General features: G+C 50.4%; 11 protein-coding genes, 1 non-coding gene and 1 pseudogene across 29 annotated transcripts; 9 read left to right on the top strand and 4 right to left on the bottom strand.

Moving 5' to 3' along the window:
- Positions 1-833, top strand: part of LOC100755172 — a 1,276-nt pseudogene extending 443 nt beyond the window's left edge.
- Positions 834-8,237: 7,404 nt separating this feature from the next.
- Pklr (pyruvate kinase L/R) lies at positions 8,238-16,699 on the top strand. 2 transcript variants are annotated; one of them, XM_027393204.2, is made up of 12 exons: positions 8,238-8,337; positions 8,628-8,699; positions 9,244-9,426; positions 12,645-12,736; positions 12,821-12,952; positions 13,087-13,273; positions 13,573-13,843; positions 13,959-14,109; positions 14,344-14,496; positions 14,592-14,758; positions 15,960-16,141; positions 16,593-16,699. In XM_027393204.2, the coding sequence occupies exons 1-12, from the start codon at positions 8,238-8,240 to the stop codon at positions 16,697-16,699; spliced, it is 1,797 nt and encodes a 598-aa protein (XP_027249005.1). The 2 variants fall into 2 exon arrangements, with proteins under 2 accessions (XP_027249005.1, XP_027249002.1); XM_027393201.2 differs by lacking the exon at positions 8,628-8,699.
- A 603-nt stretch (positions 16,700-17,302) lies between these two features.
- Hcn3 (hyperpolarization activated cyclic nucleotide gated potassium channel 3) lies at positions 17,303-32,488 on the bottom strand. Its single transcript, XM_027393200.2, has 8 exons — positions 32,075-32,488; positions 24,834-25,263; positions 22,575-22,736; positions 21,977-22,195; positions 21,473-21,619; positions 20,893-21,133; positions 19,768-19,932; positions 17,303-19,386 (listed from the first exon to the last, which is right to left on the bottom strand). Exons 1-8 carry the CDS (start codon positions 32,347-32,349, stop codon positions 18,686-18,688), a joined length of 2,340 nt encoding a protein of 779 aa, XP_027249001.1. The 5' UTR covers positions 32,350-32,488; the 3' UTR covers positions 17,303-18,685.
- A 4,879-nt stretch (positions 32,489-37,367) lies between these two features.
- On the top strand, positions 37,368-48,590 carry Clk2 (CDC like kinase 2). 5 transcript variants are annotated; one of them, XM_027393212.2, is made up of 13 exons: positions 37,368-37,517; positions 39,544-39,713; positions 40,906-41,131; positions 41,798-41,882; positions 42,233-42,299; positions 42,466-42,582; positions 44,916-45,082; positions 45,787-45,881; positions 46,552-46,681; positions 46,770-46,852; positions 47,012-47,091; positions 47,266-47,356; positions 48,057-48,590. In XM_027393212.2, the coding sequence occupies exons 2-13, from the start codon at positions 39,544-39,546 to the stop codon at positions 48,240-48,242; spliced, it is 1,497 nt and encodes a 498-aa protein (XP_027249013.1). In that variant the 5' UTR covers positions 37,368-37,517; the 3' UTR covers positions 48,243-48,590. The 5 variants fall into 5 exon arrangements, with proteins under 5 accessions (XP_027249013.1, XP_027249012.1, XP_027249011.1 ...); XM_027393211.2 differs by having other exon boundaries at positions 37,369-37,517; positions 41,795-41,882; XM_027393210.2 differs by having other exon boundaries at positions 37,369-37,517; positions 40,903-41,131.
- Positions 48,591-49,139: 549 nt separating this feature from the next.
- On the top strand, positions 49,140-54,226 carry Scamp3 (secretory carrier membrane protein 3). Of its 2 annotated transcripts, XM_027393214.2 has the most exons (9): positions 49,142-49,325; positions 49,655-49,732; positions 50,873-51,007; positions 51,089-51,209; positions 52,051-52,179; positions 52,558-52,717; positions 52,824-52,925; positions 53,374-53,491; positions 53,762-54,226. In XM_027393214.2, the coding sequence occupies exons 1-9, from the start codon at positions 49,260-49,262 to the stop codon at positions 53,906-53,908; spliced, it is 1,056 nt and encodes a 351-aa protein (XP_027249015.1). In that variant the 5' UTR covers positions 49,142-49,259; the 3' UTR covers positions 53,909-54,226. The 2 variants fall into 2 exon arrangements, with proteins under 2 accessions (XP_027249016.1, XP_027249015.1); XM_027393215.2 differs by lacking the exon at positions 53,374-53,491 and having other exon boundaries at positions 49,140-49,325.
- Positions 54,227-54,374: 148 nt separating this feature from the next.
- Fam189b (family with sequence similarity 189 member B) lies at positions 54,375-60,721 on the top strand. 4 transcript variants are annotated; one of them, XM_027393206.2, is made up of 12 exons: positions 54,375-55,451; positions 55,644-55,700; positions 55,906-56,016; positions 56,123-56,242; positions 56,390-56,497; positions 56,943-57,115; positions 57,243-57,342; positions 57,972-58,041; positions 58,254-58,799; positions 59,443-59,511; positions 59,596-59,849; positions 59,941-60,721. In XM_027393206.2, the coding sequence occupies exons 1-12, from the start codon at positions 55,206-55,208 to the stop codon at positions 60,112-60,114; spliced, it is 2,028 nt and encodes a 675-aa protein (XP_027249007.1). In that variant the 5' UTR covers positions 54,375-55,205; the 3' UTR covers positions 60,115-60,721. The 4 variants fall into 4 exon arrangements, with proteins under 4 accessions (XP_027249007.1, XP_027249008.1, XP_027249006.1 ...); XM_027393207.2 differs by having other exon boundaries at positions 56,940-57,115; positions 59,629-59,849; XM_027393205.2 differs by having other exon boundaries at positions 56,940-57,115.
- An 8,300-nt stretch (positions 60,722-69,021) lies between these two features.
- On the top strand, positions 69,022-75,655 carry Gba (glucosylceramidase beta). Its single transcript, XM_027393220.2, has 11 exons — positions 69,022-69,207; positions 69,541-69,628; positions 69,881-70,072; positions 70,185-70,331; positions 71,317-71,450; positions 71,670-71,842; positions 72,059-72,293; positions 73,283-73,507; positions 74,302-74,465; positions 74,893-75,009; positions 75,100-75,655. The coding sequence occupies exons 2-11, from the start codon at positions 69,574-69,576 to the stop codon at positions 75,203-75,205; spliced, it is 1,548 nt and encodes a 515-aa protein (XP_027249021.1). The 5' UTR covers positions 69,022-69,207; positions 69,541-69,573; the 3' UTR covers positions 75,206-75,655.
- Positions 75,656-75,657: 2 nt separating this feature from the next.
- Positions 75,658-81,462, bottom strand: Mtx1 (metaxin 1). The gene is made up of 8 exons (XM_027393221.2): positions 80,821-81,462; positions 79,694-79,763; positions 79,495-79,574; positions 77,155-77,247; positions 76,845-77,027; positions 76,659-76,735; positions 76,065-76,219; positions 75,658-75,988 (listed from the first exon to the last, which is right to left on the bottom strand). The coding sequence occupies exons 1-8, from the start codon at positions 81,445-81,447 to the stop codon at positions 75,774-75,776; spliced, it is 1,500 nt and encodes a 499-aa protein (XP_027249022.1). The 5' UTR covers positions 81,448-81,462; the 3' UTR covers positions 75,658-75,773.
- An 810-nt stretch (positions 81,463-82,272) lies between these two features.
- Positions 82,273-93,787, top strand: Thbs3 (thrombospondin 3). Of its 2 annotated transcripts, XM_027393216.2 has the most exons (23): positions 82,348-82,426; positions 83,576-83,782; positions 84,645-84,901; positions 84,993-85,095; positions 85,816-85,842; positions 86,007-86,089; positions 86,172-86,223; positions 86,350-86,498; positions 86,807-86,947; positions 87,086-87,163; positions 87,729-87,881; positions 88,105-88,215; positions 88,308-88,415; positions 89,769-89,928; positions 90,158-90,276; positions 90,408-90,460; positions 90,713-90,906; positions 91,068-91,246; positions 91,358-91,406; positions 91,609-91,805; positions 92,045-92,217; positions 93,255-93,394; positions 93,475-93,787. In XM_027393216.2, exons 1-23 carry the CDS (start codon positions 82,348-82,350, stop codon positions 93,531-93,533), a joined length of 2,871 nt encoding a protein of 956 aa, XP_027249017.1. In that variant the 3' UTR covers positions 93,534-93,787. The 2 variants fall into 2 exon arrangements, with proteins under 2 accessions (XP_027249018.1, XP_027249017.1); XM_027393217.2 differs by lacking the exon at positions 85,816-85,842 and having other exon boundaries at positions 82,273-82,426.
- A 277-nt stretch (positions 93,788-94,064) lies between these two features.
- On the bottom strand, positions 94,065-94,146 carry Mir92b (microRNA mir-92b). Its single transcript, NR_105272.1, has one exon. It is a non-coding gene; the product is annotated as a microRNA mir-92b (primary transcript).
- A 714-nt stretch (positions 94,147-94,860) lies between these two features.
- Positions 94,861-100,041, top strand: Muc1 (mucin 1, cell surface associated). Of its 2 annotated transcripts, none has more exons than XM_027393218.2 (7): positions 94,861-96,180; positions 96,792-97,960; positions 98,059-98,111; positions 98,232-98,365; positions 98,468-98,589; positions 98,665-98,814; positions 99,672-100,041. In XM_027393218.2, the coding sequence occupies exons 1-7, from the start codon at positions 96,123-96,125 to the stop codon at positions 99,744-99,746; spliced, it is 1,761 nt and encodes a 586-aa protein (XP_027249019.1). In that variant the 5' UTR covers positions 94,861-96,122; the 3' UTR covers positions 99,747-100,041. The 2 variants fall into 2 exon arrangements, with proteins under 2 accessions (XP_027249019.1, XP_027249020.1); XM_027393219.2 differs by having other exon boundaries at positions 94,863-96,180; positions 96,810-97,960.
- A 1,020-nt stretch (positions 100,042-101,061) lies between these two features.
- Positions 101,062-113,172, bottom strand: Trim46 (tripartite motif containing 46). Of its 5 annotated transcripts, none has more exons than XM_027393222.2 (10): positions 112,993-113,172; positions 111,426-111,687; positions 110,870-111,213; positions 109,548-109,691; positions 109,369-109,464; positions 106,003-106,256; positions 105,611-105,732; positions 104,325-104,627; positions 103,181-103,478; positions 101,062-102,179 (listed from the first exon to the last, which is right to left on the bottom strand). In XM_027393222.2, exons 1-10 carry the CDS (start codon positions 113,053-113,055, stop codon positions 101,786-101,788), a joined length of 2,280 nt encoding a protein of 759 aa, XP_027249023.1. In that variant the 5' UTR covers positions 113,056-113,172; the 3' UTR covers positions 101,062-101,785. The 5 variants fall into 5 exon arrangements, with proteins under 5 accessions (XP_027249023.1, XP_027249025.1, XP_027249024.1 ...); XM_027393224.2 differs by having other exon boundaries at positions 112,983-113,119; XM_027393223.2 differs by lacking the exon at positions 112,993-113,172 and adding an exon at positions 112,408-112,637.
- Positions 113,173-113,192: 20 nt separating this feature from the next.
- Krtcap2 (keratinocyte associated protein 2) lies at positions 113,193-116,890 on the top strand. 3 transcript variants are annotated; one of them, XM_027393229.1, is made up of 5 exons: positions 113,193-113,213; positions 114,090-114,244; positions 114,380-114,443; positions 116,443-116,509; positions 116,738-116,890. In XM_027393229.1, the coding sequence occupies exons 2-5, from the start codon at positions 114,152-114,154 to the stop codon at positions 116,856-116,858; spliced, it is 345 nt and encodes a 114-aa protein (XP_027249030.1). In that variant the 5' UTR covers positions 113,193-113,213; positions 114,090-114,151; the 3' UTR covers positions 116,859-116,890. The 3 variants fall into 3 exon arrangements, with proteins under 3 accessions (XP_027249030.1, XP_027249032.1, XP_027249031.1); XM_027393231.2 differs by lacking the exon at positions 113,193-113,213 and adding an exon at positions 113,231-113,380; XM_027393230.2 differs by lacking the exon at positions 113,193-113,213 and adding an exon at positions 113,629-113,786.
- The last annotated feature ends 4,467 nt before the right edge of the window (positions 116,891-121,357 follow it).

The following is a 121,357-nucleotide window of genomic DNA, read 5'->3' as shown; positions in this document are numbered from 1 at the left end:
CGACACACGGGTGCTGCCGATCAAACCCAGGTCCTCTGCAAGAGCAGTCAGTGCTCTTAACCACTGAACCGTCTCTCCAGCCCCAATTCAAATTCCCTTAACTGCTATGAAAGGACTCCAGCCCTCTTTGTCACCGGTGTGAGTTCGTAGGCGCTGCGGGCCCTGAGAAGCCAACATGCCAGTTGCCAGAAGTTGGGTTTGTCGTGAAACCTATGTCACCCCACGGAGACCCTTGGAGAAGTCGCATCTGGAACAGGAACTGAAGCCAATCGGAGAATATGGGCTCCGGAACAAACCTGAGGTGTGGAGTGTCAAATTTACCCTGGCCAAGATCCGCAAGGCCGCCCGGGAGCTGCTGACACTGGACGAAAAGGACCCACAGCGTCTTATTGAAGGCAATGCTCTGCTGGATTGGGGTTCGCATTGGGGTACTGGATGAGGGCAAGATGAAGCTGGATTACATCCTAGGCCTGAAGACTGAGGAGTTCTTGAGAGGCGGCTCCAGACCCAGGTCTTTAAGCTGAGCCTGGCTAAATCTATCCACCATGCCGCTGTCCTCAACCGGCAGCGTCATACCAGGGTCTGCAAGCAGGTGGTGAACATCCCATCCTTCATTGACCGTCTCGACTCCCAGACGCACATTGATTTCTCCCTCCGTTCTCCTTATGGTGGTGGACGCCCAGGCGGAGTGAAGAGGAAGAATGCCAAGAAGGGCCAGGGTGGTGCTGGGGCTGGTGATTTTGAGGAAGAGGATTAAATTAAAGCCTCCCTGGACTGGAGAATTGTCTAGATTCCCAGTTGACGAATAAAACGGAATTAACACTTAGTTTAAAAAAAAAAAAAAAAAAAAGGACTCCAGTCCTTCTCAGGGGTATAGTCTCTTTCTGGGAATCTACTCACTGTTTCCATCCAGTGTCTATTTTCCCCTCAAATGTCTGTTTCCTTTTGCATGTATGAATGTTTAGTTATGGAGGGGCCTGACTGTGCCACATATGTGGAGGTCAGAGAACAGCTTTAGGGAGTTGGTTCTCTCCTTTGAACTCAGGTGTTCAGGCTTGGCAGCAATCACTTTACCTACTGAAATATCTTACTAGCCCCGATGTCTATTGATTTATCAAATTTTATTTATTTATTGTTTTTTTGAGACAGGGTTTCCCTGTGTAGCTTTGGAGCCCATCCTGGCACTCGCTCTGGAAACCAGGCTGGCCTTGAACTCACAGAAATCCACCTGCCTCTGCCTCCCTAGTGCTGGGATTAAAGGCGAACCTCACCAACGCCCGGCTCAAATTTTATTTTTATGTTTACAGATGTTTATGCATGCAGTGTCCGAGGAGGCCAGAAGAGGGCGTCTATTTCCCTGAGCTCTGAGGTTGTGAGCCACCTTAGAGTTTCTGGGAATCCAACCTGGGTTCTCAGAAGGAACAGCCTGTGCTCTGAACTGCTGGATCATCAAGATGTTTAATGTTTTATTGTTGTTTCCAGTTTTGTTCTGTTTTCTACATTTTTTTAGACTTTATTTATTTATTATGTATACAACGTTCTGCTTCCATGTATATCTGCACACCAGAAGAGGGCACCAGATCTCATAACGGATGGTTGTGAGCCACCATGTGGTTGCTGGGAATTGAACTCAGGACCTCTGGAAGAACAGTCGGTGCTCTTAACCGCTGAGCCATCTCTCCAACCCTGTTTTCTACATTTTATTGGCTACAGTAATATAGACACTAGAGGCACTTCACTCCTCCAGTCCCGACCATGACGTCAGGCCTTCCCAGGAGCCCCTGCCTCCACTGGGATGCCCAGCAAGGTTTTCTTCTGTTGCTCTGACTGCTCCTCCAGGTCCTGAAGCTGGGGGTCATCATAGTCTTGAATTTCAGCTGTGACATAGTCTAGCCTCTTCCTCACTGCGGCGTGAACTTCCTGCAGCTCCTGTTTGAGAAACAATATACAGACAAGCTCAAAGACCATGTTGGATCCACCCAGAAAGGCTAGATCCTGTTTCAGGATCCAGTTTCCTGTTGGCTGCACCCTTGGGGTCCTGACAGGATACTTCCTCAGCTGCAGCCACTAAGAGCACCACCTGTGCACATTTGCTCCATTCCCTTTTTAAAAGGTGGGTCTTAGCCGGGTGTTGGTTGCCCACGCCTTTAATCCCAACAGTAGGGAGGCAGAGGCAGGCGGATCTCTCTGAGTTCCAGACCAGCCTGGTCTACAGAGCGAGGGCCAGGTCGGCCTCCAAAGCCACAGAGAAATCCTGTAGTGGGTCTTGCCCACCTTCCTTCTTCTTTCCCTCTCCCGTCTCTCACCCCTCCCTTCCCTTTCTCTCTCTCTCTCTCTTTTTCTCTCTCCTTCTTTCCCACTCTCTTTCTTCTCTTTTGCCACTCTGGTCCCCAAAGGTCGGTCTCCTCCCTCCCCTCCTCCCTTTCCCATTCCTTTCCCCCAGTTAAAAAACTCTCCAGGTGAGCTCTGTTGCATGATGGTCTCTCTCTCTCTCTCTCTCTCTCTCTCTCTCTCTCTCTCTCTCTCTCTCTCTCTCTCTCTGAGGCAGGGTTTCTTTTCCTGCCGTTTTAAAACAACACCGACATCAATATCATCTTAACAATAAACACTTCATCCAATACACCCCTAAACAAAATTAACAGTAGTGCCTCAGTGTTATCTAATACACTTAGTCAGGGTTCTCTAGACAAACAGAAGCAACAGCAGATATATGAAGATATACTGCACATCAGATTTGATTTGATTTTGTTTGTTTGGCTTTTGGTTTGTTTGTTTGTTTTTGTTTTTTGATTTTTGTTTTCGAGACACGTTTCTCTGTGTAGCCTTAGCTGTCCTAGAACTTACTCTGCCTCTCTAGCGCTGGGATTAAAGGCATGAGCCACCATGCCTGGCCAGATTAATTCTTTTTTTTTTTTTTCTGATTACATTTAGGACTCTATTTGTGTGTATCTGTGTGTATCTGTGTGTGTGTGTGTGTGTGTGTGTGTGTCTGTGTGTGTGTGTGTGTGTGTGTGTGTGTGTATCTGTGTGTGTGTTATGTGCACACCAGCCCAACTTTTCATTTTGAGAGAGAGAGAGATTTGCTAAATTGCCTTGAACTCACTCTGCAGCCTTGGTGGGCCTCAGATGTGTGGTCTTCCTGCCCTAACCCTCTAAGTAGCTGAGACAACAGCCCTCTCTAAAAGATATGGCTTTCTGTGTTTTCTAAATTAACTGAATGAAAGAAGAAAATGAAGCCCGTTTAAGGATGCCAGCGAAGCTAACAACCGTCTGTAACTCCAGTTCCAGGAGATCCGATGCCCTTTTTTGGCTGGCACCAGGCGCCCCATGGTGTACAGACTTGCATACAGACAAAACACCCACACGCATAAATGAAATTTAAAAAGAAAATGGGGGCGGTGGTGCAGACAGCAGAAGCTGACCTGCGCACTAACAAGCTTCCAACACCACTCCAACAGATCCCTCACTTGGAGAACTGAGGGGTACCGTGGATGGATATTAGGGAGTCCCCGACAAAAAACGAGCTGAGTTCTCAGTAGGAATGAGTCCACCGTGGGTTGCTAGGTGGGGAGGGGCGGGTGTTTGCAGTTCTGTGCTGCTGTTGGTTCGCCCTTGTCTTTCGGTCTCTTCAGAGCCTATTTCTGGAGGGATACCCAGGAAACTCGGGGACCGGTCCAGCAGAGGAGTGGAACGTGCATTTCGTGTGCTTCACAAACGTCCTCCCGAACACGCAGAAGCCCATTTCAAACACACCGGGCCTCTTCAGAGGGAGGAGCGGCTGGGGTGCGTGCAGATGCGTTGGGAACAAGCATCGCAGCACTCTGCTCAGCTCCGACCTTATCGCCCTGCACCGGGTTGGTTATCTCAGTTCACAGAGGATCAAGCTGACGCCGAGTTCCCGGCCTCGCTCGGCCGCGGCGGCTCTCTAGCGCTCCTCGCAGGACACCGCGGGTCCTGTGCAGGGTGTGCAGAGCAAAGCCTCCTGCAGCGCGGGATCCTGCTGCAATTGACTGCTGGGGGCGGCGCTGCACGTGAGCGTGTGCATGTGTCTTTCTTTCTTTCTTTCTTTCTTTCTTTCTTTCTTTCTTTCTTTCTTCCTTTCTCTCTTTTTTTGTTTTGTTTTTCGAGACAGGGTTTCTCTGTGTAGCTTTGGAGCCTATCCTGGCACTCGCTCTTGTAGACCAGGCTGGTCTCGAACTCACAGAGATCCGCCTGCCTCTGCCTCCTGAGTGCTGGGATTTTTGCTTTTTGGTTTTTTTGGGGGGGTTTTGTCAGCTGTTTTGGTCAACTAATACAGCTGGCCTGAAAAGATTTCTCTGGACGGGTGGTGTGTTCTTTATTAATTCTAAAGTTCCAGAAGCTGAGGCTAGTGAGGATCTCTAAGTTCAGAGCTAACCTGGACTAGTGTTTTCCTGACCCCATCCAGCGGTATGAGGGGCAGGGGGCTGCCCATACTATGAGTGAAGAAAGGCTGCCTAAGCAGAGAACGGGGAATCAGAACTTGTTGACCCTGTTGTCCTGTTATGCTTCTCCTCTCAGTGTGTAGAAGTAACCACAGATATGTGATGAAATCTCTATAAAACCCCAAAGGGATTGATTGGGTCCAGAGGGTTTCTGGGTAGCTGAACATCTGAACCCTAAAAGCTGGTCCACCTGAAGAAGGTGTAAGGTTCCAGGCATTATCCCGAGTGCTGGGAATAATGGCTTGGGCCACCACTGTCTGGCTGTGTGTGTGTTTCTTATGTGCCCATGTGAGCTGGGTGTGCAAAGCAGAGAGAGGGAGGGAGGAGTGTCCTGGTTCTCAGAAGCTGTGAGCTGCACCCAGAGCTGGGGCCCAGAACCTGAGACCTAGAGGTATCAATGATTCACACATGTGGCCCTCCTGAGAAAATGGAGAAACGGCGAGGGGGTGCTAGGTTTGCATCTGGGTGAGGAGAGCCCTGGGAAAAGCAATGGAATTTCCTGCCTTACAGAAGGGATGGGAACTCAGAATTAGAGTTAAACTCCATTAAAGAGAATAATATTGACAAAACACTGATAGGCCAAACGTTTCTGCCTGATTCTGCAAGCCTGAGGCGCAAGTCCTTAGTCCTTGTTGTCGGCCATCTCCTTTCTGATGACAAGCTGTCAAAGCTATCTGTTCTGTATTCTAAATGCTGACATCCAGGGCCCCTGTGCTCACTTCCCCAGCACCACCTTCCTGCCATCTAACTCTGGTTTTCAACTCCAGAATCTGAGACACTCCTCTCCCCTCCACGGAGAAGTCCCCAGAGGCAAGGAATGCAGTCTAGGGGTGCCAGAGAGCAGGCACCACACTATCTCTCCAGATAATTTTCAGCCTGTGTGACAGTTCCTCCAAACCGAAATGGAGTATTCCTTTAATCTAGAGAGTTTGGGTTTAACAAAATTACTTGCAGAGGTACGGGCAGCAGGGTCAGTAAACAGCAGGGCACCAGCCAGGATCAGCCTTGTGAGCTCCTTACCCCAAAAGGTGGTTCCTAGAATCTGGGAAGAGACCATCCTCTGATAGGAGCATTTGCTCCTCACCTAGTCTCCCATGGGTGATTTCCACTGGCCAAACTCTGCAGAAGCCATGGGATGCCCTTTGGCCGCTGGCCCCAAAGCAGAGCAGAAGGGAGTAGAGACTGCTCTGGAACATGCCCAGATGCACAGCACACCCTCTTCATCTCCTCAGGTCCTCCTGTCGTGACGGAAAAGCAAGGACCTATCACTACTCAGTGCTCAGATCCAGCTGCCAGTCCTGGATTATAGCGATTAACCTCAAACACAGCCTGTCTGAAACAGAAGCCTTGGGTTCCCCCATTTTCTTGTTTGTTTTTTGAGACAGGGCCCTCTGTGTAGCCCTGACTGTCATATTACTCACTCTGTAGACCAGGCTGGCCTCAAACTCAGACATCTGGCTGCCTCAGCCTCTTGAGTGCTGGGATTAAAGGTGTGGGCCACCACCACCCAGCTGGGTTCCCCCATTTTAAACCTATTTCCTCACTTGTCTCAATGAGCAATAGACACTACTCTCCACCCACCTGCTTGGGTTACATCAGAGGCCCTTGAAATACTCTGCACCCTTTCACCCTTCAGCTCCTCCCTAATCTTTGGCCCTAATCTAGAGAAGGCCCACATAGACACAGATGGCCTTTGTGACTACTGAAAGGGGTCAGAGTCCACTGGAGATCCCACCCAGCCCAAAGCCTATGCCTCACCTTACGCCTCACCTCGCCAGGAAAGCCCTTCGCTCCCTCATCCCAGGAAGGCGGGCGTTACAGAATTAGCTCTCACTTCTTCAAGGCCAGCCTTGAAGAAAGATGGCTTCCCCCTGCCTATACTGCCTCAGTGCTGCTTCCAAAAGGGCAGATGGGCAGGACATTTGACTCCAACACAAAGCCAGACTTCTCTACACTGCACTCCATGAAGAGAATGCCTCCCTTTGCCGAATACGCCACTCTGTCTACCTTTCTCTAAAACACATCTCATGGGCTGGAGAGATGCCTCAGAGGTTAAGAGTACTGACTGCTCTTCCAGGCGTCCTGAGTTCAATTCCCAGCAACCACATGGTGGCTCACAACCATCCGTTATGAGATCTGGTGCCCTCTTCTGGTGTACATGGAAGCAGAATGTTGTATACATAATAAATAAATAAAATCTTAAAAAAAAAAAGAAACACATCTCACAGACTACTCCCTCTCCACAGTGCCAGCAGGGCTAGCCTATCACCTTGAACCCAGGGCTACTCCCAAGGCCCACCAGTGTCTCCAGCATCCATAACTGACTCCATCCATCAGCTAGAGCTACCTAAAGCCTTATTTGGATTATATTATGTCCCTGCAATCAATACCAGAACAGCTCAGGTGCCCAGTTTCACCATGGCCATGTTCCCCCATCCAGCCTCTTTATACAACAAGGTTTTTCCTTCCCAGAGTTATGGCATACATTTCACCTACAGAAAATGGTTCCCTCTGTCCCTGCTGATTCCTTCCCATTCTTAAAGTTTTAGCTTAATCAGAATCAAGCCAAAGAAATCCTCATCTTATTTAAGAGGAATCTAAGATATCACTGCTCCCACGGCCTCTCTGCCCCAGTGTTATGATCCATCCCTGACAGCCCTTATCCAGTTTGTGGCATTCATTCATTCCTTTGCTATTCGCCCATCTCCCCACTACACTATAATCCACAGATGGGAAAGGTTCCCAGGGTCTGGCCCAGAGCAAATGTGCAATAAATACTAGACAGCCATGAGTGGACAAATACGGGTCAGTGTCATAGTGATAAGGCCACCAAAGACTTTCCAGAGACGACCACTCTTTGTTTTGTTTTTTTGAGACAGGGTTTCTCTGTGGCTTTGCAGTCTGTCCTGGAACTAGCTTTTGTAGACGAGGCTGGTCTCAAACTCACAGAGATCCGCCTGCCTCTGCCTCCTGAGTTCTGGAATTAAAGGCCTGCACCACCAATGCCCGACGACTACCACTGTTTTATCAAGACTGACCATGCATAGTCACCCAAGAATGGGGTCAGGAGGACCCCCAGAATGAGGCCAGATGGGATTCCAAAGAAAGCATTGAGTATCAGGTGGTCCGTGGGGCATTATAGGGAATTTTTACTAGTGGGACTGCAGCTAACCCTTATGGTGGTCACTAAGGCAAGGTTATTCTCCCTGGTGCCATGATAAACAGTGAGTTGAGTGAGGCATCCCTGTGATGGCTGAAGAAGTTTGGCCAACTGTTTATCAATATGGTTGATCAACAACAATCTAGACACTTTTATTAGTTAGTGCCTAGAAGTGTTCACAGAAAAGCAGGTGGGGGAAACTGGGATAGCCTTTAACTTTCACACTAACAAAGGGTTCTCCTTTCCTCCTTTTTATACTCTAGTCCCCAATCTTCAAGCCCTTGCTTAGAGAATATCCCCCAAGAGTCTCTTCAGGAGAATACAAAAGAGAAAGGGATTGTATCATTGGCAATCGATCTATCTCTCTGCTGGAGTTGAAGACCAGACAATGTGGATGGACTAAAAACTGATCAGGAAAAATGGATGACTTAGGGAAGGGAAGAAGCCGGGGGAGACAACTGGCAGTCCTCTAGAAAGAACTCTGTGTGGGGATGGGGCTGCCTCTGGGTGTGCCCCTTTTCTATTCTCTGGCTCCCTCAGATAAGGCCAGCAGTTAGGGCATTCTCTCCTCCCAGTCTGTGGTGCCTGCAGCCCCGGTCCCACACTTTGGAAGCATGTCTGTCCAAGAGAACATTCCACCCCAGCAGCTCTGGCCATGGATCTTTAGGTCCCAGAAAGACTTGGCAAAGTCTGCCCTAAGTGGGGCTCCAGGAGGTAAGAAGAGGAAGGGACACCACTGAACAGAGGTGGGGTTGAGGAGAATCAGAGTTGGGGGTGGAGGCCTTGGGGGAAAGTGTCACCTGTGTTAAATACAGACCTGATCTGAGCCTTTGATCCAGGCTCTGCAGACAGGCCAAAGGGGATCCAGCAGCATGGATGCCACGGGGCACTCCCGTGGCTTCTGGACTCTGGCCCTTGGTGTACAAGGCTTTCTTCCATTGGCAAGAGAGATGCTGGCTGGTTATACTTTAACCAGTGCTCAGGGCTGGTCTCATCTGAGCCAGGCCTCATGCCACTGACCACAGCACAGCATAAAGCACACCCACAGACACAGCAGGTACGCAGCGGCATGGCAGGTACTATGGGACAGGATACAGGATCTCTGGGGCCTGAGCAGCACCGAGTGGATGGAGGGAACTTGGAGGGGATTGGGGAAGCCTGGAATTGCCTGGAGTTGGAAGGAAGTAAACAGGGGTCTTAGGAAAAGGAACTGGGTGTTTCTGGGGCTCAATAATGAGATGCAGATTTGAAGGAGACATCTGCATGGCTGAGGCTGAGTGGCCAGAAAGGAGTCTGGTGTGGGAAAGGTCTTTTTAGATGGGATATTAAGAACTTGAGCTTGGGGTTAGCTAAACCTAGATCTGAATCATCTTACTTGGACAATGTATTTTATCATTTTAAAGTCTTTTTTCTTATTTGTAAAACTGGGATAGAGCACACCCAACAGCCTACTCTGTAGGACCCTTGAGACTAAATAGAGCAGCATGAGTACAATACTCACTGAAGGAAGGCCTCACACAAACTGGAGAGCCGAACAGATGCAGTGTGCACTGACAGGAAGCACCTGGAGGTCAGGCAGGTGTCTGTGCAAGACCCTGCCTGAGTCCCCTTCTACTGCAGGGCCAGCAGGATACCTTCGACGTGCTAGTGTGGCCCAGCTGACCCAGGAGCTGGGCACTGCCTTCTTCCAGCAACAGCAACTGCCCGCAGCTATGGCAGACACCTTCTTGGAACACCTCTGTCTCCTGGACATAGACTCAGAGCCTGTGGCTGCTCGTAGCACCAGCATCATTGCCACCATTGGTAAGCCTGCATGGCTCAAGGTTTTTCCTTATTTTTGCAGTCTTTGACATGGCCATTCATTCAACAACTATTTGTGAGGGTTTTGTGTTTGTTGGGGGGGGTTGTTATTTGATTAATGTGTTTTGAGACAAAGTCTTTCTATTCTGTAGCTGTGACTGTTGGGCAGGCTGGCCTTGAGCTCAGAGATTCACCTGCCTCTGCCTTCTGAATGCTGGGCTGGATTTTTGAGACAGGGTCTCTGGTAGCCTTGGGTGGTTTTAAACTTGTTATATAGTCCATGTTATATAGTTTTATCCTTGAATTTCTAGTCTTCTTACAAGATCTACTGTGGTTACATCACAGGCATGTGATACCATACCCAGCTTAACTAATATTTGTCGAGTACCTAGAAGACAAGGTTTGGAATTGGTAATAGACTAGTAAATAAATGGGTAAGGGCAGTCGATCAGGTGGGACAACACATACTAAGCAATGACTTATTAAAACGCAACTAGTTCAAATTCAGGTGCAGTGACCCAAGCTTTTAATTCCAGCACTCAGGAGGCAGAGACAGGTGGATCTCCATGAGTTTGAGGCCTGCCTGGTCTACAGAGGGAGTTCCTGGACAGCCAGGGAAACATTGTTTCAAAAAGACAAAAACAACAACACAATGTAGCTAGTTCAGTGTGTTTAAAAGTTGTAAGTAAAGAGAAGGTCTGCTCAGGGCTATCCAGTATCCCTCTTGAGGGCAGGAGGAAGATTGCGGTTCTAAACAGGTTAAAGCCAGATGAAGCTACAAAGCGAAATGCTGTCCCAAAATAAAAAATAAAAAATGGGATTGGGAGTGTAGCCAGTTGAAGAGACTGGGGTAGGTGGGGGTGCAGGGGACTAGAAATTGGATTCAGGGCCTTGAGAGTGGTTGGCAAGTACTCCACCTGATTCACATCCTTAGATTTCTTTTTACTTTTTATTTTGACATAATTTCACTAGATAGCCCTGGCTGGCTTTGATTCCTCTATAGCTCAGACTGGCTGTCATCCTGCTTCAGCCCTCCCACTGAGGTTAGAGCCTGGTACCACTGCTTTGTTGTTTGTTGACTTTTTAGCTTGTTGATGAGGGTTTCTTGTTCTGTAGCCAAGGCTGGACTGGAGCTCTTCATTGTTCTGCCTCACTTTCCCATTGACAGATCAGCATCGTCACTCCTGGAAATAGGTTGAGATGCTGAGTAAGGGCAAGGACAGGGCTGTTCCTACAGGACTTGCAGCTTAGCAGCAATAGTGAATGGGGTGGTAAGTCATGGTCTCACTCAAAATGCAGTTTTGAAGGTTGAGCCATGTGAATTTCCCTATGTATTGAATGCCAGGTGCACATTCAACATCTAAGAACAAATGAGAGTCAGACACTGGGCTCTGGGATTGGGAGAGTAATCTGAAACGGAGATATAAATGGCGGCATACACCTTCAGGTCTAGCACTTAGGAGGCTGAGGCAGGCAGATCTCTGAATTCAAGGCCGACCTGGTCTACAGAGTGAGACCCAGGACAGCCAGAGCTACACAGAGAAACCCTGTCTCAAAAATCAAATAAATAAACAAAACAGTAATCAACAGAATTAGTGTGGTGACTCATGGCTATAATCTCCACACTGGAGAAACTGAGATCTGAGGATTGTTGTAAATTTGAGGCTAACCTGGGCTAAATAGAATCCCTATTTCAAAAAACGAATAAGAAAGGAAAAGGAAAGAAAGGCGTCATCTGTGCACAGGTTGTCTTCTGAGTATAAGGACAGTTGAGGTCACAGAGAAGTAAAGGTAGAATGGTGAGAACAGAGGACTAGGCAGATACACACGCACACACACGCACACACACAATACACACACACCATATACACACATCAAATACACACACACACCACACATACACACACACCACATACACACACACACACACCACACACACAATATACACACACACCATATACATACATCAAATACACACACCACACACACACACACACCACATACACACACCACCCATACACACAGACCACATACACACACACACCACCCGTACACACAGACCACATACACACACACCACACATACACACACACACACACACACCACATACCACATACACACAAATACCTCATGCACACACAAATACACCACATGTATACACAGCACACACACACACACACACCACTCACATCTCTCCCTCTCTTTCTCTCTGTTACACAGAGAGAGAGCATGATGTAATGCCAGCCCCCTGGGATACTCCTTTACTAGCATCACTTGAGAGATGAGGGCAAAAGGATCAAGTATTCAGGCTGCAGGGACTGGCAAGATGGCTCAGCAGATAAAGACTTTTGCCATGGAGCCTGACGAGTTCAATCCCTGAGACTCATGTGGTAGATTCTGACCACACACACTAAGATTAAATAAGCAAAGAAAAAGAACTCAAGTCTAGCCTAGGCTATATGAGAGCCTGTCTCAAGGAGGAGGGTGGAGTGTGTAGTTCAGCAGATAGAGTGTGTGCCTAGTGAGCATGAAGCCCTGAGTTCTGGCCCTGGCACTGTGTAAATTGGGCTTGGTAGAGCATACCCTTAATCCCAGCACAGATAGGTGAGAACAGGAGAGTCAGAAGTCCAAGGTTACCCTCGGTAGCATAGCAAACTCAAGGGTAGCCTGGGTTATAGGAGACCTTGTCTCAGAACTATGGAAGGATGGAAAGAAAAGAAGAAAAGAAGAAAAGCAAAGGACAGGGGCAGCTCAATGGTAGAGCACTTGCCTAGCACACAGGAGGCCCTGGGCGCCATCTTCGGTGCCGCAAGAAAAGAGGCCTGGGAAGGAGGGAAGGAGGTGTATGCGTGTGTCAAATGCTCTGCTAATTTGGGATGAGGAGGATGGAGAACTCAGCTCTGTCAGTGAGACCTCTCAGCCTTAAATCCACCTGCTTGGCCCGCCTCATGTCCTGACCCTTCATGCCCTAGGGTAACCTCCATAGTGAAGCACTTAATGTCAAACCACTTGCTAACAAACGTACCTAAGGCCTGGCTTGAGATGAAACATCCCAAGCTGCCTTCCCAAGAGGGTTTGTGCTTATTGGAGTGGAAAAAAGGAGTAGAGAAACTTCCAAGAATGAAGGATGCCTGGGATGGGGCAATCTCTCAGAGGGTGCTGATGGGTTTGGCTGTCAGTCAGGTTTGGGAGAAACTTCAGAGTGGAATCTCTGTTCCCAGGGCCAGCATCTCGCTCTGTGGAACGCCTCAAGGAGATGATCAAAGCTGGGATGAACATTGCACGACTCAACTTCTCCCATGGCTCCCATGAGGTGTGGGGACGTCCTTGAGGGCGGGGCTGAAGGATGCCCCAGGTCCTGCCCACTTTCCCTTTAAACTTTCGCTCTCACGCCTAGTACCATGCGGAATCCATCGCCAACATCAGAGAGGCAGCTGAGAGCTTTGCAACCTCCCCACTCAGCTACAGGCCTGTGGCCATTGCCCTGGACACCAAGGGACCAGAGATACGCACCGGGATCCTGCAGGGGGTGAGAAGCCTGTGGGTCAGCGTTGTCTGGGGCGGAAGGAGTGTTAGAGCACTGGGGCGGGAGAGAGGGTCAGCGCTGGCCCTACCCTCCAAGGGACCCACCTGCAAAACTCCTGTCTCTGGCCCCGCCCCCAGGGCCCAGAGTCGGAGGTGGAGATTGTGAAGGGCTCACAGGTGCTGGTGACTGTGGACCCCGAGTTCCGGACACGGGGCGACGCAAACACAGTGTGGGTGGACTACCCCAATATCGCCCGGGTCCTTGCAGTGGGGAGCCGCATCTACATCGACGACGGGCTCATCTCTTTAGTGGTGCGGAAAATCGGTGCGGAAGTGCCTCCTACTCAGATTGACGCCCTAACACGGGCACCTTCTCTTCTCTTTGGTCTGCTCTAGAACACCCATGCCTTCCCCTGGCTGTGCCTACTTCCCCCACCTATCCTAGCGGTCCCCGCCATCATCACTGTTTGGAGCTGGGCATTTGATATTTCTTCTTGATGTGTGTGGAGGGGTGAAGGGCTCAGAAGTCTCTGGTTCCTTGGGGCTCCAAGCTTAGCATTTCCTCTACCGCGCCTATAGCGCAGTGTCAGCCTTGACAGACGCTGACTCTGTCTATACCTGCAGGCCCAGAGGGGCTGGTGACCGAAGTGGAGCACGGTGGTGTCCTGGGCAGCAGGAAGGGTGTGAATTTGCCAAACGCTGAGGTGGACCTTCCTGGGCTGTCTGAGCAAGATCTCTTGGATCTGCGCTTCGGGGTGGAGCATAACGTGGACATCATCTTTGCCTCCTTTGTACGAAAAGCCAGCGATGTGGCTGCGGTCCGGGATGCCCTGGGGCCGGAAGGAAGGGGCATCAAAATTATCAGCAAAATCGAGAACCATGAAGGCGTGAAGAAGTGAGGCTGGGTCTTTGTTTCTATCCGCCCTCTGTTTCCCCTTGTTTCCTCTTCTGCATGCCACTCCCCGGCACCTCCTGGCTCTGCTCTAGCCTGGATTCCTCCAACCTCCCAGGTTTGATGAAATTCTAGAGGTGAGCGATGGCATTATGGTGGCACGGGGTGACCTGGGCATTGAGATCCCAGCGGAGAAGGTTTTCTTGGCTCAGAAGATGATGATTGGGCGCTGCAACCTGGCCGGCAAGCCAGTCGTTTGTGCCACACAGGTATGGAGTGAACCCTTGGGCTGTACTTTGAAGGTGCTGAGCAACCTCGGATCTTCATTCTGCTGTCTAGTGTCTGGTCACAGTGATGAAGTTAGATAGAGATGGCATGAACTTTGCAGGGTCTCACTGTGATCCTGGCATTCTAGGAGGAGGGAGGTGTCACAGAAACAGCGTGGGCAGGGTCCCCAATCAGAATGCAACTTCTACAACTTTGACATCCATGGTGTCACCCAGATGTTGGAGAGCATGGTCACTAAAGCGCGACCAACTCGGGCAGAGACAAGCGATGTGGCCAATGCTGTGCTGGATGGGGCCGACTGTATCATGCTGTCTGGAGAGACCGCCAAGGGCAGCTTCCCTGTGGAGGCTGTAAAGATGCAACATGCGGTAGGAACTCAGTCCTGAAAAGGGGATGGACCAGGGACTCAGACCCCTCTGGAACCGCATTGACCCTACTCAACCTGATTTACTGGTGCCTGCAGATTGCTCGAGAGGCAGAAGCCGCTGTGTACCACCGCCAGTTGTTTGAGGAGCTACGACGGGCAGCGCCACTGAGCCGTGACCCCACTGAGGTCACCGCTATTGGAGCTGTGGAGGCTTCCTTCAAGTGCTGTGCGGCGGCCATCATTGTGCTAACCACAACTGGCCGGTGAGAAGCATAGTGGAAACAGGCTTTTGATCACGGAGTGGCTGACACAGTGTGTGATGAAAAGTATTGCTTTGGGGCAAAAAGGAGATAGCACAGAATTCTGGAGACCAGGAAAAGCAGTTCTTGGGTGCTCCAGTGGATCCAGTGAGCTCCAGGGACTCAGCGGGTGATGATCCAAGCACATGGGCTTCAGGGCATTTGGGCCCCTGGGGCTGAGGGGGCTTCACGGTGCCCAGGTGTTGCTGAAGAGCCTGGTAAACCCGAGGATTTTCTCTCAAACTTAGCAGTGAGACCCTAAGTAACTCATTCGGGCCCCACAAGTCATCTGTCTACCTGGGTCTATGTGAGTTTGCCGTTTGTTCCCCCATGGGGTGTGAGGATTAACAAGTGACATTAAGTGCCATATGGAGGGTGGATATGATATAAATATACATATTCTAGACAGTTTTACCCTCTTTTGTTGTTTGTTTGGTAGGATTTTTCTGAAATAGGGCCTCATTAGTCCCGGCTAGTCTGAAACTTACTTAGCTAAAGTAGCCCTGAACTTATCCATCTCCAAGAGCTGGGATTATAGGCATGTGCCACCATGTCTTGCTGTCTGGTTTTACATTTCTAATTTTTTTTAAAGATTTTTAAATTTGTTTTTAATTATATGTATGCATGTGGGGCGGGTTGTGTGCATTTGTGTACAGTACATAAGTCTGGAGAGTTCAATCTCCTGAAGCTAAAGTTGCAGGCATTTGTAACTACTTGAGGTGGATGCTGGGAACCAGCTCCAGTCCTCTGGAAGAACTGTAAGTACTCTTACAGACTGAGCCATCTCTCTAGACTGGGCTTTACATTTATTTTACTTTTTAAGAATATTAATGGACATTTTGCCTGCATGTATGTCTGCACTATTTGCATGTCTGGTGCAAGTGGAGGCTAGAACAGGGCATCAGAGCCCCTGGAAATGGTCTAACAAACAATTGTTAATCACCATACGGATGTTGCAAACTGAACCCGGGTCCTCTTCAAAAGTAGCAAGTGCTTTTAAAGGCTGAGCCATCTCTCCAGCCATGGTAGGCACTCAATACTTAGTGAGAATGCCAAAGGCTAGAGAAGTATAACTCACCCAGGGCAACATGGCTTATTAGCGATTCCTGGAACCATAATTCACACTCTGATGTTCTAACCTTCTAACTTTCTCCCCCTCATCCAGCTCAGCTCAGCTTCTATCTCGGTACCGACCTCGGGCGGTTGTCATCGCTGTGACTCGTTCTGCCCAGGCTGCCAGGCAGGTCCACCTGTCCCGAGGAGTCTTCCCCTTGCTCTACCATGAGCCGCCAGAGGCCATCTGGGCAGATGATGTGGATCGAAGGGTTCAGTTCGGCATTGAAAGTGGTGAGCCTTGGAGATCTTATTCTTCGGCCCCCCAGCCTGGCTTCTCACCCTGACTCAAAGGCTGTGCCTGTCCTCACTGGTCCAAGATATTCCCTAGGAATCACTAAGATGGACAAGTGTCTTGGACTCTAAGCAGGGAGGTTGAGCCGAGGGGAAGGGAGGGAGGGCAGAAGTGTCCCTAAGAAGTCTGCTGCTGTCTGCAACATGGTGGGACATAGGAGCAAGAGGTGGGACTAAACTTTCATTTATAGTCATCATGTCCACACCTGCCCTTGTCCCGTTACTGTAACCACACGGAGCAAAGGGTTAATGCTTAGAAACAGCACTTTGCATCCCTCTGCACCCTTCATACCACCAGTTCAGGCTCCTCTCTTACAGGGTAGCCTTGAAGTGGGTGCATGGTGATGGCTGACCTAGGTTCTTCATTGACTGTCACCTCTCTCTCCCCCAGGAAAGCTCCGTGGCTTCCTCCGTGTTGGTGACCTGGTGATTGTGGTGACAGGCTGGCGACCTGGTTCTGGCTATACCAACATTATGCGGGTGCTGAGCATAGCCTGAAATGCCTCTCCCCGTTCTGACCTAGTTGCACCCCATTTCTTTCAACCAGCACCCGTCCCGCCCTCCACATCTGCCATCTAGCCTCATCCCTGTGCCTCACGCAGGCCCTGAATGTCTGTCCAGTTATGCCCCGGCCACACAGAAGCATCAGTTGTACATCCCTGTCTCAATCCGATCAGCTGGATTCTAAGACGCCCTGAGCCTTTAATCCCAGCCCAGCTGGTTAATTCTATTCCTCTGGGTTCCCTGTCATTAGAATGGGGGAGTTGGAAACAGAGTGATCTCGTCCAATTTCCATAGTGCCACTATTTTAAAACATTTCTGTCCTCTAATGTGACCCTCATGACCATTCCCTGAGCAAAGTGTCATCTCCTGATGGCCTCAAGTCAGGGCAGAATACTCCTTCATGGAGCAGTGGAAGCCACACTTTAGGGGAGGCTGGGGTAGACGTGTACTGGGGAAAACTGAGCCAGGCTGCCTGCCCTCCCCGGCAGATAAGGTCTCACTTTGTAACTCAGCCTGGACTCAAACTCATAGAACCCCCCACCCCCGTCTGACCATCCCAAAGTGTAGAGATTACAGGCATGAACCACCACACTGGACTTCAGGCAGCCTTATTTTCTTACTGACTACAACCTTGGAATTTACAAACCACTAATCTGACAGTTCTCATGTCCACGGCTCTGCTGGACCAGATGATCTAGAAATTCTTCCACAGCTACATTTCCCTCCCCCACAGATCAGAAGAAAAAAATTTAACCCTAATTGTATAGATGCAGTTCTAAAAACAACTTCCACAGGTAGGAATCCCAGAATCCCCCAACCAGGGAGAAAAGGAGATGTGTGGTCCCGCCCCCACACTTCAACGCCATAGTGTAGGGAAAGGTGGGCAGAGGGTGCTCTTGTCCCTGAGGAATCCGGCGTGCTGCTGGTTTGGAGACCCCAGGCATGCCTCTTCTGAACCAACAGCAAGCCCGATTGAGGGGACCAAAAATAAGTGCAGCCCTCCCATCAACCTGTCACCCCCTCTCCACTACCTCAATACGGAGAGTTTGAGTCTTGCTGCTGATGGCATTGTGTGAGGACCACAAAGATGTCCTCCTGTCCCTCAGCCTCCCTTCCAGGAGGTGGGGCGGACAGATAAAGGAATGAGTAACAGAATGAATAAGTCAAATTAGCAAATGAATAAATAAAATTAATAAATGACTGAATAAATAAGACAAAGAGGGAAAGATAAAAGGTCACATGAGGATTCAGCCCCTTGCCCCCCTCCAGGGGGGAGCTAGGCTGGCATAGTTAGTAAGAAGATGCCAAGTATCCCTTAGCTTTAAGGGCAGTACCACTGAGGCAGGGTGCACAGTGAAGAGCAGCGTCTAGTTACAAAGGCAGTGCTACCATACAGGAGCTGTGGAGGGCACACTACAGTGGGCAGACATGTGTTCTCCTCGGTGGACACGAGGAGGGCACAGGTGGTGGTAAGAGGGTGATGTTCACACTCAGGACCCTAGACATTTGTTGGTTGTAATAGATAATTGACAGTACCCAGCTTTGATGAAGGGGACAGGAAGATAAGACACTGGGAAGAACCTGCAGGGTCACTGACAGGGAAACAGCCATCTAGTTGGCAGTGATGATGGCAGCAGGTAAATTTGTGTTTAGTAAAGGCAGGGTTGTGGGCCCATGCCTGCACCTGGCAGGAGGGTGGCCTGGGGATACCTTTGTGAGAGGGCTTTGAGTCACTTCTACTTGGCAGTGGAGACACATGTACCTAGCACAATGCCTTAAACATGGTAGGCACTGGGTACCTATCACAAATGGGTATATGATTAGGATTAACAGGCTGCAGCTGCTTGAGCTGAGGATACAGAACAGCTTCATGGTAGTAAAGGGCAGTATTTTAGATCCTGACAGCCTTCCCCAAAGCGCTTTTACCCTCAGGCACACATTATTGCATGCCAATAGCTAAGGCCAGTGTAACCTAGGATTTCACATGTTGGCAGAAATTTGGGGACCTCTTGGGGTAACTGGCTCAGGCACTGATGGCCTGGGAGGCTGGACTGTCCCTGGAGGCTTGGCCAGGAGCGCAGAGGGGGGCAGGCGTTCACTTCCAGAGCCTTTGCGCCCAGGGGAGCCATCACCTGTTGCTCGCTGAGGCAGAGAAGGTTGAGAGGCAGAGAGTGGGCGGCCCCGAGGTCCTAGCCTCCTACCACCTCCTCCCGGGGGAGGGCCCAGCAGGGACACCTGGGAACGCCCTGCCCGGGATAGACTGGCATGAAGGGTTCGGGCAGGAGGAGCAGGTAGACGAGACGTCGATGCCCAGGGTCCTCGGGCCAGCAGAGGACCTGCTCGGACAGGCACCAGTGGGGAGGCTGGGGAGCCTGCTGAACGTCTAGCAGATCGTGCAAGGAGGGCCACCGGAGAGTCAGGGGAGAGGGGCAGAGGACCTCGCTGGTGAGTCAGGGCTATGGCCACGTTGGAGGTCACAGCAGCTGCCTGAAGAGGCGCATGCACCAGTGGTTCCCACAGCACTGGCTTTCCGCTGAGCCGAGCTCCTGTGCCAGGAGCCAGGCCCCTAATACCACGAGCCATGTCTCTGTCGTGTTGTACCAAATGCTGCTCCATGACGCCACCGCTGCTGCCTGGGCTCGGTTCAGAGCGTTTCCGCTGCAATATCGAATTCTTTTTGCCTACAAGTTGTTCCGGGACGAAGAAGTTAGGAAAGGAAAGGGATCTAAGATGGAGGTTTGCAAGCAGAGTGTGGGGAGTCTGAGGAGTCAGAAGTGGGGAATCAGAAACAGATAGAGAATGCTGGGCAGTAAGGGCTGGAAGGTGGCATCAATAAAAAAGCCGAGGTTAAGGACTGGTACACGGAGGACTTGGGGAATGAAGGTCGGAGAGATGTATCCATGGCTACGGCTTGCTAGAGGTGAGAAAACCTGCAGGAGGCATGCACTGGGACTAGTAGTGGGTTAGGACGTGGTGCCAAAGCACTAGAGCTGGGCTCCTTGCTATGGAAGTGAGGAGAGACCCAGCCCAGACCCAGAGCAGACAGAGTAAACAGGCCTCACCAATGCGGCGAAGCCGGTCCATGGCCACAGTCTCAAAAGCCCTGCGCATCATTGGGAACTCCTCAAGCACCGCATTGAAGTGGTCCACGCTGAGCGAGTAGAGGCGGCAATAGGTGTCGGCCCTTACGCTGGCGGTTCGCCGGCCTCGGGTCAGTAAGCAGATCTCTGCAAAAGTTAGGAAGACACTCAGGACCCCTGTCCCCAGAGCTCCCTCCCACTTGGCCTGCAGCAGCTAACCCAGCACTCTCAGATTGGTCCTTAGACTTGGGAGAAAGTAACGATTACCTGCTGTAAGGTCCCTAACTGCTCCAAGCACTGTCTCCAGACCTGCATATCTGGAAGGCTGCCCCCTGACTTTTTCATTCTCTCCAAATTAAGTCAGCAAACAGGTCTGCGAGCCCCAGATGCTCTCAGTTACTCTATTCTACATTAGCTCCGATCCCAGTCCTACTCTGTCCCAGGATGAACCCTACCCTCCTGCCCTGAGCAAAGACCTGGAGGAGAAAAGAGGCTAAATGGACACAAAGCACAACCAACAGGGTGCTTGAAGGCGGTGGCTGGCTAGGTGGTGCGCAGGTGGTAGGAGCCTCAAGACACTTTGGGTATCAGCTGGGCTTCCACTGCCACAGGCTGTGTTCCTGGAAGCTCCACAAAGCTTACGTCTGCCTCATTCCTAGCTTTCCCTCAATTCACACGATCCTTGCATTTTGTCAGTTAATAATCCTACAGGACCGTTGGCCCAGTAGCTTGCCATGCACTGGACTCCCCTGAGAAAAAATAAAATAAAATAAAAAAGCAACTGCCAGGTGAGGTGCTGCACACCTTTAATCCCAGCATTTGGGAAGCTGGGCAGGTGGACCTCTGAAAGTATGAGGCCAGTCTGGTCTACATATCAAGTTCCAGGACAGCTAGGGCTACATAACAGAGAGACCTGGCAATCAATCAATCAATCAATCAATCAATCAATCAAAATAGAGAGCCTCAGGCCCCAGCTCAGAGACTCACTGAGGTCTGGGGAAGGGCTGTTCCGTGATTCTGCAGCACAAACTGGTGGGCCCTGACCTTAGGGGCAACTGCTTGCTGCCCAATGCTCATGACCCCCCACCTTCCCCGAAGCCTGCTGACCCCCAAAGTAGGATCCATCAGTGAGGCGAGTGTCCCGGGCGCCCCGTGCCAGCACACTGAGCAGCCCATGCTGGATGAAGTACATCTTCCTGCCCACGGAGCCCTCACGCACCACCAGGTCCCCTGGCTGGAAGACCTCAAAGCGGAGCTTGGTGAGTACTGCGGTGACGAAGCTGGGGTCAGCATGAGCAAACAGCGGCATGTGGGCCACCAGGCCCCGGCAGGTGAAGTTAATAATCTCCTGGACACAGGAGGGGCCTGTCAGACAGGCTTTGCCCCCTGCTGGAAGATGCCCCCACAAAGCTAATCTGCCTCCAGAAACCCCATCCATCAGGTCAAGGCCTGCCAATGGATGGGGATGCTACAGTGGGTATGGGGACCTCCCTGAGAACCTGCCTTCAAAACCTTTCCACGATGGCACCCTGCAGTCCCTTTTCATATAGACTCCACTACCACAAGACCTTCCACAGAAAGCCATCTCCCCTCAAATACTTGTCCTCCCACAGGGCCATTTGTAGACCTCAGTCCGGAAGCCCAGATCCTTGAAGAGCCCTTCCCACAAGGTCCAGCCTGGCCCCACCTCCCGAAGTGGCTCGCTCAGCTCCCCCAGGATGCTCTCTTCATCAAACATCTTGCCCTGGTAGCGGTGCTCGTAGTACTCGTGGATTCGCTGCCGGGTGTCAGGCGGCAGCTTGTGGAAGGACATGTACTGCTCCACCTGCTTGTACTGAAGAGGCAGCGCCAGTCGCCAGCGGGAAGAGGATGTGGAGACATGGGGCCAAAACAATGGGGTGCCGGAGGGGGGGGGCGTTCAGAAAGTCACAGACACAAGTTTGACCCAGAGGTGATAAACACGGTATACACAGGTAAGGTATTCACAGAGCCGCGAAGACATATGGATGACGGTAGATCCAGGGAAGACACAGCAGGGGGTCCAAGGACAGAGGCACAGACACAGAACTGTTTCACATGGGAGTATGGGACAAACGGACACGAGGTAGGAAAGGACATGGGGCCCCACCAGGACACAATTATCTGTGCACTTCTCCACGCCCGACCCCTCCCCTCTCTCGTCCCTACTGACCTTTTCCTGGTACTGTCGCCGGGAAGAGTCCAGGGACTGGATGAGCGCAGTGGCGTGACCGATGAACATGGCATAGCACGTGGCACCCACAATCATACTGAGCATGGTGAGCCAGACGTCAGGCATGCCTACTGGTGCCTGCTGCCCATAGCCAATGCATAGCATGTGACTCATGGCCTTGAACAAGGCATGAGAATACTGGCGGCCCCACGAGTGGTTCTGGGGACAGAGTATGTTGCAGAACAGGGCGTAGGCCCCTTAGAGTGTCATTCTCCACCTGCCCCCTTTTCTCCCTCGCCTACCTCTTCTACTTCAGCCCTTCCTCTCAGCAGTCACTTGTTTAGTGTGTGGAGTTCCCAAAGCAAAAGGGGCTTCTTCTGTGCGTGGGGAAACCTTTGTTTTTGTCTAGGTTTCCTTCTCCACCACCTGTTCCTTCCAACATACAAACACTTCCTCTCTCTAGCTTTCTTGCCCTTCTCCTCCCCCTATCATCTTTCTGGATCATCCCCCACCTCCTGCTCCCTATGGCTACCCCTGTTGTTCAGGCAGAAGAGCCCTTAAGAGACCCAGGAGTACCAGAGCTGGGGGGACTTCTCACCACCATGCGGTTCATGGAGACCCAGCAGTCGGAAGGGAAGTCCTGTAGCATAGGGACCAGGAACTGCAGACAGCCATCCCAGTGACACAGCAGCAACATCATCCCAATGAGGTTGAAGATCCGAACCACCGCACTGGCCAGGTCATAGGTCATGTGAAAGATCTGAGAAGCCCAAGGAGGCACCGCTGTGTTTAGGAACCCCTCTTTGCTAGGCTCCTCCAGTGCCAGCCCCGAGGATCCCCCTTGAACCTTGTCTCCCTTTCCCAGTCTCTCTGAATTTAAAACAACAACAACAACAACAAAAAAAATGTAGCTATTAACTTGGCCTGGTTTCAAGTGCCTGTAATCCCCGCTACTAGAGAAACTACGGCAGGTGGACCAGAAGTTCAAGGCCAGCCTAGGTAACTTTTTTTCTTTCAAATTTTAAAAAAACTTTGAGCAAGGGATAGTGGTGATGGCACACACCTTTAATCCCAGCACTTGGGAGGTAGAAACAGGTGGATCCCTGAGTTCAAAGCCAGCCTGGTCTACAGAGGGAGTCCAGGACAGCCAGGGCTACATTGTCTCAAAAATAACAAAACAAAAAATGTTTATTTATATGGGTGTTTTGTCTAATTTTGGGGGGGGTGGTGGTTCAAGACAGGGTTTCTCTGTGGCTTTGGAGGCTGTCTTTGTATATTAGGCTGGTCTCGAACTCACAGAGATCTGTCTGCCTCTGCCTCCCAAGTGCTGGGATTAAAGGTCTGAGCTACCACCGCCTGGCCTGTTTTGTCTACTTACATGTCTGTGTATCATATGCATGCCTGGTGCCCTGGAAGGCCAGAGGGTGTGTGACCCCCTTGAATCAGAGTTACAGACAGTTGTGAGCCACCATGTAAGAGGACATCGAAATGAAAATGAACTTGGGTCCCCTGGAAAAACAGCCAATGCTCTTAACTGCTGAGCCATGTCTCCAGCCTCCAGCCTGGGGAACTTAGTAAGATCCTATCTCAAAATAAAAGTATGGACTGGAGAGATGACTCAACAGTTAAGAGCACTGGCTGCTCTTCCAGAGGACCTGGGTTTGATTCCCAACCCCCACATGGTGGCTCATAATTCCAGCCTAACTCCACAGGCACCAGGAACATATATAATACATATAAATAACATATGCATATAAATAACATAAATAATCCTAAGACAAATAAGTAAAAAGTAAAAGGGGATTGGGAATATGACCCAGTGGCAAAGCACTTGCCTAGCACAGGTGAGGCCCTAGGTCCAATCCCCAGTAAGGTTTGGCGGTATGGGGCCATTATTTATTTGTATAGGACCTTATAACACATGGTTGCTATTGTCATCTTTTCTGTAGAGAGACTGAAGCCAACTATGTGCCTAGAACTAATCAGTGTTGAGGCTGAGATCCAGAGACCTAGATTACACAAGCAGCCCAGGTGCTGCCTGGGAAAACAGGAAAGTGGCATTCACAGTCTTTTTTTTTTTGGGGGGGGGGGTTGAGACAGGGTTTCTGTATTGCTTTGGAGGCTGTCCTGGCACTCGCTCTGTAGACCAGGCTGGTCTCAAACTCAAAGATCTACCTGCCTCTGCCTCCTGAGCACAGTGTAACGTCTTTAGGACTAGGGTTAACACCAGCATCCCTCTTCCAATAGCATTAAAGATAAAAGATACTTTCTGGATGTGGTGGTTCACACCTGTTTTCCTAGCACCTAGGAACTGAGGCAGGAGGGCTGTCAGAAGACCAAGGCCAGCCTGGGTTCTCCTATGGGAGTCTGTCTCAAAAAGCTGAAACCAAAATAAAACAAAACAAAAAGGCAGCTACCTCCTAGGAACACACTGTGTTCGGATGCCTTTCTCAGGGCTTCTTCACGCGTATTAGCTCCAACCAAATTATAGGCAAATATACCAACCAAGGGTAGTACATCTGCTACTGTTACTTTATGCAAGAGGCAATGGGATGGCACAATCACACTGAGCTCTGTTGCCCGAAGAGGCACCTCCTTTCCATACTAAATCCTCCATTCAAGAATCAACTAATAATCCCCAAGTGTTTGCTCTGTGCTGGGTGTGCTCAGAAGCTCCACCTCTCTGAATACCCACCCACACCCAGATCTCCTCCTTCTGTCCCTGCCTCTCTCCTACCAACTTTGCAAAGAATTCACCTCACCCATATTCCCCACCCCATAAAGTCACCAGGGCTCCACCCATAGCACCTTCTGATAACCGCCCCCCCCCCCCCCCGCGGCCCACCTGGCCACCTACCTCCTCCCATTGGTGTATGTATCGGATGAGGCGGGAGAGGCGGAGCAGCCGCAGCAGGCTAAGGATCTTGGTGAATCTGACTATGCGCAGGGCCCGTGCTGTTTTGTAGACCTCCGCATCTAGCCGTGGCTCCAACTCCACCACTAGGAAGATGTAATCCACAGGAATGGAGGAGATGAGGTCAACCAGGAACCAGGTGCGTAGGTAACGGGTACGGATGGCCCTTGGCGCCAGCAGGATCTCAGCACCTTCCTCCACCACGATGCCAGTTCGGAAGTTGAGCACCAGATCCAGCAGGAAGAAAGTGTCAGAGAGGACATTGAAGACGATCCAGGGTGGGGAGTTCTCTTCCTTGAAGAAAGTGATGCCCACAGGCAATACTATGAGGTTCCCCACCATCAGCAGCAGCATGATCAGGTCCCAGTAAAACCTAAAGTAGGTACGGGATGGAGAGCAAGATCCTATCATACTCCGTCAGCAGCTACATTAACAGATCGTCTGATACAGCTAAGAGTGTCAAGAGCGGCTGGAGAGATGGCTCCGTGGCTAAGAGCACTGGCTGCTCTTCCAGAGGACCTGAGTTCAATTTCCAGCACCCACATGGTGGCTCACAACCATCCGAACGTAATGAGATCTGGTGTCGTCTTCTGATGCGCAGACATACATGCAGGCAGAATACTGTGTACATAATAAATAAATAAATAAATAAATAAATAAATCTTAGAATACAAAATCACAAAATGGTCACTTAAATCCACTAAGAGTGGAAACTGGAATCACCATTTAGGGGGGAAAAAGCATTATTTAAAAGAGTTAGATATTTGTACTCCGAGCAACTCTGTTCCCTTGTGTGTAAACACCCAACGGGAACATGCTGTCAAGGAAATACAACCAGTAATGTCTATAGCAAGATTAAATTGGGAACAACTCAAACATCTACCAGCAGAAAGTGGAGTGAGCTGGAGAAATAGTTCAGCAGTTAAGAGCACCGGTTGCTCTTGTTGAGGCCCCGAGTTCAATTCCCAGCAACCACATGGCAGCTCACAACCATCTGTAACTCCAGTTCTAGGAGATCCGATACCCTCTTCCAGCTCTAAGGGCACCAGGGAAACAGAGGGTACACAGACATACATACAGTGAAACAAACACAGATAGATAAAATAAATAAAAATTAAAAAATAATCCATGTAGGTAAATAAGGCATCATACAGAGGTAATGTGTCCACTGTCTGGAATGCAGCACAGCTGGGTTTCACATTTGAAAAAGAAAAAGAAAACGAGGGATTTATCTTTGTTTTGTGTGTGGTTGTTTTGCCCTCACACATGTAAGTACACTGTGAGCTCACAGGGGCCAGAAGACAGCATCAGATCCCTGGGAACTGCAGTTAACACAAAGCTGTGAGCCACCATGTGGGGCTGGGAACCAAACCCAAACCCTCTACAAGGGTAGGCAGTACTTTTTAAAAAGATAATTTTTTTTCTTGAAAAGGGATTTTTTTTTTTTGTACAACATATTCTGATCATGGGTTCCCCTTCCTCAACTCCTCCCAGTTGCTCCTCTCCTCCCCACCCACCCAAATCAATACCTTTCTTTCTCTCTCTCATTAGAAAACAACTAAAAAAATCAGAACAGGACAAAACAAACAAGCAGGGAAAAAAATGCCAAAGAAAAAGCACAAGAAATACATACACACATGTGAAACACACTCACACACCAAAATCCAGTTTAAAACAAAATAAAACAAACGGAAACCATACGATATAAGCAAAAGACCTGTAAGGTTAAAAAGAATGCCGGGACAAAGCATTATGAGATAAACCCCTCAAAAAATACCATTGAATTGTTTTTGTGTTGTTTATCTACTGCTCTTAAGGGTTGTAAACCCAGTAAGACACCATTGGAGAACATGCTTCCTTTTTGAGAGAGTGTTAAGTGGAGATGGCTTCTGGGTTAGGGCTGGGTGCTTATGTCCACTTCCCCTATCAATTCTGGGACCCATCTGGCTTAGACCTGTGTAGGCCTCATGCATGCTGCCAGTCTTGGTGAGTTCATATGTAAGTAAGCCCTGCAGGATCTAGAAGGCCTTGTTCCTTGGTGTCTTCCATCCCCACTGGCTCTTACACTCTTTCAACCTCCTCTTTTGCATAGTTCCCCGAGTCCTAAGGGAAGGGATTTGAGGGAGACATCCCATTTAGGACTGAGTATTTCGAGGACTCTCACTTTCTACACACTATCCAGTTGTGGTTCTGAGCCTGTTCCCGTAGACTACAGGAGAAAGCTTTTCTGATGATGGCTGATCAAGATAATGATTGATGAATGCAGTAGTTTGAATAAGAAGGGCTCCCATAAGTTCATGTATTTGAATGCTTCATTACAGGGAGTAGAACTGCTTGAAAGGATTGGAAAGGTTAGGGGGTGTGGCTTTGTTGCAGTAGGTGTGGCCTTGTTGGAGGAAGTGTGTCACTAGAGGCCGGCTTTGAGGTCTCAAAAGCCCATGGCAGGCACTGCTTCTTCTCTTTTTGTGTCTCAGCCTGTGAATCAGGATGTAGCTCTCAGCTACTGCTCCAACATGGCATTCACTGCTGTGATGATAATGGTCTAAGCCTCTGAAACTGTAAGCAAGCCTCCAATTAAATATTTCTTTTATAAGAGTTTCCACAGGGGTCTGAGAGATAGCTCAGTGGCTAAGAGCAGTGGCTGCTCTTCCAGCACCCACATGGCAGCTCACACCTGTCTGTAACTCCAGTTCCAGGGGATTCCGGTATCCTTACATCAATGCACATAAAATAAAGTTAAATAAAGTATTAAAAAAAAAGAGTTTCCTTGGTCATGGTGTCTCTTCACAGCAATACAACAGTAACTAAGAGAATGAGTATAACTGGGTGTTGTTAAGAATCACTTTATTACTATGTTCCTTTATCAAAATGATAGTATTTGGTTTTCCCATAGGTTCACAGCCTATATAGTCTCAGGTTCTTAGCCATCCAAGCAATGTCTGTCAGGCATGGGTTCCATCTTGTGGTTGGTTAGTCTACAACTTTTGTGCTACCATTACACCAGCATATCATACAGGTAGGCCACCATTGTAGAACAAAGGATTTGTAGCTGGGACAGTGTTTACCTTTCTCATTTGGTGACATGCAAGAGTACTTTTCAGTACCATGATCGCTAGTCAGGGGCCAGAGCTCTTAACCACTGAGCCATCTCTCCAGCCCTTGAATGTCTCTTTTTTGAAATTGAGCAAAAGAAGCAAGAGATATAGGGTACAAATTAGATGATTCCAAAACAGACAAAACTAAACTAGTGTATGTTTGTTTGGGAGTCAGAGAAAAGTGGTGAAACTATTTTTTTAAGCCTGTCTATTTTACTTTTAAGGTTTTTTTTGTTTTGTTTTGTTTTTTTAGTGTGTATGTGTGCATGACACAGGGTACATGTGGAGGTCGGAGGACAGGTTTGTGAGTCCCATTCTCAACTTTGGGGGTTGAATTCAGTGACCAGGTCTGCGCAGCAAGCAACTTTACTGCTCTCTGTCTTACCGCCTTTCTATTTTACGGTGTGATTATTTCTATTGTTTAATACTATTTTCTTTATAAGTTAGAATCAAGAGACAAAAACAGTGGTCCAAATGACCATGTAGGCAGATTATGAAAATCCCCATAGCTCCCAAATAGAGAAAGAGGGAAAAGAACACAACGAGAAAGGTCACATATAAAGTTCACATATGAAGGTCAGAGGACAACAAGACATTAGCTCTCCCATTCCACAATGCAGGTCCCTGGAACTGAACTTAGGTTATCAGAGTTATTGGCAGGTGCTGTACCACAAAAATTAGAATGTAAGAATAAGAGTATAATTGAGTGGTAATCTGTGCCCTTAGCATATTTGAGGATCTAGTTTCAATTCCCAGCACATTTTATTCACCTATGAAAAGTGAGAATAGTGGATTTGAGATAAGAAGGTGAGATTATATAGTGGGACTTATACTGTACTGCCGATATGTACAACTTCTTAAGATGATAATTATGGGTTGGACATTGGTGTTGCAAGCCTTTAATCCAAGCACTTGGGAGGCAGAGGCAGGCGGATCTCTGTGAGTTCGAGACCAGACTGGTCTACAGAGCAAGTTCCAGGACAGCCTCCAAAGCCACAGAGAAACCCTGTCTCAAAACAAAACAAAACAAAACAAAAGATGATAGTTATGACATGAGCTTGCTTTATGGTACTCACATATATGAGCATATTCACCCCTACTCAATAAGACCTCTGTAAACTGCCAGACCTGGTTGGACAGACCTGTCTGTAGTCCTAGACAAGGGATCACAAGTTCAAGGTTTATTTGGAATACAGAGAAAATTCAAGGCCAGCTTGGGCAATTTAATGAGACTCTGTCTCAAAATAAAAAGAAACCAGCAAAATGGCTCGAGATAAAGGAACTTGTTGCCAAGTCTGACAACCTGAGTTCAATCCCTCAAACCCACATAGGGAAAGGGAGAACCAATTCCCAGCAATGTACTTTGACCACAAGCAATATGGTGTGTGAGAATTTGAGCACGAGAGCACACACACTCTAAATAACTGCCTTTTAGAAGTTTTAAAGTGATCTCAGGGCTGGAGAGATGGCTCAGAGGTTAAGAGCACCGACTGCTCTTCCAGAGGTCTTGAGTTCAATTCCCAGCAACCACATGGTGGCTCACAACCATCTGTAATGAGATCTGGTGCCTTCTTCTGGTGTGCAGATATATATGGAAGCAGAATGTTGTACACATAATAAATAAATGAAAATCTAAAAAAAAGTGATCTCAGATGAAGGTTGTTGTTTAAAAAATTAACTATCATGCATGATGCTTTAGGTTAAATCCCACATACTCCTAACCAAAACAACAATAACAGAAAACTATGCCAGGGCTGGAGAGCTGGTTCAGTCCGCACACGGTCTACTGTGCAAACATGAGGAACTCAGTTCAATCCCTGGCATGCAGGGCAGTGATGCATCTGTAACCCAGTGTTGAGCGGTGGGACAGGTGGGTCCCCGGAGCTCCCTGGCTGGCCAGACAACCTAACTGGGTCAATGAGCTCTAGGTTCTGTGGGAGACATTCTCAATGAGAAAAATAAAATAGTGAAGAATAATTGAGGGAGAAACCCAATGTGAACCTGTCACCTACACATACACACAAAAACACATGCATACAGGTTGGAGAGCTGGCTCAGTGGTTAAAGACATTTAATGCCCTTGCCAAAGTCCCAGGTTCAGTTCCACCTGTAATTCTAATTCCAGAAGATCTGCCCTCCTCTTCTGAAGGCCTCAGTCACTGAATGCAGGCAAAACACTCGTACACATAAAATAAAACTAAATTTTTTTTCAAAAAGTAAACATGCACACAGCTATACCCACCCACATAAATAAATATTTATGCACCAATATTGTTTTAAAAATTCTTAATACTAAGCACCCGACGCTGCTCTCACTGGGCTGTTGGGCAATTTTTCCGAGACAATGGACATGACAATGCTATATCAACAGTAGCTATTGTTATGGCTCATTCACTCTTCATCTCCAGATTTCTAAAAAAGGTGGCTGCCTCTCCCATCTCCAGCTCTGTCTATTTCTAGGCTGGGCTGTCCTGCCCTTTTCAGTCTTCCCAACCCCATTCCTCTTCTCCAGCACAGCCAGCACAGGGACTGTTTCTCTGTGGATGGGGGAACTGTCATCCATGGCCAGGGTGGGACTAGGCTATCCTGCGATCATCTAAACTGGGCTTTTCAGGGATGCCCATCCCCCCCCCTCCAGCACTTCAGATGGCTGTGCTCCAAGAGGACTCTCCAGGCGATCCCAAGGCAACATGGCTTGAGCTGCTCCCTCCTTCCCTCCTCTAGGCTGCCTGTGCATGCTGAGACTCTGGCTGAGATAGGCAAGGGCAAGCTACATTGCTTCAGAGGAAGCTGTGCAGATAGGAGGTCAGAAGGGAAACAGGGAAACCTTCATTCAGAGAAAAACATCACTGGAACACACATGATGGTTTCACATCTAATCTCAGCGCAAGTCCCACACAGTCCCTTTTGATTCTGATTGCAAATCCTTTCAATCCCTGAAAGAAGCTGGGTGGTTTCCAAGTCTAGACCCACCCCTGGAAGCCCCTCATACTTTGTGCTTTCACTCAGTAACAAATCCTTGATGTTTCTTCCTCTGTTTCCACAGCTGCTGAGGAGAAATCTTGCACTGTGAGACACCGGGAGAGAGGAGGAAAGGTTTGCCTTGCCATCAGAGCATCTTCACAGCCTGACTCACAGGCAGTCACAAGCCCAGCGGGTGATGTGGTGGTAGAGGACTGAGAAGCAACACAACTACGAGGGGGATACGGCTTCTGGGGATATGTCTGAGGGTGAACAGGGGCGGGCTAGGGAATAGATGACAGGTGCGAGTGAAATAATAAAGAAGAAAAGTGGAGAGGATAATGATAACTGGAGGAGTATTTACAGGGAGTGGGTATCTGAGGATGGAAGATACTGTCTGAGGTCTCCAATTATGTTCCCAGGCTCCAGAGACACACCTCATTTCTTCATCTAAAAGCTGTCCTTCAACGTCCCCAAGGACAGGGCGGCCTTTCTCTCCTAGCGACCTTGATGTAGACGTACAGCCTGAAGGGGACTGTGAAATGGCTACACCCCCACTCTCCCTCCTTCTTCTAGGGGAAACACCTGGGCGGTGGCCGAGCCCCTGCTCTCCTCAATCGTTCTGAGTACCGGCCCCGCCCCGCCCCGCCCCGCTTCAGCCCGCCTTCAGCACCATGGACAGCGAGCGGAGCCGGGGGACCGGACAGACCATGGTCACTCTCCAGCGTCCCCAGCTTCCCTTGTAGTTCAGTGTCCCTAATCTGTTCCGCTGGACTGACCGGGCAAGTGCTTGGTGTGTGGGTAAAGCGTGGTAGAGATCGGAGCTGGGCTTCTCCCTCGGGTCTCCCAGCTTTGGGGTTTGATAAAATTCCCCACACCTCCAGAAAACAGTACTGCAAGAGGCCAGGTTTCCAAACTCCTACAGTGCCTGCGGTCCAGGTGGGTTCCTGCGCTGGGAAGTCCAGAGTCCCTGGAGATTCTCTGATGCCTCCCTAATCGGACTACACCTAGAGGACCTCGGGGTAACCCGCCGAGGAACTCCCGGGCTGGGTTGGAGGAGACGGCTCTGCAGCTCCACCCGGGCGGTAGCGCCGGTGTCCCTCGCCCTCCCCGCGGAGCCCCCCGTACCGGAAGTCGCTGTAGGGGTGGATGATCCAGGCCCCGGCGGACTTCACCCTCTCCTGCTCGATTTCCACCGCTTTGTGGCTGCCGAAGACCCGGAGAGAGAACTTGTTGACGGTCGGCTGCAGTAGCGTCCCGAGCTGCCGCCTCTTCGGCTCGGGCGCCGACTCCGGGACCCCACCTGAGGCCGCGCGGGCCTGGGCGGGAGCCGCGGGAGGCGTCTCGCGCGCGGGGGTCGCCGTTTCGCCGGGCCCCGCCGCCGGCCGCGCCTCCTCCTCCATGACCTCCGTCACTCCAAGGAGCTCCTCCACGGATCTATGGCCATGGCGGGCGCGCTGGTCCCTGGGAGCCCAGCCGGGCACTGGAGCTTCCGACCGGCGTGCGCCCGGGGCGCAGGGGGCGTGTGCTGGCGACAGACGTGCCGGCGCTGCGCCCCCTGGTGAGGGCTGCGCCAGACCTGGCAGGGCGGGCCGCCGGCTCGACTGCCGCCCACACCCCCGGGGAGGGAGTGGCCTAGGGGTGCGGGTGGGGCGGGGGGGGCGGGGGCGGCTCGCTTCTGGAGGCGGGAAACTCAGTGGGGCGTATGCAGTCCTTGAATCTCCCGAGGTCCAGGGACGGAATGGAAATTTGAGATTCTTCTTCCCCACCCTTGGTCTTTCTCATCACTCTCCTAGGTGTCTTCCTCCTCCTGAGAGCCTCTAAACTACTTTCCGTAGTATGTTATTCCTACTTCTTCTTTTTTTTTTTTTTTTTTGGTTTTTCGAGACAGGGTTTCCCTGTGTAGCTTTGGAGCCTATCCTGGCACTCGCTCTGTAGACCAGGCTGGCCTCAAACTCACAGAGATCCGCCTGCCTCTGCCTCCCGAGTGCTGGGATTAAAGATGCATAACATCTATTTTTTATAAATATTATTTATTATATATGAATGTTGTGTTCCTATGTATGTCTGTGTACCATGTGTGAGCCTGGTGCCTTCATAGTAATAAATGGCTATCAGATGCCCTGGAACTAGAGTTAGAGACAGATGTAAGCCTCCATGTGTGTGCTGGGACTTGAACTGGGGGGGGGGTGTCATTTGGAAAAACAAACAGTGTTCTTAACCACTAAGCAATCTCTCCAGCCCTTAGCAATTTTTCTTCTAGTTGTCCTCCTCTTTGCTTTTCTCCCCCCCCCACACACTTTTTTTTTTCCAAGACAGGGTCTCTCTGTGTAACAGTCCTGTCCTGAAACTCTCTTTGTAGACCAGGCTGGCGTTGAAGTCACAGAGATCCACCTGCCTCTGCCTCCCGAGTCCTGGGATTAAAGGCATGCACCACCATCACCCTGGCAGTAGTCCTTTTCTTAAAAGCCAGAGCAACAGTTGATGGAGTGCCTTCTTCCCCTTTAGAAATAGTTTCCTCCTTGTTATTTTCTTCCAATTCTCTTTCCAACAACTGATCCACATCACACCTTCTCTGGGGAACCTAAAAACACATTCCTAATTTTTCCCTCAGTCTAGGCTAGAGCTTTCTAAGAGCAGATAAGACAGCACTTTTTTGTTTTGTTTTGTTTTTCGAGACAGGGTTTCTCTGGGCTTTGGAGGCTGTCCTGGAACTAGCTCTTGTAGACCAGGCTGGCCTGGAACTCACAGAGATCTGCCTGCCTCTGCCTCCCGAGTGCTGGATTAAAGGCATGAGCCACTACCGCCCTTCAATAGCACTCTTTTTTAAAATAATTTTTTTTTATTTTATGTGCATTGGTATTTTGCCTGTGTGTTTGTGTGAGGGGGTCAGATCTTGGAATTACAGACAGTTGTTAGCTGTCATGTGGGACCTCTGAAAGAACAGTCAGTGTTCTTAATTGCTGAGCCATGTCTCCAGCTCCCTCTTGTCACCAGTTTACTTTTGTTGTTTTGATAGAGGGTCTTACTGTACAGACTTGGCTGGCATGGAACACAATATGTAGACCAGCCTGTCTGGAACTCACACATCCATCTGCCTCTGCCACCATGCTTGGACACCTGCCACACCAAAATCCAGTAGATTCTGTGTGACAAGTTCCACAGACTGAGCAATAATTTCAAAAGAAAGAGGTCTCCTGGAAATGGTTGTGGAACTCTCAGTCGGAGAAAAATATTGGGCTGTGATTCTCGTGGCAATTTCTGTTTGTTCTTCTATCCCTTCTTTTCCACATTAACAAAATGTTCCTAAAAGCCTATGTTAACATTTTTTTAAAGATTTAATTCTTTTATTATGTATACAACATTCTGCTTCCATGTATATCTGCACACCAGAAGAGGGCACCAGATCTCATAACGGATGGTTGTGAGCCACCATGTGGTTGCTGGGAATTGAACTCAGGACCTCTGGAAGAGCAGTCGTTACTCTTAACCTCTGAGCCATCTCTCCAGCCCCCCCCCATGCTAACATTTTAAACAAAATAAATAGATAAGAAACCATCCCAGCCGGGCTGGTGGCACACGCCTTTAATCCCAGCACTCGGGAGGCAGAGGCAGAGGATCTCTGTGAGTTCGAGACCAGCCTGATCTACAAGAGCTAGTTCCAGCACAGCCTCCAAAGCCACAGGAAACCCTGTCTCTAAAAGAAACAAACAAGCAAAAAAACCAAATCATTCACATCATTCATATAAGTACAAATAGTAAAAACTTTCCCAACAATAAAATTTCATATGGCTATACATGTGTCATTGAAAGTGGGCTTAAGTGTCTGGTAACGAAAGCTTTTAATAAGAAAGAGTTAAAATAGTTAAAATAGCTCAATACTTCAAAAACGCACAAGAACTAGGTACTAGATGTTAAGCAATAACTGACCATAAAAATACATTAATTTAAGAAATATGCGGTTAGCTTTGGATGATAACTATGTTAATTAAGGAGGGTCTTATGTTTTGACTAATCAAGGACAAATCCCATGTTTTGATTAACCCTGGATGATTCTATGTTTTGGATTTCTTTGTCACTATGCTAAGTAACAATAATGTCATATGTTTGGGTTTGTTTAACAAAAACATCCTCTGAGAAAGTATCTCTATAAAAAACCTCGTTTGAGGACTGCAAAATACACTCAGATTCAAACTGCCTCTGGGTTTGTCTCTGTCACTGACGAATCCTTACCCACCTATTCTTCAAGAACCCTCATCCCAGGGACTCCCATACCCGGCTGGGGGGGGTCCGTGGCAGACACCATTATTTGTTTACAGGTCTGTGTCCTCTCCCATTCAATCCTCAGACTGAGGCTCTGAGGAAAAAGAAACTTGTGCTGAGTACAAGGCTGGGCACACAGTAAACAGTCAGTAAATGACCTGGGAAAGCATCCCTGAGAAGGAAATTAAATTGCTTGCCCAATCCCCTCCTCCCCCCCCTCTCTCTCACACACACACACATCTTTTGAGACAGGTCTTGCTATGTGGCCCTGCCTGTCTTCAAACTCATTACGCAGATCATGCTGGCCTTGAACTCATGGAGATCTGCCTGCGTCTGTTTCTATTCTAGAGTGCTGAGATTAAAGGTGTGAGCCATTGGGCCTGGCTCTCTTTCTACATAGGTAATTTCTAAACTATTTCTGGTTAATTAGTCCAATCTCCATCTGACTATTCTCCCCCACTTCTACTCAGATTTTCCTTAACTTTAATGTATTTATTAAATGAGGGTTGTTTCCCTTCCAATTCTCCTTTCTGACAATTTCCCAGTTCCTTTGTATAGTATTGTTTTCTATTTCCTGTTTTTTTTAAATACATATTTATTTTTATGTGGATGGGTATTTTGGCTTGAATGTATATCTGTATACTACATGCATGCAATGCTTGAAGAAGCTGAAGAAATATTGAATGCCCTGGAACTATTACAAAACTGATATGAGCCATCATGTGTGTGCCGAGAAAGGAACCCAGGTCCTCTGGAGGAACAGTCAGTGCTCTTAACTGCTGAGCTATCTATCTCTCCAGCTCCTCAAATGAATAAATAAATTTAAAACATAAAGGTTTGCTTTTGAGATAAAGTCTTAAGTATCCCCAAGATAGCTTTAGAGACGTGTAGCCAAAGATAACCTTCAACCACTGATTTTCCTGCCTCCACTTCTCACGTTCTGGGATTCATTCATTACATGTGTAAATTGTGTGTGTGTTTCTCTAGCCAGTGCTTGCTGGATAACAGGCAACTACTCTATCAATTGGGCCACATTCTGAGCTAGTTTCTCTCTGAGACAATCTCACACTGTAGTCCCTGCTGGCCTTGAGTTTTTCAAATCCTCCTGCCTCAGCCTTTTGAGAACTGAGATTATGGGCATTAGCCATCATGGTTAACTTCTTGTTCTTTTTTAATATTTAGTAAACTGGAGCTGGAGAGATAGCTCAGTGGTTAGGAGTTCGAACTGCTCTTCCAGAGAACCCAGCACCTACAACTGCCTGTAATTCCAGGTGGGGGGGGGGAGGAACCGACGCCCTCTTCTGACCGCTATGAATACCTGCACTGACATGCACATAATCTGCTACAGACAAATAATTTAAGGTATATCTAAAAACAAGGAGAATAAAACACCATGCTTCCCAATTCTGGCCCCCTAATCCTCTTCTTCCCAGGCCATGTACCTACCCCAAACATAAATGACTTTTGTGCAGGACAAAGAGGGACCTCTCCTAGCTGGCGTTGGGCAGCAGAAGTTGTATTCTCCTTTTTCTTTTTCTTTTCTTTTCTTTTTGTTTTTTTTTTTTTTTGAGACAGGGTTTCTCTGTGTAGCTTTGGAGATCAGGCTGCCTCAAATTCTCAAACTCACAGAGATCCGGCTAGGAGGTTGTATCTTCAAGCTGTGCTTGAAGAATCTGACTTCAGAAAGCCTCACTGGAGTCGTTTGCCCAAAAGTGATACAATGTAACTACCAACGCTTTCCTTAAACATCCAATTTAAAAAAGACACTAATGTCTTCGGGTAAAGAGCAAGAAGAAGGCCTGAGAAAGGATAAGATGCGTAGCGGCCCAACAAACACGTGACAAGTTCCTAGTGCCGCACTACCCGAGCCAAAGGGCGCACCCAGAGCTTTGCGAACTCCAGGGAGTGCCGGCTAAGCCGAGGAACACACCGAAAGGCCCCCGGTGTGCGTGGGCGGAGCCCATCAGAGTCTGGGAAGTGACGCAGGACGTGCGTGCGTACGTGCATGCGTGCGTGCTCGCTCGCGGCAGCGGCGGCGGAGCGGAGAGGCCAGAGCCGGAGACCGAGCCGGGATCGGGCCCCGGGCGGGGGCGGTGCGAGAGGCGCCGAGCGGATCCAGGGGGCGGGGACGGAGCCCGGGCGGGCGGGACTGGAGCAGAGCCCGGGAACGGGGCGGGAGGTCCCAGGGCCCCGGGTTGGGGGGTGGAACCGCACTTCGTCGCCGCGGGGGTGCCGGGACTCCGGCCGCAGTGCCGCCGCCATCACGGACTTCCTGTGGGACAAGCGCACGGGCCTCGCCGCCAGAACGGTGAGCGCGCGGGCTGACGGACCTTGGGGCCGCGGAAAGATGGCTACCACCAGACGGGCGGCGACGGGATGAGGCGAAATTAGGAAGGAGTGTTGGGCTCTGGAAGCAGCAGAGTAGCGCGATAAGAGGGAGGGAGGTGGACCTGCCTCGCTTAGCCGGGAGACCTCTAGTAAACTTGGAGGGAGCGGTTCCATACGTGCAAAAGTTGGACTAGGGCTTTAATACGAACCGAGAAGTGTCACTGGAGACACGATGTTCAAGTTGAGAAAAGTTAGGCTGGATTTGCTTTTCTAAGAAAGACCCGAGTGACTTTGTTGGTAGGGTGTCCTAAGTAAAATGGCATTTAGGTTAATCAGTTTAATCAAGATTGAGTTACCTAGGGAAGTTTCCTGCTTCATCTTCTTGGTTTTCTGCCAGTCACTTTAGGCCAATGCACTGTAGGTCACCTTCCTTACTTTAAGAAGGTTGGGAGGAAGTGGCCCAGAATGGCAACCAGATGTTGGCGTTAAACCTGCAGACCTCATGTCCTCAGTCCTGGATCAAGGCTGTTCCTGAGACTCCTCTTACTCAGTTTGTCCTGTGCTTTTCCTGAATTATGACAGTGATTTTTGCTCTGAGTATTTCCTTTGACTGAAAAATTACTCATAACTTTTAACCGGCCCAGTTTTATTTAATGGAGGAGGCCCAGCTGTCAGCCAAGTAGTACTGATACTAGTTTAAAACTAGTTATTAGGCTGAGGATATAGCTCAGTTGATATGGTGGTGCTCAACTAGCATTCATGAAGCCCTGGGTAAGCCAGGTATGATGAGGCTGCTCTTATCTCTTCACTTGCAAGTGAAGGCCATCCTAGGTGACATAATCAAAATTGAGGACGGGGCTGGAGAGATGGCTCAGTGGCTAAGAGCACTGGCTTCTCTTCTGGAGGACCTGGGTTCAATTCCAAAACCATGTGGCAGCTCACAACTGTCTGTAACTCCGGTTCCAAGTGATTTGACACTCTCACACAGACATACATGCAAGCAAAACATCAATAAAGTAAAACATTTTTAAAAATTGAGGGCAGCCTAGGATATGTTAAGTCACACTTCCTACAAAAAGAAAACAAGCCAAATGTGGTTGTGCAAGCCTTTCAATCCCAGCACTCAGGAGGCAGAGACTAACAAGATCTCTGAGTTCAAGTTCAGCCAAGTTTGTATAGCAAGTTCCAGGCCAGCCAGGGTTACATAAAAAGATCTTGTCTCCAAAAAAAAAAAAAAAAAAAAGCCAGGCACACATGTAATCTTAGCACTTGAGAGGCAGAGGCAGGCAGATGTCTTGAGCTCAAGTCCAGCCTGGTCTACAGAGATTTCCAGGACAGCCAAAACTACAAAGAAACCCCATCTTGAAAAGCCAAAAAGAAAAGGCAAATCCCAATTATTTTTTACTTACTAAATACAGTGGTGGTGGGGAATGTACAACTACTTTGTGGTACTGTTTTATAACGTCAGAGATTTAGCCAGATGTCTGAGAGACATTTATTTATAGGACCACACCCTGGTCCCTAGAACTTGCTAGTATTTGTAAGATCCTGGGAAACTGAAGTCCTGCCCTTGTGGTACTCCTAATCTAGTAAGGGGGGAGGGATTTGCTGTTAATAACTAAAACAGCCATGTAAACTGAAGCTTTACTTTGTTTGCTTGTGAAGAATTTGGGACAGCAGAGCTTCATAACTTCGATTGCAGCAGAGATGAACTGTGGCAATATTTATCAGACACACTTGTTACCTGTCATGAACTGTGGCTCAGACCTGACGGTCTTCATGGAGCCATGTTTGAGGTAGAGCAGTTGAATTTGACTTTCTTGAGCTTTCAGCCAAAATTTGTAGGTGGCTGTATAATCCATAAAGCAAAAGTTGTAAACACAAAGACTGAGGAATCTGTGCTAAAAGGCATAGAAGGTGGCTTTGCATCTTCATAAGCACACAGATCCAGAGAGCTTCTAAGAACTCAAAAGTGTTCCTACCATCTGCTTTTGCTTCCCTTCTAGATGCCTCATCCACGAAGGTACCATTCCTCAGAACGTGGTAGCCGGGGGAGTTATCACGAACACTATCGGAGCCGAAAGCATAAGCGAAGAAGAAGTCACTCCTGGTCAAGTAGCAGTGACCGGACAAGGCGGCGGCGGAGGGAGGACAGCTATCATGTTCGGTCCCGAAGGTGAGGCCTCAGGAAGAGAGACTGACTCCAGGTCACTGGTTTATTCATTTATTCAATAAGTGCTTATTGGTTACATGCTGAAGCCAGTGGGCTAAGTATGTACTTCTGTGGCAGAGCATGTACTTAATAAGCATTTGGTCCTGAGTTCACTTCCTGGCATTACCCAAAAAAAAAAAAAAAAATGACTCCCATCACTTGGGATGACACAAGGAGGGTTACAAGTCCACTGCTAGTTTGGGCTTCATACTGAGTCTGAGGCCAGCCTGGTCTATACAGTTCCTTCATACTGAGTTTAAGGCCAGCCTGATCTATACAGTTTCTTTGAGACTCTCAAAAAAAGAATTTTTCTGAAAGGTGCTTTTGTAGAGGAAGTACTTAGGGGTGGAAGCTGTACCCCCAGGCATTGTTGGAATGGATCTGGACCTGTGTCGTTAAGGAGAAACTTACCTTTTTTTTCCTTAAATTTTATGTGTATGAGTGTTTTGCCTACATGTCTGTCTTGGATTACATGCATCCCTGGTAGGTACCCTCATTAGTCAGAGAGGGTATGGGATCCCCTGGACCTGGAGGTACGGATGGTTGTGAGCTTCCTTCCATGTGGTTGCTGGATTGCACCCAGGTCCTCTGAAAGAGCACCTAGTGCTCTTAACTGTTGTGCTATTTCTCTAGCCCTTTTGTGTTTGTTCCTGAGACAAGGTGTCACTGTGTTACCCTGGCTGGCTTAGAACTTTCTGTGTAGACCACATATATCTTTCTCCTCTGCTGGAGTGCTGGGATTAGTGGTGTGTGCCACCATGCCTGACTCAAGGACAGCTTTTAAGAAAGGGTACCTAAGCTTGCCTGGTGGGGCAAATGCGAATCAGTGGTAGAAATGTCTTCAGGGGGCAGGGCCGCACATGCCATGCTAAAGAGAGCTCACGAGCTACATGAAAGTTAGGTCTGTGGGGTTTTAATAATTCAGTGGTATGGAGAGGAGTGGGTTGGATTGGAACAAGGCCAAATTTCATTTGGAAACATTAGAGAGCAAACTGGTTCTTTGTTCCTTGTGTCATTGGAGAGGAGGAGGAGCCCCCCACCACCACAGAAGGGATACTCCCATGGCTCTTTTCCCTAAGGTAGGACCATGTTGCATGGTGGCAGGGAATGTGGCCTGGCCTGATATTCCTGATGGATATTTGTTATCCAACAGCAGCTATGATGATCATTCATCTGACCGGCGGGTATATGATCGTCGGTACTGTGGCAGCTACAGACGCAATGACTATAGCCGGGACCGTGGAGATGCCTACTATGACACTGACTTTCGACATTCCTATGAGTGCCATCGGGAGAACAGCAGTTACCGAAGCCAGCGCAGCAGCCGGAGGAAACATAGACGGCGGAGGAGACGTAGCCGCACCTTCAGCCGCTCATCTTCAGTGAGTGCCAGCCCAGGCCTTTACTCTCCCCATTCTTCTGGAGTCCCTCGGGGACCCTGATAAATAAAAAGTCCCCTTGTTCTCAGTCATGCTTTGGAGCATGAACATTGAAGTGGGCACTGAGTGTGCCTACCCTCTTGGAAGCTCTCCGACTCTTGAGGGACCCCAGGTCTACTTTGGAGATAGAAGTGATATGTTGGATATGTTGGGTTTATGTTGGGAACAGCTGCTCTGCCTATAGGCCTTTATTTTTTTGATGAAGACCTTGGTTTTGAAAGGCCTGTGTCTCCCAAACCCTGATCTCTGTGGCCCCTCAACAGGAGAGTTTGGGTTGGGGGGGCGAGGGAAGACTGCGTCTGCCTAGAAGGGTGCTTCTTATAGCATGGGGTTGTGGGTAACACTGCAACATCATCGCTTTTCTGCTCTGCCCGTGCCTCTCCCTGTCCTGATTTGGGTTTGGGGACTTGGGATTATGCGCCGCTCTCTCTTCTCACACCGATCCGCCTTACCACATCTGACGTGTTCCCTTCCACTGTCCCCCATCATCGTCTGTCCCCCCTGGCTGGGCGCCTGTGACCGGTGACCCCTCCACCACCCACCCCGTCTCCCTCCGGCCCCCGATCCGACACCTGGCTTGCTCCGACCCCCCCCACCCCCCGACAGCAGCACAGCAGCCGGAGAGCCAAGAGTGTAGAGGACGACGCTGAGGGCCACCTCATCTACCACGTCGGGGACTGGCTACAAGAGCGATGTACAAGCCAAATCGTAACAATCCTATAGCCTGTAATGGTCCCATAGCCATCCTAACGTCCCATGCCAACCCAAGTCACAGCCTCTTTTGCCTTTTCTCAGTGGTGTTGCTCATCTGGGTGGTTTGAGTTGCTGTTGAGAATTGACCTGTTGTCCACTCCCAGCTCTCATGGCCCCTGGGTTAAAGGTGGTGGGAGTCACACAGGGGTTTTCTTCCCCTGCAGCCATCTATATCTGTTCCCCCTTCCTTCATCTCCTCACCCCAGGTTGCTGTGCCCTATTTCCTTCCAATTCATCTCATCCCCCCCTTTTCTCCCTCCCTCTCCCCGACCCTACTTTCTTTCGTTTCAGATGAAATTGTGAGCACCTTAGGAGAAGGTACCTTTGGCCGAGTTGTGCAGTGTGTGGACCATCGCAGGTAACTGCTGGCCTGCTGCTCCCTGCACATTTGTTAGGCATGGAAGATTATGAGGGCATCACATTTGTTTGCAGCTTAGACAGACAGAATTTGTTAGTGCTTACACTGATCCATTCTGTCTGAGATGTTCTTGAACCTAACAAAAACCTCCCCTATTGACCTACAGGGGCGGAGCAAGAGTTGCCCTGAAGATCATTAAGAATGTGGAGAAGTACAAGGAAGCAGCTCGCCTAGAAATCAACGTGCTAGAGAAGATCAATGAGAAAGATCCTGACAACAAGAAGTAAGCAAGCAAAGGAGCGTGTGAGGCTAAGGGACTCTACCCTGCAGAAGGAAGACTCCAGACGGGGCTAGGCAGGCAGGCAGGAGAACATAGAGTTTCTCATCCATTCGTTCTTTCCTTTAAAAGACATAGTTTCCCTGTGTGGTTCTTCCTGGCCTTGGACCTTTTTGCAGACCAGACTGGCCTTGAGCTCACAGAGATCCTCCTGCCTCTACCTCCTGAGTGCTGGGATTAAAGGTGTGCCCACCACACCCAATCCATTCAACTTTAGATCATATGAGAGTAGTAGGCCATTAGGATAGGCCTCTGACATTTTTTAATCCACTCCACTTGTTTTTATGACATGTAGGTTGCTCTGCAATCTGGGAATGTGCCTGGCATTGATGAGCATCACTATTGATGATGCAAGCCTGTAATTCCACCCATTTGAGAGAAGAGGAAAAGACAGATTGGAAGCACAAAGTCTGCCTGGGCCTCAGAGCAAGCTCAAGGTGGCCTGAGCAATTTAGTAAGACCTTTTCTCACAAATGAAAAGGGTGCTAGAGATGTAATTCAGGGATGGAGTGCCAGCCAACTACCTTCAGAGTACTAAATTCAAACCCCAGTACAACATAGACAAACAATTTGTTCAGGAAGCTGAGGCAGGAGAATCAGAAGTTTGAGACTAGGACTGGAGAGGTGGCTCAGCAGTTAAGAGTGTATACTACCATTAGGTGGGACCTGAGTTTAGTTTCCAGCACCCACATAGAAGCTCACACTAGGAGCCAGGCAATGGTGTCACACAGCACTTGGGAGGCAGATGCTGATGGATCTCTGAGTTCAAGGCCAGGATGGTGTACATAGTAAGTTCCAGCATAGCCAAGGCCATACACAGAAACCCTGTCTAGAAAAACAACAAATAGCTCTAGGAGAATCCAGCACTTCCAGCCTCCTCAGAAACCTGCAGTCACATGTACATAACTCACACACAGAATTAAAAATAAAATCTTTCAATTAAAACCTTTAATCCCAACACTTGGGAGGCAGAGGCAGGCGGATCTCAGTGAGTTCAAGGCCAGCCTGGACTACAAACCAAGTTCCAGGACAACCAGGAAACACTGTCTTGAAAAACAAACAAACATTTGAAGTGAGAATGTGGGGTGGTAGTAGTAGAACCCTTGGTGGAATGCAATGATTTGATCCTAAGCATTAATTGATTGAGGAAGAACAACAGGCTGTAGAACTTTGTGGATAACCTTGAACTCTTGGTCCTCTTGCCTTCACCTAGGATTATAAAAGTACACCACTGCACCTAATTTTATGTGGTGGTACCAGGTATTAAACTTGTGTGCATGCTAGGCAAGTACATTACCAACTGAGCTGAATCCCCAGCCAAATTAGATTTAACAAAACAGTAAGTATAAACTTAGCAGCCTAGTGGCTGGTAGTAAATTTCAGTTGATGGGGCTGGATGTAATGCTGTATGAATTTGAGACCAGGATGGGCTACATAGGAATTTCTAGGTCAGACTGGGCTACAGTGAGACGTAGACTTAATAAAAAAGGTAATGTTGTAATTGAGAATCCACATTGTTTAGAATTTGGTGCTAATAGCTCTTCAGCCAATAGCTGGGGGGGAGGAGGTATTTGAGATAGGGTCACATTACATAGCCCAAGCTAGCCTCAAATTCATGGTAATTGTCCTGCCTCTAAGTTCCTGGGTGCTTTGATTGCAGGAGTCCACCACCACACCCTGCTTGACAGATTTTGTTTTCCTTGTTTTGAGGTTGGTGATTGAACATGACCTCTTTCATGCCAGGCAAGTGCTGTATTCCTGAATTACAGCCCAGTCCAGCTAATAGGTTTTGAATTACTTAAACTATTACAAAAATATGTTTGAGAGTTTGGCAGGTAGGGCTTTTTGGTACTTCCAAAAAGCTGAACTGAATTTTGGTTTTTTTCTTTCTTTTTTTTTTTTTTTTTTTTTTTTTTTTTTTTTTTTTTTTTTTTGAGTGACAGGGTATCGTGTAGTCCAGGCTAACCTTCTCAAACTCACTGTGTAGTTGAGGATGACCTAGAGTTTATGATTCTCCTGCCTCTACCTCCCAAGTGCTGAGATTAAAGGTTCATGCCATCGTAACTGTTATTATGTGATGCTGCAGATTGAACTTTGGGCCTTGTGCATGCTAAGTAGACGCTCTCCCAAGTGACATACATTCCTAGCCTTTATTAGTGACATTAACTGGCGTGTGTTTATACAACTGTGGAATCAACAACTGTGCTGTCCTTCCTTTTGGTGGGGTGGTGAGCTGTTGGGAGCTTATTAGACATCCAAATTCCCCTGTCTTTCCCCAGCCTCTGTGTCCAGATGTTTGACTGGTTTGACTACCATGGCCACATGTGTATCTCCTTTGAGCTTCTGGGCCTTAGCACCTTCGATTTCCTCAAAGACAACAACTACCTGCCCTACCCCATCCACCAAGTGCGCCACATGGCCTTCCAGCTCTGCCAGGCCGTCAAGTGTGAGTGGGGTGGGCTGAGGCGGACTCTGGGGCAGCCTTCCTTCCATCAGACCTCTTCTGTGTACTTGTGTGCTGAGAAGCCCCTAACCAGTCAGTGTACCTGCACACCTGTGGGTCTTGCCATCTCTTGTACTTCGCTCCTTGACTGGTGTCTTTCCCATCAGTGAGCATCTTTGCTCTTACTGCACACCCACAGCACTTAGTGTCTTTTCCTCATCCCTTCTTTCTTGGAGAAGTGCTGGACAGCACGCACAAACGCGCACACACACACTCTTGCTGGGGTCTAGGTTTGTGTAGTGAGGCGCTCTTCATTTCAGCAAAGCAGATGGGAGAACCCTGAATCGTTCAACTTCGGTGCCAGCTTCAGAATCCAGAGCCATTGTTCCTCTGCATTTTCACAATGCTGCCGTTTTAATGAATTGAGTTTGCAGGATGTCTGACCAGAGTGAAGACCAGACAAAAACTCCCACTGTGGCACACTGCTGCTTTTCTATCCAATGAACTATGTGTGTGGTTTTTTTACTGCTCAGGGTAGATTAGATCTTAGACCAGGCATTTGATTTAGTTGCAGAGCAGAAAGTAGTCTCAGGAGAGTCAGGGTCTGCCTCCTCACCAGCTTTGTCCTTGGTGCTCAGTCAGGGGTCAGCTGCTGCCAGCTAGCACTAGCCACCTGGGTCAAGCCTGATCTAGCCTTCTCCCCGCAGTCCTCCATGATAACAACTTGACACACACGGACCTCAAACCTGAAAATATTCTGTTTGTGAATTCAGACTACGAACTCACCTACAACCTAGAGAAGGTAAGATGGACAGGGCCAGCCTCTGTCCCGAGGGGCAGGCAACTGGGCCACCTGGCTGTGGTTAGCTCACTGTGTTCTCTCTCTTACTAATGTCCCCCTGTCTGCCTCCAGCTGGTTCCCTTACCACAGTAAGTCAAAAGGGAACAATTTAAGAAGTCTTAAATTGAAAGACAGTTTCTAACAGGGTGAAAATCTCCGTGCTCCCTCTCTTAGATGTGTCTTTCTGTGTGTTAGGGAAACAGCTTGCTTGGCAGCTTGAGGTCTCAGCACTAAAGGTCCTCTTTACCCTTTGCTACCTATTACAGATTTTCAGAACAGTACACCAGACACTTGAGTCTAGTCTTCGGGTACTTAGAGACTTCCATATTATTCCATAATCATTTCTTAGTTGTCTTCCTTTCCTACTTCTAAGGTACTACTGTAAGAGCTAGGTGTGGTGGCACATGCCTGTAATCCCAGCACTTGGGAGGCTCTGAGGCAGGAGGATTGCTGCAGGCTTAAAGCCTGACTGGGAGACATAGTGGAATCCTATTTTAAACAAACAACAACAAAATACCAAGAACCAGATTTTCCTGGGTATTTGGGAACAGGCTACACTTTTTCCGACTCAAGCACCTTAGTCCGTGAATCTGAGTCTGACAGAGACTCATCCCCATCTGCTCTGCTCTAGAAGCGAGATGAGCGCAGCGTGAAGAGCACAGATGTGCGGGTGGTCGACTTTGGCAGCGCCACCTTTGACCATGAACACCATAGCACTATTGTCTCCACTCGCCATTACCGAGCCCCAGAAGTCATTCTTGGTAAGGAAGCTCAGGGCTGTCCTGTGGTGAGGTGATGTGAGATAGCGTCTCTGAAGCATCATAATTCCTCTTGCTCCTCACTGTGCAGAGTTGGGCTGGTCACAGCCGTGTGATGTGTGGAGCATAGGCTGTATCATCTTTGAGTACTACGTTGGCTTCACCCTCTTCCAGGTAAGTGGTGGGGATATCACTGGGCCACCTGGCATTCTTCTCCTTGGTTTCTTGATCTGCTGAGAACATACCTACTCAGGCCTCCACATTGCCCATCTAGCAACAAGTCCCCAGCATTCCTTCCTGAGTGCCATGCTTAGATCTATCTTTGTTTCCCAGACCCATGACAACAGAGAACATCTAGCCATGATGGAAAGGATCCTGGGTCCTATCCCTTCTCGGATGATCCGAAAGACAAGGTGAACCTTGAACAGAAGGGGCTACCCTTTTCTTTCCATGGAATTTGTCTATTGTACATCATTTTCTTTTTTTCATTGATACCTCCCTAGCCTCCCACTTTCACATGGGTAAACAGGGAAAGCATTTTATAAAAGGGGAACCTTCTGATGCACCAACCTCCCCTTCCCCTCTAGAAAACAGAAATATTTTTATCGGGGTCACCTGGATTGGGATGGAAACACATCAGCGGGGCGCTACGTTCGTGAGAACTGCAAACCACTGCGGGTGAGCCCAGCCAGGGATATTTATTTCTACAATTTAAAGGTTGCTTCCTTCTTAGGGTGGTATGCCCCTGCAATGCATTTTATAAGTAGAAGGTTGGGACAGTAGGGAAGAAAAGCTGAAAGAAAACAATTTGATCAACAATGAACAGAAAAGAAAGAATGGTTTCACAGAGGCAAGGAGGTTAGCCTAATCTTAAGACAACCAGAGATCAAACAATGTCCTGAATTCTTTAGGTCAGACAGGATAAGCTACCTTTCAAGAGCTTACATTTTAATGTGGAGCTAAAGAAGATTCATGAAGTTGACAGGGTTATACAAGTACAACTTTTCAAAGAGTATGAAGGAGTAATTGTACTAGTAGGAAGGTAGGTTGAGCTGTCATATCAGAAACGCTGGTCATGATGTGATTGTAGTAAGGTAGCATTCAAATTACATGCAAACCAAGCCTTGGTACTTTTTTGCAAAAGGTAAAGGTGGGACTTTTAAAGGAGGTAGAGAGCTCGGGATGTTGGTACAGGCTTGTGATCCCAGCACTTGGGGTGCTGAGGCAGGAGAATATTGAGTTCACAGTCAGCTGCCGTGAATAGTTCCAACAACCTGGGCTACGTAGAGATCCTGACTTAAAAGGAGAATGAAAAGGAAAGAAAGATAATAAAAGTTTGTAAGGCATCCTGCTTTACCTTATTCCTGCCCTCCACCAGCGGTATCTGACCTCAGAGGCAGAGGACCACCACCAGCTCTTCGATCTGATTGAAAGTATGCTAGAGTATGAACCTGCTAAGCGGCTGACCTTAGGTGAAGCCCTTCAGCATCCTTTCTTCGCCTGCCTTCGGACTGAGCCACCCAACACCAAGTTGTGGGACTCCAGTCGGGATATCAGTCGGTGACAATCAGGCCTTGGACCCCCCTGCTTCTTGTGTAGCAGTGGGTGTCCAGTCCAGGACACTGGTGCTTTTTTATACAAGAGAACAGAGCCAGAACTCACCCCCTCTCCTGCCCATGGCTCCTTTATACCTGTGAATATGTGAAATAGTGTATATATGACAGATCTTGTACCTATCACTACAAACCCTGCCTTGTATATACTGCTATTTACACTCTTCAGCCTCATCTGCCCCTCATGTGGAGTTGGATGGGGGGCAGAATGAGGTAGCCAGGTGGTGTCTACCCCATGTTTTATAAGGGATTTTGTACAGTCTTTGTGAAATAAAATGACATGCTTCATCTTACCCCCATCCCTGGAATTTGAGGTTCAAAGGTGCTGGGGTAAAGGGGTAAAACGATTGGTACCTATTCTGAATTTTAGTATGAAGGCAGAGCCTCTTTGCCCTGCCAAGTTAGAGCCAGACTATGAGTTTAAATGCACTTTGTGTTCGAAGATAGTGAAGATTAAAACTGATGCGATCAGGTAGAACTTGTGTGATCTGGAGTAGTTAGTGTTGGGAAATAGCTTTGACCCTGTAAATTACTGGCTGTGTGACGGCGGCCCCTGAGGCTGGCCCACCAATACAGCCTGAAACCCATAAGAAAACTCCCGCCACCGGCCAGTGCAAAAATTTCCCGTCTGTGCTGTTTTACTTGAGTCTGCCTGGGATAAGTATTTCTTTCCTGCTAGGAGGTCACGTGGGGGAAGTGCGGCGGTAGGCTGCGGAGACTGGTCCAGAGTTGTCACGTGAGGTGCTTCCCGCTTTAGGTTTTTTTTTTTTTTTTTTTTTAAATACCAGGGCGCAGGCGCAGTTCGCTACTGATGCGGGAATCTTGGTGACTCTTCCGGTTGGTTCAGCCAATCGGAACGCACAGAAGCGGGTGGACCGAGCACACCGGAGGGAGTTCTCCGGGCCGCCGCCGCCTTCCTGCTGCGGCAGGGGCGTGGAGGGCAGGGGCGGCAGAGCTCAATTGCAAACATGGCTCAGAGCAGAGACGGCGGGAACCCATTCCCCGACTCCGACGAGCTTGACAATCCCTTCCAGGTGACTTGCGCCGGCCTCTTTTGGGCAGTCTTCCCCAATTCTAAGGGATCGGGCTACTATTCCCATTCGTGACATTTGACTCAGGGAAGGAGTGTCGCTACATAGTGACGGTAGCTCCTGACCATTGCGCACTCGGGGACTAACGGGAAGCGGGCTCTGCCCCTCTCATGAGTGGGTTCTAGCAATATAGGGTGATAGACTTGAAGGCAAATGTTGGAGACAACGGCGTGGCACCGAGGTCTCAGTACTTTGAGTCACGAGCAGTTTCGGGAAGTTCCTAGGAATTCCCGTGGCCCCGAGTGCCCGCTGAGCCAAGTCTCTGCTCTCAGGACCCAGCTGTGATCCAGCACCGACCCAGCCAGCAGTATGCCACGCTTGATGTCTACAACCCTTTTGAGAACCGAGAGGTGAGCAATTAGGAGCACAAAAGAGCAGGAAAGGGGGAGTGTGCGTAAACTCTGTCCGTGCATACTGGGGCTTTTTTTTTTTTTTTTTTCAGAAGAAAGATAAAGGTTGTGTTTTTTTTTAGCTCCCCGAGAGATGCCATACAGTCAGGACAAGCCTAACTCAGGAAAACGAAGCCATCTATTTTTGAGTTCGAAAAGTCAGTCTAGGGAGGATCTTTGGTCTATGGGAAGACTTACTTGAAGAGAATCAAGGTTGGGGCTAGTTAGGGGTGAGAAACCGGCTTAGGTGTGCGACCGCAGGGCAAACAATGAAGAAGAGGGGAGCTCAACTGGTAAAGTGCTTGCTATCAAGTGCACTACCCTGGGTTGTGATCCCCAGCCAAAGCACTACATAAACAGTATGGTAGGTAACACAGGTGTGTAATCCTAGCACTTGAGAGGTACAGGCAGGAGTATTAGAAGTTCAGGGTTTTCCTTAGGTAGTGGCAAGTTGGAGGCCAGGGTGCCATGTGGGAGACCCAAGTTCAGTCTCCCAAGAACAATGTGATGGAAGAAGAAAACAAGCTTCCACAAGACCTCCACATCCACACCATGATTTGAGAGAACACATGCCGGAACTCACGATGAGTAAATAAATTAATTTTAAGAGTTAAAAAGATGATGCATGGGTAGATGCTTTAAGTGCTGTGAAGCATCAGACATAACAGACTGTGGCCAGGATTGCTACAGGTCCTGAATAAGTTATCCAGTTTAAATTCACACAAGAATAGCCAGGCATTGGTGGCACAAGCCTTTAATCCCAGCACTCAGAGGCAGAGGCAGGCAGATCTCTGTGAGTTCGAGACCAGCCTGGTCTACAGAGTGAGTTCCAGGACAGCCTTCAAAGCTACAGAGAAATCCTGTCTCCAAAAAAAACAAGCCAACAAACAAAAACCACAAGAAGTAGCTTCCTGTCTAGGCACGTGACTGAGGCAGGAGGATTACAGGTTCTAGACCAGCCCCAAAACCTATTGTCTCAAAAACAAAACAAACAACAAGGAGGTAGGCAGAAGAGCTGCTGATGTGGCTCATGAGTTCTGGTAGCAGATGATGTCAAACAGACTAGGGCATTAGTTGATCTCTAAGGCTTGTTTCCAACAGCCTCCACCAGCCTATGAGCCTCCTGCCCCAGCCCCAGCCCCAGCCCCATTGCCGCCACCCGCAGCTCCCTCTGTCCAGTCCTCAAGAAAGCTCAGCCCCACAGAGCCCAAGAACTATGGCTCCTACAGCACTCAGGTAAGCGGGGTGTGCAGGTGGTGAGGACAGGAGCCAGTGCTGGGTCTGGAATTCACATCGGCCTCTGCTCATGTTGCATAGGCTTCTGCTGTTGCAGCCACTGCTGAGCTGCTCAGGAAGCAGGAGGAACTCAACCGAAAGGCAGAGGAGTTGGACCGCCGGGAGCGAGAACTGCAGCATGTTGCCCTGGGTGGCACACATAGTAAGTGTTTCCTGGTTAGGGTGAGAAAGAGTGCTTGACAGTTTGGAAGGAGCTACAAAAACATAAGAAGATTGGTTCATCAGTCAGATTGTTAAAACTGAATTATAATTATAGTTGGCATTGCTTCTTAGCCATGGGTTCTTAAGCAGTTACATAATTTTTTAAAAGATTTACTTTTAATATTTTAATTTTACATGTATGAGTGTTTTGCCTGCATGTATATAAGTGAATACATATGTGTGCAGTGTGTCCATGGAGACCAGAAGAGGGCAACTGACCCCTGACTCCCCCTCCCTGTTACAAACCATCATGCGGGTGCTGGGAACCTAGCCCTATGTCTCTGCCAGAGCAGCCTGTGCATAACACAGAGCCATCTCTCCAGCCCTTGGGTGCTAATCTTAGACATCCCATCACTGAGCTATGTACCCCAACTATTTGTGCTTTATATTGAACTTCAGCTTCCTGTTTTCTAAAACGTTCTTCTCATTTTACAAAGTAGGAGATTGTGAGGGTTGAATAAAATCACCTATGTAGAGCTCTTGGCATGAGCCTCAGATACTTCAGATAATAACTGTTTGCTTACCATTATTTCCTGTTCTTCTTTGTCTTGTCTTGGAAGGGTCTTGCTGTGTAGACCAAGCTGAACTGGAATTTTCTATCCTCCTGCCTCAGCCTCCTCAGTGTGGGATTAGAGGCATGTACTACCATGCCTACTATTTCCCACTTTTTGTTTCTTTGGACCCACAATTGAGAAGACTTAAGAATGGAGGGAGAGGGGAGAGTGCCCCCTACTGATTTACACTCATTTTTGAGGCATTCCTCCTGTTTTTTTGCCTTACAGCTCGACAGAACAACTGGCCTCCCCTACCATCTTTTTGCCCAGTTCAGCCTTGCTTTTTCCAGGACATCTCCATGGAGATCCCTCAAGAATTTCAGAAGACAGTATCCACCATGTACTACCTCTGGATGTGTGAGTGTGAGAAGTCTTTTTGGGAGACATTACACATAAATCTGTTAAATGCCTTAGAACAAGCTCTGAGAGCAAGACACTTAACGTTTCTTTAAGAACCTTTAGGGTTGGTCTTTTAGTGTGTGTGTGTGTGTGTGTGTGTGTGTGTGTGTGTGTGTTTGTGTATTCTTAGCCTACCTTTCTCTCTGTCACCATTGTTCTGTAAATGGATTCTGAATTCTTGCCAATTTGTTTTCAAGGAGATCATACCTGATCTGTGGGGTAGATTCTCCAGGGCGTGGGCCCCATCCTTTCATGCTGCTGCCACATTGGGAAGGCATATGTGACAGGCTTCATTGCATTCCAGAAAGTTCCTTCATTCTGTCCTCTGCCCCTCAGGCAGCACTTTGGCTCTTCTCCTGAACTTCCTCGCCTGCCTGGCCAAGTTCTGTGTGGAAACCAGCAGTGGCTCAGGCTTTGGGCTGTCTATGCTTTGGCTCCTCCTTTTCACTCCCTGCTCCTTTGTCTGCTGGTATCGCCCGATGTATAAGGCTTTCCGGTAAGTGCGGGAGGGTTGAGGGTGGGGGTCTGCCATGGGTCCCATGGCTGCTCCCCTAACCCTCATCTTCTAATTCCCCCACACTTTTCTTTTTTTCTCTTTGCAGGAGTGATAGTTCATTCAATTTCTTCGTTTTTTTCTTCATTTTCTTCGTCCAGGATGTGTTCTTCGTCCTCCAGGCCATTGGCATACCAGGGTGGGGCTTCAGGTGTGTGTGAGCTGCCATTTACCCTCCCTCACCCCTTCCTCCCACTCTAGGCAATTCACTTAGGAGGTAGGGTGGTCCAGCAAAAGACCATGTGTGCTTTCTCTGGAGAGGTTCATTTAACAAGAAGTCAAGATGCTTGGTCCAGAGAGCCCAGAGATCTCTAGACAGGCAGCAGCTGAAAGGAAGTCTTCCTGGGGGAGGCCATGTCACCCTCAAGTGAGAAGATTCTGTTCTGAGTGAGGGTGTTTGGAGTTAGGAGCTAACGCTTCAGAAATGAGTTACAAGTGTAAAGAAAATAGATGCGGTGGGACTGGCTCATGGAATGTCACCGTGTTGGCAGAGGAGTGACCACTGAGGGCATAGAGCATGTTCACAGCATGCCCAGTGAACACTGGGGAAACAGCCCCTGCCAAGAGCAGCGTCCCTCACCAGCACCTCTTCTCCACAGTGGCTGGGTCTCTGCAATTGTGACGGTGAGCACCAACACGGCTGTAGCTGTGCTCATGCTCCTGGTTGCCCTGCTCTTCACTGGCGTCGCGGTGCTGGGAATTGTGATGCTGAAGCGGGTGAGGGACCCGGTAGAAGTGGGTGGGTGGAGATTGTGAGTCCTTAGGGGTGCAGAGGAGAACATTAACAAGGAACTTGGGCAGGGTAAGCAAAGGGCTAGGTTCTCAACTAATGGAGTTTCTTGGGTGGGAGAATCTATGTGCTTGGAGGGAGTGCCATCCCAGAAGGAAAGGCAAGAACAGCATGCTAGTGAGTGAGTGGTGGTGTCAGCTTGGGGTGAGGTGGGAGGGCCTTGCCTATGTAGTAACGCCTCTGCCATCTTCTTGCAGATCCACTCCTTGTACCGCCGAACAGGTGCCAGCTTTCAGAAAGCCCAGCAAGAATTTGCTGCCGGAGTCTTCTCCAACCCAGCAGTTCGAACTGCTGCCGCCAATGCAGCCGCAGGGGCTGCTGAAAATGCCTTCAGGGTCCCATAACCCCCACTGGGATGTCCTGACCCTGCCACCTGTGGGAACTAAGATAGTCCCTATCCCTGAAGTCTCAGGGATTCAGGGAGACATCACTACTTATTGACTTCTATAGGGCTCTGAATTCCACAGCCACGACTCTAAACCTGACTTGGAGGTGTGGGGAGCCCACTGTGACTCAGTCATTACTTGCCTTTGTCCCCCATCTGGCCACACTGCTGCCACCTCTCTCTCACACACACACCCCAAACCCAGTTTCCCTCTGCTGTGCCAAGGATGTCTCTTCCGTTATTTAAATTAAAAAAAGAAAAAAAAGTATAACTGAAACTCCCCCATGTCCTGGATCTTTACTGGATATTAGGCTTTTTGAAAGAGTGTTGAGAGGGGCACTGGAGTGAAACACGTGTCTGCAGGAGAGGTTTTGCCTGACACACTGGGTGGGGTGGTAGGAGGCCCAAGACATGGGGAGTTCCTGCCCAGTCTGTTTGCCAGCCCTTTCCATTAATGATGGGCAGTCAGCCACCTCTGCTGAGAACTCTGCATCCCGGGGACCTGAAGCGTTGGGTAGGACGGAAAATGGGCACAGAAATGATACTTAACCAGCCAGGCTTCAAGGGCGAGGCTGGGGTTGGAGAGAGCCTCTCCCTATCTCCTCCCCTCCCCAGGGTTGCTTTCAGACTACAGCTCCCGGGATGCACTGCACCAGCCACCACACCCCTCCTCCGCACCACATACCATCCCCCATCCCCCGCCTCTAGAGCCTGACCTGCAGCGGCTGGAGGAGCTAAGGGAGCAGAGCGTGGTGGGGAGGGGAGCGGGGTCCCGCCCCCCCGCCCCCGACCCTGGAGACAGTTTCTGTGGCCTCTCCCCATCAGGCGGCCCTGGATCACCAAAGGCACCTCTAGTCCCTGCATGCAGATCTTTCTCCTCTTCTGTAGACTTCTTTGCATCCCTCTCGCCTTTGCCCTCCCCACCCTTTCCTGGGCTCCGGAACGCTACTCTATCTTCAGTTTGGGATCAGCCCTTCTCGGCACCCCTCTTCGTTAAGGAAATGCAATGAGCTGGTGCCTTCGCGTCCTCATCGCTGCCTCGGGCACGGTACCCGTCTGGTGGTGGGGAGGGAGCCCCCCACTGTCCCTCCGTGACGCCCCTCCTTTGGGCCTCCCTCTAGCTGGCGTCCCTGGGCGATGCCCCAGAGGACCTAGCCAGGAGGTGGGCTTTACAGTGAGGGCGCTGGAAAGGATAAAGAACGGGGCCTTGGGCACCTCTGAGATGCTCCCAAGTATCAAGGGGGATCGAGCGAGGTATGGGCAACCGGGCGGCAGGCATGATGCCTTCGCCTAGTGACTCCAGCCGCTCGCTGACCAGCCGGCCCAGTACGCGGGGCCTTACCCACCTCCGCCTCCACCGACCTTGGCTGCAGGCCCTGCTCACGTTGGGGCTAGCCCAGGTGCTCTTAGGCATCCTGGTGGTAACCTTCAGCATGGTGGCCTCCTCTGTCACCACCACCGAGAGCATCAAGAGGTCCTGCCCGTCTTGGGCTGGGTTCTCGGTGAGTTGGGTAAAGAGTGCACAGTAGTGGGGTGGGAGAAGCTTCTCAGGCCCCACCCTCCTCACCTGCAAGCTTGTTTTCCCTTCCTCTCCCAGTCCTCTCCCTCCTTGCAGGGCTGGGTGCATCCTGTGGCAAGGGGCTCACTCAGGTGCTTCCCCTGCCAGGCTGAGCCTGTGCCCACTCTGTCCCTAGCTGGCGTTCTCCGGGTTGGTTGGCATTGTGTCCTGGAAGCGTCCATTCACTCTAGTGGTAGGTGCCAAGGCCCAATGCCCACTGGGAGGCAGGTGCCCAACACCAGAGGGGATATACCCTTTATACCCTCAGGAAGGGACTTGGTTTTCCAGTTGGTGCCAGGCTGGCATAAGGTGTCTGTTAGGAAAAGAGGGTGGCTCATTCTGTGGAAAAGGAGTACAGTGACGGTCCCAGCCCTGAGATGACATCCTCTCTCCCCCAGATCTCCTTCTTCTCCTTGCTTTCGGTGCTCTGTGTCATGCTCAGCATGGCTGGCTCTGTTCTCTCCTGTAAGAATGCTCAGCTGGCTCGGGACTTCCGAGAATGCTCCATGGTGAGATTTGAGGGGGGAGACCTGAAAAGAACTGGTTAGGGGAGGTATGAGGGACCCCTGAGTTTGCTCTGATCCAGGCTGACTTGCCCTTTCCACTCCCACACAGGAAGGGAAGGTCTGTGTGTGCTGCCCCCCTATTCCTCTACACAGACCCTGTCCAGAGTGGGGCCAGGAACTGAAAGTTGCCCTTAACTCCACCTGTGATGAAGCCCGAGGGGCCCTCAAGGTGAATACACCCTCCCCAACCTCTTTCTCCTACACTATCATCCTGGTTCTCCCCCTCGTCTCCCTTCCTGGGGTTCCCCAAGGCTCGGATATGTGGGGTCTGCCCCTCCCAGGCCATGTATTCCTCACCTTTTCTTTCCTTCTCCAGAACCTGCTGTTCAGTGTCTGTGGGCTTACCATTTGTGCTGCAATAATCTGTACCCTCTCTGCTATCGTCTGCTGTGTCCAGATCTTCTCCCTGGATCTGGTGCACATGGTGAGAAGGGAGACAGGGCCCAAGCAGACAGGTCTGGTGGGAGCATGGAGTGTGTGCTGGGATTGGGCTTGCAAATAGTGGCTACAGGTCTAGATTTTGAGCTTGGGGCTCTGGGTCACCTGAGGATATGTATTACAGGGATGCTGAGGGCCAAAGGGAGTAAGGAAGACTGGATGGGGTGAAATCAGGAGGGTTCCAGATGGAAGTCGGGATAAAGGATGGGTAGTCCTGTGGTGAGAGGGAACAGATGATAGCTGTGGACAGATGTGAGACTAAAACAGATTTACAGCTGGCAAGGCTAGAGCTAGAGGTACTGAGGAGGCACAGGTTGAAGAAGGAACTGGGTGTGGTTCAGAAGGGTTGGAACTGGATCTTCTTGGAGGAGGTAGGACCATAAAAATAGCAGAAAGAAAAGAAATTTGAAACCAGGCTTGCTCCCTAGCAGCTGGCCCCTGAACGCTCAGTCTCAGGCCCCCTAGGGCCCCTGGCTTGTACATCATCGCCTCCAGCTCCTCTCCTCCACACCATGCTGGACTTGGAGGAATTTGTCCCACCTGTGCCCCCACCACCCTACTACCCTCCAGAGTACACCTGCAGTTCAGAAACAGATGCACAAAGGTGAGGCTGGGTGAGGTCCTGCTGGGGCCTCAGGGAGAGGATTGGGGCCGGGCCTGGATTGGTGGGGAGGTATAGCTGTGGAGGAGGAGCTATTTTCCAGGCCCTGATGTCTCCCTCATCCTGCCAGCATCACGTACAATGGCTCCATGGATAGCCCAGTGCCCTTGTACCCTACTGATTGCCCTCCTTCTTACGAGGCCGTCATGGGGCTACGAAGAGACAGCCAGGTGAGGAGAAGGCTTGGTGCAGCTGGGAGCAGTGGATAGAGCCTGGAAAGCTGCTTGATAAGGATACCAACCGTTCTCATGATCTCTATAGCTCACCCACTGTCATCTTTGATCTGCCCTAGAGCTGCTGAGGTGGGTGGGAGATGAACTAGTCTTTCTCTACTAAAGATGTGCCGCTGGGTGTGATGGTCCACTCCTGTAATCCCAGCACTGCAAAGGCAGAAGCAACAAGTGCCACAAGACTGGGGGCAACCTGGTCTACAGAGAGTTCTAGGCCAACCAGGGTTTCGGTGACCTTGTCTCAAAAGACGAAGATACAGAAACTAATGCCCTTATAAGTGACCTATACAAAGCCAACTGTAATATCATATGCCTATAAATACAGCACTTGGGAAGTAGAGGCAGCAGGATTAGGAATTCAAAGGCTAGCCTAGGCTACTCAGTAAACCCTGTCTCAAAAAAAAAAAAAAAAAAAAAAAAACCCAAAAACCAAAACAAACAAAAACAGATTAACTCACACAGAGTGACAAAGCTGCCCTGGAATCTCTAGTCTCCAGAGCTCTTCTCAGTGCATAGGAATGGTTATGCCAGTGTGACCAGCCAGACTTTTGATCCTGTGTCTTCTGCAGGCCACTCTGTTTGATCCTCAGCTTCATGATGGCTCCTGTGTCTGTGAGCGGGTGGCCTCCATTGTAGATGGTGAGCACAGTGGGGTCAGAGCTGACCAAGGCAGGGTGGGGTCATGAGGAGGGAAAAATAAGGCTGAACTCAGCTGATGGTTTGGAGTTGACCGTGGCTTCTTAGAACCCTGAGCTTATCTGTCTCCTTGAAGTTATAGCTGGAGTTAGCATGGCTCATGAAGGGCAGCTGCCCTCCTGCAGTCCTACCTACCGTTCCCTTGCCGCCCACAGTGTCCATGGACAGCGGGTCCCTGGTGCTGTCAGCCATTGGTGACCTCCCTGGGGGCTCCAGCCCATCAGAAGACTCTTGCCTGCTGGAACTCCAGGGCTCTGTGCGCTCTGTGGATTATGTGCTCTTCCGCTCCATCCAGCGCAGCCGAGCAGGCTACTGCCTTAGCCTGGACTGCGGCCTGCGTGGCCCCTTTGAAGACAGTCCCTTGCCACGGCGACCCCCGCGGGCTGCCCGTTCCTACTCCTGCTCAGCCCCTGAAGCCCCACCCCCACTGGGTGCCCCCACAGCTGCTCGCAGTTGCCACCGGTTGGAGGGCTGGCCTCCCTGGGTGGGGCCTTGCTTCCCCGAGCTGAGGCGACGGGTCCCCAGAGGAGGCAGCCGCTCAGCTGCACCCCCTCCTGCCCGAGCCCCAGCTCGACGCTTCAGTGATAGCTCAGGTTCCCTCACCCCACCGGGGCACCGGCCTCCTCACCGGACGCCCCCTCCACCACTGCTGCTGCCAAGGTCTCACAGCGACCCAGGCATCACCACCTCCAGCGACACTGGTGAGCCACACTCTCATTTGGTTCCGGGAAGGGCAACCACTAGCACTGGGACTCTGCGAGGTTCCTGAGGGGGAAGAATGTGAAGTTAGTTACTCCTGCAATGCCTGTCTGAGGGACAGAGGCTTTATGAAGCCTGGGCTACATAACCACCCAGTTATACAAACAGATCAACCAGAAGTCTCCGCGAGATACTGAGATATAAAGCGAGATGGTTCACAGCCACACAGGAAATGCCCGATGTCCCATCTGGGCACAGAACTGGGAGGCTACAGCAGTGAGATCCCATCTTCCTACATCATACCATGTAGCTGTGGTCAGAGATGACGGCCTCTTTTTTTTTTTTTTTTTTTTTTTTTTTTTTTTTTTTTCCGAGACAGGGTTTCTCTGTGTAGCTTTGGAGCCTATCCTGGCACTCGCTCTTTAGACCAGGCTGGCCTCGAACTCACAGAGATCCGCCTGCCTCTGCCTCCCGAGGGCTGGGATTGAAGGCATGCGCCACCAACGCCCAGGGATGATGGCCTCTTGAATGGGAATGGAATGAGAACCAGAACAATCCCCCTGAGCTTGGGCTCTCGGGATGGTAGGCAGTGGCATGAGAGGTGTGTTCATATTGCACTCACACTGTCCTTTTTGCTTTCCCCAGCTGACTTCAGGGACCTTTATACCAAAGTGCTTGAGGAAGAAGCTGCCTCTATCTCCTCTGCAGACACAGGTCAGGCATGTGGTAGACAGCTGGAGGGTGTGGGGCCGCTGTGTGGCCTACACACATTCTCCGCTCGCGCACTTCTCTCTGCAGGGCTCTGCTCTGAAGCCTGCCTTTTCCGCCTAGCCCGCTGCCCTTCGCCCAAGTTGCTGCGTGCCCGCTCCGCTGAGAAACGCCGCCCAGTGCCCACCTTCCAGAAGGTTCCCCTGCCTTCAGGTCCTGCACCTGCCCACTCTCTAGGGGACCTGAAAGGGAGCTGGCCAGGCCGAGGCCTTGTCACTCGTTTCCTCCAGCTGTCTAGGAAGTCCCCAGATCCCACAGGGACTGCAGCCCACGGACATAAGCAGGTGAGCATTAGCGGTGCCAAGAAGCATCACTGGGAAAGCCTGGCGCTTTCGGTTGGCCCATACCAGTGCCCTCTCCTGTGTCCCCTTCCAGGTGCGCAGGAGCCCATGGGGACGACCAGGTCGGGAGAGCCTTCACCTTCGCAGCTGTGGTGATTTGAGTTCTGGCTCCTCCCTGAGGCGACTCCTGTCTAGCCGCAGGCTGGAGCACGGTGTACGCCCACACAGCCTCAGCCTAAACGGAGGCAGCCGAGAGACAGGGCTCTGATTGGGCTTGTACCTACCAATGAACAGATCCAGATGAATGCTGGAGGCACAGGCATCAGCTGGTTGGGACGGGCAGCCCTGTGTACTGGCTGGCTCAAAAGAAACCCGCTGTATACCCTCCCGAGGCCTTCCTTTCCTGCCTGCCTTTGGGCGCTCCTGCTGCTTGCCTCTGTCCCTCAGGATGGCAGAGCTTCTGTCCTGTGCTGCATGGGTGTTCAAGCTGTGGGAGGAGACGCACCCTGCTTACAGCATTGATGGAGGAAAATTAGTAAACTCCCCCCAGCATGAGAGTGCCTCTTTCTGATATTTAATGGCACTGTATGGGGGCAAAGGGCTGAGTATTTGAGACCAGGTTGATTTGTACCATGCCATGTGGTGGTGAGGCAGGCAAGAAGAGACATGAATCTAGGTGGCTCTTCAGCTCTGCCACCAATAGCTGCATGACCTCGGGCAAGTTATTTAACCTTAATTGCCTGACCTATGAAACATTGTGAACATGAATGTTTGTAACACTGAGTAAGCCTTCAATAAATTTCAGTTTCTCCCTTCTCTTTTGGACTGTTCTGTTGGTGTTTAAGCAGAGTTTATTAAAGACATTTTTAACAGTTTTTTTGTTTGTTGTTTGTTTGATTTAGACAGGGTTTCTCTACATAGCCCTGGCTGTCCTGAAACTATGTAGACCAGGCTGACCTCACTGAGATCTGCCAGCCTGCCCTCCAAGTGTTTGGATTAAAGGGGTGTGCCATCATGCCTAGCTTTTTTTTTTTTTTTTTTTTTGGTTTGGTTTGGTTTTTCGAGACAGGGTTTCTCTGTGACTTTGGAGGCTGCCCTGGAACTAGCTCTAGTAGACAAGGCTGGTCTCGAATTCACAGAGATCTGCCTGCCTCTGCCTCCCGAGTGCTGGGATCAAAGGCGTGTGCCACCACCGCCTGGCCATGCCTAGCTTTTTAAAATAGATGTTTTTTTTTTATCTTTTTTCTTTCTTATTCTTTTTTTTTTTTGGTTTTGTTGTCTTGTTTTGTTTTTCTGAAACAGGGTCCTCTGTATTGCTTTGGAGCCTATCCTGGCACTTGCTCTGTAGACCAGGCTGACCTGGAACTCACAGAGATCTGCCTGCCTCTGCCTCCTGAGTGGACGCTTGGCTTATCATAGAGCTTAAGCACAGAAGTTAATACAGGGGTGTTCAGAGGAGTAAGATGGGCTGGAGAGATTGCTCAGCGGGTAAGGGCACTGACTGTTTTCATAAGAAGTCAGGATTCAATCCCCAGCACCTGCAATTATCAACTAATAACCATCTGTAGCTCCATTTTTAGGGGACCTCATGCCCTTTCTAGTTTCCTTGGGCATCAAGCATGGCACACATACTTACATGAAAGCAAAATACTCATAAACATAGTTTTTTTAAAGAGCCAGGCAGTGGTGGCCCACGTCTTTAATCCCAGTGCTTGGGAAGCAGAGGCAGACAGATCTCAGTGAGTTCGAGGCCAGCCTGGTCTACAAAGGGAGTTCCAGGTCAGAGAGAACTATTACACAGAGAAACCCTGTCCTGAAAAAAAAAAAAAAAAACCAAAGCAACAACAACAAAAAAGATATCCCTATGTGTGGTGTGGGTTTCTCAGGAGAACTACTCCTGGGTTGTTTTGCTTTTCACGCCCAACAATATCTATGCTACATTTAAGAACACTCAAACCATAATGTATCTCTGTTCCTTTGTGGGTTTTTGTTTTTTGAGGGGGTGTTGGTTGTTTTGAGAAACAGGGTCTCATGTCACCCAGAAGGATCTCAAAGTTACTGTGTGGCTAAGGATGTCTTTGAATTTTTGTTTTTGTAGAATAGAATGTGTGCGTGTGCGTGTGTAGCGTGTTGGTGTGTGTGTGTGTGCATGTGCATGCAAGAATGGTATATGGGCATGTACACCACAGCATATATGTGGAAGTCAGAGGAAAATTTTGTGAAGTCAGTTGTCTCCTTTCACTTTTACATGGGTGGGTTCTGGGCACTCTTAACTCAGGTTACCAGGTGTGCACAGCAACTGACTCACTGAGCCATCTTACCAGCACTGTGAACTTTGCATCTGTGTGTTCTGGTAAGTGTGGGACTGTGCATGAAATGGTATATGTGCCATAGCACATGTGTGGAAGTTAGAGGATAATGTCAAGTCTTGCTATCCACCTCGTTTGGGACAGGGTCTCTTGTTTTCCCACTGCATCTGCAAGGCTAGCTGGTCCTCAGCTTCTGGGGATTCTCCTGTCTCCTGTCTCCTCACTCTACCACAGAAGTAACTGGTTTCAAAAAACAAAAACAAAAGAACTGGGATTATTGCCCTGGCTTTATGTGGGCTGGAAGCAAGTGAACTTGGGTTTCCATGCTGAGGGCAAGCACTTTACCTACTGTTTCCCTAACCCCCAACCTTAAACTATATGGAAATATTTATTTACTTAATGTTTTGCCTGCATATATGTCTGTATACCAAGTGCATTCCTGGTGCCTTCAGAGGCCAGAAGAGGACTCTAGATCCCCAAGGACTGGAAATACAGATGGTTGTGAGCTGCGATGCTGGGGCTGAGAATTGAACCCTGATCCTCTGGAAGAACATCCAGTGGCCCCTGACCTTGAACAGTTAATACTCTACCTCCACTTCCCAAGTGCCAGGATTACAGGCCAGAATTAACATGTCAACTTCACTAAGTTTGTCTTCAGCTCAGCCTGTATTTAATTTGATTCTAAGCTGCAATCAACTCAGATATATCATCACCATTTTTCTTTTGAGTTTTCCCCTTCTCATCTTTGGAGAAATCAGTTTACTGTTTTTCTTCTTACTTTACTCACTGGGTCACTCCTTTACCAGGTTTTACATCTTTATGCACTGCTCAACACTGGAGGGCCCCAGGGCATTCTCCACAACTTTCTTAAATTTTAAATTAATTTATTTTTTACAATCTAATCCCAGCTTCCCCTCCCTCCTTTCTTTGAACCCCCCCCGCCCCCCGCGCACCTCACACTGCTCCTCAGAGAGGTTAAGGCCTCCCCTAGTCTACTAAGTCTGTCCCATCATCTGTCTCCCTGAGGCAGGACTGAAGCACCTCTTTACCCCTGTGACTAGGCTGAACAAGGTATCTCTCCATATAGAATGGGCTCCACTTAGTCAGTTTGTGCATTAGAGTTAGATATTGGACCCACTGCCTCATATATTGCCCCAACTGCACCATTGTCATCTATATTAAGGGAGTCTAGTTTGGTCTTATGCAGGTTCCCCATTTGTCAGACCTGAGTCAGTGATCTCTCACTAGCGCTGATCATCTGGTTCTGTGGGTTTCCCCATCATGGTCTTGACTCCTTGTTTATATTATCGATCCTCACTCACTTCAATTGCACTCCAGGAGCTTGGCCCAATGGTTAGTTGTGGATTTCTACATCTGCTTCCTTCTGCTTCTGAAAGAGAGTTCTAGTTTCTCTGGGGTTGTAGATTGTAGGCTGGGTATCTTTTGTTTTATGTCTGGCATCCACTTAGGAATGAGTACATACTATATTTGTCTTTCTGGGTCTGGGTTACCTCCCTCAGGATATTTTTTTCTAGTTCTGTCCATTTGCCTGCAAATTTTAGGATGCCGTTGTTTCTTACTGCTGAGTAGTACTCCATTGTGTAAATGTACCACATTTTCTTTATCCATTCTTTGGTTGAGTGGCATCTAGGTTGTTTCCAAGATCTGGCTATTACAAATAATGTTGCTATGAACATAGTTGAGCAAATGTCCTTTCGGTGTGAATGCACCTCCTTTGGGTATATGCCCAAAAGGGGTTGATTAGGTTGATTCCTAATTTTATTTTATGAGAAATTGCCATACTGATTTCCACAGCAGCTGTACAAGTTTACACTTCCATCAGCAATGGAGGAGTGTTCCCCTTTCTCCACATCCTGTCCGGCCTAAGCTGTCATTGACGTTTTTGATCTTAGGCATTCTGATCAGTGTAAGATGGCATCTCAGAGTTGTTTTGATTTGCATTTCCCTGATGACTAAAGATGTTGAGCATTTCCTTAAGTGTCTTTCTGCTGTATGAGATTGTTCTGTTGAACCCTCTTAATTTTTAAAACTGTGTGCATATATATATGATATACATATATATATATATAATATATATGATTGTTTTGTTTTTCTTTTTCTTTTTTTCTTTTTTTTCAGGACAGGGTTTCTCTGTGGCTTTGGAGCCTGTCCTGGAACTAGCTCTTGTAGACCAGGCTGGCCTCGAACTCACAGAGATCCACCTGCCTCTGCCTCCCAAGTGCTGGGATTAAAGGCATGCACCACCAACGCCTGGCCATGATGTTTTTGTTTTTTGAGACAGGGTTTCTTGTGTAGTCCTGGCTGTCCTGGAACTCTGCAGATCAGGCTGGCCTCAACTCACAGAGATCTGCCCCTCCCTTCTTAGAGCTGGGATTAAAGTTGTGCACCACCAACACCCGGCTAAAATGTATTTTTATTATGTGTATATTCACCTTAGTCCTGGTATCCTAGGGAGCCGGAGTTACAGGCAGATGTGAGATACAGGATATAGATACTACAGACTACTGGCTCCTCTAGAGGAGCAGGGAGGGAGTGCTCTTAATCACTGAGCCATCTTTCCAGACCCTTTTTTTTTTTTTTTTTTTACACCGTCTCATACCATATCAAATACAAGCTTCAGATCAGGGATTTGCTCATTGAATCTAGCACAGTGTATCTGTCTTCTAGAACTAACACTAGTATGCCAGTCGTGGTGGCTCACACCTGTAATCTCACAGCACTAGAGAGGCTGAGGCAGGATGACTGCTGCGGGTTCAAGGCCAGGGTAGAGTACAGACACCCCATCTCAAACTTAAAACAACCACCCTAAAAAGAAAACAAAACAGCCCGTTCAGTACCAAAGTAGCAGCGAAAGTAGAATGTAAACAGTTTTAGGCTCCTACTACTGTGGGAGCAGTAAGATGCCCTCCAGGAATGGGGAAAGGAAGAGGCACTGCCCAGAGATGGCGTCAGTCTGCAAGGCCTCTTGAATAATTAACAATCATAACAGTGTAGCCTCAGGAAGGGTTGGGACACAGCCAGGACAACAAAAAGAAGTAGGAGGCGAATACTGCCCCACAGGGGCAGTTTTTGGAGACTAGATGTCCTATTCCAAGGCTCTTTAAGGAGTAAACTCAGGAATCTTGATCAACTTCCGTGGAGTGCACTCAGTGTGCAGACCCAAATACCGCCCCCCACCGGGCAACATTAGAGTGTAGCCCTACCACCAACACAGGGGCGCATGTGCCACCCTTGCTTGCCTCACCGCGCAATCCTTGCAGCACTGTAGTCTACACTGTAGACCAAGAACAAATTTAGGCTGCATGCGAGCTACCGACAACTGACCCAGGAGAACCAATGAAAAGTAAGAGAAGGGCTGGCATCCAATCTTCTGACAAGCCTAAACCTCCTTTTCTAAACCAAAGTCATCGTCCCTGGTCTCGCGACTGCGCATTTTGGCACCGCAGCTCTTGCGGCGCAGGCTCGGAGGGGCACACCCCTCGCGCCCCGCCCACCGCACTCTCTGCCCTTCATCCAGTCTTAGGCCTCGCTTCGCCTCTGATCTCCTGACTGTCCCCACCCCACCCGACCCCTCCGTTTCCCCGCCCCTTCGGCTCAGGCCCTTCCCCCTGACCCCACCCCCATCCTATTCTCGACCCGCCTTCCGCCCCGCCCTGCCTCCCTTATCATGGCCCGCCCACTCGCCTTTTGGCTGCTGGGATTTCCTTTAGTCTCCTGTTGGGGCTGCTGTTTCACCGATTAAACGTCAGGCTGAATTGATCTTGGGTTTGGTGTCTTACTGAACAACCACCCCATTATCACTATTAGTTGCTGTGCTGGTTAGTTTTTGTGACATTGACACAACCCAGATACCTAGGAAGAGAGACTCATTGAAGGAATCCTCTCCACTGATTAGCCTGTAGAGCATTTTTTAAATTGCTGATTGACGAGAGAAGGCCCAGCCCGCTGGATGGTGCTGCCCTTGGACAGGTGGTCGGTCCTAGGTATAAGAAAGCAGGCGGAGCAAGCTATGGGGAACTAGCCATCGGTCCTCCATTGCCTCTGATTAAGTTTCTGCCTTAAATTCCTGTCCTGACTTCCCTCCGTGATGGAATGAACCATTTCCTCCTCAAGTTGATTTAGTTATGTTGTGTATCACAGAAGCAAACTGGAACAGTTACAAAGATACTTGTGTTTTACTAACAAAGAAAAGGTAAAATCTCAGTGAGTTCACTATTGGAGAGTAGCCAGACAACTTAAGTCTGATCACTGGCGTCCATATGATGGAAAGGAGAGAACCTAGTTCCTCATATTTTCTCTGACATCCACACAGTGTACCCGGGCAAATGCACACACCCATACAATAAATGAGTAAGTACAACAAAATAAATTTAAATTTGCCGGGCGTTGGTGGCGCATGCCTTTAATCCCAGCACTCGGGAGTAAGAGGCAGGCGAATCTCTGTGAGTTCGAGGCCAGCCTGGTCTACAGAGCGAGTGCCAGGATAGGCTCCAAAGCTACACAGAGAAACCCTGTCTCGAAAAAACCAAGCCAAATCAAACAAAAACAAAAACAAAATAAGTTTAAAATTTAAAAAGGGGGTAAGGATAGGCCAGATGGCTCAACCATTACTGGAACCCATGTAAACATGAAAAAAGAAAATTAACTCTATAAAGTTGTCTTCCACACACATCATTGTCCTCCCCCACCCTCCCACCCCCCAACCATACACACAATGAACAATTTGAAAAAGAGCTGATCTAGCCAGGCGGTAATAGTGAATGCCTTTAATCCCAGCACTTGGGAGGCAGAGGCAGGCAGATCTCAGTGAGGTCAAGGTCAGCCTGGTCTACAAAGCTACACAGAGAAAGCCTGTCTCAAAAAAAAAAAAATAAATAAAGACAAAAATGAGTTGATCTGGGTGTGGTTATGCAAGCTTTTTTTTTTTTTTTTTCCTGAAACAGGGTTTCTCTGTGTAACAGCCCTAGCTGTCCTGATACCAGCTTTGTAGACCAGGCTGGCCTTGAACTCACAGAGATCCACCTGCCCCTGCCTCCCAAGTGCTAGTGTTAAAGGTGTGTGCCACTATGGCCTGGTGGTTGTGTAAATTTTTAATCCCAGCATTTGAGAGGCAGGAAGATCTCTATGAGTCAGAGGTCTACATAGTGCTGGAATTAAAGGCCTGAGCTACCACCGCCCAGCCAACAATCAAGTTCTTATTCAAATGAATTAAGTCCCAGGTGGTGGTAGCACACAGCTTTAATCCTAGCATTTGGGAGGCAGAGCCAGGTGGTCTACATATCAAGTTCTAGAGCAAAAGAAAAAGAAGGAGAAGGAGAAGGAGAAGAAGAAAGGAATAAATAAATCAGCTCTGGCTGGAGATGATAGAGTGTTTGATTGGTGAGGCCACAAACACAGAGCTCTGGAATTGTGGATGGATGAACTAGAGGGGAGTTAGGCAACACTTCCTGGAATTCAGGAAATCTAAAAAAGGGTGGGTACAGACAGTCAGAGCCATACAGCAGTTCAATAAATATGACAATTTGCCACCTATCCCTGTGACATAGTAGATGCCACAAAGGCTTTGAGGCTGCCTAGAACAAGTAAAACATTGCCTTGAAGGTTCCCCAATAAACACTGCTTAGTTGCAACACTCAGTGTGAAGCACTGTTCTAAACACACTCATCTCAAAATAGCTCTGTGAGATGACAGGATCACTCCTCTTCTATAGATAAGAAGCAGACTTAGAGGAATTAATTTGCTGATCTCAACAAGATAACCAAACAGTAAATGATTGGGAGCTGTCAGGATTCAAACACTATGAATCTCCCAGAAGCTACACTTAAAGTCTGGATCTAAGATAAGTAATCAATTTTCAGAGGATATGTGGCAAAGACTTCACTGTTATAATCATAAAAACATAAGAGACTCAGTCAACAAGCATAAAGCTCCTGATGCCTATCAAGTGCTCCCACTTGGCTTATCTTCCTGACTCCTTTAATGCCCTGTGAGACTTTGCTGTTGTCTCTGTTTTCCAAGTGAGGAAACAGGCTTAGCGACATGGAATTAGTCAGATCGTATTGTATGTGTCACTGCCAATAAATTTAGCTTGATGTGGTTCACAGAGAATCCTGTGGACAGCCCTCCTCTGTGTCTACCAAAGATATATAACTTTATACAGCACTTTCCAGTTCTGGACTGCTTCACCAACCTCCCAGTCTTGTGTGGGGAGATGACATCTTTCTAGCCAGCATCTGATGATGAACTGAGGGGATCCAGGAAGAGGCAGTGGGCACTACTCCCCCCTCCTCACTCTTGCCACCCAGTGCTGGACTGTGACTCAGGGCACTTCACTGTAACTCCCTCCAGCGTCTCCTGTGTTAAGCCTTTGTGGAGAAGTCTTCAACCACAGAGGGTCCCTTTTCCTCTCAGGAAGTCCTCTATGCACACCTGTCAACATTGCTTTTGTCTTCATCTGTAACTGTGCAACTGTCTGACTCTTGTGCCTCACTAGTCTCCTTAGGGCAAAGACTGTGTGTATGTGTTTTATTTTTTAAATATGTTGTGTATATCCACTTGTGGGTATGTGCATGGGAGTGCAGGGATCCTTGGAGGCTACAAGTTCCTTCTGTCTTGAAAATGGAGCCTCTATGCAGCATTTCACACAAGTTCTTGTTCTAGCCTCTTCCTAAAGCTGTCAACCACGTAGGCTTCATAGGTCTTCTATCTCTCCAGCACTCTGGAACTGCCACAATCTTCTCCTTATCCATTGACCCTGAAGAACTCACGCCTGGAAGAGCCCGGCTGCCCACTACAAATATGGCTTCAATTGCTTCACTTCCTTATCACGTGATCACCTTAGTCATCACATGACTTTGTCCTCCCCTTTAAGCCGGAATTAACTTGCTGTGCCAGTCCGGATCCTGTAGCTATAGCTACATCCCTGTTTTTATTTCATAGGTCTTCTATCTCTCCAGCACTCTGGAATTGCCACAATCTTCTCCTCATCCATTGACCCTGAAAAGCTCAAGTCTTCACGACCTTCCAGAAAGGTAAGCAGGCAGGATTTCAATTTGCCTTGTCAACCTTGCTTCTAGAATTCAGGGAATGGCAGATTCTTTTTAAAAATTAAGGCCATCATGGCTCTTTGAGTAAGACACAGATGGAGAGAGGGCTGAAGGTTGAAATCGATGGGATAGGCAGAAAACTCACTAGCAGAGTGGCTGCAGAGAGGAACACATACAGTGTCTATGGGCATTGTCTAATCACTAATAAAGATGGGAGACTATGTTGTGGGCACCCACAGGCAGCTAAAGCCTGGCCAGGAGAGTGGTTAGGGGATAGAGAGGGGCTTACCTTCTAATCGTTCCTCATTCTGTTCTCAGGAGTGTCTCAAACACCTGGGCAGGGTAGGTGTCATGGCTGCCAGGCTCATAGGATTCTTCTTACTTCAGGCAGTATCATGGGCATATGGTAAGTGAGTCAAGGAGTGGGGTGGCAGCATGGATATTTCCTCTGCCCCGAGGTCGTTTGCAAACCTGCCACTATGGTGGTGAGCTTTTAGCAGAGGCTCTGTAACTCTTATAGTGTGCCTGAGACAACCATGGGCTGGGAGTACAGTGGAGGGATCTTTTAAAACATTGTTGTTCAGGCTCTTGACTCTCAAACCCACTCCCCTGACCATCCACTTTGATGCTTGCCTCCGTTTGTGCCCCTGACTTGTAGGTGCACAACCCTGCATCCCTAAAAGTTTTGGCTACAGCTCAGTGGTCTGTGTCTGCAATGCCACATACTGTGACTCTCTTGACCCCCTGACCTTACCTGCTGCTGGTACCTTCAGCCGCTATGAGAGTACTCGGAGTGGACGTCGGATGGAGCTGAGTGTCGGGTCCATCCAGGCCAATCGCACAGGCACAGGTAGTCACTTTATCTCTCACTCTAAGCATGGCTGGGCCCCCTGGCTCGAAATCACATCAGTTATCAGTATCTGTACACTGACTGTGCCCCTTTTTCCCCATGGTGTCCTCAGGTCTACTACTGACCTTGCGTCCAGAAGAGAGGTTCCAGAAAGTGAAAGGATTTGGAGGAGCAATGACAGATGCCACTGCCCTCAACATCCTTGCCTTGTCCCCCTCTGCCCAGAATCTGCTGCTCAAATCATACTTCTCTAGTGAAGGTGAGGAAGGGCAGAATAAGATTACACAGTATAAGTGATATCTTTTTTTATACCCTGGCTTTATTTTTTAAATTTCTATTACATTTTACTATTTATTGTATGTGCTGAGCATGGGTGTGGGGCCAGAGAACAATTTTCAGGTGTCCATCGTCTCCTTCTACCATGTGGATTGTGGGGATTGAATCAGGTCCTCGGGCTTGGCACCAGGCAGCCCTACCCACTGAGCCATCCTGCCAGCCTTTTTACTCTGGTTTTCATGTTCTTCCCTGACATTTGCCTCCTCCCTTCCTTCTCTTCTCCCCTCCTTTCTCTATCCTTCTCAGAGCAGGTCTCATGTATTCCAGATTCAAATTCACTGTGTAGTCACTGATGACTTTGAACTCCTGATCCTCCTGAGTGCTGGACTACAGATTGCGTCCTGTTTACTCAGTGCTGGAACTTGGGGCTTTATGCATTCTAGGCAAGCTTTCTGCAACCTGAGCTACATCTCCATCCTGCCTCTCTCTTTCCTCTTCCCCTCTGTTCCTTTCCTCCCTCTTTCTGTATCAGCCTTGCCGTGACTGGCCTCAAACTCCTCCTGACTTGGTCTCCCAAGAGCTGGGATCACAAGTCCCCAAGTGTTTGTACCTCAGTGCGACTGAAACGAGATAGATTTTTAATATTCTAAGTATTTAAGGGGGCATGAAAACTGCTCAAGAGGGGCTTGTTCTTCACTCAGGTTCTGGTTCCTACAGTTCCATGCCCCATTCCCTTTGGAGAAGGGACTGTATTGAATGAGACCCCATTGAGGACTAACACACGATTAAAGCCAATTTCCACACTTGCCTTCCCCCCCCCCTCTCTCTCTCTCCCTCTCGCCCTGACTAGCCTACTCACAAGGATCTGTTAGCCTCTAGAGGTGTGGCATTACAGTCATGGTGCCACCTCATTCAGCTCCATACTCTATTGAGCCAGGTTTCCCTATCTTGGCCATCCTTTTCTGCAGGAATTGAATATAACATCATCCGGGTGCCCATGGCCAGTTGTGACTTCTCCATCCGAATCTACACCTATGCTGACACCCCTAATGACTTCCAGTTATCCAACTTCAGCCTCACAGAAGAAGACACCAAGCTCAAGGTGGGCATTCTGGTTGCTTCAGATACCTCTTGGTATTGCTGTCTGGGGACTGGGAAGGTCCAGGCTAGAGCTTTCTGCAGATCTAGGTAGAATCTTCTCCTGCAGCCTGTTTGACCTGGGGGTAGGAGGGTGGGTGACGGCAGTTGGACCTGATGCACTGGTTAGGCTAGTTTGTGTTCCAATTCTGGGTGTCTCTCTCTCCACGACATCTGTCTCCAGATACCCCTGATTCACCGAGCTCTGAAGATGTCCCCACGCCCCATCTCACTCCTTGCCAGTCCCTGGACATCTCCCACTTGGCTCAAGACCAATGGAGCAGTGAATGGGAAAGGGTCACTCAAGGGTCAGGCAGGGGATGTCTATCACCGGACCTGGGCCAATTACTTTGTCAAGTAAGGGATCATCAGGGCCTTGGGGACTGGGGTCTGTACCAACCTCTCTTTTGGACACCTTGGTCTATATCCTACCCTTTGACCTGCTCCCCTTCCAGATCTGTGTCTCAGCTCATCTTTCTACACTCTGTGCCTTTCAGATTGTCAATTTACTATTCCCAAGGTCTTGGCCCATTTTCTTGGCCTTGATCGTTCCTGTCATTTCTCTCCTGGCAGGTTTCTGGATGCTTATGCTATGTACAAGATAAAATTCTGGGCAGTGACAGTAGAGAATGAGCCTTCTGCAGGGCTCATAACTGGGTACCCCTTCCAATGCCTGGGCTTCACTGCTGAACAACAGAGGGACTTCATTGCCCGTGACCTAGGGCCCGCGCTTACCAACAGTTCTCATGATGTCCAGCTATTCATGCTCGATGATCAGCGTTTGCTGCTGCCCCGCTGGGCACAGGTGGTAAGGTCTAGAACTTCCCAGGGTGTCCTAGTGGAACCCAAGTTACCATCCAAAATGACTGGTTACAGTTTTAGGGTACCTTTCCTCTGCCAGGGTGGAGACAGGGTCTTGCTATATACACCAGGCTGGCCTTGAAGTTATGGTCACCCTCCTGCCTCTTAAGTGCTGGGATTATAGGCATGAGCTGCCACACCTGACTTCTCCCACATTTATTTATTTATTTATTTATTTATTTATTTATTTTAAGCAGGACTGCACTGTGTAGCTCTAATTGACCTAGAACTATTTAGACCAGGCAGGGCTTGAACTCATAGAGATCTACTTGCTTCTGTTTCCCTGAGTGCTGGGATTAAAGACCCACACCACCATACCTGGACTCTCAACTCCTTTTTTTTTTTTCTTTTAAGATGATTTATTTATTTATTTTGTATACATTGTTCTGCCTGCATGTATGCCTGCAGGCCAGAAGAGGGAGCCAGATGTCACTACGGATGGTTGTGAGCCATCATGTGGTTGTTGGGGATTGAGCCTCTGGAAGAGCAGCCAGTGCTCTTAACCTCTGAGCTATGTCTCCAGCCCCGCAACTCCTTTTTTATGTACGTGCAGGTGCTGATGTGGACCTTAGATGACAATTCAAGAGCAGCTGATTTTGGTGTGTTCTTTGTTTTGGTTTTTGAGACTGAGTCCCTCACAAATGAGGCTGTTTGCTAGCCCGAGCCCCAGGGATCCACCTCTCCCTTTCGTGCCAGGTCCCTCAGCTGCATGGCAAGCACTTTACCAGTTCCCAAAAGACTCCTGGAACACCCTAGGCTGGATCTGGCTGCCCAGGGCACCACTGTCTCTGGATGTCCGGATGGTTGTCTTATCACTCCCAGCCCTTTCATCCTACCGCCCACTTCTCAGGATGCGTAGTTCCTTTCAGAGCCCTCTGTGCAGGACTTGTGGTCAGGGGCCCCCTTCCCTAATGCTCCTTCCATCATTCTGTGCAGGTGCTGTCTGACCCAGAGGCAGCTAAGTACGTCCATGGCATTGCTGTACACTGGTACATGGATTTCCTGGCTCCAGCTAAACCCACTTTAGGGGAGACACACCGCTTGTTCCCCAACACAACGCTCTTTGCTTCAGAGGCCTGTGTGGGCTCCAAGTTCTGGGAACAGAGTGTCCGGTTGGGCTCCTGGAGTCGAGGGGTGCAGTACAGTCACAGCATCATCACGGTGAGCCATCGGTCTCTTTCTCAAGACAGACACCTGAGACCCCTTTCTAATCTCATAAAGGCACAGAGGCTTTCCTTCTCAGCTAGCTGAGCAGCTTGTTCTTTGGGCAACTGTGGGATGCCCTGGTTCTCGTTTTTTCTTCACAGACATGCATACCCTATCACTCTTTCTCTTTTTTTTTTTTTCCCAACTTTTTTATTTGAATTAGAAACAGGATTGTTTTACATGACAATCCCAGTTCCCTTCTCCCACCCGTCCCCCCAACTAAAACCTTATCTGTCACATATCTTCTCTGTTCCCTCTGGATGGTGAGGCCTTCCATAGGGTGTCATCAGAGTATTTCCTATCCTTTGGGATAGGGCCTAGGCCCACCCCCCATCACTCTTTTTCTTCATGTTTGGGCCCAGGCAGCCATACCTGTCTTAGATTTCTTAGCTCTGGAGATGCCTCCATCTTCACAATCCTCTTCTCAGATATTGAGACAGAACACTCCTTCAAAGAACAAGCCATTCCTAGCCCCCAACTCCTTATGTAATTATTATTATTATTATTATATTATTATAATTATTTGGGTTTTTCGAGACAGGGTTTCTCTGTATTGTTTTGGAGGGTGTCCTGGCACTTGCTCTGTAGACCAGGCTGGTCTTGAACTCACAGAGATCCACCTGCCTCTGCCTCCCGAGTGCTGGGATTAAAGGTGTGCACCACCAACACTCGGCTCCCTTATGTAATTTTTACCTATCTTCTCTGGGTATCTTACCCATTTTTAACTTTTACTCTTGCTTCTATTCTAGAACCTCCTTTACCACGTAGCTGGATGGACTGACTGGAACCTTGCCCTGAATCCTGAAGGAGGGCCCAATTGGGTCCGCAACTTTGTTGATAGTCCCATCATTGTAGACATCCCCAAAGACACATTTTACAAGCAGCCCATGTTCTACCATCTTGGCCACTTCAGGTGAGTAGAGGGTGGGTGGGCATCCCCATTTCATGACAGGCCTATCCTTTGTATCAGGCTTACATCATCCTATATCGTGAAGGTGCAGGAAGGTTTTCAGGGTGGAAACCCTGGGAGGGGCACACTCCTCAGTTGCACCATGCAGGCAGGAAGTGACTAGGTGGCATCAGAGCTACAGATAATCCCTGGATGACTGATGCTAGAGTCCTGATACAGGAGGACAGGGCCAAGGCCCAGCAGCACAGTTGAGGCTGAGGACCTGTCATTTCCTATTTCCCTGTCCAGGGCTCCCACATAGCTGGGACTGTAATGGTACATCCCCAGGTAGCTTTGGTAGATCCCATGAGCAGAGATGATGCTGAGGAAAGCCTGACTGGACAGTGCCCTCGGGGATAGAGTCCCTAATGATGCCTGTCTTCACATTCAGCAAGTTCATTCCCGAGGGATCCCAGAGAGTGGGGTTGGTGGCCAGTGAGAAGAATGACTTGGACACCGTGGCACTGATACGCCCTGATGGCTCTGCAGTTGTGGTCGTGTTAAACCGGTAAGCTGGGTACAGACAGGGCAGGTTTGGGCCTGAGCAGTGTTGGCGGTTGGCCTCAGTGGGTTGATTCTCAGATTTTTTTCTCTCCAGCTCCTCTAAGGATGTCCCTCTTACCATCAGTGATCCTGGCCTGGGCTTCCTGGAGACCATCTCACCTGGCTACTCCATCCACACTTACCTGTGGCGTCGCCAGTGATGGAACAGATAAGAGCAGGCACTTGGACTTAGCATGGATGGACGTTAAAGGGGAAGAGTTAGCTTATGTGCTGTCTGTTACTAAAGGCACAGCAGGGCCTGGGTGACCTCACAGTGACACAGGCACAGGAGTCATGGTGTGGGTGCCTTATTCTCCCTTCTAGTATATGCTAGGGGTGGGAAGCCCTAGTTTCCTCCCAATTCCCCATGCTTGTAAAATGTGTGCCATGTGCTAGTTGCCTGTGGAAACTGGGCCTAAGTCCAGGGTGAGTTCCCTGTCTGTCAAATATAAGATAGGTGTAGGGGTTAACTTGGGAAGTTGGATCTATGCAGAGAGGCAATTTAAGGCAGCATAAGGACTGAAGCAGTTTTAGAACCCACTGTCTACACCTAAGCATTCTTATTGCAGCAGCTAGGGAAATGGCAGCACCATAAAGAAGAAAATGTTTGATCTCAGTGTAAATAGTTTTATTCTAGGGATAGCACCCCATTTTTGGCTGCTCCAACAATGGGGAGACAAAGGGGCATCTGGAATGCATGACAGTATCAGTCCTAAGAGCACGAATACATCATTCTTCTTCATCCTCCTCAGTCATGCCCAAGGCCCGGGTGCTTGGGGTCCGAGTGGGGGTTGCCCGGTGGATAGAAACAATGCCACTGAGCAAGGCATAGCCCACCATGGCTGCTAGCCCTGCCAGCACAGACAGAATCTGGTTCCGTCGCCGGTACGGCTCCTCGTCAGTCTCAGGGCCTGCTGGTGTCGGCTGTGGAGGTGGCACCTCAGCTGGGAGGCAAGGAAGGAAAGTGGGCAAGGGAGCTAGTCCTTGGAGCCCAGCCCATTCTCCCCATCTGTTCCTTACCTCCATCCCGGGGAAAGTAGAGGTTAAGGATGTGGGTACAGTAGACACAGAGGTTGTGCAGCCCACGAAGGTGGGCCTGCAGCTTCCCACTGGGCAGCTTTGCCTGCAGCAGCAGGACCAAATGGCTAAAAACAAAGGCATCCAGGGAGGCAGGGCTGGAAAGACAGAAAAGGTGGGGCGGAAGTGGGGCCACTATGCAGAGGGGTCACATGGAGCAAGAGGAAAAGTGCTTTAGTGGAGTAGGCTCTGGGCAGCAAGGGGTCACCAGGGGAGGGGCAGGACACCTAGCTCTGGATTTGGTAAGGGGACTTTTCCCAGGTGGCGCCAGCCTGGCCCTGAATGAAGCTCTCTCTATCCCAGGACTGTATAAAGGATACATTGAGTGCCCAACAGCCCAACAGTCTCCTGTGCCTGGCTGCTCTCCCATCCCACCCTCCTGTACCACCAAGGAGGTTCTAGCTCCACAGGCAGCCCCCCGTCACCAGAGACAGTGTCTGTCCTAAGAACTTCTTGTTCACACCCCAGCTCAGGCTTTGACACCTGAACCTGTATTTTCTTCAAACATCCATTTGTTCCCCTTGGCATTAGACTCACGCATTGCCAAAGAAGAACTTCTGAGAACCCAGGCGCTGAGAGAGAAGGGTTAGGCACTCCCGAGCCTCTTGATACAACTGCAGAAAAGAAAAGAATGTGGTTGGGGGAGCTGCGGCACTCCCTATTGTGGACATTCTCACTCTTAGCCATTATCTGTGGGGTTCATCTCATTTGTTCCAATGTTACCTCTTTCTCTAGTTCTTCCTCACTCTCTGATTTGTGCTCGCCACACAGCAGCTGTAGCCGCTCCATGTACCGGCGTTGCATGCGGCCAGGCAGGAAGAAGTTGAGGGGAAAGGGCATAGCCTCTGCATACCACTTCCGGGTTACTTCCACATAGTTCTTGGCATCTATCCAAAAAGTATGTATCTGTATTGGACAGACAGAAAGGAAGAGAAAATCTGAGCCGGTGCGCCCGCCTATGAGCCACTCTGATGTATGTGTGTCTCTGGCCCCTTTCTCACAGGCTGTCAACACTGGGTCTGGGTGTACTCACTAGCACAGGGAGTAGTTTCTCTTCCAGCAGAGACATGAAGGCTAGGGTATCTGCTCCTTGCCGAGCTGACAGATCATAATCAGCGTTATACTTCTGTGGAAGAAATGTTCACGGGGTGAAGACTGAAAGGCTGGAGAGGCACTTTCTCAGTAGGGAAGGAATGGCTCCTGCACTAGCCTCTGTGTAGAGTGCAGGTACAATAGGGAGCTTTTCCTACTGAGGTCTCCTCACCTCAGCCCAGCCAGTAGCCTGTTGCTGTTGGCAGTGAGCCTAGGCTTTGGAGCCCACTGGCTGTCAAAGTCCGTCACCCACTGGGGGTGGAAAGAAGGCCTGGCCACAAAGTGGGAGCAGCTCCCAGAGTTTCCACGGAAAGCTGGCAGTGTGCCCGCAGAGAGCAACTTTCTAACAGTAACTTCCTGATCCAGACACCACAGAGCTAGCAAAGTGGAGCTCAACTGTGGGCTGGGCCTCAGCCCATGACTTAGAAATTATGGGGCACCATCCTTACCCTCCTTGAACCCAGTAAATTGATGCCCAGCTCCAGCTTGCCTCTCATGACCGAGCTCTTGGCTATCTCTTCTGTTTCATTCCAAAGTCTACGTGCCATCACTGCACATATATCCCACCAGCAGCCTCATCTCTTAGTGTGGCCCACTGTTCCAGGCTTCAGTCTGTCCCTAAGTATCCCCCTAAACCTACTAAGAAAGCTTTGTCCCCACATAACCTCTTGAGCATGACTCTTAAATTTCCCTGAACCTCAGTTTCTCCTTTATGGAATAAGATAGTAATCTTTTTCTCTCAATGTGGCTGGGTTTGGAAATAATTTAGGAAAAAACACTTTGGAAACTGAAAAGGCTGTGTTTATATGCAAAGAATCAAGGCAGTAACCCAGATCCTGCCAGGAACTTTGGCTTTTATCTGGATTCTATTTCTCTGAGCCTCTAAGCTTCAATATTTTCCCAGCTCCCTGGAAAGTAAAAATGAGAAAGAGGATCCTGTTTCTGACTATATGTTCCCTCTTGGATGCCAGACCTCTTAAATGTTGGCTAAGCCCCCTGGTTTTACAAGTGAAGAGTTTTGGTCAGTGAGTCAGTTCAGCAGGTAAATGTACTTTCTATCAAGTTTGACGACCTGTGTCCCATCCCAAGAGCTCACATAGTGAAAGGAGAGGAATCATCCCAGGAAGCTGTCCTCTAACCTCCTCAAGCATTTCCGCAGCATGTGTGCACATACACCCTCACACACAAGATAAATAAATGTTTAAAAACAAAAACAAGACTTTATTGCTTTGTTTGAGACAGGGTTTCTGTATGTAACAGCTCTGGCTGTCCTGGAGCTCACTTTGTAGGCCAGGCTGACCTTGAACTCTACAGAGATCCACCTACCTCTGCCTCCCAAGTTTTGGGATGAAGGGCTCATGCCCTTTGGAAAGTGAAATTACTTTCCCATATCACAGTCAATATGACAGAAGAACCTCCCACTCTCTGGTAATTCTCTTCCAAATTCCTCAGCTTAGCACTAAGCTTTGTCTACCTCTCTCCAGGATAAATAAGATATAATCTTTAGGGGGGCTGAAGAGATGACAGCATTTAAGAGCACCGGCTGCTCTTCCAGAGGTCCGGGGTTCAGTTCCCAGCACCCACATGGCAGCTGACAACTGTCTGTAACTCCAGTTCAGAGGATCTGTCACCCTCACACCAACACACATAAAATAAAGTTAAATAAAAAATGGTATAACCCTTAGAAATCCCTTCTTTCCTTTCTCTTTCTCCCTCCCCGACTCTACTCTTTCTTTGACAGGGTCTCACCATCTAGTCCTGGCTGGCCTGAAACTCACTATATAGATCAGGCTGACCTTCAACTCACAGAGATTTGCCTGCCTCTGCCTTCCAAGTAAAGATATCCACTCCTGACTTTTTTTTTTTTCTTTTTGAGACAACATCTCATGTATCCCAGGCTGCCCATAAACACATTACACAGCCAAAGATGATTTTAAATTTCTGATCATCCTGCCTCTACCGAGTGCTGGGATTATATGCATGCACTACCATGCCTATTTTTACTGGAAGTTCCTTCCCAGTTCCTCTTTTCAGGGCCTCTCCAAAGCCTATTGTTGTTCTCTACTCTTAATTTCCCACGTGTCATCAGCCCATATTTCTCCTCCCTCTCTGCCCAGCATTCAGAAGAAATACGATTTCTCAGGCTGCCCTGCCCCCTAGCTCTCTAAGTTTAGTATCTGGCCAACTGCTTATCTTGCTTGGCATGTGTTTGGTGTTCAATAAATGTTATATTGAATGGGCTGGATTTCTTTCATTGTCAGCCCCTAATCAAACCACCTACCTCTTTACGAAGATGGGTGATGATCTTCTGTGCTACTGAGATCACCTCTCCAGTGCTGGTTCGAAGGGCAGGCAGAGTTCCTGATATTGAGAAAAAAGTATGTCAACAAGATCCTAGCTTGCCCATACATGCTTCTTTGCATCACATTCCAGTCTCCTGCTCCTCCCCTGGCACTCTTCCTTACAGGGACACTGTATACCTGAAGGGCTCTGCCAAGGATTGCTGATCTTGTGTATTTTCAGTGGTGCGGCTGTAAATCTGACATAGGTCTGCAGAGAAGGAAGCAGAAGGTAGAGAGGAGGTGTGCCTTCCCAAAGTCAACATATCATGTGCCATGAGCTATACTGAGCACTTTTATACCAAGAGCAAGGTGGAAGGAGGGAGCCATTCCCATTTACAAGTGGGCAAACAGCACTCGGAGATTGTGGACATGTTCCTATGTCCACATCCACAGTTACACATCAGGAAAATCTCCCCTCTGGCTGGGCGTTGGTGGCGCACACTTTAGATCCCAGCACTCGGGAGGCAGAGGCAGGCGGATCTCTGGAGTTCGAGACCAGCCTGGTCTACAAGAGCTAGTTCCAGGATAGGCTCCAAAGCCACAGAGAAACCCTGTCTCGAAAAACCAAAACAAAGAAACAACAAACAAACAAACAAATCTCTCCTTCTGCCATCTATATTGCAAAACCTACTCTCAAAAGCTTTTCCTAACTAACATCCTTTCTCCTGGAAGTAATGACTTACTTCGGCAGTCTCTATGCTCTGTTCCTACTTTGACATCATATACCTGAGAATTTTATCATCTGCTTACATGTTTGCCTTTCTGTGGACAACTTTGACATAGGGGTCAAAGTCTTACTGCAAGGCAATGTTTGACATTGTAAGAAGCATAACAAATACTTTTAGAATCCGGAAGAGGTTGAGTGAAATGAAGCAGATCTGTCTAGTTCCAAAGCCCTTCCTACAGTCCGACTGTGGGCTGTCGACGGTGGACAAAAACTAGACTCAATAAATTCTTAGTGAAAAAGAGGGTGAAGCGGGCTGGGAGGGCAGATTACTGAAATCGTCCAGAAGGGATTACCCCAAGGTCATACAGCCAATAAATGGACAGGCAAGGTGTACCCATCTTCTGAAACCCTGAGCAAACCTACTTCCACAGCTATACGAATTTATCCTAGGAAACCACAGCGTAAGGCACTGAGCCCACGTCGGCCTTCCATTGCCTCAGTTTCTCTCAGGAGGCTCGTGTTGGGAGCCCCCGGCAAAGCTCGGGACCCCTCCCCAGCCCTCCAGGGCATATCAGAGGACGCCTGCGTCATCCCTCACCAGCACAGCCAGACTGTCCAGGTCCACAGACGGCAGCCCCCAGCCCCCAGCCCAGCAGAAGAGCTCCATGGGCGCAGCCATCTTGCACGCTCTCCGACCCGGAAGCACCGCCTCTCGAGAGCCCGCCTTCCCTCCACCGTATCCACCCCTGGCCGCTGCCTCTGTGGCCGCTGGGGGCCCGGGGTGTGGGGAGTCCCGTGGGGAGGGCCGTGGGGAGGGCCGTGGGGAGGCCCGTGGGGAAGGCTGTGGGGATTCCCGTGGGGAGGGCCGTGGAGAGGGCCGTGGGTAGGCCCATGGGAAGGCGCGGTGTTGCGCGGCCTCAGAGGCGGCGGCAGGACTGCGGGAGGTGGGGCCTGGGTCTTGCGAGGCGCGTGGCTGCGGGCTCATCCCATAGCGGACCCGGCCAGGGGTCAGGGCTGCCATCCAGACGTGCCGGGGAGAGTCGCGGCGCCTCTGCCGGGAGAGGCAGCGGCCGACCGAGGACACGGAGAGTTTGGGAGAGGGGCGTATGGTGCGGCTTGTCGATCTCCTGGGACATTTCCCAAACCGCACGTGGCCCCGGTAGCCCCGGGTCCCCTCGGGTCTCATCCCGGAGCGCAGGGTGCGGGGGGGTCCCCCGCGCCGCATGTTTTCCACAGCGCGTTATGTTTGGAGCGGACCGCGCGCCGCCTGTCGCCATGGAAACAAAACAGGGGCGGTGGCGGCGCCGGAGTGAGGCCCGGCTGGGGCTGGAGTGGGGGGAGGGGAGGCGCGGCTCGCGGGCGGTCGCCTCCCAAACGGGAACTCCTCCTGGTTCTCCCCGAAGCTCCCCTCGGGTTCATCCCGGACCGGGCCTTCCCGGGGTCCCCAGTGCCCACCAGTCCCGTCCCCGCCCCTGGCCCCCAGCTTTCTGCTCCAGCCTCTGGTGATGTTTTTTCCCCTTTGCTGATTTCTGCATGTCGACCTCACTGACCAGTTCAGACTCATCGTCCAGTTGCTGTCGGACGCTTCCAGACTTCCATTTTTCCCAAGAACGAGAGAAAATGGAGGGGTGGGCACATGTCAGGGACCCAACACACCGTAATAAAAGTATTTGCCACGCCACAGCAGTAAGCATCCTCCAGGTACTTTAGCAAGCCAGTTTTGGCCAAGTCCCTTGCTTTTCCGTCAAAACTGCCTAGAAATCCCATGGCAGGGGTTTCTGCCTTCTCCAGCCGCGGCCTCCAGAGAACAGTAGCATTTGGTAGCGCTTTAGGGTTGAAAGCCCCCCCCCCCCAAACCAGATGTCAAGGTAAGGGGAGGCGAGGACCACTATGGAGGAGCAGGAGGCCAGGAAGACTAGAACTCTTTCCCAGTACTCCTGGTTCCTGGAGCTGGTGATACCTCCAAGGTGATTGGCAGCTCTTTGTTTCAGCCCCCCTTACCGCCTGCTGCCCCCCCCCCAGCTCGCTCCTCAGTCCCTCCGCCCCCCTCGAGCTCCTGCTCTCCGCCTAGTCTTTTTCCCTCCCAGTCTCCTGCCTGCCAGGGGTAGTGAACCGGCTAAGCGGCATGGAGAAGCTGGAACTTTGGGGGGCCCAGGCTCTTCTCCTCCTTTGCTCTTACGCATGTGCCAGTCAGGACCTTCAGGGTAAGCCTGCATCCATCCTCTTTGACACCTTTTTGTCTCGTTTCTTGCCCCCAACCAAATAACAGACCACATGTGAGTTTGAGGAGAGAGGGAGGAGTCCTGAAATTGGGTTAAGAGAAAAGTTACACTCGGAAGAGTGATGTGTGGGTGATAACGTGGGAGGAGTGGGCACTGGAGCGGTGGGTGAGTACAGACTGGCCCAGAGTCAGGCACTGAGACCAGGATGGACTCAGGACTGCATGACTGAGTTTGTGTCAGTGTATCAGCGGGGCAGTCTGGGAAAGCAGCCTGATTGATTGATGATGGTTGCACTATGTGGGACCCTGGGCTTGGTCCCTCCTTTATCCTGGCTCTTGGCTACTAAAAGATAGGGTGGGGGTGGGGGTTGAGCGGCTTGAGCTCTCCCGGAGGTCTGGTGGTGGGATGGGCCCATGGGTGGTGTAGGAGAGGTAGTTGGAGCAGATGACACAGGCAGAGATTCTTTACTGGCTGGAGGGGAAACCACAGATTGGCTAGGACACAGGAGACAGAGGAAGAGGCTCTGGGTCCTACATTCCCGGGGGAGGTGGGGGGTGGCGGCTAAACAGTGGTGGGAGGGTCAGAATCCTTTGTGGACAGATGTTCTTATCTAGACATATGTGATGAGCCCCTAGGATGGGAGGAATGGCACCAGGGTTTGAAGTGAGCTAAACCCAGCAGCGGAGAGAAGCTACCTCTGGTTTCTGGGCTGTGGGCACCAGGTGCCACTCCAGGTTCTCATCAGCAGTGTCTCCCTTGCGCCACCTGGTGGGACATAAGAAGTTTGTGAGGTGGCTTTGGTATTTCTAAGTGGGCTCCAAGCCTATTAGGTTCCCAAGGCTTTGGAAGCCGCAGAAGGTGCTGAGAGGGAAGAATTGCCTCTGTTCCCTGTTCACAAAAAGGGCTGAGGTTTTTGATTTTATAGATGGAGTCTTGTAGCCTGGATTGTGTAGCTGAGGCTGGCTGCTAGCTTGAGACAGTCATCTCAGCCTGAGAAAACAGGCATGTACCACCATCCCTAGTGAGTTTTGAGAAGGCAATTTATGCTGTCCAGAGGCAAGTGAAGGATAATTTGGGATGCTCACCTCTGAGAGCTCCTTTCTCTGACTTTAATAATCCCTACCTGGCCAGTAATTGACCTGCTGACAGTGGGCGAGTCCCGGCAGATGGTAGCTGTGGCAGAGAAGATCCGGACAGCTTTACTCACTGCTGGGGACATCTACCTCTTATCCACATTCCGCCTCCCCCCAAAGCAAGGTGGCGTCCTCTTTGGTCTCTACTCTCGGCAAGACAACACACGATGGCTAGAGGCCTCCGTTGTGGGCAAGATCAACAAAGGTGACTTGTGGGCATGTCCTCTCCTGAGTCAATGACCCCTTGAGCTGTCTCCCTTATCCCCCTCCCAGGTGCCTCTTTATTCTCCTTGGCTTTTAGTAGGGATACCTATGTATGGAGGTACCCAGACAGCTGGGTAAGGCCTGGTATTTATAGGGATGGGTGGCAGGTTGTATGCTGGGATGCTCAGAGGGAGGGTGAGGCATCTCTGTGTCCCAACAGTAGAAGAGCCACTCAGATTTTTACTAAAGTTTAGTGGGCAGAGCTCTGCCACCTTGGGAGGGGATCGTCATCTGACACAATGAGCCCTCATCTGAGGCCAATTTGAGAACTGTTTATTGTACACCTGTTACATACAAGGTGTCAAGAGATACATATACAAATTAGGATTAGCCTTAAGAGAGGTGCTATCAGCCAGCGGGTGGTGCACACGGTTAATTCCAGCACTTAGGAGGCAGCCTGGTCTGTAAAGCAAGTTCCCGGACAGCCATATTACACAGAGAAACCCTGTCTCAAGGGGGAGAGAGAGAGAGAGAGAGAAAGAGAGAGAGAGAGAGAGAGAGAGAGAGAGAGAGAGAGAGAGAGAGAGAGAATCTAGCTGAGCTGTGGTGGTGCACACCTTTAGTCCTAGCACTCAGGAGGCAGGCAGATCTCTGAGTCCAAGCCCAGTCTGGTGTATAGCGTAAATTCCAGGACTATACAAAGAAACCCTGTATCAAAAAAACAAAAAAAACAAAAAACAACAAAAAAAAAAACACCAGAGATAGATGCCCAGCAGGTGGGGGAAGTAGTATCTATAAATGGTTCAAGTCAATCGGGCATGGGATGGAGGCTAGTGCCTATACTGACCTCCACTCCTGGGCAGTACTGGTGCGGTACCAGCGGGAAGATGGCAAAGTCCACGCAGTGAACCTACAGCAAGCAGGCCTGGCTGATGGGCGCACACACACTGCTCTCCTGCGGCTCCGAGGACCATCTCGACCCAGCCCTGGCCTGCAGCTGTATGTGGACTGTAAACTAGGTGACCAACATGCTGGTCTTCCAGCACTGGCCCCAATCCCTCCAGCGGAGGTCAGTGGCCTGGAGATTAGAACTGGACAGAAGGCGTATCTGAGGATGCAGGTGAGAGGAAGGAGCCTCTGGTTTGGGAAAATGGTTTGTAGCACCAGGAGACAAGCTGCTAGACCCTCCCACCCTACTTGCTGCCCCCTAGGGCTTTGTGGAGTCGATGAAAATTATTATAGGTGGATCCATGGCACGGGTAGGAGCCCTGAGTGAATGTCCATTCCAAGGAGATGAATCCATTCACAGTGCAGGTAACAGAGTCCCATCCTTCCCACCCCACCCACTTTGTACCCATTCCTTTAGCTTGCCCACTTCTGAGGCTTTTGACCCTATTACTCCAAATCTTTTGTCCCTGACTTCATGACCTCAGACAAATAAAATCTAGCAGAACTGTGACTCTGAGGAAGTCTAGGAGGGGAGGGAGTAAGCTAAGCTGAGATGCTAGTCTCAAGGTTTTTGTAGTCCCTCTTGGCGGCTGTTACCTAGCAGTGGGCAGCAACTCCAGTCAAAGCCTCTCACCTTGGTCTCTGACAAGGATGCTCAGAGCCTCTTACTTAAGCAAACACCCACTTCTCCCAGAGACTTCAAAGGGTTCTTCAAGTGGCAATTTGGGAAAGGGGTTTGAAATGGAATGTACTAGGGCCCTGGCCCTGCTTTGGGTGTCCTCTCACTTGGAATCCCCCTGGTACTACCATGCCTAGGACCCAAGATTTGTGTTTTTTACTTCCTTTGAGGCAAATGCCTAGAGGGCCTTTAGCCCAGTGGAAATGGCCGCTGCTAGCTGAGTACAGAGCTGTGGGAAGAGTGCGTGTCTTCTGTGCATGAGGCTGTGTAGTGTAGTACCTCTGCCCTGCTACTCTTCAACACTTCATCCTCATTGAGGTTCCCGTCCTGTCCCTGTCCCAGACCCCTTTCCTTCCCCCCTCCTCCCTGGCAGCCCACCCCCCTGATTGATATCACTTCTCCTCTAGTGACCAGTGCACTGCAATCCATTTTAGGTGAGTCAGCCATGAAGAGGTGGTTGAGGCGAGGGTGGTCCTCTGTCACGGGTGGGGTTTGAAGGTGTGGTGTGGCCTTTGGGGACAAGAGCTGGCTCACAATCCAATGAGGGCCCACAGTGGATCCCCAGTTCTGAGTTTCTTCGTACCCTGGACCTTGACAGGGGAGCAGACCAAGGCACTGGTCACCCAGCTCACCCTCTTCAACCAGATCCTAGTGGAGCTTCGGGATGACATCCGAGACCAGGTTTGGGTGGGCCAGCCAAGGAAGCTACTGATTCTGGGGTGGGGTGGCAGGTGTGGAGAGCTGACCACTCGTCATTCCTCAGGTGAAGGAGATGTCCCTCATCCGGAACACTGTCATGGAGTGTCAGGTGTGCGGTGAGTGGGAGAGAGGAGGGCTGCAGACGGCATTGCTGTGCTTCCCACTCTGTGGCCTCAGCTTCTCCTTCCGGGCAATCTGAATAGTGACCCTAGAGGGTGGCTCTGACTGTGCCCACCTCCCAGGTTTCCACGAGCAGCGTTCCCACTGCAGCCCCAACCCCTGCTTCAGAGGTGTGGACTGCATGGAAGTGTATGAGTACCCAGGCTACCGCTGTGGGCCCTGCCCCCCCGGCCTGCAGGGCAACGGCACCCACTGTGATGACATCAACGAGGTGAGGAATGGAGGAGTCCTCAAGGGTACAAAATGTTGGGTAAAAGCTGTGCAGAGGCAAAGGTCAGAGAGCAGCAAAGCCAGGCTGCAGGAAGAGCAAATAGGATAGACCGGAAGGTTACACTGCAAAGGAGCTGGTGGAGAGGTAGGGAAGTTTGAGATGGCCAGCCAGGGGAAAAGGAGCACCATGAGGTTGGGCTGGGAGACCAGAAAAGGGACACCAGGAGCAAGGCTTCTAGGATCACATGCAGCTGCCTCACTTCCCCAGGAAAATACCTGACGACTTCTGCCTTCTCATTTGGTCCCCAGTGTGCTCACTCTGACCCCTGCTTCCCGGGCTCCAGCTGCATCAACACCATGCCTGGCTTCCACTGTGAGGCCTGCCCTCAAGGGTACAAGGGTACTCGAGTGTCTGGTGTCGGCATCGACTATGCTCGGGCCAGTAAGCAGGTCAGATGGTGTAGCCTGTGTGGCTTTGTGATAAACGAGATGAGGCCATTCCCGAGTCACCTTGGCTGTGGGTCTAAACATGCCCCACCATTACTGACTTCTGCATCTGTGAGACCTGCCTCAACTGTATCCTTTTAGGTCTGCAATGACATTGATGAATGTAATGATGGCAACAATGGAGGATGTGACCCAAATTCCATCTGCACCAACACGCTGGTGAGCTGAACGCTGTGCCCTGGGCATGACTGGGGATGTGGGACTGTGTAACTAACTTCTTCTTCACATTTCCTGCTTTTTGCTCCCCTTGAGAGTGTTCCCATGATCCTGGCTGACATTTCCAGGTTCTGTCTTTTACTAGCTGTGACCTTTTGAACTTCAGTTTTCTCATTTGAAAAATGGGGCTATTATCTACCTTAAAAGAGAATCTAGGGCTGGAGAGATGACTCAGCAGCTAAGAGCACCCACTGCTCTTCCAGAGGTCCTGAGTTCAATTCCCAGCAACCACATGGTGGCTCACAGCCATTCGTTATGAGATCTGGTGCCCTCTTCTGGTGTACATGGAAGCAGAATGTTGCATACATAATAAATAAATAAAATCTTGAGTGAGAGAGAGAGAGAGAGAGAGAGAGAGAGAGAGAGAGAGAGAGAGAGAACCTAAAGGAGATAGATACACCTGGCATGGTCCTAAGTGCCTGTCTTATACTCCACAGGTAGAATGAAGTTAGTCCAGGGCTCCTGGTGAGTTTGTACTCTCTTCCTAACTCTACCTCCCTACTCTTAGGGGTCTTTCAAATGTGGTCCCTGCCGCCTGGGTTTCCTGGGAAACCAGAGCCAGGGCTGCCTCCCAGCAAGGACCTGCCACAGCCCATCCCACAGCCCCTGCCATGTCCACGCTCACTGTCTCTTTGAACGCAATGGTGCAGTCTCTTGCCAGGTAACCTAGACCTAGGACAGGAGGAAAAAGGGAGGGATTTGGAGAAATGTGTAAGCCTGGTGAAATTTAGGGATTGACCTGAGTTCCTTCATGGGAAAAAGAGGCAGCTTGTGTCTGAGAACTTACTAATGGGGAGAACAGAGCCCAGAGCAGGGAGAGGTGTGGGGCAGGGCACAGGGATGCTAAGCCAAACTGCTAACACCTACTGTATGTTTTGCCCTAGTGCAATGTGGGCTGGGCAGGGAACGGGAACGTATGTGGGCCTGACACCGACATCGACGGTTACCCGGACCAGGCCCTTCCCTGCATGGATAACAACAAGCACTGCAAACAGGTCCAGGGCGAAAGGCTACCTGGAGGGGTGGGGATGCTGCAGGCTGGCTCTCACTGGAACTCACCCATCCTTTTCCTCACTCTGAACCTCAGGACAATTGCCTTTTGACACCCAACTCTGGGCAAGAAGACGCTGATAATGATGGTGTGGGAGACCAGTGTGACGATGATGCTGATGGGGATGGTATCAAGAATGTTGAGGTACGGAAGATGGAGACATAGCTCAGTGGTTAAGAGCATTTGTTGCTTTTGCAGAGTACTCAGGATCGGTTCCCAGTGCCCACATGGTGACTCACAACCATCTATAACCTCAGTCCCACTTCTAGCCTCCAGAGGCACTGCACAAATGTGATGCACAGACGTGTATTCAGGCAAAATACCCACAAACAGAAAATAAAAATGAATATCGAAAAAAAGAATTTTGAGGCCAACTTGCAATGGTGGCATGTGTCTGTAAACTCAGCACTTAGGAGATGGAGGTAGGAGGATCACTACAAGATGGAGGTCAGCCTCTGCTACAAAATGAGACCCTGTCTCTAAAAACCAAACAAGGCCAGTGTGATGGCTCAGCAGGTAAAGGCACTTGCCACCAAGCCTGGTGACCTGAGTTTAATCCCTGGAACCCACATGCTGGGAAAAGAGAATCTATTGCTACAAGTTGCCCTCTGCCTTCCATATACATAGACACAGTGGCACTCGTGTGTCCACACCCATACACTAAATAAATAAGTACATGTAAGAAAAAAGAAAGAAGTGAAGTGAAAACAAGAACCAGGCCAGGCATGGTGGTGCACACCTTTAATCCCAGTACGAAAGAGGTGAAAACAGGTGGGCACTTGTGCATTCAAGGCCATCTTGGTCTACATAGGTGAGTTCCAGGCTAATAAGGGCCTTGTCTCAAAACAAACTAAAAACGAACAATAGGAGGCTGGAGAGATAGCTCAGTGCTTCAGGAGGACCAGGGTTCAATTCCCAGGACCCACATGGCAGCTCACAACTGTCTACTCCAGTTCCAGGGGATCTGACATCCATGGCAAAATACCAATGTATAAACTGCTGGGCGGTGGTGGCACACGCCTTTAATCCCAGCGCTTGGGAGGCAGAGGCAGGCGGATCTCTGTGAGTTCCTGACCAGCCTGATTATAAGAACTAGTTCCAGGACAGCCTCCAAAGCCACAGAGAAACCCTGTCGCAAAAACAAACAAACAAACAAAAAACCCCAAAAATTAAACAAACAGAACAACAACAAAAACAAACAAAAAACCCCACCAAACAACAGAAACCTCTAAAGTCAAAGAATGTTCTGTCCCTCTCAGCTCCTGTGTTCTCCCCATGTTGTAGTAACTCTTGCTGAATCCCATTATCCTGCCTCTTCTTGGCCCTGGCCAATTAATTCCCCAGTAAAGTCCTTATGACATAAATTGTGACTATATGGAGGTTGGGTGAGTGGGATAGCACCAAACAGTGCACCATTACAGGGTATAATCTTTGAAAAGGACAGGGACAAAGTAAGCATGGGGACTTTGACCCTTTTCTTCCTCTCCCTTTGCCCAGGACAATTGCCGACTGTTTCCCAACAAAGACCAGCAGAATTCAGACACAGATTCATTTGGTGATGCCTGTGACAACTGTCCCAATGTTCCCAACAATGACCAGAAGGACACAGATGGCAATGGAGAAGGAGATGCCTGTGACAACGATGTGGATGGGGACGGTGCAGGCCTGGGGCTGAGGGAGTGGCTGGGAGAGCTGGAGGGGGGAGGCAAGGAGGCAGGAAGTCAGAGGCAACTGGGGAAGGAGGCTTAGAGACACTGGGCTAAGAGCATGGAGTGGTTAGAGAAGATGTGAGTGAAAGCAAGTTCCCTGACGGAGCTCAGGGCTTTCACCAGCACAGAAGAGCATGCTAGGCAGTTTACAGCAGCCTCGTTTCTCATGTCTACTAGGCATCCCTAATGGATTGGACAATTGCCCTAAAGTACCCAACCCACTGCAGACAGACCGGGACGAAGATGGAGTGGGAGATGCTTGTGACAGCTGCCCTGAAATGAGCAATCCTACCCAGGTACAGGGGAATGTTGAGGGTGAGGTAAGGGGGGTGGGGGTTCGGTGGGTGAGGCCCTGTCCTTTAAATAAGAGGTGAGATCACCCTCTCCAGAGTTATCAGGAGATGGTGAGATTAGACCTCTCTCTCAGACAGATGCAGACAGCGACCTGGTGGGGGATGTCTGTGACACCAATGAAGACAGGTAGGTCTAGGTCAAGAGATTCCAGGTCTCCCAGGGAGTATTTTCCTTCACTACATTCTCAGTTACCTCTGTGATGTAACCTTAGTTCACCATTCTCACAAACCCACCCACCATTCCTACTGCTGGATTTCTATCTCATCTGGATGGTGGCAAGGAGGTTGGAGGGTAGGCAGGCCCAGAAAGCCCCCAGAAGATAAGGAGAAGATGAAACCTACATTTTCAGCTGGTATTTGTTGCCTTTTCTTTGAGCAGCGATGGAGACGGGCATCAGGACACCAAAGACAACTGTCCTCAGCTGCCAAATAGCTCTCAGCTGGACTCAGACAATGATGGACTTGGAGATGAGTGTGACGGGGATGACGACAATGATGGCATCCCAGATTATGTTCCTCCTGGGCCTGATAACTGTCGTCTGGTACCCAATCCTAATCAGAAAGACTCAGATGGTGAGGTTGGGCTCCCAGAGATGGTTCAACTGATATGGGCCGTGCTCAAGAGGCAGCCCACTGAAGGGAGTGAGGGAAGGAAGGGTAGCGAGGGGTCAGGAATGGGAAATCCCAATGGTGACAGCCGGCAGGGCCTGAGTGTCTAGCCTCACTGTCTCCAGGCAACGGTGTTGGTGATGTGTGTGAGGATGACTTTGATAATGATGCGGTGGTTGACCCTCTGGATGTGTGTCCGGAAAGTGCAGAAGTTACCCTCACAGATTTTCGGGCCTATCAGACTGTGGTCCTGGATCCCGAGGGTGATGCTCAGATTGATCCAAACTGGGTAGTGCTCAATCAGGTATGCAGGGCAGCGGGCTGGGCAGTGCTGTCAGACCAGACCATAGTTGGAGCCCAGGTGGCATCGTGCACCTGCATCAGGGCTTTTTTTCTTTCTTTCCTTAACAACCAGGGCATGGAAATTGTTCAGACTATGAACAGTGACCCAGGTCTTGCAGTTGGTATGTAAGGGATACCCAGCTCAGTAATTTCCAAGGGGAAGGCTCCTATAGAGGGTAGGGAAAAAACCAGGTGGGGAGGATAGATGGGGGCTTACCGAAAGACTCTGGCCCTATATACAACAGGCATCGCTGCCTCCATACTCACCCCACCACGGGCTACCAAGCAGCTTTAATGCCCACATTTATCCCACTCCCACCCCAGGGTACACGGCCTTCAATGGTGTGGACTTTGAAGGCACTTTCCACGTGAACACGGTCACTGATGATGACTACGCCGGCTTCCTCTTCAGTTACCAGGACAGTGGCCGCTTCTACGTGGTCATGTGGAAACAGACAGAGCAGACCTACTGGCAGGCCACGCCTTTCCGAGCAGTGGCCCAACCAGGGCTGCAGCTCAAGGTATCCCAGCTGCCCAGTTTTCCCAACTCAGTGACTTTACTAAACTATTCCTCTCAAACCTCGGGGGCTCCACTGCCTGACTAGGAACCGTCTTACCCAGACATCTAAAGCTGTACAGGATTCCTGAGAACCTTCCTGATCCCCTCAACTCCAGAACTTCCTCACCAGCTCTAACCGTCTTTTGTCTCCCTTCACCCTGGCCCTGGGGTTGACACACTGTCTTTGTCAACAACTCCCAGGCAGTGACATCAGTATCTGGCCCAGGTGAGCACCTCCGAAATGCTCTGTGGCATACTGGCCACACCCCTGATCAGGTACGACTGCTGTGGACTGACCCACGAAATGTGGGTTGGCGTGACAAGACATCCTATAGATGGCAGCTGCTGCACCGGCCCCAAGTTGGCTACATTCGGTAAGGAAAGGGTTTGAGCCCTGGGGAAAGGCGTGGGGGGCAAGACTCAGCCTCCTATGCCCTCTAGCTAACAGGGACTCAGTAAAGCTGGGCAATGGTGGCGCACGCCTTTAATCCCAGCACTCGGGAGGCAGAGGCAGGCGGATCTCTGTGAGTTCGAGGCCAACCTGGTCTCCAGAGCGAGTGCCACGATAGGCTCCAAAGCTACACAGAGAAACCCTGTCTCGGGAAAAATCAAAAAAACAAAAAACAAAAAACAGGGACTCAGTAACTGTGACCTTCTCTCTGCTCAGTTTCTTGGTGTCATGGGTAGGGCTTACAGACTATTTCCCATCTCACCACAGAGGAGGTGGTATAAGGCACACCATTCCTTTGCACCAAGTTTCCCTTCTAAATCCAGTGTGTTGAGCTAGATGCCTTTCAGTTCTCCAGGCCCAGGGCAGTTCCCTTAAGTGTCCAGAACTTGCTCCAGCAGCATCTGACTTTGGAAAAGAACCGTGATTTACAGAAGAGCAAATTGAGGCCCACAGTTTACAGGCCTCTCAATTTGGCATTTTGTTCACAACATTGATTTTTTCCTCCTGAAAGTGTCCCTAGTTGGTGGGAATGGCTTGAGAGGGGAAGGGAAAGGGGTCTGCTTAGAAGCTGGGCTTCCAGTGGCCAAGAGCCTAGAATCCTGAGAGTTGAGTTGGTTTCTCTTTAAGGTATCTAGAGCGGTGGGGAGCCAGGACAGAGGATAAAGGGGGGGTGTGGACTAGAGCCTGGGAAGCGGGTGACTTCACCCCCAGCCCTTTGTGCTCATTGTCATAGCAACCCAATCCTTGCTAGGAATGTGCTGGTGCTTTGAGATGCAAAAGGGGTGGACAAAGAGCTAGGGGCCCAAGGCCTGAGAAAAAGCACCCCTCCTTCCCCTTTCCAGCCTCCCCTCCTTTCCCCGCAGGACTGGTGAGCACAAGGAGGGGGGGAGGTTGTGCACAAAACCCCAGGACATGGTGGCACAGGGCCCCTGGCACCAATGATACCTCTATCCTGGACAGGGTGAAGCTCTATGAGGGTCCCCAGCTAGTGGCGGATTCTGGGGTGATTATTGACACGTCCATGCGAGGGGGGCGTCTCGGTGTATTCTGCTTCTCCCAAGAAAACATCATTTGGTCCAATCTCCAGTATCGATGCAACGGTGAGGTTCTAGACTGAGGTTAGCTTGTCCCGTGCCCTGGGAAACCTCACCCACTGATGTGACTTATCTCCCCTCTTCAGACACAGTGCCTGAGGACTTTGAGCCATTCCGGAGGCAACTGCTCCAGGGAAGGGTGTGAGGTGCCGCCACCAGATTCAGAACCCTGACTGGAGACCTTTGACCTTGGACTCTGTTCTGGAGACCTTGGGGTCTAATCTACAGCTCCTCAGCCTAACTGATGGTTCTCTGGCACCCATCAGGGAGCGCAGCTCCAGAGGGGTGGTGACCCCATTGTGCAGGGGTTGGGGGACCTTCAAGGGGTATATTACTCAGGTACGAACCCCAGGAAAGACATCATCAGCACATTGCCATAAAGTTTCAGCTATTTTCTAAGTCAGTGCAATCACTTATTTTAGGCCTTTTCTAGGACAATAAGGAGCCCGAGGGGTTAGAAAGGCTGGTAGCGCAGGTTAGAGAGCCAGGGAAAGTTTGACTGAGTTGGGGTGTGGGTGGGAAAAGTACCAAATGAAGGATGAGGTTGGAAGATGGGCTAAAGTCCTTCCAGCCCCACTTACTCACCGTGGCGGCGGCGACCCTTCTAAGCTCCGCAGTGATCGAAAGCCCAGGGCTGGGGCTCCCCCGCTCTGGGTGAGGGGGCGCCGGGGGGGCCGAGGGGGCCGGAGGCCGGGACGAGTGCAATATTGGCGGGGGAAAGAACAACACTGCACCGCGTCCCGTCCCTCCCGCCCGCCCGGGGCCCCGGAATCCCGCTCCCTACCACCTGGGCCTTTGGAACCCAGGGACTGGGGGCGCTCTGGAGAGTTGGGGTCACTTTAGAGTTACACCAGAGCCTGGGTGCCCGAAGGGTGAAAGGGGGGGCGAAAGGGTGAAGAGAGAAGGGGAACCCCCCCCCCCATGCCCTGGAAGGCCACTTTGCAACGTCGAAGCAGTGCGCGCGCTTGCTCTTTAAATACTCAGACTGAGAGGCGCGGAGCTATTGTCATGGTGACTGGTATCCCAGCAACCAAATTGACTGGCTGTTGCCTGGCAATCCCAGGAGTTGGGGTTTGGGGCCCGCCTACCTAAATTCTTGTGGGCGCGCTGACGTAGGGCGTCCTCACTCCGCCCAGGGCCGGCCTCACAAAATCGCTCAGAGGCGCGATACACGGCGGGAGCGTGGGTCCCACGCCCCCATTTACGCACCTCCGAAAAGTTTCTAAAGTATCAGCTTCTGTTTTGTACTCGTTGGGACTAAGAATTGTTGGCCTACTACAGTTGTAACTGCAAACCTACGCCTGCAGGATCTGGCCTGGTACTCTGAGTCCACATGCTGCTGTGAGCCCAAAGCCCTCCCCGTCCCCAACTGTCCCTGCCCTTCAGAATACCTCTCGGTTCTCCCTAAATGCACGCGCACACACACACACACACACACACACACACACACACACACACACACACACACACACACACACGGGTTTGCCCTGCACCGCGTGGCGTGCCTGTCTGCTCCAAATATCGTTCCTCTCCCTAACACAGCTCTGAGCTCCCAAATTTCATGGTCGCCCCTTCTATTCTCTGCCTCCTAAATACCTAGCTGCCTGAACATAACCTGTCCCACTCCCCCTCCCACAATCCGAAGTCCTTATCGCTAAACTTGTTGCCCCCACCACATACCTTAGGTGCCCCCCTCCCCGCACACTTAGCCTCTCCCCCGCCCCCCAGACATCTGAGTAACCCAAGCACTGATCCTTGCTCCTCCACCGCACTGTGCATTCCTTCCTACCTATTCTAGGCGTTGACTCTTTTCGTCAAGGCCCAACCAACTTCCCTAAGATCTCGGTCTCAACTTGGGGTGTGCTGTCAAAACTCCCCACAGGGTCTCAACTCCTCGGCCACTCGGCCCGTGCGGGTTGGCCGCGCGATGCTCCCGGTGACCACTAGAGGGCAGGCGTTCCCGGCCAGAAGGACCGGCCAGCCTGCCACTCAAGGTGGAGAGTTGGGTAGGAACGACCTTAGGCTTCGGTAGAGCCCCAGTTTCGTCCTTTTTAAGTGGAAATTTCCCCCCACCGCCTTTCTCAGGAGCAAGCCAAACAGGGACCCAGGCTACTGGAAAGCCTGGCAGGGGCGGAGACTGTGGTTTTCAGAGTACAGGGAGCGGTTAGAAGGGTGGAGCTATTCCGGGAAGTGATGGGGGGAGGGAGCCTGAAACTAGCGACTTGTCCATTATTATCCAGCCCCCTTGTGTCCTCTCAACTTATGGAAAGCCGTTTTTAAGGATCCGCAGAGAGAATAGGAAACGGGATTGGGGAACCTAGGGATGGGTTTCCCTGGGCTAGTTGTCCAGGGCCTTTCTGTGCTCCGTTTCCCCATCTTGACCATTGCTCTGGGGCTAAAACCAGAGCCAGGGGGCCCCAGGTCTCCTCCACAAACACACCTGGGGAAGTCAAGGAGAGCTTGGTAAAAGGGGGGAAGCCAACTGGAGAATAAACAAGTAGTCATAAGATTGAGTGATTGGAGCCCAAGTACCCTACACAGGAATGGTTGGGGAGGAGGAGGAAAAGATAGGGGAGGGGGCGGAGTTTTGTCACCTGTCACCTGCTCTGGCTGTGCCTAGGGCGGGAGGGGTACTGGTATAAAGCAGCGGGCACCAGAGCTGCTCCACCGCACACACGCCACAGCTCCTGCCTTGAGTCTGTTTCTGCCCTCTTCCCGCCTCTTCACCACCACCATGACCCCAGGCATCCGGGCTCCTTTCTTCCTGACGCTCCTTCTAGTGCTTGTAACAGGTGAGAGGCATGAGGTTGGGGTGGAGGTGCGTTGTTCAGGTGGGACTCCTCACCGTTCTTTTGCTTGCTGTTAGATGGCATAAAGGATAGACAAAGATGACCCAGTTATGTGCCAGAATGAAAGAGGCTAAGGACACAGGCTGAGAAGATGTGACCCCCAAGAGAGTAGGCACCGTAGGAGGCAAATGCTCTGATGTTTGTGGAGGTGGGTTGTGTCAGGAGAGACAATGGTAGTGGGAGAATGGGGCCATGTGCCGCGGTTAGGTTAGGGCCAGCTTGCAGTATGAATCCTTGTCTCAAAAATAAGTAGTGGAGGAATGAATTAGCCAGAAGCAGGGTTGAGTCTTTTAGGGAGGGAGAGATTAGCCAGGGAGGTTGTCAGCAAGGAAGAAGGCAAACAGGGACTGCCTGACGCCAACCTTATACCCCTTCTGGGGTTACTTTGGTTTTGGAGTTTATATTTTTCTCCTTCCTCTGATTTTATTCACCAACCCAGTAGTTTTTACAATTTCTAAATCATGCAGGTTATCCAAAGCAACCTAGTATCCATCTCTGTTGAGAGGTGTGTGAGCATAAAAATGGTCTACTCCCCACCTTCAACTCTGGTTCAGGCTTTCTTGCCCTTCCAGATCAAAACAGTGTCGTCTTATCTCTGGACACCAACAGTTCCCCAACCTTGAATACCACTCCAGTCCACAGTGGTTCTTCAGCCCCAGCCACCAGCTCTGTAGTGGACTCGGCCACCACTCCAGTCCACAGTGGTTCTTCAGCCCCAGCCACCAGCTCTGCAGTGGACTCAGCCACCACTCCAGTCCACAGTGGTTCCTCTGCCCCAGCCACCAGCCCTGCAGTGGACTCGGCCACCACTCCAGTCCACAGTGGTTCCTCTGCCCCAACCACCAGCTCTGCAGTGGACTCAACCACCACTCCAGTCCACAATAGTTCTTCAGCCCCAGCCACCAGCCCTGCAGTGGACTCAACCACCACTCCAGTCCACAGTGGTTCCTCTGCCCCAGCCACCAGCTCTGCAGTGGACTCAACCACCACTCCAGTCCACAATAGTTCTTCAGCCCCAACCACCAGCCCTGCAGTAGACTCAACCACCGCTCCAGTCCACAATAGTTCTTCAGCCCCAGCCACCAGCCCTGCAGTGGACTCAACCACCACTCCAGTCCACAATAGTTCTTCAGCCCCAGCCACCAGCTCTGCAGTGGACTCGGCCACCACTCCAGTCCACAATGGCTCCTTGGTCCCAACTACCAGCTCTGCGCTGGAATCAGCTACCAGTTCAGCCCACAGTGGTGCCTCTTCTATGACTAATAGTTCTGAACCAGACTTGGAGACCACTCCAGTTTACAGTGGCACCTCTATCTCTACTACCAAGGCTACTTTAGCCTCTGCCATCACCCCAGTCTACAATGGCTCCTTGGTGCCAACTACCAGCTCTGTGTTGGGCTCAGCCACCACTCCGATCAGTAATAACATCTCTACAATGGCTACTACAACTCCAGTTGGCAATGGTACTCAATCTTCAGTCCCAAGCCAGCACCCTGTCACGCCCACCACTCCTGCTGTCTCCAGCAACAGTACCATTGCCTATAGCACTTACCACAGCACGGCACTCTCCCCTACCTTCTCCAGCAATAGTTCACCCCAGGTGTCTGTTGGAGTCTCTTTCTTCTTGTTGTCTTTTCACATTTGGAACCACCAGTTTAATTCTTCCCTGGAAGATCCCAGCTCCAACTACTATCAAGAACTGAAGAGGAACATTTCTGCATTGGTGGGTATCTGCCGGCCTCTGCCACGCTCTTCTGGAGCAGCTCTTGAGGACTGCATGAACCCTTTGCATCAAACCTGAGTCTTCTCCTCTTATCCCAGTTTCTGCAGATTTTTAACCAAGCTTTTCTGGGGATCTCTACTATCGAGTTCAGGTACAGTTTGGTTATGACTCACAGCGGGAGGGATACTCGTGACTTTGTGATGTGGTGGTGGTGGTGGGGGGAGATGCTGAGCAGATACCTGTGGTTGAGCTGCCCATTTCCTGTGACCAGGTCAGGTTCAGTGGTGGTAGACTCAACTGTGATTTTCCGGGAGGGTGCTGTCAGTGCCTCTGAGGTGAAGTCACAGCTTGTACAGCATGAAAAGGAGGCAGAAGTCTATAATCTGGCTATTTCAAAAATCAATGGTGAGGCAATATCCCCAACTCCAGCGCCTGCTTGCTTTTGGTGAGAGCAGGGGAAGTCCACCTCCTTTGGGGGACTTCCCTGACCACTGTTCTCTCTTTTAGTGAATGAGATGCAGTTTTCTTCCTCTGCCCAGTCTTGGCCTGGGGTACCAGGCTGGGGCATAGCCCTACTGGTGCTGGTCTGTATTTTGGTTGCTTTGGCCATCATCTATCTCATTGCACTGGTAAGTCTCAGGCCTTCACCAATGTGCCCTGGTAAATGGAATCTGATGGGCCAGCATAATCTCCTGTCTCCCCAGACAGTGTGTCAGTGCCGCCGAAAGAACTATGGACAGCTGGACATCTTCCCAACCCAGGACACCTACCATCCTATGAGTGAATACCCTACCTACCACACTCATGGACGCTATGTGCCCCCTGGCAGTACCAAACGTAGCCCCTATGAGGAGGTAAATCTGTCCCACAGGTTGGAACAGGGGCCCTGGCTTGGTGAGGGTTTCTGAAGAGGTACTTGGGAAACCCAAGGAGCTTCAGAGAGGTGAGCGGTGGAGGACTTGGCCAGGTGGGGGATGGAGGGAGAGTTCTAGGGGTCAGATCTTAGGATACTACAGAAGAAAGGAAACGTCTGCACTAAAAGCCCTGCCCTGACTGAACTCTGAACTGTGTGTTCATTAGGATGCCCCAGGTGACACTAGGGGAGCCTTGCCTGAAGGAGTGAGCACTCACCTCCTAGGGGGTTGGAGAGTAGATACAGACAGCTGTGGTGGAAAAGGAGTTTCCTCTAGTGAGAGGAGTGTGCCGAAAGGGTTCTTGGGAGTTTTAGGAAAGCAAGGGCCCCTCCCTCTGTCCTCACTTGGTTTCCCTACAGGATCTAGTAAATAATTACTGTGGCCACCTGAGACTGGAAGGCCAGTGGGTGGGAAAGAGACAAGAGCTTCCTTTCCTTGTTTTCCACCTCTTAGGGATCTACACACACACACACACACACACACACACACACACACACACACACACACACACAGCCCTTTGGGCCAGGGCCCGAGGATCAAAAAATAAAAGGAGAAAGAGACAGGAGGGCCCTACAAGAGGGCCGGGGACTTACAGCCAAGAGGAGGGGGGGGGCAGTGGAGGAGTTGTGTGTTTACAGTCACCTGGCTGCTCTGAGGTCCAGCAGGTGCATACTCTGAATTAACCCCTTGAGAGCTCACCACGCTATAGCCGGGGGTGCCATGGGTGGTGGGGGTGGGTTGGGGGGATGTTCTACCTGATAGACTTTTCCACCCTGATTTTACTTTCCCTCCACTAGGTTTCTGCAGGTAATGGCGGCAGCAGCCTCTCTTACACCAACCCAGTAGTGGCAACCACTTCAGCCAACTTGTAGGGGCAAGTCACCCGCTCAGGGGGCAGCTGTGCAGACTGCTGCCTCAGACTTCACTGCCAGCCCCCTGCCTGCACTCTGATCTGGGCTGGTGAGCCAGGGTTCTGGTAGGCTGCTCACAGCCTTCCTGATACTCTTGTCAAGTGTCTCAACCATCTTAGCCTGGTGAAGCCCAGCCCTGCCCTGGGGGACACCCTGGGGCAGGGGTGCAGTGGTGGCTCTCAGAAGGACTGGCCTAGAAAGGCTGGAGATGAGATGGGAACCCAAACCTAGCTGAATAAAAGGTGGCCTCCTGTTAGCTGTGTCAACTGTGATTCTTCATCTGAAATTCATGGGTCAGAGGGGCCGGAGCGAATCTGTGAGGGGCCTGGTGGGGGTCTTTGGATAAAGACTCCTGAAGACAAGGAAGCAGGGAGGGGTGTGTACACCTGAAAAAAAAAAAACGGGGATAAGGGGGGAGGTGACACTGGGACACAGAGGTGGCCTGAGAAAGAACCCAGAAATCACCTCCCTGCCATGCCTGGCGGCCCTGAAGGAAGGAGGAAACGAAACTTAGGCTGGTTCCAGTGGGCCTGCCCTTGACCCGGCCTCAGTCTGCGCCAGTGACTGTCTCTTCTACGGCCAGCCCATGCCCCTCTCTAGCTGGCACGGTGCCCCTAAGGCAGCTCTATTCTTAGTTGTCCAGGTGTGAAGCAAATCCTTGGGCCACAGATAACAGTGGAAGAGTCAACATAGCCGTGATAAGCTGGGGCTGGGACAGATCCGGGTGCTGCTGGCACCACGCCCTGGCTCTCTGCCATCCCACCCACCACTGCCTCTGGGTGGGCTCTCTGGCACCCTGGGAATGAGGAAGTGGTTCTAGTTCCCTGACCCCTTTGGGCCCAGACATCCTACCATGCCCACAGCCACATCCCTGCGGGTCCACGGCTATGGTTCAGATATCCAAGTTGGGCATGATGCTAGCAGTCAGTGCTGAGCCCCACCCTGGCAGTGAGTGTCAGCTGGGGCCCGGATCTTAGGTGTAGCAGGAGGTGGTGCACACCTAACTTAGGGACCTCCATCTCCTGGGTGCCATCGCCACGTCAATCAGAAATGGTCACATTCGCCGGGCGTTGGTGGCACATGCCTTTAATCCCAGCACTCGGGAGACAGAGGCAGGTGGATCTCTGTGAGTTCGAGGCCAGCCTGGTCTCCAGAGAGAGTGCCAGGATAGGCCCCAAATCTACACAGAGAAACCCTGTCTCGAAAAACCGGAAAAAAAAAAAAAAAAAGAAATGGTCACACTCTGGGAAATGGTCATACTCTGGGAAAACAGAAATGTGCCTGGTGTCACAGTTTATTGTTTATAAACCATGAGAATCACAGCTGTTGCTCAGCATAGGCCTAGCAATGCCCACTGCAAGGAGGCAGTAGCAGGCACCAGAGGCCTAGCTTGGCCCAACCCAGCGGGGACACCAGCCTCGGCTGAGTTCCCAAGGGAGACTTGGCACGTTGGCATGGGTGCAGGGTAGGTAAAGCATGCAAGAGGGAGAAGAGGGACAGAAGGGACATGCGGCTGGGGGTATAGGGACCTAAATAAAATGGTAGGTTCTCCTCCCTCTCACTGGGGAGGCTCAAAGCCTGGCTGCCAAGGCTGTAGTTCAGCATCATTGGAGCAGGGAGCTTGGCAAGGCAAAGGGCAGAGCTGTCGATCACACCCACTGTTCTAGGTGCCCTCCCTCCCTGTAAGCCTGGGTGGTGGGGGGGCAAGACAGGGATGGGATAGGGGCTTTCTATGTCTTGGTTAAGACGGCAGGGCCTGGGGCAGAGACTTGGTGGGCCTGGGGGCCCAGGCCAACAGGTAACACAGAGAATGGAGGACATCCAGAGGTAATCAGGGGAGAGCCCCTTAGTCAGGGAAGCCCTGGGAAGACACAGCTGGCAAGGTATACAGGGCAGGACCACATAGTTAGGAAAAGTCTGGGGAGAAGCTGCTGGGCAAACAACCCGCTGCCTGGAGGCCGGGGAGCAGAGCTTAGGTCTGGAAAGGGGGGCTGAAAGACTCAGTCCAGTTTGGCAAAGCCCCCGATGGTGACTTTCCTCTCAGGCTTGGTGCCCACAGGCTCCTGCAGCTGAACAGCGCCACCACCAATGAAGCAGAAGGCAGGGCACACAGGCCCTGAGCAGTCCAGGGGGCACTCGAGGAGCCCACGGAAGGACACAGCATCCAGGAAGGAAACTCGCCCCCGCTCGTAGTCCAAGCAGATGCCCAGGCGGGGTGGCAGGGGCACTGTGCAGCCAGCTGCTGGGCCATCCCTCCCGGTCAGCCCTGCATTCGAACTTGCTCCGGAACCCAGAAGGATCTTGCCCATGCCAATGGTGAGGAAAGCAAAGGGTGGCAAGGCCTCTACCGTAGCATCTTCGGCACCGCTGTCATGTCCGCTGTCTGGGTCGTACCTGTAGGAGTGGGAATCGGGAAGGAGGATGTTGGGAGCCAGAGGAAGGGAATGGGGGAGGGACCGGGGAGCTGAAATGTTGGAAGGATGGAATGTTGGGGAACAAGAGGTTGCAGGTATTAAGGTGAACACAGGTTAAGGGGGCAAGGGTTAGGGTGTCGGGCTCGGGGCTCCAGTTTGCGTAAGAAAGAAGTAAGGAAAGGAAAGTGCACAAGAAAGGTGAGGTGGGGAGGGAGAGATGGGAGGTTGCTATAGCACACTGAAGAAATATGGGGCTTGTCAGGCAGGACAAAAGGTGCTGAGGAAAACGGTGCTAGGGAAGTCAGGTTAGCGAACCGTGTTGACAGCTGGCGATGCTGGAAGGATGACAGCACAGTGACTAAGATGTGGTGGGGAAGGCCGGGGGCAGAGCAAGGGCGACGGTCGGGAGATGAAGATGGACTGGTGTCGGGATTCTAGAGGGACACACGAGCGAGCGGGGACAACAGAATTCCAACGGGAATTTGGGCTGGGAGAAGGCATTTGAAGGGTGGAGGACTCAGGAGAGAGGGCTCTGGAGGGAAATGTGGGAAGAGGTATTAATGGCATCGGCGGCAAGGAGGGCTGTGGAGATACGTTTAAGGGAAGAACTATGAGATGCCGAGAAAGAGGTAGGCGAAGGAGGTCTTGGAGAAACAACTTCTCATAGAAATAAAGCACTAGGGGAAAGGTCACGGGAGGTCAGATACTGGTCCCGAGTGACAGACAGAAGGAAGAGGTGATGGCTCTGCTTTCTATCAACCTTTCCCCCAACTATACACTCTGAAAGCCAGTCCTCAAAAGACCCATCTGCTGAGCCCACATCTTTTCCATGCATAAGCCCCCCAGTCTGGCTTCCATGCTACTTGTTCTTACCACTCCCCAACCCCACCCTAGCAAGTCTGTGTTCCCTGCACCGCCCTTGCCAGCCCCAGCTCCTTCCCCAGGGCTTCATCCCCACCCCTTGCAGCAGAAGGGCCTGACCTGGGGCTGATCACATCCGGGGCACCCTGGAAGCTTTCCTGAAGCTTGCTCTCCAGCCCGACGCCCACCTTGACCAAGTAGGAGGCAGGGTCTACTGCACAGGCCCAGTAGCTGCGGCCCTGGGTCACAGCCACATCACCCAGGACCACGTCCACACTCAGATGGCAGCCTGTGAGCAGCCGCTCGGCAGCCAGCAGCAAGGGAAGCCCTGGAATGCTCCGCACCGCTCGCTGGTCCTTGCTGATAGCTAGCCGCTCTCGGCTGGCGCCCCAGCGGCCATCAAGGAAGAAGTGCAGGACTAGAGGCAGGAGGGGGTTAAGACAGAAGGAAAGGTTTCAGGAACACACTGGCACTGGGGATCGTGAGGTGTCGGCACAGACACTGGGAATTTTGGGCACAGGGAATAAGATGTTAAAGGGGTTCAGTTACCAGGAACTGGAAGGGGCCCAAAGGAATAGGGCGTGGGGAACTGAAAGAGAAGAAAGGGGCATAGGCATGGGACCCCAGAAAGAGCTGCAGGGATGACTCGTGGGCAAAGAAAACAGTGTCCCATCTCTAGTTGACTTAGGGTTTCTACAACCCGTTTTCAATGGTTGGCCCTGTGGGCCATCTCCACTGTCATCCTGTTACATCTGGTCACATTCCTGACACCACTGACATGGACCTTCCGTCCCATGCTCCGATGCTCATGCCTGATCCCTATACCCAACTTTGTCTCTTTTGCCCTTTACCCCAGTGGTGAGCACACTTGGCAAGCCACTATTTTAACACTGACTGAGCCCTTACTGTGAGTCAGAAGCTAAGTCTTTACATGTGCCATCTTACGATGTGTTAATTACCAAACTCCCTATTAAGTATTATTATTACCTCCATAGAAGAAGATTCTGAAAGCTCAGAGAAGGAAAAAGTTGTGGCTAAGGACACACAGTGGTCAAGGGGCAAAGGTGGGTTTTGAACCCCGGGCAGTTTAGCTCCGGAGGAAACAAGTGTAATCCACACACTAAATTGTACAAATTACATAAAGCAAATTGTATTAAATTGCTCTTCCCATGCCCATTGGGAATCAGCCGAGTACCTGAGCCATCTTGTACCCTCTGCTTGAGCGTCTAAGGTGGGCCCATGAGACCACTGTCTGTCTGCTCACCAGGTGCTGGAGGCGTGTGCAGGTGTACATCTTCACTGTATTCTCCATAGCCAGCCTTGTTGCAGCCACGAACACGAAGTACATACACAGAGCCTGTATCAGGGTTCTCGAGAAGGGCACTGGTGCCCCTCACCTCCTCCCGTCGCTGCCAGCGTGCAGGGCCTGGCTGGGCAGGGACATCGGTGCGCCGGAACTCAACAGTGTAATGCCAGGCAGGTGGTGAGTGGGGGGGCAGCCGCCAGCACAGGAAGATTTGGTCATAGGCAAAGGTGCGCTGGGTGTCGATGACAGGAGCCTCCGGCACTGTTGGAAGAGACAACAGGGGTCAGTCAGGGTCTGGCCACTGGCCTGGCATGGAGAGTGGGGCAGGCAGGAAAGAGGAAGCAGCGGGAGCCGGGGGGGTGAGTGTAGGTGAGGGAGCTGGGGGAAGGAACCTGGGTGGGCAAGACAGGCCCCAAAGGAGAAAGAAGTGGTCAAGTGCTGGGCAGGGGGTAGGAGCCCAAGCTCTGGTCCTAGTTTGCCACTACCCTACTTTGGCCTGAAGTAAGCCACTTTCCCTCTCTGGGCCTCAGTTTCCTCAAATGGCAGCATCAGACCAAGTGAGCTCTGAGGACCCTTATGGGTTAGTCTTTGAGTTAAGAGGAGCCCCAGAATGAGGCAGGCAAAGGCCACTGGAACCCAGGCAAGAGAGCCCTGAGCAGGAAGGGGTGCAGAAGAATTGGGAGGGAGGTACCAGGGTCAGCAAGACAAAAGATAGGAAGGAAGCGGAGGGGAGCAAGCTTGCTAGCAGGGGAGGGCTTATAGGTCAAGAGGAGGAGCATGAAAGTCCAGAAGGCAGGGGCCAAGATAAGGAAAGGTCAGAAGGACCGGGGTTATGCAACAGCCTAAAGAAGGCAGAAGAGACAGGGCATTTGTCAAGTGGGAGGACCAAGAATTCTGAGTACATTAGGAGAGAAGGAAGCAAAATGTGGGTGGCCAAGCTGTGTGGGAGCACAGGGAAGGGAGTAGGGAGGGGGCCCGCGGGTTGCAGGGCCCCCAGGGCAGGGCTGCTGACTTGCCTGGGGTGTTCCGGAGCAGAGTCCGCGGTGGCCACAGCCTACAAAGAGAGAGGGAGAAGCAGCGCTGAGCGCGGTAGGATGGTGTGGCAGGGTTGGCTGGGTGGGAGTGGCTGGCCAGGCCAGGCAGGAGGCCAGGAGGTCCCTGGTGGGCACTGCCCCCCGGGTCCGCTGCTGGGGGTGGGGAGGGAAGAAGGCTCTGGCTGGACATGGGCCTGGCTAGCTCCTTACCTCTCAGGAAGTTAAGCTCTGTCAGCAGCTTCATCTCACGCCCCACATCCAGCTGGCAATGGCGGAAGGAGGAGCTGGCAGCCGGCCGGAATGTCTGGAGGGCCTCAGTGGCTCTGGCAATCCTAGAAAGGGCAGACAAGGGTCAGGCACTGCCAGGTGGGCAGCAACCCCTCCCCTCCTCAGGCTCCTGCCCTGCCTATTCCTAGAGCCCCGCCTTCTGCTTCAGGTCTCTACCTCACTCCTCAGGAGCAGCTAGCATCAGTTTGACCACATGAAAATCCTCAGAGCTCCAGCACTCCACCTGGGTATTCTAGCTATCGTCCCAGGCACTAGCTACACCCATGATGCCCACCTCCTTGGAGCCTGCACCCTTAGGCCATGTCCTTCAGTACCTGTTATGCAGCTGTTTGGCTGCTTGCACAAAACAAGGCTGGTCTGTTTCCTTAAGGACTTCCTGGGCATAACCCACCAAACCCGAGCCGTCCAGCAGGCTCTGGTGCTCGTGGATCTGGGCGCTGAGCCGGGATAACCGCTCTTGCTGGCACTCTTCGATGGCCTGAAGCAGTGAGGCCCGCTTCTCTTCCAGCATAGCCCCCAGTCCCCGAACCAGCTGTGACACTTCTTCCTTCGCCTGCTGACCACTCACCTGTCCAGGGACCAACACCCAAGGGATGAATGACTCAACTATCTTCCTGGAGGCAGTGCTTGTACCTAAGATGCTACACCATACTGTCCTAGGGAAGTTAGATATATTTAACCTATCCATCTCAACTGGGCCAGGATCATGACTGGCAAGGCTCCTACACCACAGATGTGGTCACTTCCTGACCATTTGTGCTGACTTTCCCAAATGCTCACGTCATAGTCATAATTGTAGGCTAGAGAGAGGCCCTTTCTTTCTTTCTTTTTTTTTTTTTTAAAAGATTTATTATGTATACAGTGTTCTGTCTGCATGTAGGCCTGCAGGCCAGAAGAGGGCACTGGATCTCATTACAGATGGTTGTGAGCCACCATGTGGTTGCTGGGAATTGAACTCATGACCCCTGGAAGAGCAGTCAGTCCTCTTAACCTCTGAGCCATCTCTCCAGCCCGAAAGGGCCTGTCTATTTCCCAGATTTTTTTGGTTTTTAGAGACAGGGTTTCTCTATATAGCTTTGGAGCCTATCCTGGCACTCACTCTGTAGACCAGGCTGGCCTCGAACTCAGAGATCCACCTGCCTCTGCCTCCCAAGTGCTGGAATTAAAGGCGTGCGCCACCAATGCCCGGCTTTATTTCCCAGATTTTTGTTTTGATCTAGGAAACCAGATTAATATAGGAGAAAAGTACAAAGCCATATTAATTTGATACGTACTTGGGGAATCTTTTAGAAAGTATCTTTTTTAAAGATTTATTTATTATGTATACAATGTTCTGCCTGCACCAGATCTCATTACAGATGGTTGTGAGCCTCCATGTGGTTGCTGAGAATTGAACTTGGGACCTCCGGAAGAGCAGCCAGTGCTCTTAATCTCTGAGCTATCTCTCCAGCCCCCCTCCCCAAAAGTATCTTTATTATTTCACGTGTACGAATGTTTTGCCTGTGTGTAATATGCATACCAAGTGTGTGCCTGGTACCTGTGGAGACCAGAAAGGGCATCAGATACCCTGGAACTACAGATAGTTGTGAGCCACCATGTGGTTGCTGGAAACTGAATCTGGGTTCTCTGGAAGAACAGCAGTGTTCCTAACCACTGAACCACCTTTCCAGCTCTTACTTAGGGATCTCTATGAGACACAGGATTTTATGTAGCCCAGGATGACCTTGAACTTGCTGTGTGCTGGTGAGAGAGTCCCTTTAGTCATTTCCCCCATTCCTTAGATCACAGTGTAAGCCACCATGACCAGTTTAACTTTTTTTTTTTTTTTAAGAATAATTCATGCCCGATGGTGGTGGCACACACCTTTAATCCATTCAGAAGACAGAGGTAGATGGATCTCTGCATTCAAGGCCAGCCTGGTCCAGTGAGTGAGGGAAACCCTGTCTCAAAAAAACAAAAAAGAAAAAGAAAAACCAAAATAATAATAATAATAATAATAATAATAATAATAATAATAAGTAATAACAATCAGGAGTTGGAGAGATGGCTCAGTGGTTAAGAACAAGTATTGCTCCTTCAGAGGACCTGAGTTCAATTCCTAGCATCCATGTAAAGTTGCTGAACCATCTGTGACTACAGCTCCATGGGCATCCTCCCCCCATGGCATATAATCACAGTGACACACATGCATGACACATGATTAAAATATTTTTAAAAAATTAAAGCCAGCAGTGGTGGCACACACCTTTCACCCCAGCACTCAGGAGGCAGAGGTAGGTGGGTCTCTGTGAGTTCAAGAGCTAGTTTACAGAGCTAGTTTCAGGACAGCTAGGGCGGTTACACAGATAAAACTAATAATAATAATGAATGCATTTACATTTTTAACTTAAAATTTTTTAAATTTAATTTTGTCAGTTTTATGTTTTCTTACTGTGGTGATTTAGAGCCTTGACTATGTATTACTGCAGCAGACATACCCAGTCTTTCAACATATCTTTTTTTTTTTTTTTTGGTTTTTCCAGACAGGGTTTCTCTGTGTAGCTTTGGAGCCTATCCTGGCACTCGCTCTGGAGACCAGGCTGGCCTCGAACTCACAGAGATCCACCTGCCTCTGCCTCCCGAGTGCTGGGATTAAAGGTGTTTGCCATCAACACCGGGCCCTCAACATATCTTATTAAAAAATATTGATTTTACTTATTTGTGTGTGTGCCTGTGTGAGTTTTTGTGCACCACATGTATGCAGAAGCCCATGAAGGCCGGAAGAAGGCATCAGATCTCCTGGAGTTGGAGTTCTAGGTGATCATAGGCTGCCATGTGGGTGCTGGGAACTGGCCCTGATCTTCTGCAAGAACAGTAAGTGTTCTTAACCTCTGGGCTGGGTCATCTCTCTGGCCCTCTTTGCCCTTTGTGAGGAGATGCACGTATTGACTGAGTGTCACTATCAACTCCAAAGCAATGTACTTGTCAAGAAATGATGTGACAGGTGGATATATGGACTGGCTTAGCCATGCTGCTGAGAGAGATGGGGAAGGCTGGAAACTAGTGGAAGAGCTGTTCTCAGTAGTTGGTTATTTGGTCACATTGCAGTCTCAATACCAGCGTCTGGCAAACAAGAATGTTTGGCCTTAGTGTGTGAAGGAAGGCCTTCTTGCTGCATGTCAGAGAATACAGCAAATAGCCCTTTCTGAGCCTAGAGCTCCTCAAGTGATTGCAACCTGAAGTCACCATTATACTAATCAGCCATATTTTGCCTTAGCCCTTAATCTCTTAATGTCTCACTCCAATAAGAAAGGTCACGATTGCCCTAATGTTCACTTTTGGATTGCACTAGCTATGGCATGCTGGTGGCTAAGCCATTGTTACCGTCCATCCCCACCTCAGTTCATTCAGATAGCCTTGCAGAAACTTTGCACCTCACCTCACCCCCAGCTTCAGGGTTGTGTCCATGCTAAGCGAAACCTACAGGTATTTGCCCTCCTTAGTGCTCAGCTGTAGCCCTCCTACCCACACAGCAGCCCTAGCTACAGCCTAAGCTAGGTATTGGTGTTCTTGCCAACGAAGTTTAACCAGAGCCTCCACCCACACACATCCTCCTCCTGTGGGCTCTGAACTGGCAGCAAGGCAATGGGGGCATGCACATCCAAGCAGGATCCAAGGTACACGTCTATGCCCTTCCTCACCTCAGTGTGCCTGATGGTCTCTTCCAGCTCACAGATCTGGGTCTGTACCGTGTCCTGGTTTCCCAAGATGTATGCCAGGCTCTTTGTCAGCTTATCCTAGGGCAAAGAAAGAGATGGGCATCATCCTGGCTCTGCAGAGGCAAGTAATTAGGAGGTGTGTGTTAGTGCTGGGTCTTTACCTTGAGAGCCTGGTAGGCACTGAGCACTGGAGTGATCTTGTGCCCACTGTGGGTACGCCGTACCCTGCAGAGTTGACACACCAGCCGTTGGCATGTCTTACAGTAGTGGGTCACCTCTTCTTTGTGGTCTGGACACATCAGACCCTAGGGGTACAAAGGATAGTGAAACAGTCAGCCAATGTTATGTGTAAGGGTGCTGACCCACCAGCAATTGGTTGAAGGGAGTGGAAACAGTGGTGGTGCTCTATAGTGCCATCTGATGGTGGACACTGGCATTAAAGCACTTCTGAACTGGCCAAGCCAGTTCCATTTCACTAGCATTGCTTCTCCCTGCATCTGTTCACCCAGATTTGCATGTAGTAGTAACAACAATAATGATGATAATTAACATAATCCTGTAGCTCATCTTTGTTCACCGTCGTGCCCAATTTCTAGAATAGCAGCATCCTGCATATAAACAATTTTTTTTTTTTTGAGACAGGCTTTCTCTGTGGATTGCCTGAAACCTAATTTGTAGACCAGGCTGGCTTCAAATTTACAGAGATCCACCTGCCTCTGCCTCCCAAGAGCTGGGACTAAAGGCATGCGCCACCACCACCCACCTATAAGCAACTTTTTGAGATAGAGTTTCTGGTGTAGCCCAGGCTGGCTTTCAACTTCCAAGTCTCTTGATTCAACCTTCCAAGTGCTGGGAACTCAGGCATGTGCCCCTGTGCTTGGCCAGATAACACTTTTTAAAGCAACAGACATCTCCTGTGATCCTATCAACAGCCCTTTGGGTACAGATATTATAGGGTAGATTCTCTCATCTCTACATAGCAGATGAGATGAGAAACCCATAGATACTGAATCATTTGTTCAGTGAATGTTAGAGACAGGAGCTGCTAGATATGATGGTGCACTCAGGAAACCGAGGCAAGGGGACTGCTATGAGTTCAAGGCTAGCGTGGGCTATGTGGCAAGGCTGTCTTTTTTCCTTAATATTTTATTTTGAATTATGTGTGTGTGTGTGAGTATATGTGTAGAGACATGCATTTGAGTGTGGGTGCCAGAAGAGGCCAGAGGTGTTACCCCTGGAGCTGGAATTACAGGGAAGAAAACTGGGATTCTCTGGAAAAGCTCTCAATCACAGAGCTCCAGGTCTAAGACCCCCCCCCCCACACACACACAGTTACACACACACACACACACACACACACACACTCATACACAGACAAAAACTCAACCTGGCCCACTACCCTTTGGAAGCCCAAATGCCAGCCACGGGTTCAGCACCACCATGCCCCTCCCGCTTCAGACCCCCTACTTCAGAACTGGCTCACCTTGGGGCGGAATGAGAGGGTGGGCAGAGTGGGCTCATGCTGGGCCTTCTGAGTGCCCCAGGGGTGGAAGAGTTTGAAGCATTCATTGCAGAAGGTAGCCCGGCACTCTGTGCAGCCCTTGGTGGCCTCTAGTGGCGGCGGCTTGCACAACTGGCACAGAATGGCGCCCCCCACACTCACGCTCTGTCGGTACCTCTCCACAACGCGCTCTAGGGTCAGGTTTCGGAAAAGCCCAGAAAGGCCCCGCTCCCCCAGCTCCACATCGCCCTGGCAGGCTGGGCACGGGAATATGATCGTTTGAGGGTGCAAGGCACCCCGCTTCCGCCCAGGGTATGTCCCAAAGCCTGTGGAAGGACCCAGGAGGTAGAGATGAGAATTACAGCTGCCTGAGGGTGGGTGACATCTGTTCAATTAAAAAGTGGACTTTTATTACATTAGAGTTCAGTTCTCATTAGAATCCAGATGAACAGTAAGTATTCCACCCAAGAACGACAGATATCCCTGACCCTCTTCCGTCTTTCCGTATTCCCACCCACTCCACAAACCCCATGCCCACCTGACTTAAGGAGCCGGTCCAAGCGATCTGGCTTGGGGAGAGTTCTCCGAGAGAGGCGGGGGCTGCGGGTGGAAGGGGTGGAAGCAGGAGAAGTGGGCTCCGAGCTGGGATCCCCACCATGGCCTATGTACCCCTGCTGGCCCAAAACCTCTCGGGCACAGGCCTGGCACACGTTGTGGGTACAAGGCAGCACTAGTGGCTGCTTGTACATCTCTTGGCACACTGGGCACAGCAGTTCCTTCTCCATGTTCTTCATGCTTGTCTGTGGAGGGACCAGGAGGTTGTTTGAGAGCTCCGACACTTGGGCATATAGCTCAGCCAGTCTCTTGGCTGCCAGGAAGGGCGGCACAAGCTACCTACTGCTTTGGCCCAGTACCTGCCTTGGTTGGTTCACACACCTTCCCAACTCTGTCTCCTGCTTGTGTTTCCCCCTTGGAGAGCTTAAGGCCCAACAAGAAGGTATGGTTGGAGCTCTGGCCTCCCCCAGTATCACGCCCCACCCCCATCCCTCCCGATGCAGCAGAGCTGGCAGGCAGTCCTCCCTCCTCACCCTGTCTCCATCCCTCCATCTCTGGGTTACGGGCCTGCTCCTGGAATTATTTCAAGGGCACCACCCATTCTACATCTGGGTGCTGTCCCCCCCGCCCCCTTTTCTAGCAACCCTCAGGCGCATGACTGCTCCCCGCGGCCAGGGTGCGCTAGCTCTCTGAACCCGCTGGGCACCGGCCCGTGGCCGCCCCAGCTCCCATCCTCCATCCTTCACTTCTATTTCTTCCAGTCTCCCCAAATCAAGCCATTCCTCTTCGCCTCCTATACTCGAGCTCTCCGGCCCAGTCTGGTGGGGAAACTCGGCCTGCTGCAACCCTTTGCCCAATCTGGGGGGAGGGGGAAGCGCCCCGCCTACTTGCCCCCTCCCCACCGGAAGTATCCCTCCCCCTTTTGGTGAGGGGTCTTCAGGCTATTCCCCACCCCCACACCTCACCTTGGTCCCTCTCTTCGCAGCCATCCCGGTCAGGGGCGCAGCTGACACAAAGGAGGGAGGGACAGGGAGGGAGGGGGAAGGAAGTGGTGGGGGGGAGCAGGGTTGGCACCGCCTCTGGGAAAGACGGGCACCGGTTGCCATGGCAACCTCAGGCTGTGCGGCAGCTCGCAGGGGGTGGGGGTAGTAGGGTGGGGGGTCGGGAGGGGTCCAAATTGGGAACTGCACCTAGGGGCAGCTTTTTCATCATCCCCCCGCCCCCGCCCTCGACCTGTCTTGGAAAACATCCAAGCTCACACATGCCCCGTCTCATAACCCTGGTGCACTGCTGGCCGCTACCCCGAGCCTACCCGCTGGGTCCGGGCAGCTTCTCGCTGCCTACACCCCAGCAGACGGGAATCTTGAAGGCACTCACCACTCGGCTGTCCCCAGGGTCCCTGCACACCTGCATCTCCACCCTTCCTTCCCGTCATTAACGAGTCCCTTCTCTACATTCCAGACTCTTCCAGGACCCCCACCTGTTCAAGCAGCTGGCTTGCCCCGACCCCTCTACACCCCCTCCTTCCCCTGGACCCCACCTTAACTCACACTGATGCGGACTAGTGCATCCATGATGGAAGTCAAGGTCTGCATATCCTCACCCTCAGCCATGGCCCTACTGTGCCCGCCCGCCCCCGGGTGCCCGATCCTGGCTGCTGCTGCGAACCCGGGGCTTAATGCAGGAGCCGGGTGGGGTGTAGGGAGGGGTGGGGAGAGTGAGATATCACTGCGCATGCTCCAGGGACCTGCCTCGAACTGCGCCCGTCGAGGTAGGGGGTGGGAAATAGTTCTTCCCACGTGGCTCTCCAAAGGCGGTCTAGGGGGTGGATAACATGGAAGGGTATTTGGGAGAGGAACCATTTCCTCTATTAGAATCTTTCACTGATCGCTCGTCACACTACTCACATAAAAAGCGAGAGGCTGTTTTCGGAGGAAGGTGAACTCCTGGTTGAGAGCGCTACATTTTGGGTGGGGCATGTCTTCGGGACATGTTGAGGCAATCAGAGTGGGGCGGGGGGATCTGAGGAACTTGTACTAGAGATGACACAAATAGCAAAGAAGACTCTAGGCCATGGGGTCGTGACTGAAAGACGTGAGTGCAGCTTGTCCTGAGAGGCAGCAGAAGCTGGAGACCAAGCAGGGCGGTGGTCCAGAATGCGCGTCGAAGCATTATTTCCTCCTTGCCGCACGGGGGCGCTGCGTCCGAGGCGCTTAGAGGAAGAAGTAAAGCCGAGTCCGCGCTGGGCCCTGCCTGACGCCTGCGTACAGACACCCGCGCCGGCTTTGGCTCCCCTTTTTCTCTGCCGGAGGCACAGATTGGACCCACGGGCGGGGCGTGATGGGTAACCGGGCCGGCGGGATGCCCGGGCTGCTCTAGTGGGGGTGGGCGCTGGGGTGGCCCTCTTTTCCCGGTAGGCTCGGTAAAGCTGACGTGTCCTGGTTTCCAGGGAGCTAGCGCTTCCTCGGGACGGACGGGCGGGAACTTGGGTGTGCGGGGCGGGCGCCGGGGGTTCCTGGAGGTCGCCGTGGGGTGGCGGTGGGGGACGTGTGGCTGCAGTCCCGGAGCGCTTGGAAGTGGTTGGCAGGCCGAAGTCGGGAGCGAATCTGCCTGCCTGAAGCTTAGCTTGACTCTTTCTCATCTCCAGTGGTCGGTACCGGAACCTCCTTGGCGCTGTCCTCCCTCCTGTCTCTGCTGCTCTTCGCTGGCATGCAGATATACAGCCGCCAGCTGGCCTCCACCGAGTGGCTCACTATTCAGGGGGGCCTGCTGGGCTCAGGCCTTTTCGTCTTCTCCCTGACTGTATCCTCCCCATGCTGGAAAAAGGCGCGGTGGCGGGGGGCGGGGGGGAGAGATAGGTTTGAACAGAGGATGTGTTTCTCCTACTCCCCAGCCCTGTCTTGTTGTAGGAGTTCCTCCTTAATTCCCTCAACCCAGGCCTTCAATAATCTCGAGAATCTGGTCTTTGGTAAAGGTTTCCAAGCAAAGATCTTCCCTGAGAGTAAGTGAAACGCGGTAGTTGATTGAACTCTTTTAACTTCACCCCCAAACATGCTGCTGAATTTCCCTGTGCTTGGATGGTAAAGGAGAAATACGTTTGCTAAAACTGTCTTGAAGACAGAGGATGCCTTTGGATCAAGCATTTTGTCCAGCTCCTGGCATTGGAGCTGGAAAAGAAGCACAAAAACAAGGAAAAGAAGAAAGAAAAAGGAAAGTGTGGCCCGCTCCCAGGAAGGGTTTCAAGCAAACATTTAAGCTTGAGGTGATGTTTGATAGGCATCCTCAGGAAGATGTTCTTTGTCCCTGTGAGAAAAGAAAGCAAGACAAGTTCACTGAGGGATTCCGATGTGAAATCGAGCCCGCTCTAGAGTTCTCTTGAGGGGACTGTGAAGTCTGTACTCACTGGGATGTTACTGATAGCAGGACTCCTGACCAAAGGAGAGTAGCGATCACTGTTAGATCCCTCTCTTGTTTCTCTCTCCCTCTTTCCTCTCCTTCCCTCTGTAGCTCAGACTGGCCTTGAACTTACTATGTAGCTGAGGATGACTTTGAACCCTTGAACTCCTGATCTTCCTGCCTCCATCTCCCATGCACTGGAATTAGCACAGCCTCATATAGTTCATGTGGAGCTGGGTATGGAACCCCGGGCTTTGAGCGTGATAGGCAAGCCCTCTACCCACATCTCCAGTCCTGATAGACAAGTTTTTGATGATTCTTGTTAGATGGTTCCTATAGAGATCCAATGGTTTAATTTTTCATGGAGTTATTAAGTTCACAAAGCAAAGTCAGCATCAGGACCACATCACACAACAAAAGCCACATGCTCAAAAACTCACAGCAGTTGTAGTCTTGTGAAAGCCTCACCTGGTAACACCAAAACCTGTCATTGTCATCCACATTTCCTTGCCTGCATCTGGGTTTTGCTGTCTTCACACCCCTGTTACAGGGTTCCAGCACTTCCAGGACGTCTGTCTCTTAAACTTCGTTCTGTATGTACAGTCTTTGTTATTTTATGAAAGAAACCATTGCTGGAGGACAAAATCCTTGTCTTTCCTTGCCTTCTCTGCTATCTCCAGCTGGACAAGTGGAGTCCCTTTGCTCTTTCTGCCCTCTCACCCCTCTCCTGTCCTGTCAGGTCTTAGTTTTCTTCCTAAATAACAGGAACAAGCCTTGTTCTCCAAGCCCTGCTAGTACATTTGATTTTATTTATAACTTTACTTTTGAGATAGGATCTCACTGTGTTGCTCAGGCTGGTCTTGTCTTGAATTACTGGGTTTAAGTGATCCTTCTGCCTCAGCTATATAGACCACTGCATTCAGCTTTCTTTTGTTTTTTGAGTTTTTTTTGTTTGTTTGTTTTGTTTTGTTTTTTTTTTGTTTTTTTTTGGCTGGGGGGAGGCCAGGAAATTAAATGAGATGTGGAGCAAGCTAGTAAAACAAAAACCAAACAAAATTTCATCCATCTTACCTCTGTGTTCTGAGCAGTGTTAAGGCTGTCTGAACTCTTGACTTTTATCAGGATATCTCTTTTCCTTTCTTTACCTGTTTTTGTTTTTGTTTTGTTTTGTTTTTGGTTTTTCAAGACAGGGTTTCTCTGTGTAGCTTTTTTTTTTAAAAGATTTTATTTATTATGTATACAACATTCTGCTTCCATGTATATCTGCACACCAGAAGAGGGCACCAGATCTCATAATGGATGGTTGTGAGCCACCATGTGGTTGCTGGGAATTGAACTCAGGACCTCTGGAAGAACAATCAGTGCTCTTAACCTCTGAGCCATCTCTCCAGCCCATCTGTAGCTTTGGAGCCTATCCTGGCACTGGCTCTGGAGACCAGGCTGGTCTGGAACTCACAGAGATCCACCTGCCTTTGCCTCCCTAGTGCTGGGGTTAAAGGCTTGTGCCACCAGGACATACCTTTTCAAGCAGCTTCCTCAAAAAGGCTCTACATACTTCCGGTTCTATGTTTCTCTACTGACCCTCCCTGTTGTTGCCTCTCCAGTTCTCATCTGCTTGCTGTTGGCACTCTTTGCATCTGGCCTCATCCACCGAGTCTGTGTCACCACCTGGTATGTATCTGACAGTTGGGCAAGGTACAACGATGTCTTGTCTTTTGGTACCAGATCTCCCTATGATGTGCCAGCCCCTTCCCTTCCCACCATATACCTTTTCCTCTGTTTTCTCATTTTTGCTGTTCCCTGATTTCCCAAACCCAAACCTGAATTCTTTCCCAGAAGCTAGTGTCTACCCTGCTAGCAACATGCCTGTTGATGTAACAACTTCTTTTCATCCTGTAGCTTCATCTTCTCCATGGTTGGCCTGTACTATATCAACAAGATATCCTCCACTCTGTACCAGGTGACAGCACCAGTCCTCACACCAGCCAAGGTCACTGGCAAGGGCAAGAAGAGGAACTAATCCTGAATGATTAATAAAGTTGATTCTTTGTAGTTCTGTCTGTGAGCTCTGATAAGTTGTAGACCTGCAATGTGTGAGCTTGGCAGGTACTGCAGTGTCCACTACTTCTGCTTACAACAGAGTTATTGTGGAAGAGATATGCAGCAATGATTCAAGGTCCTAACCTGTGAGGAGAGAGGGTAAAGGCTCAGAGTGTAACCATGAAGGGCTGCCTCTCAGAACCAGAGTAGGTGTGTGTGTGTGTGTGTGTGTGTGTGTGTGTGTGTGTGTGTGTGTACACACCTGTATGCTCATGCATGCATGTGTAGAGGCTGAAGGAGTGACAGGTGTCTTCTATTCTTTAAAGCTAAAAGGATCTTCCAGTGGAAGTGCAGCCCTTAACTTGGGACTGCTACTCAAGCTCCCCAGGCTGGGAAATGAACTTTTGTCCTTACCCTGAGCAAAATAGCCTGCATCCTTTTGCCGAACCCTACTGATGTTGCTGTCCTCACCCATCTCTTCTAGTCTAGCGTGAGCAAAGTGCCTGTGTTTGCAAGGATCCCAGGCTAATTACTAGCCCTTGCCTCTTTGCTCTGATTTCGTTTCCCCACTTTTATCTTGTGTCCAAGAGTTTTCTCAGTGTGAAAGAGCAGCGAGACCACTAGCCTCAGCCAGTCCTCATAGGAATGAGGCAAGTGGCCCCCAGACCCTGTTCTGTGCTGTCATGAGAAGCAGCTCTGGCCAAAGTGCTTGTCCTTCAGAACACCAAGGCACCTCCTTTCCTGGGGATGCTGTAGGCTTAGGGAACACCCATTTTGGTCACTTTTGTGTGCTCAGTAGTGCCTGATAATGGAAAGTAGGTTGGTTGAATGAAAGAACTTACCCTTCAACCCTTCTAGAACAAAATTCTATTCTTTAGAGGTACCTAAAGGTTAGGGAATAAGTAGTAGTAAAGATGGGACCTTTTTGGGGTGGGGGGTGAGGCAGGGTTTCTCTGTGGCTTTGGAGGCTTTCCTGGAACTAGATCTTGTAGACCAGGCTGGTCTCGAACTCACAGAGATCCACCTGCCTCTGCCTCCCGAGTGCTGGGACCAAAGGTGTGCACCACCACCTCCTGGCCAGGACGAGTAAAGATAAATAGAAGAGTTCTGAGGGAGGGTTACAGGCCACCCTACCCTATGCCATACCCTAGCTTTCCTTCTGTCGCTGGCCGGTAGGGAGCGCTGCACGGTTTACACAAAATGCCTGCAGAGGGCGCTGTGAGCTCATCTGTCGTACACACTTAGGCAGACTGCTCCCTGCAGATTGTCCCTAAAGGGCCGCTAGGGGGTGATGTAGTTCTTTGAAAGCCAACCTGGGGAAGCCAAGGGTCCAGATGCCCTCCTGGGAGGGCAGAAGCCTCTCTCCCCGTCCTTGGGCTGGGAGTGGGGCAGAGTTTCAGTAGAGACCAGTCTTCCTGAGAGTGGAGTTCCAGGCTCCTGGCTCACCTAGTGAGATTAAAGGGAATTACGAGGAATGTGATGTGTAGGGCCCTCTGAGGAAGAAAGTGGGGGTGTCCAAAGTAGGGTCTATGGGAAGCTGGATGGTTCTAGATGGTACTGTCAGCCTTGGGCTTTCTCCTTACCTGGAGTGGGAGCAGTGAGTAGGGCGCATACAGCCCTGGGGTGAGGCCTCCTGAGTGCCGGGTGGAGCCAGGCAGATGGCATCACTGCTGTGGCTGGGGAGTGAGGCGAAGACCGGAGAGAAGTGTCTCTCCTCCGCGGTGCTGAGGGATCGAGGCACCTGCTGCCACCTACGGTGTAGGACCAGGGGCAGAATGTGCCTGGGGATAGTGACCCATTCCTCAGGAATGGGTGCATTTACAAGGCAGGTCGGCGCCAATAGCCGCTTTATACTCAGCCTATCTGTGGTGTCTAGTTGTAGGCTGTACACAGCTGACCTGCCAATTAACCCTGGCAGGGGTATCACAGCCTCTAATCACCATCATTAGGTAAAGGGGCCTGAGGACACGGTGGCTTCCAAGGCCTGCAGGTGAAAGAGACAAAGGAACCTGGGGCTCCTGGGACTCCACCCCGGAGCCAGTAGACCTGAGGGAGAAAGGGGCATCCCCCTGGAGGACAGAGGGAGCCAGATGTTTCCTCCTGTTCACTCACACGTGGCAGTGACACCCGCAGGCACCCGCCGCCAACTCCGGAAACAGGAGTAAATAATACGAGGGCGGAGTCAGTGTGGCCTGGCGGGAGGCCTCTGACCCCTGACCTGAGGTGCTCCTTGGAGTCAAAGGTGATACCACCCTCCAAGAAGGCAGTGGGGCATTGAGACTGAGGCACGTAGGCAGGGCTGGCCTCGCTCCCTCCCGGGGACAGGCACTAGCATGAAGAGCGCCTGGCATTTAGGGCATACCAGTGGGACAGGGCGGGACCTGGGGGCGCCCAGGGCAGGCGGGAGGGCTAGTCTGCGCCAGGCCTTGGCTCCAGCCCTTTCCGCCCCTTATTGTCCTTGGTGAGAACCGGACACTGTCCTGTTCCCACTGGCCCCTGCCTCCACAGCTCTGCTCCCCAGGGCCTCTGGAAGGATGTTGGGAAACAAGAGAGGGCCAGAGACCCATAGAGACAGAGATGCCGAGAGAGACAGAGAGACAAATGCACACGGGAAAGCGTTCCGTGAAGGGCATATCCTGAAGTTCATTGTGAAGTCATTGGGTGGCAGGCTCTGTGGGAACCCTGGTGGAACAGGAAGCTGGCAGCCCTGTCTTCTTTGGGGGATTCCAGCAGTCTAATCTGTGCAGCCCTTGAGTTAGGTTACAAATACTGCTGCCTCCAAAGCAAACAATGATCAGAGCCGTAAGGCAGACAGCCCAGGTACCTAATTGTTCCCTTCAGGTACATTTCTTTACCTCCCTTAAAAAGAAATGGAAGTTCCTGGGGGCTCAAAGGCCAGACCCAGAATCTCGCTCCCCAGTCCACCCCTCCCAGGGCTGAGAGCCAGTTGGACATATTAAAGTTGTACCATAAAAGCTACTTGGTTGAGTTCCTGCCGAGGCAGAGAGAAGCTCCTAATTGCTCATAGATTTAGGCATTCTCAGTATCTATAGCAAACAGCTATAAGCCAGCTACTGGCAGTGTAGACTTCAAAGCTTTCCCTTGGGCTCCCAGGGACAGCCACACCCAGCTAGCCTCTTCAGCACTGGGCCTGTACAGGGTGGGAATTGTGGCCCACAGGTCTCAGCAGCTCCTCTCTGGGATTCAGATCCTTTGCCAGTTGGAGAGAGATCCAGGTCCCTTTATCTATAGAGGTTTCAGCCACAGCTGGAAAGACAAAGTACGTCTCCACTTAACAAATTAATACTTTTCTTTCATGTGTGGTGTGTGTGTGGTGTGCACACATGCATGCGAATTCATAAATATGTGTGTAGATGGGTGTGCGTGTTAAGTTGGGGGCCCAAAGTTACAGACTGGTGTCTTCCTCAGTCTCTCCCTTCTTATTTCCAGAGGTAGAGTCTCAGTGAAGCTGGAATCCACAGACTGGCAAGTCAAGTTAGCCAGCTTGCCCTGAGAATCCCCTGTCCCCTCATCCTAAGAGCTGGGACTGCAGGAGGTTGCCAGGCCTCCCAAGCTTTTAAATGGGTTTTAGGGATTAGAACTCCTGTCTTTACACAAGCCCTTTCTCCACTGAGCCATGTCCCCAGATCAAAATGAACAGTCCTTAACACAATGTTCTAATTGTGCTACCCATGCAATCGTTACAGGATTTATAGAAATTCCCATGATAGAAACTAAACTCCTATTTTATCCCTTCAAGTCTGTGATAATGGGTACACTGGATTCATTGGACTATTCTGTGTTTTGTATGCAAACTCAGAAACAAAAGCTCAATCAATTTTATGGCAAATCCCTTCTTTCTGTGTTACTAGAGTAACTGTGACTTTAGGTACTTTGGGAGATAACACCAGAAATTTTCATTGGAGGCCCCTGGAAGTAATAAAATCTAAACCAAATGGCTTTCCTAACCTGTGAGGAGGAAGCCTCAAGGTTCCCTGAGAACTTTTCACACCTTGAGAAAGCTGGAAAAGCAAAGCAGGGGAGGTCTCCTGTGCATGAGGGAGGGGCTCCACTGTATACCCAGGGGAACTGGGGAGCAGGGATACCATCCAGATTCTATGGAGAAAAGCTGTACTCTGTATGTCTGGATAGGGTTGCCTCGAGCACTGACTCAAGCTATATCAAGGGATTTCTGGGGCTGGGGTGTGTGTATATACCTGTGTGAGGATATAGATGGAGGCAAGTAGGAATAAGAATTGCAGAAGACCACCCCTCTTGCCCTGTTTCTAGGCTGTGCTCCAGGCCAGCGTTAGGCTTGTAGACAAGGTTAGGCTTGTGGGAAAGGGATGCTTCTTGATTCTGTTGTTGCTGTTGTTTAATTTAATTTGTATGTGTTTGCCTGTGTGTGTTCTTGGTGCCTGCAGAGGTCGTAAGAGGACATTGAATCCCCTGGAACTGGAGATACAGATGGCTGTGAAC

This window comes from Cricetulus griseus (genome assembly GCF_003668045.3).
Source record: "Cricetulus griseus strain 17A/GY chromosome 1 unlocalized genomic scaffold, alternate assembly CriGri-PICRH-1.0 chr1_0, whole genome shotgun sequence".
NCBI classification, from domain to species: Eukaryota; Metazoa; Chordata; class Mammalia; order Rodentia; family Cricetidae; genus Cricetulus; species Cricetulus griseus.
This window is presented reverse-complemented; position numbering and strand designations above follow the sequence as displayed.

Coding starts and splice junctions, on each gene's coding strand:
- Pklr (XM_027393204.2), top strand. CDS start 8,238: ATGTCTGTCCAAGAGAACATTCCACCCCAGCAGCTCTGGCCATGGATC. Junction 12,737..12,820: donor TCTCCCATGGCTCCCATGAG/GTGTGGGGACGT, acceptor TCTCACGCCTAG/TACCATGCGGAATCCATCGC. Junction 14,110..14,343: donor CAGTCGTTTGTGCCACACAG/GTATGGAGTGAA, acceptor GGTGTCACCCAG/ATGTTGGAGAGCATGGTCAC.
- Hcn3 (XM_027393200.2), bottom strand. CDS start 32,349: ATGGAGGAGGAGGCGCGGCCGGCGGCGGGGCCCGGCGAAACGGCGACC. Junction 21,620..21,976: donor GGCGACAGTACCAGGAAAAG/GTCAGTAGGGAC, acceptor CTGCCTCTTCAG/TACAAGCAGGTGGAGCAGTA. Junction 21,134..21,472: donor TGAGCGAGCCACTTCGGGAG/GTGGGGCCAGGC, acceptor TCCTGTGTCCAG/GAGATTATTAACTTCACCTG.
- Clk2 (XM_027393209.2), top strand. CDS start 39,544: ATGCCTCATCCACGAAGGTACCATTCCTCAGAACGTGGTAGCCGGGGG. Junction 46,853..47,011: donor TTGGCTTCACCCTCTTCCAG/GTAAGTGGTGGG, acceptor TTTGTTTCCCAG/ACCCATGACAACAGAGAACA. Junction 47,092..47,265: donor CGGATGATCCGAAAGACAAG/GTGAACCTTGAA, acceptor CTTCCCCTCTAG/AAAACAGAAATATTTTTATC.
- Scamp3 (XM_027393214.2), top strand. CDS start 49,260: ATGGCTCAGAGCAGAGACGGCGGGAACCCATTCCCCGACTCCGACGAG. Junction 51,210..52,050: donor TGCCCTGGGTGGCACACATA/GTAAGTGTTTCC, acceptor TTTGCCTTACAG/CTCGACAGAACAACTGGCCT. Junction 52,718..52,823: donor CCGATGTATAAGGCTTTCCG/GTAAGTGCGGGA, acceptor TTCTCTTTGCAG/GAGTGATAGTTCATTCAATT.
- Fam189b (XM_027393205.2), top strand. CDS start 55,206: ATGGGCAACCGGGCGGCAGGCATGATGCCTTCGCCTAGTGACTCCAGC. Junction 55,452..55,643: donor CGTCTTGGGCTGGGTTCTCG/GTGAGTTGGGTA, acceptor CTCTGTCCCTAG/CTGGCGTTCTCCGGGTTGGT. Junction 57,116..57,242: donor TCAGAAACAGATGCACAAAG/GTGAGGCTGGGT, acceptor TCATCCTGCCAG/CATCACGTACAATGGCTCCA.
- Gba (XM_027393220.2), top strand. CDS start 69,574: ATGGCTGCCAGGCTCATAGGATTCTTCTTACTTCAGGCAGTATCATGG. Junction 69,629..69,880: donor GGCAGTATCATGGGCATATG/GTAAGTGAGTCA, acceptor CCTGACTTGTAG/GTGCACAACCCTGCATCCCT. Junction 74,466..74,892: donor TACCATCTTGGCCACTTCAG/GTGAGTAGAGGG, acceptor CTTCACATTCAG/CAAGTTCATTCCCGAGGGAT.
- Mtx1 (XM_027393221.2), bottom strand. CDS start 81,447: ATGCGGCGCGGGGGACCCCCCCGCACCCTGCGCTCCGGGATGAGACCC. Junction 79,764..80,820: donor TGGACAGTCTGGCTGTGCTG/GTGAGGGATGAC, acceptor CCTTCTCTGCAG/ACCTATGTCAGATTTACAGC. Junction 77,028..77,154: donor AGAAACTACTCCCTGTGCTA/GTGAGTACACCC, acceptor TGTCCAATACAG/ATACATACTTTTTGGATAGA.
- Thbs3 (XM_027393216.2), top strand. CDS start 82,348: ATGGAGAAGCTGGAACTTTGGGGGGCCCAGGCTCTTCTCCTCCTTTGC. Junction 86,499..86,806: donor ACTGTGATGACATCAACGAG/GTGAGGAATGGA, acceptor TTTGGTCCCCAG/TGTGCTCACTCTGACCCCTG. Junction 91,806..92,044: donor AACCAGGGCTGCAGCTCAAG/GTATCCCAGCTG, acceptor AACAACTCCCAG/GCAGTGACATCAGTATCTGG.
- Muc1 (XM_027393218.2), top strand. CDS start 96,123: ATGACCCCAGGCATCCGGGCTCCTTTCTTCCTGACGCTCCTTCTAGTG. Junction 98,112..98,231: donor ATCTCTACTATCGAGTTCAG/GTACAGTTTGGT, acceptor TCCTGTGACCAG/GTCAGGTTCAGTGGTGGTAG. Junction 98,366..98,467: donor GGCTATTTCAAAAATCAATG/GTGAGGCAATAT, acceptor TCTCTCTTTTAG/TGAATGAGATGCAGTTTTCT.
- Trim46 (XM_027393223.2), bottom strand. CDS start 112,548: ATGGCAACCGGTGCCCGTCTTTCCCAGAGGCGGTGCCAACCCTGCTCC. Junction 109,465..109,547: donor GTGCCTACCAGGCTCTCAAG/GTAAAGACCCAG, acceptor TCTTTGCCCTAG/GATAAGCTGACAAAGAGCCT. Junction 105,733..106,002: donor GCCAAACAGCTGCATAACAG/GTACTGAAGGAC, acceptor TGCCCTTTCTAG/GATTGCCAGAGCCACTGAGG.
- Krtcap2 (XM_027393230.2), top strand. Junction 114,444..116,442: donor AGCAAAGATCTTCCCTGAGA/GTAAGTGAAACG, acceptor TTGCCTCTCCAG/TTCTCATCTGCTTGCTGTTG. Junction 116,510..116,737: donor CGAGTCTGTGTCACCACCTG/GTATGTATCTGA, acceptor TTCATCCTGTAG/CTTCATCTTCTCCATGGTTG.